This window comes from Pempheris klunzingeri, chromosome 22, assembly GCF_042242105.1.
Source record: "Pempheris klunzingeri isolate RE-2024b chromosome 22, fPemKlu1.hap1, whole genome shotgun sequence".
Taxonomy (NCBI): domain Eukaryota; kingdom Metazoa; phylum Chordata; class Actinopteri; order Acropomatiformes; family Pempheridae; genus Pempheris; species Pempheris klunzingeri.
Window position 1 is genome coordinate 15,010,646 of NC_092033.1, and position 144,179 is coordinate 15,154,824.

Sequence of the window (144,179 nt, forward strand, 5' to 3'; positions counted from 1 at the left end):
CTAATACGTTATCATATTACTTTCAAATCCCTACATATGCAAGTATGATACAATCAAGTTTGGGTATTTCATTTGTTTGCAGTGATCATTGTTTCCTTCATTTCATATGGTGTCACTGAGGGAAGTATGCCTGAAAATAGAGGTGGTCTTCTTCTGCACGATTATAATCAGCACATCAGATTATAATGAGCACATCTTCTGTACTGCAATTTCTTGTTATTTATCAGCTTCCATACATCTGGAATTAGCTAATATTTATATATGTAATATATATGTAATATACTATATGTAAATGTGGCTGATTTACTAGTCATGTTCAATCTGAAATAATGACGTTTTGTTATATTTATATTTTTTAATATAATTGTTTGAAAAAAGTAGATATGGACAATTCTCAGACACTTGACAAGATTTATCCTTTGTGGGCACTCAGTTTGAATTATGTGGGCAATCCGTCTTGATTTCTACGTTTGAATTTCGGCTTTGAAGCAACACAATAAAGGTTTTTAATTTATTTTTATTTCATTTTTAAATAAATAACAAAGTAAATAATGATTATTTCTGTGGCATTTGGTGGCAGAGGGGCTCTTGTTTGATTGAAAAATTAGTAGAAAAACATAATAATAAAACACAAAAATGCAGTAACGAAACATAGAACAAAAACCAATGTGACACCTTACAATAACAGTTATTTTTTTCTCATTAGTCATGCTGGGGGCGTCACGTCTTCAAATCAGCTGACTGGGCTTCCGTAGCCGAGCGGCACATGACCAGGAAACAAGGAAGTGTTGTCTCAAATAGAAACAGGGCCGAGTCTGTTCCTTGTTTTTTTTTCTCCAGACAGGACTCACCGAGAACATTTCATGCTCTTACAAGGTACAGAGCCGAAGAAGGAGACGGACAGCTTCAGTAGTTTATGATTAAGTTAAGAAAATGGGCTCAAAGCGCTCGTGTCCGCTCACCTTATTGAATTGTGTCCTTATCTGCGTCACTTTGTGGAGCTACCTGAGCAGCGGTGTGTTTGCCAAGTCATACTGGAGACCAAACATTGTTTTGATCCTCACTGACGATTTGGACATCGCTATCGGGGGTCTGGTGAGTGCATCCTAATGTTTTTATGCTTTTATTGGGGGTGGATTCATTTTTAGGAGCTCATCTGTGAGTCGTGACTTTGCATGCACAGCTCAGTATGTTGTCATGTCATGTGGAAATGTGTGTTCAATTGATTTTAAACTAAACTTGTGGTCCAGTCTGATTAAGCTGACTGCTCACATTCCTCCTGGTTGGACACATCATTTAGGCATCTCACAGAGTCAGCAGCCTTATCACTTGCTCCAATCTGCCCCCACAGCAAACACTCCCCCCTTCTTCTGAAAACCCTCATCTAGAAACCTCTGTCCGATCTTCACTGAAAAATCTGGCAATTTAGAGGTATAATCCATTAGTGACAATCCATAAGTGTATGCAGACTAAAGACTGAAGCTGCTGTCACTCTAAAAGCCTTTTCATCCTTGGATTAATACCACATATCAGCCAACATGCTGTTAAAAGTTTTGTCTTAAACAAGAGAGGGTTTAAAGCAGATTAATTAAATATTCAGCCTTTTGACTGATTACCTGCGTGCCTGATGTATAAGAATAATACTCAAGGAGTCATGTTCACCTGTGCAGTGGGGAAAGAAGTATTCCGATCTCCTATTTAAGTGAAAGTACTAATACCACACAGTGAAAATACTAAGTATTGGTACTGCAAATAAAGGTCTTGCATTCAGAACCTTACTTAAGTAAAGGTTCGTAGTCATAAAGATTGTGGGACAGAGACGTCATCACTTCATCTTAACTTGGTGATGACTGTGAGGGGAAAAAAGGGGGCTTGCTGCCCACTTTGAGCTCATTTGAGTGCAACAGAGGCCAGTGAATGATTCAGCTACAGATACAGATACATGTAGTAAAGATATTTGTTCTGATTTACCTCTAGAAGATCTTTGACCTGACAGACACAAGTGTAGAATGGAGCTTTTTACATATCTTAAATGTAAATGTATGTACTGTAAATATAACATGTTGCGTAACCGTTAAGTTTTGGCTATATTCATAATTATGGTATATTTGTGTTTGGGTTAGAATATATTGTTTTCTATGATGAATATATAATAAAGATATTTGTCTCATCACACCAAACCTCTTCCTTCCAGAGTCCACTTAACAAGACGAAAAAACTCATTGGTGATGCAGGGATATCATTCACAAATGCAGTAAGTGTCATTAATCTATTGTTGCCCACCCACTGTCATATTAGGTCTCATCAGGGATCATTTAATGGCTGAAAATTGAGACGACTTGTGCATCACCTGCTTCACCTTTGTGGGATCAGTTAAAGACTATAAATAAGCCACACCTTTCCATCTCAAAACGGAGCCATTTTCCTTCTGTCATGCTCTTCCTTCATCCTCCCCCAGTTTGTTGCCAGCCCGCTGTGCTGCCCCAGCCGAGCCAGCATCCTGACGGGGAAGTACCCCCACAACCACCACGTCATCAACAACACGCTGGAGGGAAACTGCAGCAGCAAAGCGTGGCAGAAGGGCGAGGAAGCCCACACCTTTCCTGCACTGCTGAGGGCGTCCGCTGGCTACCAGACCTTCTTCGCTGGGAAATATCTCAACCAGGTAAAAGACGATAGGACTCCATGCTTGTGGATTTGCAGCCTTTTTATTGATTCATACAGACTGAGACATGTTTTTCTGCTTGGAAATTCCTTAAATCATTAGAATAATGTGTAACAAAATAATGGCTACACGGGATAGTAATGAATTTGAAATGGATATTCAGGATGAATAGTTAAAATGCTACTTTTAATTGTTCGAGATGAAAACGACCTGTTTTTATCTGAAGCATGTGTGAAGTGAAAAGTCATTTCACTTCACACATCTGCTAATTGCACATGGAAGGAAACTGACTTCCTGCTGTACATGAACACGCCCTTAGATTTGTTAATCAGTGCGTGCGGACACATTAGTCAGTCTGAGAATATGGGAAATGATGGAGGCAATGATTATTTTCTCAATTAAACGATTCATCATTTGCTCAATAAAACATTAGAAATCAGTGAAAAATGTCCATCATAATATCCTAGAGACCTCATCAGATGTCCTGTTTTGTCCGACAAATAGTCCAAAATCCAAAAATGTTCCATCTGCTATAATTTAAGACCAAAAAAGCAGAAAATTCACATTTGAGAATCTGGATCAATCACATTTTTGAATTTCGAGTCGCTGTGACTCTGATATTCTTGGTGTTAAGTTTGTTTGTGGTGTTATACAAATATTGTGTGGGTCCGAACAAACACTTTAAAACACAAAAGTCAGTAACACAAACAAACTAGCTGATTGAGGCAGCGGTAGAACAGCAAGATACAAAATTACTGTTTTTGTCAATGGAATCTGGTTGCTTGGAAGAGCGCATAGGTCGATTTACCGGCAAGGTAGAGCAGAGAAAATATTGTAAATATAGCAAAGACTCAAACTGATGTTTTGTTTATTTATGGGGTTTTTATGGTAGCTAAAATATGTTTTTCTGCTGCTGCCTGTGCTGAATAAGTATCTCATACAACCACACTTCAAAAAACTGGACTATCTGTTTAGCTCTGCCCTCCTACTTTCGCTTCTCCCTCCCTGTGTTGCAGTATTTTCCAAACCTTTTGACTTATGACTCCTTAAAAGTCGAACAAAGTCAACTTGTGAGCCCTCGTCACGGATCAACTCACATTTCCTGTAGTGTGGATGTGAGTGTCGGTTATATTTCCTAGAGGATAAATTACACAAACTTTGGTGATTTGGCAGCACCAGCAGGTCAAAGTGTTTATCTCGTGAAATGTCTCAACATCCATTTGACGCATTGAACACAGACATTGAACCCTGATGACTAATGATGATCCTCTGACTTTTCATCTAGCGTGGCTGTAGACTGAGAGTAACCCAATCTAATCCACATTTTCTGATGTGGGGATCAGAAAAGTCTTGGCTTGATATATTGTTGGTGTGTATGTCATTAAACAAAGTCCCTTACACTGTGTGCATTGCAGTACGGCCATGCGGAGGCTGGTGGAGTGGAGCACGTTCCTCCAGGCTGGAACTACTGGGTCGGACTGGTAAGACTGAAACTCAGTATTTTTAATCAGACACCAACCGACACTGAGCCTCCTTCCTACGCCTTCAGCCAGTAAACTGGTCCTGTCACTAAAAGCCTGAACCTCCTGAGTGATTCAAATCCAGCTCGGCTTGTTTGAAGAACTTCCTCCAAACAAGTCACAATACAATGAAGCTTGTGTGTTAATGTTGTTTACAAGGAGCTAAGGCAACAATGCACAAAACACCCCCAGACTTTTCTCCTGCCTGATAGTCAGACGGATGTTTTTTGGATGAATATCTATTTTTTTATTGCCAATATTAATCTTTTATTGCTTTATTATGTAGAATTTATCCATACTACACCCCATTCCTCTTGTAATCATCACGCTGGGCTCCAGTGGGCAGTTTTAGAGCCCTATAATGGGCAAGTGGCTGTCAGAAGGTGTTTGCCACCCAAAAAATAAAAGAAAAACTTTTAAACCTTATTGGTATGAAAATGATAAAATAAAATAAATAAATAAATATGAGTCTTCAATCATTTCACTTCCTACATGTCAGCCATATTTATTGCTTCATATTTCACAAATGTTTTCACTCCCTAACATCTCTGTGAGAAGTTTACTTTCCTCCCAGTAGTGCGTCAGAGTTCAGGCTCCCCCACGTATCACTATAAAGTCTACGTGGTCACGTGACAGGAGGCTCTCCGCAGAATGAGCCAGACTAATAAGCAGGCTAAAATGAGATTTTCTTGACGTCTCTAACTGGTGCACAGATGTCATTGTGCAGAGGTCACATCTGGAATATGGCTGCAGTGCAGACTCCTTTATCTTCACTGTTACTGAACAAACAGACCTGGCAAGCTTATCGTCACACAGAGAGAGAGAGAGACTCAGTAAGCTACCGTGAAGTGTGCAGCGTAGTGTCTTGGATCACGTGTCAGTAGTCCACAACTGTAAATGTATGAATTAAAGGGTCGACGCACAGCGAGGTGCAAGATCCTTGAGATTAAATACAAGCTGATTTTTATAACAGGACATCTTGGTTATGTCAGTAGTGGAGCAACAAGAGCAGACTGGTGTTTGATCAGTGTTTGAGTGTGTGTACTGTATAAAAGTGCAGTGGAGGTCATTTCACTGCTGGAGCCCTTAGTTGGGGAAAGCGTGTAGGTGCTGACCACACAAAGCCTTATTATGTTCGTTTGTGAATTTATTCTTATTCTTGTCACACTGTCTGACCTCTGATTCCACCACACTGTTGACTTTTCATGAGCTCCCTGAGTCAAGTGTTTCCTACACATATCTTCACCAGTTGTATCAGCACAGGTTGTTGTAATTATCCAAATTCATCATAGTACACCAGGACCCCGTGCAACTACAATCCAAGAAATAACTATAATAATGATAATGAAATAATAATCTCTAGCTAGAATGTGTGTTTTCATTAAAGACTTTTCTAGATTAAAGCCTATTCCTGATTTGTTGCATGTCCTTTCCAGGAAAGCTTTAGAGGCTGATTTTGGATTGGACTAGTATCAGTCACAGAATTGTCTCATCAAACAAACTGATCGTCTCTCTCTCTGTGTGTGAATTATTTAATATGAAGCTAATAGCAGTTATTTAAGGGGAGGTTTTGTATACAGTATTAGAGCGAGTGTTGTAAACTGTTGGCAGTGTCGGTTAGAATAAAATAAAAGCACATGCTGTGCTAAAGGGCTTTATGTCTGTTACAAAAATGAACATAAAAGCATAAAAACGCTAGAGTATTAAGAGTATTTCATGAAAGCTGTTTGTCTTTTCCAGGAGATGAACTCTAAATACTACAACTACACTCTGTCAGTGAATGGAAAGGTTGAGAAACATGGAGCAGACTACAGCAAAGACTACCTGACAGACGTACTGGTGAGACAACCAATAACTTATTTTAAATACTGCATATGATTACAGTTTTCAAAATTAAAATAATGTTACGTTTGTTTACAGTTTAAATTGGCAGAAAAGTTAACATTTCACAGTATGTTCCACAGATTCTTGACTGAAACTAAGTTTATTTGATTCAAAATAATACTAAAACCCACTTGATGAACACTGATATTTAGAACACTTGCTTTTCAGAGCAACAAGTTACTTTTTAAGCTTTTTAATGGATAACCTCAGTATTTTTACACCTATTTTTGAGTTCAAAATAACTGGTAGGTACAAACATTTTTCGAATGGATCCAGTAGATCGCCTCAGTCTCAGCCATGAACAGGCTGCAGTGGCTGTAATAAAATCCTTTGGAGCAACTCAAATCTCCATAGTATGTCCACTAAAAGTGTGGACATACTATGCTGCTTGCATATTGCTGCTTAAAAAACCGACCAAGGCAACAGTAGACGAGCAACTCCTACGTCCTGCAAGGTAAAATTACTGTTTTTGTCAATGGAGTCTGGTGGCTTTAAAGAGGGCGATATAAGGGCTGTTGGTGAAACAAGAAGGATCCTACAGGTCTGTCTCTGTAGAGATCTGTTCTGTAATGTTGTCAGGCGCTTCGAATAACAATCTGTGCAAAAAACAAGCACTTTCAGTGTACGTTGAGGGGCTCAAATACTTCCTTTGAGATATAATTGCAGTACAAATAAGTACAAAGTTGCATAGAATCGAAATGCAAAGTAAGTACCCCAAATTTTTTTTTACTTTCTGCCACTGCTCTCTCTCTCAGGCCAACAGGTCTCTGGACTTCCTCCAGTATAAATCCAACTACCAGCCGTTCTTCATGATGGTGTCCACGCCGGCCCCCCATTCCCCGTGGACAGCGGCTCCTCAGTACCAGAACAGCTTCAACACCACCAAAGCTCCCAGAGACCCCAGCTTCAACATCCACGGGAAGGTACAGCACAGCCTCGCTTTGAATTTCATTGAACTTAACATGCATCTGATAGTCGACAAGACACCAAAAAAAAACTGTGTCCCGTGTTATTAGCGGAATCAAAACTCCAAAAGGAGAAATTGATTTTTGTTTTCTTTCAATCTCTCTTCAGGACAAACACTGGCTGATTAGACAGGCCAAAACCCCCATGACCAATTCCTCTGTTCAGTTTCTGGATGATGCTTTCAGGAAACGGTCAGTCTTTGCTGCTTCTTGTCTTCTTCCAAGTATCTTGGTATCTATAAATCTATAATCTATAAAGTATCTATAAAGGACAGCTCTGGTAAAAGTACCAGAGCTGTCCTTTAAATATAAAGAAACTTGGGCTTACTTTGGTTTTGAAATGACTGTAGTTACAAAAAGTGTTGGAATTGGTCCAGTAGATTGCCTCAAACTGACAGGCGCATTATAGCCACTGAAGCCTAAGTACATGTACTAAAAGTGCTTGTTATTAGAGAGGTACATTGTTATTTGAAGTGTCTGGCAACGCTACGGAAAGGATCCCTACAGAGACAGACATGCAAGATCCTTTTTGTTTAACCAGAAGCAGTCGTTATATCGCTTTCTTCAAAGATACAAGACTCCATAGACAACAACAGTAATTTTACCCCGCTAAACATGGGACATGTTGGTTTACTGCCTAAGTGTATTGGTTCTGAACCAACCCTTTTAAACACCAAAGTCAACTGGACTAATTTCAGTTTTTTTTTGTACCTACCAGTCATATCCAACCGGCCCCAGGTTTAAAATGTCGGACTTGTCCTTTAAGTATTTCTGCCTGCTAGTAATCGAGGTAGTTTGTCTAAAAGTTATTGTACCTTTTTAATGAGGCGCGTTGTAGTTGTAGTTTTGAAAGCTGCTCCCACAGTTCAGTGAGACTTCATTGCAGGTTTCTTGTTGTTCGTCTTGGCCTGCAGGTGGAGAACTTTACTGTCAGTGGACGACCTGGTGGAGAAAATAATAAAGAGGTTGGAGGTCAGAGGTGAACTGGACAATACCTACATCTTTTTTACCTCTGACAACGGCTACCACACGGGTATGTAACTGCACACACACACACACATCTACACACATTTTGCCAAGGAGGGAATGATTCTGCTCCTGTTTATCAAAGCCTTGTTAACACAACTGAAAGAAATGAAGGAAGAAATCACTGGGCCATTTTTAAGATGGAAGGATTTCTGAAAACTGGGAGATACTGTGGGGCATTTTTGAACACAAATGACTGTGGAACCTTGCTGGAGTTTTAAGTTCTCAAACCCTTTTTTCCTCAAGGCAGCTAAAGAGCTGGTTCGGAGCCGGTGCCTAATCTGGATCCAGTTCTTCACGTATTGACAGCAGAACAAACAGCTTGCAGCCAGGAAAACTGGTTGGGCCGGGATTATCATGATATCAGTCAAGGGCCAACTAAAACTTTGTGACAGCTGGTAATAAAACCAGAAAAGCAAACCAGTTCTTAGAAGGTTTGCAAGTTGAACCGACTACAAACCAGCAGGAGACCCAGCTGAGAACCAGAACTAGCTTTGTGCTGGATCTTCATTTATTTTATGTTTCCTTCCCTTTCAGGTCAGTTCTCTCTTCCTCTGGATAAGAGGCAGCTCTACGAGTTCGACATCAGAGTTCCTCTCATGGTCAGAGGCCCAAATATTAAACCCAACCAGACCAGCCAGGTGCAAACACACACACAAACACTTATTTTCCTTCTTTACATGTATGAAACCCTCCAGAGGCCGTACAGACACCCCATTGTGTGTTGTACTTCTGCCTCAGCTCAGTAACTCCCTGCAGGATTTATTGAACTGTCCCAAACTGAATGAATTCATCTTGTTGTCAGTTGTTGGTGGCGAACGTCGACCTCGGTCCGACCATCCTGGACATCGCCGGCTACAACGTCAACAAGACACAGATGGACGGCATGTCCTTCCTGCCCGTTATGGTGAGACTACTAAGTTCTTTTTCATTATGTGATTGGTGCACACACTGTTAACTGGTGTATGCTGTTGTGGTAGTTGGTAAATTATTCTACACATACACCACTATAACGCCAATAATCATTTATTTTTTCTTCTGCGTGCCCGTCACCAGGAAGGGAAGGTGAACAGCAGCAGCTGGAGAACAGACTTCCTGGTGGAGTACGAAGGAGAGGGGAGCAAGGTGTCGGACCCCGCCTGCCCTCTGCTGGGACCAGGAGTGTCGGTATGAAGGGAGGGACGAGGTGACGCAAGATGTCTGTGTGGGGAAAGAGTCTCTGCAGCAGATCACACTCATAATTCTCTCTTCTTCCACCTGACCTCTTCCTCCAGGAGTGTTTCCCAGACTGTGTTTGTGAGGACTCGTACAACAACACCTACGCATGTGTGCGCACCGTCGCCCCCTCTGCCAACCTGCAGTACTGCGAGTTTGACGATAATGAGGTGCAAAGAAGCCACTACGTGCACGTGAAAAAGTCTTGTGACATTGTGGTGAACAGTGGTACATTCTTACAGTTTCTCACGTCCCAGCTGGTTAACATTGTCTGTGGAAATGCGTCCTCTGTAGGTGTTTGCAGAAGTGTACAACGTGACAGCAGACCCCTACCAGCTGACCAACATCGCAAAGACCATCGACCAGGAAGTGCTGGAGAAGATGAACCATCGGCTGATGATGCTGCAGTCCTGCTCCGGACAGTCGTGCCGGACACCCGGCGTGTACGATCCGAGGTCTGGTCAGCACCGCCCTGCGTGACTTTTTAAACACCGTACTTTTCAGTGAAACAAAGAAGAAAAAGAGAATATTCTGATAAGCTGTAGGATCAAAAATGGAGATGGGGCTAGCCACACACCAGTAAAGTCTAAATACAACTACGTGTGAATACATGTCTATAATAATATTGGAATTAAAATTGTACAGTATATTTAAGAAAACAAAACTAATATTTAAGCTTTTTGGCAAGTGCACATTTTCTCCATTTTTGATTCTCCTGGCATTTTCTGCACATAACTGAATTATACAAATATATATACACAATATAATAACTGGAATAGGAAGGTCCACTGGTGATGAGCACACTTGTCTAAATTCTGAGTTAGAAAATGAAGAAAAAATGTGAAGAAAACGCAAATCAGATGCTAAATTATACACTAAAAGAATGTAAAAAATAAGGAACAATTCAACTCCAGTGTACATTACCACAGATATTTAAAAAAATGTACATCCACATTTGTTTTATCCAAATCTGATACTTGAATAATAATAAATAAAAACTCATAAATTCTCAGATTTATCTAAAGAACAATCACAGAGAGCACATTTCAGCAAACTCTGAAAATTTGGTAACAGGTTATTTTATGGGTATGTAATTTCTGAATAAGTTAGTAGTAGTAGTAGTAGTATTTTTCCAGGAAAGAGATAAGCCTAATTAAAGGGGAAATAGAAATATTCCTGATAGAAAAGCTCAATTTTAAAACCAGGTAAACATTCAGGACTCTCCAGGTCACACTAGAAAATATTAATCAGAGAGTACTGAACCAACTGAACACTGCCTATTATCAATAGAATTAGTTTCAAATTACAAACTGTTCTTTTCAGGAAACTTCTAGGAAATTATTCACAAATTAACGACTCACAAAACAAGACATTACTGAGACTTTCCACTGAGTGCTTGGAGCCCTGGAGAGGCCATAGAGGGAAAACAAACTTTATATATTTCCCTCTATGGCCACTGCGGGGCTCCACAGCCAACAACCATTTGTTTGCCTTCCTCAGTACTTCCAGTCAAACACACGAGCATGACCTCCTCTGTGTTGTGTTTTCTCAGGTATAAATTTGACCCTCGACAGATGTTCCCCAGCCACAGCTGGCGGCTCAGCAGACTCAGACAGAGGATGAAATGAGGTGAAGGACGAGGAGCGGATGGATGGACGGAGGAAGAAGGGCTGTATTGTATTTAGTATTCAGCCTTTCCTGCTGTTGTTGCCTTGTTTTCAGGCCTCCTGAGCCTGTCTCTGTGTAGATGGATGGTGAAGGGATCAGGTGGGCTCATATTGGGAATAGGTGGTTTGCCATAGAGACAGGAGGCCTCTCTGGGTGCAGGATCCACCTTATCAAAGCTCAAAGGAGTTTGTCAGTAGGTGTGTGCAGGGAAGCCAGATCATTCAGGATGGTTTTACACTCGCAAGCCATTAATTCAGATTTTCATGAACGCATTATTGTGCAGTACATTTCTGCTGGGCCAGTCACATCAAAATCCTGACAAACACCTGACAAACATTTTGCTCAGTTCTTATAAATCAATGCCTTTTTTTCTGTCCGTTAAGCTTATGATCATATCAGTCCAAACAGAAGCCAGTTCATGAAAAGGTTTTCATTTACTTACAGGGTTTCTGAATGGTCCTCAACAATTTGTCAGAAAGAGGACGTTTCTGTGTTCCTCACCAAGAAGCTGCGCTCAAAATAGAAATGTAATAATAAATTAGTGAAAAAGTGATAAGCCTGAGCAATTTCCATGATGGTTTACAACTTTTAACATTTACTGTAGTCAAGTTTCCATCCAAATGTTGCGCACACTTTTGCAGGGATTTGGCAGGAGACAATGTAAATGCTGTTGTGAGACTTTCCCACCTCAGACTAGCGATAAATCTTTTGTGCCGTAACAAGAAGTGATAAAAATAGACTCGAGAATTGGCTTGTTTTTCCTCTGAGGAGGACCGGACACATGTGGCCTAATGGACAAAGAGAATATAACATTTGTCTGTGATAATGTATGTTGTTTACTGTCACAGCCGACATGAAGTGAACGACAACAACGTGACCTCTGGATAAATTGATGAGGACCAGTCAAACGCAGTGAGAATGACTGTTAGACCCCACATTACCTTCTGTAAAACGGGTGACTGAGTATTTGACAGAAGTGTTCACGTGAAAGAACTGAGTCATAAGGAGCAAGAAATAAGAGCGCCACCTAGAGGAAGTCAAACTTCATGAACAGACAACACACCGTTGTGGTCTTTCTCTGTGTCCTCAGTGGATTTTTGTTTTGAAATGAGAAAACCAGAATCAGGAAACAAGCGGTTTCTGACGATGATATAAGACTGAAAACAATTTATCGATTTCTGTACGCATATTTTAATGTCCGTGCATAAGCTCGAAGAAAATCAAATCATTGTTTTGGGTTTCTCATTTCAAAATGAAAATGTGAGTCCACAAGACGACCTCACAGAAATGAGTGCCTACTGATAGATGGAGACCAAAGCCTGCGTTTACCCCTCAGCTGCTACTCTCAGTCGGTGTTAGCTGTGACTTCAGCAGTGTCAGAGTGGCTTTAATAAGTCTGATGGAAGAATCACATTTGGATGCAAACTGGTTACAAACTTAAAATCCATAAACTGACGTCAGATCCTGTCATATTAAAACATGCCACTCATGATCAGTGAACGTTTTAGTGACTGAAAATAGTCCAATAATCCTCAAATCTGATTTAATGGCAGACGGCTTCACTTTTCAGTGTTTTCTTTTAAATATTTCAGTGGTTATTTAGACATTGAGCAGCATTAAAGCACCTTTTTCATTCACTACTTTCAAATCAAATGTCACTTTTTATTTACATTTTTTTTTCTACTCTTTTTGTAAATTATTTTGTCATTTAATTGTTTCTTATTTGGATTTTAATCCAAGTTCTACATTTCATACCGAGTTTGTTTAAGTCACAAATGTCAGTTTAAAATGGACAGAAAAAGATGAATTTGTATGTTGGGGGAAGGTTTGACATCCTCAATCAAATATTTAACAATAATTTCATGGTTTGTAGGCAAACGTGAGGCCGTGTTTCTGTCCAGAGATTAACTTCCTGATGGGAAGGAGGAAGCAGTCATTTTACAGACAGAAGATATATCTCGCCAAAAAAAAGTCCATCAGGATTTCAGTCGGCACCGTTTTAGGTCAGTTGTGTTATTTTTTATTTTATGGGTTGGGGTGTGAGAACTTTTTAGGCCTGATAGTGTTTCATTTCACCTGTCAGCACGTGGTGACGACAGGAATAGGAGGTTAATCTATATTTGATACATTTTTTTCAATGCGACTTTCTCTTTCAAACTTTAAAGGAGCTGATTTATGTTTATGCCATAAACTACATTTAAACATCGAAATAAGATTCTAATCTTATCTTCTTTAATCCCTGCCTTGAAATTTCCATGTTCCTTCTGAGGATTTTAGAGTTTCAAAGATGAATATATTTTAGATTAAAGCTGCCTACCGCCAGTATTTTGTGGCTACAGATTCATTTTGAGGGGAAACCCTGAGTATTAACGTTCTCTATGTCGCGGCACATCTGCATGACGTTTGTTGTAAAAGACTGAATTTTTTTTGTCTGACAGTTTTAATTGTGAATCAGTTTCTTGCAGACAAACTGGCTGTTAATTGTGAATCGATGTTTTTTTTTCCTCATTTGTCCCACTTGCTACTGCTCTGTGGTTGTTACTCTCTGATAAATCGCTCATACAGCTCTTTCTTCCTCTTCGGTCGGGGTCGTTCTGAGTCACAGCTGGACTCAGTTTAAGCTTCATGTGAGGACACTTATTTAAGATTTAAGGTCCTGTGAAAGTCTCCTGGAAGAACCGCAGGATTCAGCGTTCACGATGTGATTCTTTTTCCTCTTGAAGCCAATCACTTTGTTTCAATTCACTGATGCACTTTCCAATCTGTCAGAACTGTTTTGTTGTGTTTGGAACCCTAACTTTTATTTTTTGGAGCAGTTTTTGATGATGATGATGATGTATTGAGTTTGTGTTTTTGTCCAAATAAAGAGATTATAAAAATATCACATAAAATATCACTACTGAGTCCATTTTCTGTCTTAAATTTCTGTTTCATTTTAACTTTATTCTGATCTCACAAAAGTAGTTTATTAGGGCCCGAGCACCAAGTGGTGCGAGGACCCTATTGAAATGCAAGGAAATGCATCTGAAATTAAAGCTGCAAGCAGTGTTGGAGGGCCCTCGCACCTTCGTACATGTCGGGTTGGGCGGCAGCTTCATCCTGTTGCACAGTCTGATCATCGTCCACATGAATATTAAAGTCACCTACTGTGATCACTTTGTGGCTCATCCCACCCAGGACCAAGACGGAGCGCTTCAGATGCTCATCTGTGCCCACTGCCATCAGACTGTTTCACAGCAGTCGAGATCTCAGTCTGCCATCAAGCTCAGTTTGGAGAAGCAGACGGGGGCTCTGGCCTGGACGCTGTGGACAGGAGCAGCAAGAGAGCATATTTTAGCCAAAAAAGGCCCACTGATTCAAAAATAAGTACTGTAAATGTGCTCTACATTTCAAATATTTTCACTACTTTACCTTGCAGTCAGGCAGCCATTTCTGACAGTTAAGCTCTTACATCCATCTATACTCTCTTCCAAGCCACCAGACTCCATTGATTAAAAAATGTGATTTTAACAATTGTTTTCAAGATTCATCTATTAAATGTAAAAAAAAAAAAAAAGTGGTAAAAATTGTATGAATAAATACCTGGAACAGAAGATGTCTTCAAACAGCTTCAGTTAAGTGAGCAAAAATCCTCACAGCTTCATCGTTTCTGCTCTGTTTGCGTTTATTTGCTATTCAGGAATCAGGGGTCACACTGAAATGTAAATCTGATATGAAATATTTATTTTAAAATCTAACTTTCCAAAACGGTATTAATAGTGTATCACTTTTCAGACTGTCGAAAATGTAAAATTCCTCAGGGAGAAGGTTGGTGGAGTTTGACGGTCCAGATTGGGTCTCAGCTGAATGTCAGGAGGAGGTTAAATTAGTCCAAACTGTCTGAGAGAAATCACCAGTCCGAAACATGTAGCTCACAAACAAACCCAACTGTGAATAGACTCTACATGTCTGCCAACGTCAAGGACGGCTGGGAGAGAAAGCGTCTCTAGATTTTCTAAAAATGTCTTGTTGGTTAGGGATCGTTGGTCCGTTCACTCCTTGACCTGAAGCCACAGTATCCACATTTGATTTGTGCAAAATCCACGTCACTCCAGAGGTGAACGTCGGCTTAAAAACCTTAAAAATGTAAAATCCAGAAGCTCCACAAACGTCCCCGTAGCTGCTCGATCATGTACAGAAACTTCAACTGTCCTTGAGATAAAAATGAAGCCTACGTTTCGTTGTCTGTCATCAGCTCTCACGTCCCTCCAGGACGGGCAGGAAAGGCAGGTCGGTGCTGCCCAGGTAGGTCCTCCCTCGGTGCTGGAACGCGTCGCTGACGGCCCACGTCAGGCGGCCTTCGGGGTCGTGCAGCGTCCCCACGATCTCGCCGTCCAGTCCCAGCTCCAGGACCAGAGCGTAGCGCGGCAGCAGGGCGTTGTACCAGCTCAGAGGAATCACCTACACACACACACAGACAGACACGCTCACTGTGGTATAGTCACAGTCTGCTGACAAACAAGGGCCTGATCGGGAATACATTTAATCCACATTAAACACTGGTGTGGTTCTTTTGATTTCACTCATCATTGCGGTGATGGAATTTCAGCTCTTTTAGTCCACTTGGAGGTCTGGTCACATCTTTGCACGAAAGCTGTTTTAAATAAAGTTTTTCAGCCACTTTCTCTGTTGCTGTGACCTCAACTAACATTTCCCAAAGTTCACTGGGAGTTCAGATCAGTTCCTTCCAAGTGTGTGTGTGTGTGTGTGTGACAGCAGTGTATTCACCTAAAAATGTGTGTGTTCCTCTAACAAATCCTTTTGTGTGTGTGTTACTTTCGGGTCCTGCCCCTGTCCTGCCAGATTTCACACTATCTAGTCTCAGTGCAGCCTGGAACAAAGCCTGTTATTCTCTACTGACTGACAGACAAAATAATTGTGAATCACACAGTGTTGCACAAGGAAGCAAATGCATCATGGGAAAGTAGAACTAACCGATAAAACCTTTGACTGTGAGGATCTGTGGGTTTTGAAGCTAAAACCGTTTTTAGATTGAAGCAACCAACAGCACACGTCTTCTGGTGATGTGTTATAAGTGACTACTTTAATACTTGATCATCACAAACAGTGTGCAGCTAAAGATAGAATTACTGCCTCATAACCTGAATACAGAACCATTTTGAACCAAAGAGGCCAAGGTTAAAACCAAAGGGCATTTAATAATACTAGATTTATCCCTTAACAACCCAGAAAGAGAGGAGTCTGATTCGGTATGTGGCTGAACAGTATCAGTATGTGAACAGGATCTCTGATGACTTCTAGCATGTAGCTCTTTTAGTACAAGGTTTAGTAGGTGACATGATTTCAGGTTGTTCTTCAATATTAATCCCTCCTTTTCTTCAGAGATCGTACTGATTATATCAAATGTGAAAGAAAGTAACACTCTAAGAGAAGAGTGTAAATATTTCATAGATGTTGGTGTAATAATGAGACCGTGAAAACACACTGACCTTGGCCAGGAAGCGTTTGACAGACGGGTACGGAGCGATCATGTCCAGGAAGGGAGGCATGATCTTCCGGAATCGTGTCGTCGTTATGCCAACCAGAAATGTTCCATGGTCGCTAAGGCGGATGTTGTCGGGGTAACCGATCATGTTGTCCAGGAGGATCTCCTTGGTACCAGCCTTCGGGCCCTTCAGCCAATATCTGAGGGAGGACGGAGAGTCGACTGAATGACTGCCCGCTGAGTAACTGACGTTGATCTCATCTGGTGTGTGTGTGTGTGTGTGTGTGTGTGTGTGAACCTCAGTATGCGTCCAATGCTGGTCTCTGCCAGCAGCAGGAAGTGTTCGTCAGGCGACAGGACGATTCCGTTGGGCATGTAGAGAGAGTCCAGGAGGACCTTCACACTTCCCGTCTCTGGGTCGTAGGACAGAAGACGGCCGAGGCTGTTCAGCTCAATCACCTGAGACACCAACAGGATCATCTTAGGACAGCATGTAGTGCACCTTTCTGCTTTCATTTAGCTCGGCACAGCCTTGATTAGCCTGTATTTTAGTTGTTATTATTGGTTTTTATGTTATTAGCCTTGTTTAATCTAGTTTAGCTCTGCATTGTTTTGCTTAGTTTAACCTCAGCTTTGTTTAGTTTAGACTCGTTTTATTTGATTTTTGTTTGATTTAGTTTAGAATAGCTTTATTTAGAGTGTATTTTTTGACTAGTTTCAGTTTTATTCAGTTTAGTGTATCTTTCTAATTTCTCTTTGGTTTAGCTTTTACTTAACGGTTTATATCTATATAAAAAAGACATAATGCCCGATAAGTGTCCATTACACAGACAAATCTGCTGCGAGCCCACGTCGCCCGTTAATTCTGAATTATGAACACCTCAAAGGGCATAATCCCTCTTATACCATGGTCATTTGCCCCCAAAAAAAGACCATCAATTTCAATTTTCATATTTTTTGGAATCAAAATGTAATGTTTTTCATAAGCACCAACACCTGAGGGTTTGACTAAAACCTGGAAGAGTCGGTTCTATTCCAGCAAATAGGACAAACCTTAGTTGGCTCAGCTCATAGAACCCCTTCGGCTCAGCTGTGAGCAAACATCATGCATCTAGCTCAGAGCTTCCTCTTTATCTTAAACTTAAAATATACAGATTTACATTAAATGTGAATGACCTATATAGGATGAATCCCAATGTTTTGGTTTTTATGAATCCATTAACGCCCACAGCAGATGTTGGTGTGCTGCCTGTGTCATCCCGTCTTCATATTTGCATTTCAAGTATGAATTTTTATCTGGACTCAGGGCTTGGTTTGTGGACTGCCACTTTGAAGCTTTGAGCCCTGCTTTACAGGCGTCACCATATTGTTTTCATGGCCCTCGCCATCTTGGTTTTTTGTCTGTCTGTCTGTGTCGGTTTGTGTCTGTGTCCGTCCGTCTGTGTGTGTCTGTCCGTCCGTCTGTGTCTGTCTGTCTGTCTGTGTCGGTTTGTGTCTGTCTGTCTGTCCGTCTGTGTCGGTTTGTGTCTGTGTCAGTCTGTGTCTGTCAGTCTGTGTCTGTCAGTCTGTGTCTGTCCGTCCGTCCGTCCGTGTCCGTCTGTGTCTGTCTCGGCTGACCTCGGCTGTAGCCCAGGGGCCCCCTGAGGTCTGCCGAGGATTGCTGTAAAGAAAATAATGGTTAATGGCTACCTGTTATATCTATCTAATCCCTATAAACGGGTCGGATGGAAGTTTGGAGGATTAGCCACATCCAACCAACCAAGCCATCCTTTGAGTGGAAGCAGACGCGTGTATCAGCACACATGGGTCACATGACGCATCGGGTGAGCGAGTCCCGGCGATGCTTCCCAGCTCCAGTAACAGGTGACCCTACAGCTCTACCGTGGTCCTATATACAAACTCTCATGTGATGTCACATCGACATCATACATGATGTCACAGTGAGAGAATCAGAATTAGAATCAGAATTAGAATCCTAATTAGAATCAGAATTAGAATCCTAATTAGAATCAGAATTAGAATCCTAATCAGAATCAGACTCAGAATTCCTTTAATAATCCCCAGGGGGAAATTGCTTTTTGTTACACACAGCTCCAAAAGAATAAGAATAAGAATATAGCGACTGTGGTGCTGCTGCAATACCAAAGAGCACCACTAGGTGGCGCCCCCTGTGTTTAGTCACGGTACAATGAAGCGGAGAGTAGTGCCCACAGAGCGGACAGACCACTCTCCACTCCACGTCCACCACAGAGAGCTGTCACCATATTGTTTTCATGGCCCTCGCCATCTTGGTTTTTTGTCGGTGTTACGACCATGGTCGTATATGTGTATGTGTTCTGTTTCCTCCGCAGAATGCAAATGACTGTGTGCCGTAGCCCAGCGGTGGTTGGAGGGGCTGCCCGCTGTAGACACGGGTTGGGGGCGTGTCCTATGACGCTGGCTACAAAGGGAGCAACATGGCGGAATGGCTCTCTCTTAGCTCTTGGTTCTTTGGCGTCCCGGCACGGCACAACTCGTTTTCCGCTTGTTCGTCCTGACCTGCTCCGCAGTGTCCCGCAGCCCTCATCTCCCTCAGCTCCCAACCGGTCCTTTTGAGTCCTGTTTTGTGACCAACCTTCGTTTTAGTTGTCTTTGATCAGTAGGGGTGGACTGCCAGTTTTCGTTTGAAGCTTTTTCTCCTGTGTTTGTTAGACCAGGAAGCTAGATCCCTGTCTTTTTGTTCCTGCTAGGGCAGTTTTCGGTTAATTTATAGAAAGGATTATTATTTGTTGTTTTGGCCTGGGTCCACCCTGAAGCCCTCCGTTCATGTTAAATTGTGGTACGTTGTTGCCGCAAATAAAACTTGTTGATTACCTGTATATTGTGTCTGTGACCCCTTGGGACTGAGGAAACTGAGGCTATTTTATGTTTCGCTCCAGAACCCCTAGACTGGGGTGTAACATAAATTGGGGGCTCGTCCGCGATCTCATCGCACTTTGTTTATGGTAAGTTCGGTAAGTAGTTTTGATCTGGTCGGCAGTTTTTCTTAGTGTGTGGGGACGGTATGGAGATTTCGGTGGAGGATTTTGTGGCCGATCCTTCTTGGGAAAAATTAAGAAAATATAAAAAGGCAGATTTATTTCTGGTGGCCTATGCTTATGACGTCCATGTGCCCTCCAGTGCCCGCAAAGCAGAGCTAAAGCTTGCTTTAGAGGAGGAGTTGGTGGGAAGAGGTGTGTTGTCCAGGTTAGTTCCTGCGGCTGAGGCTGCAGCTGCAGCTGCGGTAGCTGAAGCTGAGGCGAAAGCTGCGCAGATCGCTGGTGCGGAGTCTGATTTGGCCTCTGATCCTGAGGTACATAAAATGTCCACAGAGGATCTCCGCCTCGCTCTACAAATAAAGGAGGTAGAGACCCGAAATAAAGAACTGGAAGTGCAAGCAATGCACCTCCGTATCAGAGTCTTAGAGCTTGAGAGGGGAACACCTGTTTCCACCCCCGTGTCCGGTAGCCAAAATACTGGCTTCGATAATAGTAAACACATAACATTAGTTCCTTTGTTTAGAGAGTCTGAGGTAAACTCATACTTCGGCGCTTTCGAGCACATAGCCGCGGCATTGAAATGGCCCAAGGAGTTCTGGTCACTTTTGTTACAATGCAAACTGGTAGGGAAAGCCCAAGAAGTGGTGTCAGGCATGTCAAGTTAAAACTGTGGCGGAGATGCGTGAGTTAATTCTCTTGGAAGAATTTAAAAAATGCCTGCCCGAGCGTATTGTGGTGTACCTAAATGAACAAAAAGTTTCGGTGACTAAAGCCGCCGTTCTGGCCGACGAGTTCATGTTGACATGTTGAAGAATGTTTTCCCTGTACCGTCAACTCGTAGCTCTAACATTCTTCCTGAGCGGAAAAAGTCACCAAAGCTGGCGCATAAAAGCGTGGCACCTGGCGCTGGAGAGTGCCGCGACTGTTTCTATTGCCATGAGCCAGGCCACTTGATTGCAATCTGTCCAGTCCTTAGACGGAAAGGACAACCGAAAACCAGTAAATCACCTGCTGGTGTAGGTTTTATAAAAACCCTAACACTCTCTGAACCTACACATAAGCCAGAGTCAAGTAAAGTTGATCCTTGGTTTAAGCCGTTCATTTCTCAGGGCTTTGTCTCCTTAACTGGAGAGAGTCCTGGTTACCATTCTTAGAGACACAGCTGCCTACCACTCGTTTATGTTAACTGATGCCCTGCCACTTTCTGATGAGACTGCGTGTAACGTGGATTTGCTTGTGTGGGGAATTAAAATGAGTGTCCTCCGAGCGCCCCTGGTGACAGGACTGGTTAAAGTCGCCGTGCTTCCAATCAGTGGAGTATTGTTTATTCTGGGCAACGATCTGGCTGGAGGAAAGGTGTTTCCTCCCCCTGAGGTTGTCGATGTTCCTGACATTCCCGTCTCTACCCCCTCTGTTTCTTTGGTGCCAAATGTCTGTGGTCAATCAAGTGGTTGTACCAACGCAGTACAGACCACAGGTACTGAGCCTAGCACATGATGTTAGTTTAGCTGGACACCTGGGAGTTAGAAAAACCTATGGCCGTGTGCTGCGTAACTTCTTCTGGCCCGGCTTAAAGACTGATGTGGCCAGCTATTGCCGCACCTGTAGCACGTGTCAGGTTGCGGGGAAGCCAAATCAGCCGGTCCCACCAGCCCCGTTGCATCCGATCCCGGTGCTCGGGGAGCCGTTTGAACGGGTGATAATTGATTGTGTGGGCCCGCTGCCAAAGACAAAATCTGGACACCAGTACATTTTGACTATTATGTGCGCCGCGACGCGTTACGCCGAGGCCATTCCGTTACGCACACTAACAGCGAAGCCTGTGGTAAAAGCTTTGCTCAAATTCTTTTCAACTTTTGGTTTGCCTAAAACAGTCCAAACTGACCAAGGTACCAATTTCATGTCAAAGGTATTTGCACAGGTGAAGACTGAGCTTAAGGTGAATCACATTAAGTCAAGTCCTTACCATCCTGAGTCCCAAGGTGCACTGGAGAGATTCCACCAGACACTTAAGTCCATGCTAAGGACATTTTGCCTCGAGTCCAACAGAGAGTGGGATGAGGGTCTCTCTCTTCTGTTGTTTGCGGTCTGAGAAACTCCACAAGAGTCATTAGGTTTTAGTCCGTGTGACCTAGTGTTCGGCCATACCGTGCGGGGTCCTCTCCGGCTCCTTAAAGAAAAGTAGCTGTTGGAGACTCCAAAGATTGAACATAATGTGTTGGATTATGTGAGCACTTTCCGTGAGCGTCTCCACCAGGTATGTCAGCTGGCCCGTGAGAATGTGTCCCAAGCCCAGGTAAAAATGAAATGCTGGTTTGACAAAAAAACTGTGTTCAGGACTTTTCAGCCAGGTGAGGAAGTTCTGGTGCTGCTGCCCTTGCCTGGATCGAGTTTACACGCTCAATTTTCGGGTCCATACGTGGTGGAAAAGAAAATTAGTGACACTGATTACGTGGTAAAAACCCCTGGTCGGAAACAGAAAACTAGAGTTTGTCATATTAACATGTTGAAACGTTATTTTGCTAGAAACTATGTCCCTCAGCTGCCTTCTGATGATCCGGTCGGGTCCATGTGTGCTGCTCCACCCCAGCATCATCTCTCTGACGATGGGCTGATCGAGAAGAGTGGCCTGATGCCGGCCGCCCGGCTGAGAAACTCAGAGGTATTAAGTGATTTGAATTGTTTTTTGGCTCACTTGTCCGATTCAGCCCGTGCGGATATCGTGGGTCTAATTAAAAATAACAAGTCCCTCTTCTCTGATCATCCCCGCCAAACTTCGGTCCTATATCACGATGTTGATGTGGAGGGCCATAGACCAATAAAACAGCACGCATATCGGGTTAATCCGGTCAAACGGGGCCTGATGCAGCAAGAGGTAAACTATCTCCTTGAACATGGGTTGGCAGTCCCCAGTGCCAGTGCGTGGAGCTCTCCGTGTGTTTTGGTCCCGAAACCTGATGAAACCCCTCGTTTTTGTAATGACTACCGAAAAATAAATGCCTTTACAAAACCTGACTCGTTCCCGCTTCCCCGGATGGAAGATTGTATTGACAGAGTAGGCTCTGCCAAATTTGTGACTAAACTGGACCTGTTAAAAGGGTACTGGCAGGTCCCATTAACATCCTGTGCGTCAGAAATCTCGGCGTTTGTTACACCTGACAATTTCCTCCAGTATACGGTGATGCCGTTCGGGCTGCGAAATGCTCCCGCCACATTTCAGCGGCTCATGCAGCAAGTCTTATCTGACATTACAAACTGTGAGGTATACTTGGATGACGTAGTGGCTTATTCTTCCACCTGGACCAAGCATATGGGAACACTAACTAACATCTTTAGCCGTCTCTGTAAAGCCTCGCTTACGCTAAATCTCGCTAACTGTGAGTTAGGTAAAGCCACTGTGACCTATCTAGGCAAACAGGTGGGACAAGGGCAGGTGTGCCCAGTGACAGAAAAAGTGAAGGTCATTATTGAATTCCCGGTTCCAGAATCATAAAGAGCCTTATGGCGTTTTCTTGGCATGTGTGGGTATTATCGGGGATTTTGCAGAAATTTCTCTGATGTGGTGGCTCCTCTCATAATTAGAATCAGAATCAGACTCAGAATTACTTTAATAATCCCCAGGGGGAAATTGCTTTTTGTTACACACAGCTCCAAAAGAATAAGAATAAGAATATAGCGACTGTGGTGGTGCTGCAATACCAAAGAGCACCACTAGGTGGCGCCCCCTGTGTTTAGTCACGGTACAATGAAGCGGAGAGTAGTGTCCACAGAGCGGACAGACCACTCTCCACTCCACGTCCACGACAGAGAGCTGTCACCATATTGTTTTCATGGCCCTCGCCATCTTGGTTTTTTGTCTGTCTGTCTGTGTCGGTTTGTGCCTGTGTCAGTCTGTGTCTGTCTGTCTGTGTCGGTCTGTGTCTGTCGGTCTGTGTCTGTCCGTCCGTCCGTCCGTGTCTGTCTCGGCTGACCTCGGCTGTAGCCCAGGGGCCCCCTGAGGTCTGCCGAGGATTGCTGTAAGGAAAATAATGGTTAATGGCTACCTGTTATATCTATCTAATCCCTATAAACGGGTCGGATGGAAGTTTGGAGGATTAGCCACATCCAACCAACCAAGCCATCCTTTGAGTGGAAGCAGACGCGTGTATCAGCACACATGGGTCACTTGACGCATCGGGTGAGCGAGTCCCGGCGATGCTTCCCAGCTCCAGCAACAGGTGACCCTACAGCTCTACCGTGGTCCTATATACAAACTCTCATGTGATGTCACATTGACATCATACATGATGTCACAGTGAGAGTATCAGAATTAGAATCCTAATTAGAATCCTAATTAGAATCAGAATTAGAATCAGAATCAGACTCAGAATTCCTTTAATAATCCCCAGGGGGAAATTGCTTTTTGTTACACACAGCTCCAAAAGAATAAGAATAAGAATATAGCGACTGTGGTGGTGCTGCAATACCAAAGAGCACCACCAGGTGGCGCCCCTGTGTTTAGTCACGGTACAATGAAGCGGAGAGTAGTGTCCACAGAGCGGACAGACCACTCTCCACTCCACGTCCACGACAGAGAGCTGTCACCATATTGTTTTCATGGCCCTCGCCATCTTGGTTTTTTGTCTGTCTGTGTCTGTCTGTCTGTCTGTCTGTGTCGGTTTGTGTCTGTGTCGGTTTGTGTCTGTCTGTCTGTCTGTGTCGGTGTTACGACCATGGTCGTATATGTGTGTATGTGTTCTGTTTCCTCCGCAGAATGCAAATGACTGTGTGCCGTAGCCCAGCGGTGGTTGGAGGGGCTGCCCGCTGTAGACACGGGTTGGGGGCGTGTCCTATGACGCTGGCTACAAAGGGAGCAACATGGCGGAATGGCTCTCTCTTAGCTCTTGGCTCTTTGGCTCTTGGCTCGCACACGTCCCGGCACGGCACAACTCGTTTTCCGCTCGTTCGTCCTGACCCACTCCGCAGTGTCCTGCAGCCCTCATCTCCCTCAGCTCCCAACCGGTCCTTTTGAGTCCTGTTTTGTGACCAACCTTCGTTTTAGTTGTCTTTGATCAGTAGGGGTGGACTGCCAGTTTTCGTTTGAAGCTTTTTCTCCTGTGTTTGTTAGACCAGGAAGCTAGATCCCTGTCCTTTTGTTCCTGCTAGGGCAGTTTTCGGTTAATTTATAGAAAGGATTATTATTTGTTGTTTTGACCTGGGTCCACCCTGAAGCCCTCCGTTCATGTTAAATTGTGGTACGTTGTTGGCGCAAATAAAACTTGTTGATTACCTGTATATTGTGTCTGTGACCCCTTGGGACTGAGGAAACTGAGGCTATTTTATGTTTGGCTCCAGAACCCCTAGACTGGGGCGTAACATAAATTGGGGGCTCGTCCGCGATCTCGTCGCACTTTGTTTACGGTAAGTTCGGTAAGTAGTTTTGATCTGGTCGGCAGTTTTTCTTAGTGTGTGGGGACGGTATGGAGATTTCGGTGGAGGATTTTGTGGCCGATCCTTCTTGGGAAAAATTAAGAAAATATAAAAAGGCAGATTTATTTCTGGTGGCTAATGCTTATGACGTCCATGTGCCCTCCAGTGCCCGCAAAGCAGAGCTAAAGCTTGCTTTAGAGGAGGAGTTGGTGGGAAGAGGTGTGTTGTCCAGGTTAGTTCCTGCGGCTGAGGCTGCAGCTGCAGCTGCGGTAGCTGAAGCTGAGGCGAAAGCTGCGCAGATCGCTGGTGCGGAGTCTGATTTGGCCTCTGATCCTGAGGTATATAAAATGTCCACAGAGGATCTCCGCCTCGCTCTACAAATAAAGGAGGTAGAGACCCGAAATAAAGAACTGGAAGTGCAAGCAATGCACCTCCGTATCAGAGTCTTAGAGCTTGAGAGGGGAACACCTGTTTCCACCCCCGTGTCCGGTAGCCAAAATACTGGCTTCGATATTAGTAAACACATAACATTAGTCCCTTTGTTTAGAGAGTCTGAGGTAGACTCATACTTCGGCGCTTTCGAGCACATAGCCGCGGCATTGAAATGGCCCAAGGAGTTCTGGTCACTTTTGTTACAATGCAAACTGGTAGGGAAAGCCCAAGAAGTCTGTGCCAGTCTGTCTATTGAGGATAGTTTAAACTATGAAACCTTAAAGAAAACTGTGCTGCAAGCATATGAACTTGTGCCGGAGGCATATCGCCAGAAATTTAGAAACAGTGAAAAAACTGCCCTCCAGACGTATGTTGAGTTTGTGCATGAGAAAAGTATTTTGTTTGATAAATGGTGTCAGGCATGTCAAGTTAAAACTGTGGCGGAGATGCGTGAGTTAATTCTCTTGGAAGAATTTAAAAAATGCCTGCCCGAGCGTATTGTGGTGTACCTAAATGAACAAAAAGTTTCGGTGGTGACTAAAGCCGCCGTTCTGGCCGAAGAGTTCATGTTGACTCATAAGAATGTTTTCCCTGTACCGTCATCTCGTAGCTCTAACATTCTTCCTGAGCAGAAAAAAGTCACCAAAGCTGGCGCATAAAAGCGTGGAACCCGGCGCTGGCGAGTGCCGCGACTGTTTCTATTGCCATGAGCCAGGCCACTTGATTGCAATCTGTCCAGTCCTTTGACGGAAAGGACAACCGAAAACCAGTAAATCACCTGCTGGTGTAGGTTTTATAAAAACCCTAACACTCTCTGAACCTACACATAAGCCAGAGTCAAGTAAAGTAGATCCTTGGTTTAAGTCGTTCATTTCTCAGGGCTTTGTCTCCTTAACTGGAGAGAGTCCCGGTTACCATTCTTAGAGACACAGCTGCCTACCACTCGCTTATGTTAACTGATGCCCTGCCACTTTCTGATGAGACTGCGTGTAACGTGGATTTGCATGCGTGGGGAATTAAAATGAGTGTCCTCCGAGCGCCCCTGGTGAGAGGACTGGTTAAAGTCGCCGTGCTTCCGCGGTTTCCAATCAGTGGAGTATCGTTTATTCTGGGCAACGATCTGGCTGGAGGAAAGGTGTTTCCTCCCCCTGAGGTTGTCGATGTTCCTGACATTCCCGTCTCTACCCCCTCTGTTTCGTTGGTGCCAAATGTCTGTGGTCAATCAAGTGGTTGTACCAACGCAGTACAGACCACAGGTACTGAGCCTAGCACATTATGTTAGTTTAGCTGGACACCTGGGAGTTAGAAAAACCTATGGCCGTGTGCTGCGTAACTTCTTCTGGCCCGGCTTAAAGACTGATGTGGCCAGCTATTGCCGCACCTGTCGCACGTGTCAGGTTGCGGGGAAGCCAAATCAGCCGGTCCCACCAGCCCCGTTGCATCCGATCCCGGTGCTCGGGGAGCCGTTTGAACGGGTGATAATTGATTGTGTGGGCCCGCTGCCAAAGACAAAATCTGGACACCAGTACATTTTGACTATTATGTGCGCCGCGACGCGTTACGCCGAGGCCATTCCGTTACGCACACTAACAGCGAAGCCTGTGGTAAAAGCTTTGCTCAAATTCTTTTCAACTTTTGGTTTGCCTAAAACAGTCCAAACTGACCAAGGTACCAATTTCATGTCAAAGGTATTTGCACAGGTGAAGACTGAGCTTAAGGTGAATCACATTAAGTCAAGTCCTTACCATCCTGAGTCCCAAGGTGCACTGGAGAGATTCCACCAGACACTTAAGTCCATGCTAAGGACATTTTGCCTCGAGTCCAACAGAGAGTGGGATGAGGGTCTCTCTCTTCTGTTGTTTGCGGTCTGAGAAACTCCACAAGAGTCATTAGGTTTTAGTCCGTGTGACCTAGTGTTCGGCCATACCGTGCGGGGTCCTCTCCGGCTCCTTAAAGAAAAGTAGCTGTTGGAGACTCCAAAGATTGAACATAATGTGTTGGATTATGTGAGCACTTTCCGTGAGCGTCTCCACCAGGTATGTCAGCTGGCCCGTGAGAATGTGTCCCAAGCCCAGGTAAAAATGAAATGCTGGTTTGACAAAAAAACTGTGTTCAGGACTTTTCAGCCAGGTGAGGAAGTTCTGGTGCTGCTGCCCTTGCCTGGATCGAGTTTACACGCTCAATTTTCTGGTCCATACGTGGTGGAAAAGAAAATTAGTGACACTGATTACGTGGTAAAAACCCCTGGTTGGAAACAGAAAACTAGAGTTTGTCATATTAACATGTTGAAACGTTATTTTGCTAGAAACTATGTCCCTCAGCTGCCTTCTGATGATCCGGTCGGGTCCATGTGTGCTGCTCCACCCCAGCATCATCTCTCTGACGATGGGCTGATCGAGAAGAGTGGCCTGATGCCGGCCGCCCGGCTGAGAAACTCAGAGGTATTAAGTGATTTGAATTGTTTTTTGGCTCACTTGTCCGATTCAACCCATGCGGATATCGTGGGTCTAATTAAAAATAACTTGTCCCTCTTCTCTGATCATCCCCGCCAAACTTCGGTCCTATATCACGATGTTGATGTGGAGGGCCATAGACCAATAAAACAGCACGCATATCGGGTTAATCCGGTCAAACGGGGCCTGATGCAGCAAGAGGTAAACTATCTCCTTGAACATGGGTTGGCAGTCCCCAGTGCCAGTGCGTGGAGCTCTCCGTGTGTTTTGGTCCCGAAACCTGATGAAACCCCTCGTTTTTGTAACGACTACCGAAAAATAAATGCCTTTACAAAACCTGACTCGTTCCCGCTTCCCCGGATGGAAGATTGTATTGACAGAGTAGGCTCTGCCAAATTTGTGACTAAACTGGACCTGTTAAAAGGGTACTGGCAGGTCCCATTAACATCCCGTGCGTCAGAAATCTCGGCGTTTGTTACACCTGACAATTTCCTCCAGTATACGGTGATGCCGTTCGGGCTGCGAAATGCTCCCGCCACATTTCAGCGGCTCATGCAGCAAGTCTTATCTGACATTACAAACTGTGAGGTATACTTGGATGACGTAGTGGCTTATTCTTCCACCTGGACCGAGCATATGGGAACACTAACTAACATCTTTAGCCGTCTCTGTAAAGCCTCGCTTACGCTAAATCTCGCTAACTGTGAGTTCGGTAAAGCCACTGTGACCTATCTAGGCAAACAGGTGGGACAAGGGCAGGTGTGCCCAGTGACAGAAAAAGTGAAGGTCATTATTGAATTCCCGGTTCCAGAATCAAAAAAAGCCTTACGGCGTTTTCTTGGCATGTGTGGGTATTATCGGGGATTTTGCAGAAATTTCTCTGATGTGGTGGCTCCTCTCATAATTAGAATCATAATTAGAATCAGAATCAGACTCAGAATTACTTTAATAATCCCCAGGGGGAAATTGCTTTTTGTTACACACAGCTCCAAAAGAATAAGAATAAGAATATAGCGACTGTGGTGATGCTGCAATACCAAAGAGCACCACTAGGTGGCGCCCCCTGTGTTTAGTCACGGTACAATGAAGCGGAGAGTAGTGCCCACAGAGCGGACAGACCACTCTCCACTCCACGTCCACGACAGAGAGCTGTCACCATATTGTTTTCATGGCCCTCGCCATCTTGGTTTTTTGTCTGTCTGTCTGTGTCGGTTTGTGCCTGTCTGTCTGTCCGTCTGTGTCGGTTTGTGTCTGTGTCGGTCTGTGTCTGTGTCGGTCTGTGTCTGTCGGTCTGTGTCCGTCCGTCCGTCCGTCCGTCCGTGTCTGTCTCGGCTGACCTCGGCTGTAGCCCAGGGGCCCCCTGAGGTCTGCCGAGGATTGCTGTAAGGAAAATAATGGTTAATGGCTACCTGTTATATCTATCTAATCCCTATAAACGGGTCGGATGGAAGTTTGGAGGATTAGCCACATCCAACCAACCAAGCCATCCTTTGAGTGGAAGCAGACGCGTGTATCAGCACACATGGGTCACTTGACGCATCGGGTGAGCGAGTCCCGGCGATGCTTCCCAGCTCCAGCAACAGGTGACCCTACAGCTCTACCGTGGTCCTATATACAAACTCTCATGTGATGTCACATCGACATCATACATGATGTCACAGTGAGAGAATCAGAATTAGAATCATAATTAGAATCATAATTAGAATCAGAATTAGAATCAGAATCAGACTCAGAATTACTTTAATAATCTCCAGGGGGAAATTGCTTTTTGTTACACACAGCTCCAAAAGAATAAGAATATAGCAACTGTGGTGGTGCTGCAATACCAAAGAGCACCACCAGGTGGCGCCCCCTGTGTTTAGTCACGGTACAATGAAGCGGAGAGTAGTGCCCACAGAGCGGACAGACCACTCTCCACTCCACGTCCACGACAGAGAGCTGTCACCATATTGTTTTCATGGCCCTCGCCATCTTGGTTTTTTGTCTGTCTGTGTCTGTCTGTCTGTCTGTCTGTGTCGGTTTGTGTCTGTCTGTGTCAGTTTGTGTCTGTGTCGGTGTTACGACCATGGTCGTATGTGTGTATGTGTTCTGTTTCCTCCGCAGAATGCAAATGACTGTGTGCCGTAGCCCAGCGGAGGTTGGAGGGGCTGCCCGCTGTAGACACGGGTTGGGGGCGTGTCCTATGACGCTGGCTACAAAGGGAGCAACATGGCGGAATGGCTCTCTCTTAGCTCTTGGTTCTTTGGCTCTTGGCTCGCACACGTCCCGGTACGGCACAACTCGTTTTCCGCTCGTTCGTCCTGACCCGCTCCGCAGTGTCCTGCAGCCCTCATCTCCCTCAGCTCCCAACCGGTCCTTTTGAGTCCTGTTTTGTGACCAACCTTCGTTTTAGTTGTCTTTGATCAGTAGGGGTGGACTGCCAGTTTTCGTTTGAAGCTTTTTCTCCTGTGTTTGTTAGACCAGGAAGCTAGATCCCTGTCTTTTTGTTCCTGCTAGGGCAGTTTTCAGTTAATTTATAGAAAGGATTATTATTTGTTGTTTTGACCTGGGTCCACCCTGAAGCCCTCCGTTCATGTTAAATTGTGGTACGTTGTTGGCGCAAATAAAACTTGTTGATTACCTGTATATTGTGTCTGTGACCCCTTGGGACTGAGGAAACTGAGGCTATTTTATGTTTGGCTCCAGAACCCCTAGACTGGGGCGTAACATAAATTGGGGGCTCGTCCGCGATCTCGTCGCACTTTGTTTATGGTAAGTTCGGTAAGTAGTTTTGATCTGGTCGGCAGTTTTTCTTAGTGTGTGGGGACGGTATGGAGATTTCGGTGGAGGATTTTGTGGCCGATCCTTCTTGGGAAAAATTAAGAAAATATAAAAAGGCAGATTTATTTCTGGTGGCTAATGCTTATGACGTCCATGTGCCCTCCAGTGCCCGCAAAGCAGAGCTAAAGCTTGCTTTAGAGGAGGAGTTGGTGGGAAGAGGTGTGTTGTCCAGGTTAGTTCCTGCGGCTGAGGCTGCAGCTGCAGCTGCGGTAGCTGAAGCTGAGGCGAAAGCTGCGCAGATCGCTGGTGCGGAGTCTGATTTGGCCTCTGATCCTGAGGTATATAAAATGTCCACAGAGGATCTCCGCCTCGCTCTACAAATAAAGGAGGTAGAGACCCGAAATAAAGAACTGGAAGTGCAAGCAATGCACCTCCGTATCAGAGTCTTAGAGCTTGAGAGGGGAACACCTGTTTCCACCCCCGTGTCCGGTAGCCAAAATACTGGCTTCGATACTAGTAAACACATAACATTAGTGTTATGAGAATTGCCATCCAAGAACATGCTCACGAATTGCCAGACAGAGTGGCAATCGAGGGTGTGCTCTGCAACGGTGGGAAGCCTCATATCTACAAGGACAAGAAGAAGTTCTCACGCCAGTAGATGATGACACGATGTGTGAGAACTACACCCACAACGCCCATTATAAAACCTAACTGTATATGCTCACCAGATGAGCCTTTTACTCTGTAACCTCCATGATGTTGTTGCACTGTCAAACGCTCCTCTTACATGTAAGATTAAACTTTGTTATAACTTGCAAGCTGGCTCCAATCTCCTCTACCTAAAGAAGAAGTCTTTTGACAATTTGGCGCCCAACGTGGGGCCCCAATATCCATTCTCTTCCTCCGGTGAAAACCACAGACCTTGCGCAAGGCTGAGTGAAAAAACTCAGAGGTAAGACCTCCACCGCGGGATTCCTAAAAACCCGTTTTGGACAGGGAGGCCAGGGCCACTGGAGAGAGGGATGGTGACGGGGTGTAGCAGAGGAGTGACGAACCAGCTACCCTGAGTCCGGGACTCAACAACAGGGGTGAGTTAATAAAAAGCATAGGTCAGGGACCTATAGCAAGTCAGGGACCTGTGGTAAGTCAGGGACTTACGGTAAATGTCTTCAGAAAGACTGATAGGTCAGGGACCTAGGGTAAGTCAGGGACTTACGGTAAATGTCTTCAGAAAGACTGATAGGTCATGGACCTAGGGTAAGTCAGGGACTTCCGGTAAATGTCTTCAGAAAGACTGATAGGTCAGGGACCTATGGTAAGTCAGGGACTTACGGTAAAGCGTCTTTAGAAGGACGACAAAAAACTAATCTCTCAGCGCCTGAGTTAACAATAATAGACGTCGGGAAGTCAGGGACTTCAGGGAGTCAGGGACTCACAAAAAAAATAATAATAATAAAGAATAACACTCGAGGAGAAAAAAAAAAAAAATGAAATAAGAAATAGAAAATAATAAAAATCATAAAGGCCTGATATGGGTAATTGCTGCAGTAGTTGTTGTTATCAAAGTCAGGGACCTGACGAGGTCCAATATGAAGGGGATGCGAAGCGCATGAAACAGAAAAAAGAAAATAATGTAAAATATTTGAAAAAATGGCAAAATAAATATGAGTTTAAGGGAAAACTGCAAGTAGGAGATTGCAGAGTATTAGTGGCAAAGATTGAAACAAATACAAAGGGGAGTAAGATAAAAGCAAGAAAGGAAGGCCTCACAGAAGCCAAGGCGTGGTTAAACGAAGCACTCAGACTAGCTGGCCTTCAGCGCCAGAGGGAGAAACAAGAGGGGGAGGAAAAGCAGAGACAGAGAGAAAAGGAGAAGGAAGCAGAAAGGGACATGAAAATTCCTAACCTTTATCCTGTGTTGTATTCTGCCCGAGATAAGCGAGAGGACCACGAATACAGACCCCTGGGTCCTTTCCCAAGTCTACCGCCATACTCGGATCCTCAACAACCACCTCTGCTGTCTAGGCCTCTCCTGGGGAAAGGCACTTCAAAGTCCTCACCTCCAGGACCGTCCTCCTCCTCATCTGCCTCCCACCACTTGCCTCAATCATCCATGACTGCACAACCATCTCTGTCCGGGGTGGACACACCACACCGGACCCAAAGCGGTAATGTATACAATCCTTTACATTACCTCAGTCCAACACCACCGGTACCTAATCTAGGACTTAAAGATGCAGAAATGTTTCCTATGATAGAAATGCCAAATCCCAGAGCAGGACAGAGTAATCAACCCCCCACTGTCAGAGTGTATAGACCATGGACTGATGCAGATGTAAAAGAAGCTGCTGCTGGCATCGTCCATCCCAAATTAAATTTGGAAGAATTCATAACAGAGATAAAGAGACTGTGTGACAGTTTCAGGCTGGACACAGTGGAGACTGAGAGAGTCCTGCGATGTGTTGTGAAACAGGATTGGTGTTTGGTGAAGGGGACATGGGACCCCTTCGAAAATAACGCACCCATCTCGTTCGGACATGTGCAATACAATGAGAGGACAGAGGCATTGTATGGTAGAATAATCCAACACTACAGAGGACAGGTTTGTTACTCTAAAGTGCTAGAATGCAAACAGGGACCAGAGGAATCAGTGCTAGTCTATTTCGATAGGCTGAGTCAGATTTTTGCAACTCACAGCGGTATACCTGTAGACCGTGCAGACACGAGTAATTATAACCTACAGCTAAAAAATGCATTCCTGCTCGGAATGCATCAACAAATCTGCAATAACATTAAAAAAGCACCTCGTAGGATGGAGGAGTGCAGGGATTCAAACCATCAAAGATCATGCAGAACATGGTGAGGAACAAATGAATGTAAAGAAAAAGAAACTTAAAGCTAAAAGTAATGACACTTTTATTGTTGATGACTGTGATGAATTTCCCACTGATGAATATTATGATGTTTGTTACCGAGGAAATGATCAAAGAGGAGGAGGTGGACGAGGATGGGGACGAGGACACGGAGGGGACGGCAGATGCTTCAATTGTGGCAAATTTGGACATTGGACAGAGGGCCAAAACAAAGAGGAGGATCATGAGGAGGATGACGAGTGGCAACATGACAATGATCAGTCAGCAGAATCATTTTAGATTTGCAGCTATTTTTGATCCATGGGATTTCACATGTATCAACAGGAGGGATGGTATCTGTGATAAATAAAACATTTACAATCTATGGTTATCAAAACTACTCCAAGACAAGGTACATTTCCTGAAGTAACCTACCATTTTCAAATTGTCTGTATGGATTTCATAGAACTAAACAAAAATTGAAGGAAAAGATACTGTTTGGTGATAATAGATATGTTCCCATATTCGCATCCATGTTTTACTTTGTTTTCGTCTATCAGGGAAATAATGATTAGTTATTAGGGGCAGGTCCACTTCACAGGTACGATGGGATGACCAGCCTGGAGGTGGACAGTTTCTGTTCTTTTACGGATGTTCCCATACTCAAAGTTTCCAGAGTAGACAACAGCTATTTTTCTCATTGTGTACCGTTTGTGTGCAGTAAATTTTTGACATTATTGTGACCCTCTGGGAGTGCCATAGTGCGGTCGCCGGGGCAGCGGGACCGTAGGGGAATTTTCCTGTCCAGAAAGATTGATTGTTCTGCCAGACAGGTTTTTCGCTCTTCCACTCCATGGGCTTTTGATATACATGTAAGGTAAAGTTCTTATATGTTATGTGGAAAGTTGCACTCTTGTGAGTGCAAACAGGAGGGAATGTTATGAGAATTGCCATCCAAGAACATGCTCACGAATTGCCAGACAGAGTGGCAATCGAGGGTGTGCTCTGCAACGGTGGGAAGCCTCATATCTACAAGGACAAGAAGAAGTTCTCACGCCAGTAGATGATGACACGATGTGTGAGAACTACACCCACAACGCCCATTATAAAACCTAACTGTATATGCTCACCAGATGAGCCTTTTACTCTGTAACCTCCATGATGTTGTTGCACTGTCAAACGCTCCTCTTACATGTAAGATTAAACTTTGTTATAACTTGCAAGCTGGCTCCAATCTCCTCTACCTAAAGAAGAAGTCTTTTGACAAGAGCTGTCACCATATTGTTTTCATGGCCCTCGCCATCTTGGTTTTTTGTCTGTCTGTGTCTGTCTGTCTGTCTGTGTCGGTTTGTGTCTGTCTGTCTGTCTGTCTGTGTCGGTTTGTGTCTGTGTCGGTGTTACGACCATGGTCGTATATGTGTGTATGTGTTCTGTTTCCTCCGCAGAATGCAAATGACTGTGTGCCGTAGCCCAGCGGTGGTTGGAGGGGCTGCCCGCTGTAGACACGGGTTGGGGGCGTGTCCTATGACGCTGGCTACAAAGGGAGCAACATGGCGGAATGGCTCTCTCTTAGCTCTTGGCTCTTTGGCTCTTGGCTCACACACGTCCCGGTACGGCACAACTCGTTTTCCGCTCGTTCATCCTGACCCGCTCCGCAGTGTCCTGCAGCCCTCATCTCCCTCAGCTCCCAACCGGTCCTTTTGAGTCCTGTTTTGTGACCAACCTTCGTTTTAGTTGTCTTTGATCAGTAGGGGTGGACTGCCAGTTTTCGTTTGAAGCTTTTTCTCCTGTGTTTGTTAGATCAGGAAGCTAGATCCCTGTCTTTTTGTTCCTGCTAGGGCAGTTTTCGGTTAATTTATAGAAAGGATTATTATTTGTTGTTTTGGCCTGGGTCCACCCTGAAGCCCTCCGTTCATGTTAAATTGTGGTACGTTGTTGGCGCAAATAAAACTTGTTGATTACCTGTATATTGTGTCTGTGACCCCTTGGGACTGAGGAAACTGAGGCTATTTTATGTTTCGCTCCAGAACCCCTAGACTGGGGCGTAACATAAATTGGGGGCTCGTCCGTGATCTCGTCGCACTTTGTTTATGGTAAGTTCGGTAAGTAGTTTTGATCTGGTCGGCAGTTTTTCTTAGTGTGTGGGGACGGTATGGAGATTTCGGTGGAGGATTTTGTGGCCGATCCTTCTTGGGAAAAATTAAGAAAATATAAAAAGGCAGATTTATTTCTGGTGGCTAATGCTTATGACGTCCATGTGCCCTCCAGTGCCCGCAAAGCAGAGCTAAAGCTTGCTTTAGAGGAGGAGTTGGTGGGAAGAGGTGTGTTGTCCAGGTTAGTTCCTGCGGCTGAGGCTGCAGCTGCAGCTGCGGTAGCTGAAGCTGAGGCGAAAGCTGCGCAGATCGCTGGTGCGGAGTCTGATTTGGCCTCTGATCCTGAGGTACATAAAATGTCCACAGAGGATCTCCGCCTCGCTCTACAAATAAAGGAGGTAGAGACCCGAAATAAAGAACTGGAAGTGCAAGCAATGCACCTCCGTATCAGAGTCTTAGAGCTTGAGAGGGGAACACCTGTTTCCACCCCCGTGTCCGGTAGCCAAAATACTGGCTTCGATACTAGTAAACACATAACATTAGTTCCTTTGTTTAGAGAGTCTGAGGTAGACTCATACTTCGGCGCTTTCGAGCACATAGCCGCGGCATTGAAATGGCCCAAGGAGTTCTGGTCACTTTTGTTACAATGCAAACTGGTAGGGAAAGCCCAAGAAGTGGTGTCAGGCATGTCAAGTTAAAACTGTGGCGGAGATGCGTGAGTTAATTCTCTTGGAAGAATTTAAAAAATGCCTGCCCGAGCGTATTGTGGTGTACCTAAATGAACAAAAAGTTTCGGTGGTGACTAAAGCCACCGTTCTGGCCGACGAGTTCATGTTCACTCATAAGAATGTTTTCCCTGTACCGTCATCTCGTAGCTCTAACATTCTTCCTGAGCAGAAAAAAGTCACCAAAGCTGGCGCATAAAAGTGTGGCACCCGGCGCTGGAGAGTGCCGCGACTGTTTCTATTGCCATGAGCCAGGCCACTTGATTGCAATCTGTCCAGTCCTTAGACGGAAAGGACAACCGAAAACCAGTAAATCACCTGCTGGTGTAGGTTTTATAAAAAGCCTAACACTCTCTGAACCTACACATAAGCCAGAGTCAAGTAAAGTAGATCCTTGGTTTAAGCCGTTCATTTCTCAGGGCTTTGTCTCCTTAACCGGAGAGAGAAAGGATAAGGTCCCGGTTACCATTCTTAGAGACACAGCTGCCTACCACTCGTTTATGTTAACTGATGCCCTGCCACTTTCTGATGAGACTGCGTGTAACGTGGATTTGCTTGTGTGGGGAATTAAAATGAGTGTCCTCCGAGCGCCCCTGGTGACAGGACTGGTTAAAGTCGCCGTGCTTCCACGGTTTCCAATCAGTGGAGTATCGTTTATTCTGGGCAACGATCTGGCTGGAGGAAAGGTGTTTCCTCCCCCTGAGGTTGTCGATGTTCCTGACATTCCCGTCTCTACCCCCTCTGTTTCGTTGGTGCCAAATGTCTGTGGTCAATCAAGTGGTTGTACCAACGCAGTACAGACCACAGGTACTGAGCCTAGCACATGATGTTAGTTTAGCTGGACACCTGGGAGTTAGAAAAACCTATGGCCGTGTGCTGCGTAACTTCTTCTGGCCCGGCTTAAAGACTGATGTGGCCAGCTATTGCCGCACCTGTCGCATGTGTCAGGTTGCGGGGAAGCCAAATCAGCCGGTCCCACCAGCCCCGTTGCATCCGATCCCGGTGCTCGGGGAGCCGTTTGAACGGGTGATAATTGATTGTGTGGGCCCGCTGCCAAAGACAAAATCTGGACACCAGTACATTTTGACTATTATGTGCGCCGCGACGCGTTACGCCGAGGCCATTCCGTTACGCACACTAAAAGCGAAGCCTGTGGTAAAAGCTTTGCTCAAATTCTTTTCAACTTTTGGTTTGCCTAAAACAGTCCAAACTGACCAAAGTACCAATTTCACGTCAAAGGTATTTGCACAGGTGAAGACTGAGCTTAAGGTGAATCACATTAAGTCAAGTCCTTACCATCCTGAGTCCCAAGGTGCACTGGAGAGATTCCACCAGACACTTAAGTCCATGCTGCGGAAATTTTGCCTCGAGTCCAACAGAGAGTGGGATGAGGGTCTCTCTCTTCTGTTGTTTGCGGTCTGAGAAACTCCACAAGAGTCATTAGGTTTTAGTCCGTGTGACCTAGTGTTCGGCCATACCGTGCGGGGTCCTCTCCGGCTCCTTAAAGAAAAGTAGCTGTTGGAGACTCCAAAGATTGAACATAATGTGTTGGATTATGTGAGCACTTTCCGTGAGCGTCTCCACCAGGTATGTCAGCTGGCCCGTGAGAATGTGTCCCAAGCCCAGGTAAAAATGAAATGCTGGTTTGACAAAAAAACTGTGTTCAGGACTTTTCAGCCAGGTGAGGAAGTTCTGGTGCTGCTGCCCTTGCCTGGATCGAGTTTACACGCTCAATTTTCGGGTCCATACGTGGTGGAAAAGAAAATTAGTGACACTGATTACGTGGTAAAAACCCCTGGTCGGAAACAGAAAACTAGAGTTTGTCATATTAACATGTTGAAACGTTATTTTGCTAGAAACTATGTCCCTCAGCTGCCTTCTGATGATCCGGTCGGGTCCATGTGTGCTGCTCCACCCCAGCATCATCTCTCTGACGATGGGCTGATCGAGAAGAGTGGCCTGATGCCGGCCGCCCGGCTGAGAAACTCAGAGGTATTAAGTGATTTGAATTGTTTTTTGGCTCACTTGTCCGATTCAGCCCGTGCGGATATCGTGGGTCTAATTAAAAATAACTTGTCCCTCTTCTCTGATCATCCCCGCCAAACTTCGGTCCTATATCACGATGTTGATGTGGAGGGCCATAGACCAATAAAACAGCATGCATATCAGGTTAATCCGGTCAAACGGGGCCTGATGCAGCAAGAGGTAAACTATCTCCTTGAACATGGGTTGGCAGTCCCCAGTGCCAGTGTGTGGAGCTCTCCGTGTGTTTTAGTCCCGAAACCTGATGAAACCCCTCGTTTTTGTAATGACTACCGAAAAATAAATGCCTTTACAAAACCTGACTCGTTCCCGCTTCCCCGGATGGAAGATTGTATTGACAGAGTAGGCTCTGCCAAATTTGTGACTAAACTGGACCTGTTAAAAGGGTACTGGCAAGTCCCATTAACATCCCGTGCGTCAGAAATCTCGGCGTTTGTTACACCTGACAATTTCCTCCAGTATACGGTGATGCCGTTCGGGCTGCGAAATGCTCCCGCCACATTTCAGCGGCTCATGCAGCAAGTCTTATCTGACATTACAAACTGTGAGGTATACTTGGATGACGTAGTGGCTTATTCTTCCACCTGGACCGAGCATATGGGAACACTAACTAACATCTTTAGCCGTCTCTGTAAAGCCTCGCTTACGCTAAATCTCGCTAACTGTGAGTTCGGTAAAGCCACTGTGACCTATCTAGGCAAACAGGTGGGACAAGGGCAGGTGTGCCCAGTGACAGAAAAAGTGAAGGTCATTATTGAATTCCCGGTTCCAGAATCATAAAGAGCCTTACGGCGTTTTCTTGGCATGTGTGGGTATTATCGGGGATTTTGCAGAAATTTCTCTGATGTGGTGGCTCCTCTCATAATTAGAATAAGAATTAGAATCAGAATCAGACTCAGAATTACTTTAATAATCCCCAGGGGGAAATTGCTTTTTGTTACACACAGCTCCAAAAGAATAAGAATAAGAATATAGCGACTGTGGTGGTGCTGCAATACCAAAGAGCACCACTAGGTGGCGCCCCCTGTGTTTAGTCACGGTACAATGAAGCGGAGAGTAGTGCCCACAGAGCGGACAGACCACTCTCCACTCCACGTCCACGACAGAGAGCTGTCACCATATTGTTTTCATGGCCCTCGCCATCTTGGTTTTTTGTCTGTCTGTCTGTGTCGGTTTGTGCCTGTCTGTCTGTCCGTCTGTGTCGGTTTGTGTCTGTGTCGGTCTGTGTCTGTCTGTCTGTGTCGGTCTGTGTCTGTCGGTCTGTGTCCGTCCATCCGTCCGTCCGTCCGTCCGTCCGTCCGTCCGTGTCTGTCTCGGCTGACCTCGGCTGTAGCCCAGGGGCCCCCTGAGGTCTGCCGAGGATTGCTGTAAAGAAAATAATGGTTAATGGCTACCTGTTATATCTATCTAATCCCTATAAACGGGTCGGATGGAAGTTTGGAGGATTAGCCACATCCAACCAACCAAGCCATCCTTTGAGTGGAAGCAGACGCGTGTATCAGCACACATGGGTCACATGACGCATCGGGTGAGCGAGTCCCGGCGATGCTTCCCAGCTCCAGCAACAGGTGACCCTACAGCTCTACCGTGGTCCTATATACAAACTCTCATGTGATGTCACATCGACATCATACATGATGTCACAGTGAGAGAATCAGAATTAGAATCATAATTAGAATCCTAATTAGAATCAGAATTAGAATCAGAATCAGACTCAGAATTACTTTAATAATCTCCAGGGGGAAATTGCTTTTTGTTACACACAGCTCCAAAAGAATAAGAATATAGCAACTGTGGTGGTGCTGCAATACCAAAGAGCACCACCAGGTGGCGCCCCCTGTGTTTAGTCACGGTACAATGAAGCGGAGAGTAGTGCCCACAGAGCGGACAGACCACTCTCCACTCCACGTCCACGACAGAGAGCTGTCACCATATTGTTTTCATGGCCCTCGCCATCTTGGTTTTTTGTCTGTCTGTGTCTGTCTGTCTGTCTGTCTGTGTCGGTTTGTGTCTGTCTGTGTCAGTTTGTGTCTGTGTCGGTGTTACGACCATGGTCGTATGTGTGTATGTGCTCTGTTTCCTCCGCAGAATGCAAATGACTGTGTGCCGTAGCCCAGCGGAGGTTGGAGGGGCTGCCCGCTGTAGACACGGGTTGGGGGCGTGTCCTATGACGCTGGCTACAAAGGGAGCAACATGGCGGAATGGCTCTCTCTTAGCTCTTGGCTCTTTGGCTCTTGGCTCGCACACGTCCCGGCACGGCACAACTCGTTTTCCGCTCGTTCGTCCTGACCCGCTCCGCAGTGTCCCGCAGCCCTCATCTCCCTCAGCTCCCAACCGGTCCTTTTGAGTCCTGTTTTGTGACCAACCTTCGTTTTAGTTGTCTTTGATCAGTAGGGGTGGACTGCCAGTTTTCGTTTGAAGCTTTTTCTCCTGTGTTTGTTAGACCAGGAAGCTAGATCCCTGTCTTTTTTGTTCCTGCTAGGACAGTTTTCGTTTAATTTATAGAAAGGATTATTATTTGTTGTTTTGGCCTGGGTCCACCCTGAAGCCCTCCGTTCATGTTAAATTGTGGTACGTTGTTGACGCAAATAAAACTTGTTGATTACCTGTATATTGTGTCTGTGACCCCTTGGGACTGAGGAAACTGAGGCTATTTTATGTTTCGCTCCAGAACCCCTAGACTGGGGCGTAACATAAATTGGGGGCTCGTCCGCGATCTCGTCGCACTTTGTTTATGGTAAGTTCGGTAAGTAGTTTTGATCTGGTCGGCAGTTTTTCTTAGTGTGTGGGGACGGTATGGAGATTTCGGTGGAGGATTTTGTGGCCGATCCTTCTTGGGAAAAATTAAGAAAATATAAAAAGGCAGATTTATTTCTGGTGGCTAATGCTTATGACGTCCATGTGCCCTCCAGTGCCCGCAAGGCAGAGCTAAAGCTTGCTTTAGAGGAGGAGTTGGTGGGAAGAGGTGTGTTGTCCAGGTTAGTTCCTGCGGCTGAGGCTGCAGCTGCAGCTGCGGTAGCTGAAGCTGAGGCGGAAGCTGCGCAGATCGCTGGTGCGGAGTCTGATTTGGCCTCTGATCCTGAGGTACATAAAATGTCCACAGAGGATCTCCGCCTCGCTCTACAAATAAAGGAGGTAGAGACCCGAAATAAAGAACTGGAAGTGCAAGCAATGCACCTCCGTATCAGAGTCTTAGAGCTTGAGAGGGGAACACCTGTTTCCACCCCCGTGTCCGGTAGCCAAAATACTGGCTTCGATACTAGTAAACACATAACATTAGTTCCTTTGTTTAGAGAGTCTGAGGTAGACTCATACTTCGGCGCTTTCGAGCACATAGCCGCGGCATTGAAATGGCCCAAGGAGTTCTGGTCACTTTTGTTACAATGCAAACTGGTAGGGAAAGCCCAAGAAGTCTGTGCCAGTCTGTCTATTGAGGATAGTTTAAACTATGAAACCTTAAAGAAAACTGTGCTGCAAGCATATGAACTTGTGCCGGAGGCATATCGCCAGAAATTTAGAAACAGTGAAAAAACTGCCCTCCAGACGTATGTTGAGTTTGTGCGTGAGAAAAGTATTTTGTTTGATAAATGGTGTCAGGCATGTCAAGTTAAAACTGTGGCGGAGATGCGTGAGTTAATTCTCTTGGAAGAATTTAAAAAATGCCTGCCCGAGCGTATTGTGGTGTACCTAAATGAACAAAAAGTTTCGGTGGTGACTAAAGCCACCGTTCTGGCCGACGAGTTCATGTTGACTCCTAAGAATGTTTTCCCTGTACCGTCATCTCGTAGCTCTAACATTCTTCCTGAGCAGAAAAAAGTCACCAAAGCTGGCGCATAAAAGCGTGGCACCCGGCGCTGGCGAGTGCCGCGACTGTTTCTATTGCCATGAGCCAGGCCACTTGATTGCAATCTGTCCAGTCCTTTGACGGAAAGGACAACCGAAAACCAGTAAATCACCTGCTGGTGTAGGTTTTATAAAAAGCCTAACACTCTCTGAACCTACACATAAGCCAGAGTCAAGTAAAGTAGATCCTTGGTTTAAGCCGTTCATTTCTCAGGGCTTTGTCTCCTTAACCGAAGAGAGAAAGGATAAGGTCCCGGTTACCATTCTTAGAGACACAGCTGCCTACCACTCGTTTGCCCCTGGTGACAGGACTGGTTAAAGTCGCCGTGCTTCCACGGTTTCCAATCAGTGGAGTATCGTTTATTCTGGGCAACGATCTGGCTGGAGGAAAGGTGTTTCCTCCCCCTGAGGTTGTCGATGTTCCTGACATTCCCGTCTCTACCCCCTCTGTTTCGTTGGTGCCAAATGTCTGTGGTCAATCAAGTGGTTGTACCAACGCAGTACAGACCACAGGTACTGAGCCTAGCACATGATGTTAGTTTAGCTGGACACCTGGGAGTTAGAAAAACCTATGGCCGTGTGCTGCGTAACTTCTTCTGGCCCGGCTTAAAGACTGATGTGGCCAGCTATTGCCGCACCTGTCGCATGTGTCAGGTTGCGGGGAAGCCAAATCAGCCGGTCCCACAAGCCCTGTTGCATCCGATCCCGGTGCTCGGGGAGCCGTTTGAACGGGTGATAATTGATTGTGTGGGCCCGCTGCCAAAGACAAAATCTGGACACCAGTACATTTTGACTATTATGTGCGCCGCGACGCGTTACGCCGAGGCCATTCTGTTACGCACACTAACAGCGAAGCCTGTGGTAAAAGCTTTGCTCAAATTCTTTTCAACTTTTGGTTTGCCTAAAACAGTCCAAACTGACCAAAGTACCAATTTCACGTCAAAGGTATTTGCACAGGTGAAGACTGAGCTTAAGGTGAATCACATTAAGTCAAGTCCTTACCATCCTGAGTCCCAAGGTGCACTGGAGAGATTCCACCAGACACTTAAGTCCATGCTGCGGAAATTTTGCCTCGAGTCCAACAGAGAGTGGGATGAGGGTCTCTCTCTTCTGTTGTTTGCGGTCCGAGAAACTCCACAAGAGTCATTAGGTTTTAGTCCGTGTGACCTAGTGTTCGGCCATACCGTGCGGGGTCCTCTCCGGCTCCTTAAAGAAAAGAAGCTGTTGGAGACTCCAAAGATTGAACATAATGTGTTGGATTATGTGAGCACTTTCCGTGAGCGTCTCCACCAGGTATGTCAGCTGGCCCGTGAGAATGTGTCCCAAACCCAGGTAAAAATGAAATACTGGTTTGACAAAAAAACTGTGTTCAGGACTTTTCAGCCAGGTGAGGAAGTTCTGGTGCTGCTGCCCTTGCCTGGATCGAGTTTACACGCTCAATTTTCTGGTCCATACGTGGTGGAAAAGAAAATTTGTGACACTGATTACGTGGTAAAAACCCCTGGTCGGAAACAGAAAACTAGAGTTTGTCATATTAACATGTTGAAACGTTATTTTGCTAGAAACTATGTCCCTCAGCTGCCTTCTGATGATCCGTTCGGGTCTATGTGTGCTGCTCCACCCCAGCATCATCTCTCTGACGATGGGCTGATCGAGAAGAGTGGCCTGATGCCGGCCGCCCGGCTGAGAAACTCAGAGGTATTAAGTGATTTGAATTGTTTTTTTGGCTCACTTGTCCGATTCAGCCCGTGCGGATATCGTGGGTCTAATTAAAAATAACTTGTCCCTCTTCTCTGATCATCCCCGCCAAACTTCGGTCCTATATCACGATGTTGATGTGGAGGGCCATAGACCAATAAAACAGCACGCATATCGGGTTAATCCGGTCAAACGGGGCCTGATGCAGCAAGAGGTAAACTATCTCCTTGAACATGGGTTGGCAGTCCCCAGTGCCAGTGCGTGGAGCTCTCCGTGTGTTTTGGTCCCGAAACCTGATGAAACCCCTCGTTTTTGTAATGACTACCGAAAAATAAATGCCTTTACAAAACCCGACTCGTTCCCGCTTCCCCGGATGGAAGATTGTATTGACAGAGTAGGCTCTGCCAAATTTGTGACTAAACTGGACCTGTTAAAAGGGTACTGGCAAGTCCCATTAACATCCCGTGCGTCAGATATCTCGGCGTTTGTTACACCTGACAATTTCCTCCAGTATACGGTGATGCCGTTCGGGCTGCGAAATGCTCCCGCCACATTTCAGCGGCTCATGCAGCAAGTCTTGTCTGACATTACAAACTGTGAGGTATACTTGGATGACGTAGTGGCTTATTCTTCCACCTGGACCGAGCATATGGGAACACTAACTAACATCTTTAGCCGTCTCTGTAAAGCCTCGCTTACGCTAAATCTCGCTAACTGTGAGTTCGGTAAAGCCACTGTGACCTATCTAGGCAAACAGGTGGGACAAGGGCAGGTGTGCCCAGTGACAGAAAAAGTGAAGGTCATTATTGAATTCCCGGTTCCAGAATCATAAAGAGCCTTACGGCGTTTTCTTGGCATGTGTGGGTATTATCGGGGATTTTGCAGAAATTTCTCTGATGTGGTGGCTCCTCTCATAATTAGAATCAGAATCAGACTCAGAATTACTTTAATAATCCCCAGGGGGAAATTGCTTTTTGTTACACACAGCTCCAAAAGAATAAGAATAAGAATATAGCGACTGTGGTGCTGCTGCAATACCAAAGAGCACCACTAGGTGGCGCCCCTGTGTTTAGTCACGGTACAATGAAGCGGAGAGTAGTGTCTACAGAGCGGACAGACCACTCTCCACTCCACGTCCACGACAGAGAGCTGTCACCATATTGTTTTCATGGCCTGTCTGTGTCGGTTTGTGCCTGTCTGTCTGTCCGTCTGTGTCGGTTTGTGTCTGTGTCTGTCGGTCTGTGTCTGTCGGTCTGTGTCTGTCCGTCCGTCCGTCCGTGTCTGTCTCGGCTGACCTCGGCTGTAGCCCAGGGGCCCCCTGAGGTCTGCCGAGGATTGCTGTAAAGAAAATAATGGTTAATGGCTACCTGTTATATCTATCTAATCCCTATAAACGGGTCGGATGGAAGTTTGGAGGATTAGCCACATCCAACCAACCAAGCCATCCTTTGAGTGGAAGCAGACGCGTGTATCAGCACACATGGGTCACTTGACGCATCGGGTGAGCGAGTCCCGGCGATGCTTCCCAGCTCCAGTAACAGGTGACCCTACAGCTCTACCGTGGTCCTATATACAAACTCTCATGTGATGTCACATCGACATCATACATGATGTCACAGTGAGAGAATCAGATTTAGAATCAGAATTAGAATCAGAATTAGAATCAGAATTCCCCAGGGGGAAATTTCTTTTTGTTAGCTGTTTCCCCGTTTTCAGTCTTTGTGCTAAACTAAGCTAAGCTAAGCTAAGCAGCAAGCGCAGTCTCATCAGCAACTGCAGCTAGTTTGTCTCTGTCCATCACCTGCAAGGTGGTCCCCTGTCACTAGCGTGCATTGGTTAAGCCTGTCAGTGGGGGTGGGGTTGACACTTAATGTGTAATACCTTATACAAATGGTCTTTTTTAAAACAATCATTCATGCAGAAAAACAAATCAGCATGTTTTCATATCATTAATATATTAATAAACTTAAGTGACTTTTCAATGATCCCAAACTACAGGGGATCAGTCTGAGCTCTGAAGCTCCAGAAACTTCCATCAGAATTGTCACTCCAGTTATATGAAATCTGGCACATTAAAAAATGACAAACCCCAGTGTAACTTACACATTGTACATTCAGTACAGCCACAGGCTGTATGCTGTAAACTGCAAGCTAATGTTGGCTAAATGGGCAGTAGCCTTTTACCTGGTCCACCAGATTTGTCTTGGTAAATGAAATTCAATTCCTCCTTCACAGGGCAGTTGGTGGGAACGGTCAGATGGTTTTAGGTGTGTGGAAACTCGTCTCTCCTCGTCGCCCCAACAATCCGCTGAGCTGAATGGACTCTTAATGTTTCCAAACTGAATGGACGGGTAAAAAGAGCAAGTGCCCTCTCTGTGCTCTGTGTGTGCTTTTAGATGGGACTGCGGTTGCCGAGCAACACTGACAAAAACCTAAACGGACGGTGCTTACAGCAGCCCCCCTTTGCTTGGTCACCTATCAGGAGATTAAGCCATTTTCTTGAGCAACCGCACTCTAAAGTTCACATCTTAAAAAGGACGTGGCTGGAAGACCTCTTGTCAGACTAACTGGCCTTTTCTCTCATCTCACCTCCAGTTTGACGTGTCTGCGTCCCCAGCGACTGGAAGAGTCTGTGAAATAAACGACCCCGGTTTGGGAGGAGATGTCCAGGCCGTTTAGGAAGGCGAAGGGAACGCCATCAGCACCTGAGGAACGAAGAAAAGACCATCTGAAAATCATAACGGGGACGTTTTCCCCTATTTGCACCATAAGAGACTGCAAAGGGCCCCTCTAACCACCAGGGAGCCCCGTGTGCTGCTGCTTTCTTTGTTCATCAAAAAAAGATTAAATAAAGAAAGTCATACTGAAAGGATTTGTATTATTCTCTTTTTCTAATATTTGAGAGATTTCATATTCCTGTAAGTAGTTATTTACTGTTTTCATATTGTGCTTTATTAGTTTAAAAAGTTTAGTGCTTAGTCATTCATTTTCATTAAGGGATAACAAAATGGCTGGGGGGGGGCAGAGTAAGATGTTGTTTTGGGACCCATGATGTTCAGAAACGGCGCCCCATAGTGAACACACACACACACACACACACTCTCTGTACCCTGGGAGTTGGGCAGGAGCAGCGTCTTTTCTCCAGTTTTGGGGTCGACGCTGTGGAGCCCAAAGTAAGAATCAGCGACGATCAGCTGACCGCGTCGATCCAGGCGGACGCCGTGAGGACGACCACACACAGGCTCATAGTCTGTGCTGCTGCCTGCAGACACACAGCATGGCCATTTTTAACGGTTCAATTACAGCCATCAGTTATACCAGAGTTTTAATCAAAATCAAAGTGAGTTCCCCACGAATCACATAAATCTCCACAAAAGACAGTAAAAGCACAGAAGGGGAAAAAGATATATGACATAAGCAGCACGCAGCCAGAGTCCCTCATCATAATTAAGGAAATAAATGGTGAAACAACCGAATGTTTACCATTTTCAGAATGTTTTTATAATGCAGTTTTAACCAGGACATTTTTCATTAGTGATTCATGACAAAAACACCGAGGACTGCTTCAGTGTTATGGATGAATTCAAGCTCTGACTCTTTGCTTACGAAGCTCATTGGCAGTCCAGGAAAGTCTTCACAGCACTCACTGCAAGAGTCCGTTTTTTAAAGAGCAACGAGTAACAGCAATATCAGGTCCTTCAGGAAAGTCTAACAGTGTACTACGGAAAGAGGAGAAGAGGAAGGATGTAGACGTCCCTGAAAAAACACCAGAAGAAACAGACAATAAAAAGACGGACCGCATTCTGGTAAATTCTGTCCCATCTGTGTGATGAGGGTGAGGCCGTCATCAGGACCGATCCTCCACAGCTTCCCGTCCACCGTTCCTGTGTATACATTACCTGACACACACACACACACACACACACACACACACACACACACACACACACACACACACACACACACACACACACACACACACACACACACACACACACACACACACACACACACACACACACACGTCAAACACGCAGCTTCCTCATGTGTTCTGAAACAGCTGCTATATTTTGTGCAGAGTTTTGTTCTAATCAGGATGAGATAGCATTCTGGTGGCCATGGGATGTTTAAAAAACCTCCATGGAAACCAGCATTAAAGCATACAGCACGTGTCCAACCCTTTTGGACACACTGAAGCACTTTAAGTATTTCTAAAGGTGCATTTTCAAGCTTTTCCAGCACCGTACAGCTGTGGTACATTACATCTACTCCAATCAGTAATGGCTCCCTCCGTCTTCTTTATGTAAAAAGCAAACTATTCAGTCAGACAGCGATTTATTCTATTAATGCGACAAGAATTTCAAGCAGCTTCGTGAAGTTTATTCACAATCCAAACATTTCTCTAACCTTGAGAACACCACATTAAAATTCAAGCATTTTCAAGGATTTCCAGCACCAGTACGAACCCTGATATTAATTCATCTATCAAAAGGTGTGGAAACGAATGTTACAAAGCGATTCTACTAATAAAATAATGATAAAAAAAAGAAAGTCTTTGTGTTTAAAGCTCGCTCTGACAGGAATAATGTACCTGTAAATATTTAATCCATATCATCTTTTTTACTTGTTGTTCCTTTCATAGGATCAGTTGTACAGGTCCATAGAAACACCTCTATAATTATGTCTGATAACTTAATTAGTCAACACATTAATACTTTTCTATTATGTAGGACTGAATGATGCTCTGGAGTGTGATCTCCTGATTTTTCACGTCTTATTACGTTTTGATATTTGTTTGTTTCTGTTTGTCAGTTGGTTTTTATCCATCTCTTTAAGGTTGTCGAGGATCCTCTTGAAAATGAGATGGTTCGTCTAAAGGGTTTATTCCTGATAAAGAATTTCCAGCAAGTCTGAAAAAAAGACTACGAAGCTAAAAACCTAAAGTAAATAGGACTGAAGAAATAATAAAAATGTGTCAGAAAAGCAGCCGTCAAAGCAGATAAATTGTCACGAGTCGTACAGCAAGCAACAAGGGACAAAATACCTTCTGTGTACACATGCAAAGGTCAAAGGTCAAAACCATCAGATGACCTCTGAGAGTTAGTCTGTCTACAAAGTTTAAATCACTTGTGTTAGTCCGACATAAAATCCAGCACCCTCACCCTCCTCATCAGCTGTGAAGGATTCTGGTCCGTGTAGTTTCCCCGTAAACAGCCTGTGGCCCTTCTGCAGTCGGGTGTTGACAGCCAGCGGCCCCTCGAGGGCCGGCGGAGGCCCTTTCAGTCTGGAGGAGCACATTTGGATGTAAGCGTTACCAGAGGTTCAGCTGGTGCTGAATTCACAGGAGGTTTATCGAAGTGAATACTACACAATATGCTGTGGTAATTAGTGGAATTAGATGAAAAACCTCAAACTGGATAAAAACATACTTTAAAGATTGAAAAGAAAATACTCATGAGCAGCCGGCCCACACTGAAATGTCTCGGATTACTATGATTAGCATTTTGGGACATTCATGCCCCCTTCAGGATGAGCTATAATAACTTTGGTGATTTTGCCAGTTAAATCTATGGCGTGTGTGTGTGTGTGTGTGTACTTACACATGTGGTTTGGGGTCTATGGGAGAAGGCAGCAGGTAAACTCCAACAGCCACTGCAAGCAGAGCCGCCAACAACGATCTCTTACCGAACCTGACAGACAGTGGACATAACAAACAGCCTCTTTATTGCCTCCAGCAGCACCCACGGTGATAAGCAGCGACTGCAGGTGTGTTTCTGGACCTCAGTCGGACCCAAACGGTGCTCCCCTGTGTGACATCAGTCTGCTGGCGCTGAGCTTCAACTGAACGTCTGATGCCTCTCTCTTTCTTTGGATCTGCGCTTGTTCTCTGTAGTCGTCAGTCTCTGTTTGTTTGGCCACAGTAACCATTTGCTTGCAACGCTAGCCGTCACCAAAGAAAACAGTGCGCCGCTTGCAGACCCACAATGCTAGTGTGCATGCTCCATAGGCCCAAGAACGTGAAACTTTTATATCAGATATCATATTAGGTACTGATATTTTCTACTCTACACACTTTATTTAAACTATGAAAATGTGTTAAAATATACACACACACAAAAAACTAAAACTATATTTAACTTTCTTTGATCTGTGCATATACAACCCTTTATATAAACTCAAATTGGCTTGTTTTTCCCCTTAGAGGTACTTATTTCGATGCACATTCCAATATTAAAAACTTGAAGGGTCTTTTTAAAGCTGCAAAATTAAAACTTTCCTTTCTCTTGTGTTTGCGGTTCACAGTCTGCAGTTAATAAGTCAACAGTGTGAACTTTGGCATGTGGAAGATGTTTCACACGGGATCTATGATATGGAACACTGTCACTGTTACACAAAGCAGATCCCATCAGTCCAAGGGTCCGTTTGTCACACACAGTTGTGAAGCAACTACAGATCAATGTTCTGTTCGATAAATAAGATTGTAGAGTTCGATCACTGTGAAGGAATCAAGCGTAAAGGAATTCCTCTGACCTTTCCTGCCATGCACCATCAGCTAGTTATTAATCTAGATCAGTTTGCATAGTCCATCTCCATTTTTAACCCCCATTTCCTCATTGCTGTCTTATTTGCATTTTTTTTTTTTTAAACTGAAGTTGTGAATCTGCTTTGCTGCTAACATGATTCATATAGTCACATCTTGGAGGGGCTGACTGAGCAGCTGGAGGAGGACAGAGAACAGAGATGATCCAGCAGTTTGTGCCAAACTCTGGTCAAAAATGTTTGACTTTATCTTGGAACCTGCATGTGCTGTAGATCATTATGAGCTATATTTTACAAAGTCTTTGGGAGTAAACTCGTATATCAGGAAGCAGGAATGTGTTTAGGTCAGTTTTGTAGGAGTTTAAACCACCTACCGCCCACAGCTGATTACTCTGCTAGATTAGCTTCATCTGTGGGGCTTGATAGCTGAAGCGGCTGTTAGAGTTTGTTTACTTATTAAGATTATTTAGATGACGAATATGATAAAGTGATTAATGCCGAAAAGAAGTGTGACCCTTAGAGGGTGAAAAAATGACTTTAATTGATTTTCATTACAATGCCGTTGCTTTCACAGCGACAATTAACAGATTTTTGAACACAGTTTGGCGACGCAGACAGTCTTCATACCAGCGGCGTTCGCAGAGGTTAAGAACCACTGAAAACAATTTCTTTCTACGTTTGAATGAAAAGATATTCAAGTGTCAAACTTACATCGTTGAGTTTTCAGCCAGTGTCGCTTCTTCCTGTTGGATAACACAGGTCCGACTGAGGAGGAAGATGAATGAGCGTCGGAGAAACAGAGCAACAGCACCGCATCCGGTGACGACCTTCAAAATAAAAGTGTTGAGGCGCAAGTTTCCGGTCCGTTTATTTATTACTTTTTTTTTTTTTTTTAACGAATCAGTGTTTTAAGTTAAGTACAAGGGAATTATACTTTCAAGTAAGAGATATTTGTTTATACTTCGTGTCTTGTCCAAATTAATACGGCAGACGTAGACCATGCCAGCTTTAATATGTTCCCCAATAATCATTTTATACCTCTGCTTGTGGGTGTCAAATAGCATCTGCAAGTACGGTATGATCTAAAGGTCTTCAGGGTTTCCCCTCCTCATTATTTAGCCAAGGTGTTGGCATATCCTGTGTCATGGCCTGTGGTGGAAGAAGAACTCAGACCTTTTACTTTTTTAGTTAGTTAGCAGCCAAAGCATGGGAGAGACACTCTGAGCTTTTACTTTGAAGGCAGCGCCGACAGGCTCACTGCTGCAGCTTTACATCAGGCAGAGTTTAGTGTGGGAGTGTGAGACAGGGGGGGGTGCCACTTGTTGTCTGTGAGGGTATTTGAGTCGGGGTCAAACAGAGGGCAAGAGGAGGAGCTGCTGCCTGCAGCCAAAATACAGAAGTGAATAAATGACCCCATCCACTCTTAATAAAGTCACCCCCAGGATCAACTGCTCTGCTGGGTTATTTAAGGATTTGAAGATTTTTGCAGTCAGTCTATTAATTAAACATGAAGCTGGAGCCTGGAGACACTTAGCTTAGCTTAGCATAACGAGTGAAAGCAGGAGCAAACAGCTAGCCTCCCTGTTCTTCAAGAACAAGAACAGGTGCTAGGCTGGCTCTTTCCACAGGTTTGCAGCCTTTATGCTAAGCTAAGTGTTTAGCACGGGGCACGCACAGATATGAAAAAGGTTATCATTCTTCTCATCCAACTCTCTGCAAGGAGGCAGATAAACTAAATAATAATATGCTGAACTATTCCTTTATACCACACTTTTAAGACAAACGTTAAAGAGGTTTCAGATGAAGTTTATGCAGGTTTGGGATATTTTTAAAAAAGAAATGCTTTTGTGAAATGTATCTGCAGCTCTGTTTAGTTTTACGTTAATTTAGTAAAATTCTTTGTAAGTTAAATATCAAGCTGCATTTAATGGTTATTTGGTCGAAGGTCATGTCTTCAAATATCTTGTTTTGTTTGATATTCTTTAAGGATGTTCATTCTATAATGATAAAAATATCAAAATAATTGTTCACTCAAGGAAGAAATTAACAGACTAATCTTTCAGCTCTTGTCAGATATATCAAATACAGGATAAGCAATTTGCAAAAGAATTCCATTGGTGTTCCTTTTGTGTTGAAGGATGAAAAGCCTGAGGAGCAGTTACATCACAAAACCTCATTAAATCAAAAGAAGAAGAGAGCAAAATAACTGCAACACCCGAGATAAAACATGCATGAAGACATCTGGACACACGAGCGCGTTTTGCTTTAATTTCACCTTTAATAGCTGCGGCCCGCCCTTGAGTGAGGAAAGGCCACACTTGGTAATGATTCAAAGAGAAACAACAAGAAACCGACAAACAGAAACCTGCCTCGGTGAGCTGTTCGCCTGCAGAGAGAACTGCAACATCTGATGAAACCCTCCGTCTGTCCTGCAGGTGTGTTTTTCTGTCTGCTGCTGTCAAAGCTTTAGAAAGGCACTGCTGACGTCTGAGCTTTCAGACCTGAGCTCAAAAGCCAAAATTCACCAAAATCTTTCACTAAAAATACGGCTTCTACTGACTTTGTTCTTGAATAGACATTGATTAAAGTAGAAATAAGAGGGCTTCAGATTTTAAACCATCTCTGAGCTTATTTTCATCCTTTCTTAGATTCTAAAGACAACAATAAGTTTGGATTTTGCGGCTCAGGTCCGAAATTAAAACATGTGACCTTGTTTTCCTATCAAGTGTAGAAGAACAGAGTGAACTGCTGTGTTTTTGAGCTCAGATCATGTGAGATAGACCTGATGAATCATCTGTTCTCTATAGTCAGTCCCTGCGTACAACAAAAACAGCATAATTGAGAGAAAGATACAATAAAACGGCAGAAGAGCTACTGACAGATCTTTGGCATTTAACATTACAGTTTTCTGGCTGTTTGAACTAGAGACAGATCACACAGAACTGATACTAAGAAAATTGGAGACAAAAGGCCAGTTAACCAATTTAGGAGCCTTTGAGGAAACAAAAGTCCAATTAGTGGCTGTTCTGGAGCTTTCAGTCACATCAAATAATCACTGGACATAAGTTACATTTTTACACAACCGTTTCCAATGTCAAAGAGTCATCTTTGAGCCTCAGCCTTTAAACCAACATGGATGAAAAGTCCTTAAACGTGCTGAAAAAATGGAAATATATGTATGCTATAAATACTCTATCCTTTAACACCATATAATGCCGATATGTCAGATTTATATCTACTAACAGTATGTAAATATTTTAAGATGCATGAAAATTGTTTTGTTGAAGTCACCCTTGGGACTCCATAGCATCAGACTGACAGACTAAAAAATAAATATTCTTATCTATAGCTCTATACCTATAAAATACATTTCTAAAATATTGTAGGATGTGTTATTGTTATACAACTCAGCCAATTGGACAAAGAAATCAGTACGAAGGCCTTGACAGTTTACCATTGTGGAAGACTACGAAAACCAGGAAGCGCTCACATGCAAAACTGCACAAAATTGTTGCTGATTAATTTTCTGTTGATTCAGCTCAAATATCTCTTACGGTGGACTGGAGACAAATAGGGCTGCTCAGGGATGTGCACTTTAGTAGATCAGGCAGATACGCTGCAGCTACTTTGATAATTCAGTCGTTCTCAAATGTGAGGACTTGCTACAAAAAAAACTGTCTGAATATTTGTGGAATCTTGCCCTTTGCACGCTCTATGACTCTAGTTATGATTGAACAGCCATAAAAACAAGATTTCTGAACACACACCAGGTATCATATATCAACTCTTCATTCAACAACACTACTGGCCCAAAAGCTTTTCATAATATATAGATTAACGAGCCTAATTTATGTTACTAGCACATGTGACAGCGTTTGAAAAATAGTATTTGTTTTCACCGACCTTGTCACGCCAAACATTATTCTCCAAATGCCATCTGACCCACTGTTTCATCTACAATAATGCATGCTTTAATGCTGGACAGCCCAGTAGTGTTGTCAGTAAGCATGAACGTACACAAAGAGACAAACAGGAACACATGCGAGATTCAACCCAACGTTTCACAGTCTACAGCTAACTCCGAGCAAATATACGGAAGCTTGATGAGATCAAAAATAAAATGAGCTTAAAATAAACTTAACTTCTGTCACACTGTACTTCCATTTGTTAGAGAAAAAAAAAGGAAAAACATATAATTATGAGTGGAGCTCATCAAAATAAGATTATAGTATATTAGATGTTAAGGTAAAATACAGAGTGTGATGGTGGTAGTTTAAACAGGAGAAAAAAGAAAAATCAAACCCGTCTTCCCTGAATTCAAAGTTAAAGTGCCCAAAAAAAAATTATTTGATACAACTAGTCTGGTGTGGTGTGTTTTAACAGCTCAAGTTGTTTGTCAATTAAACAAACAACAACATGGCTTTAAAATTCATGAACTGTTTCCATGCAGACTTTCGCATCAGTTTAAATTGTTTAATATGGAAGCAAAAAGAGACCATAATAGTTTGAGCTATATAAGTTACTGAATACCTCATTTATCAGGCTGAATTCCCATTTTTGAAATATCCAGAAGCATTAATGTATCATGTTTTGCAAATTCACAGCAGGCCAATTGTTTAGGTTAAAAGTTCATCTTGAATTTTGGTGTTTTTATAATGTTTGTATACACATGAATTTTCCATCTGAATTTGTGAGCCCTAGTCTTAATAAAAGTTTACGTTTTTCCAGTTGCCCATAAATGTCAATTAGGTATTCTGCTGCATGAGAGATTCAAATCCTTATGGCCTTATTTTGCTTCCACAGACTCAACCCAGTGTTTGATAGAAGAATAAACAAGGGTTAAAACCCCTTTAAATAAAACTCTAAACTATATATGGTTTTCCCTCCAGTGGGAAGAGGCCTCTAATATACTTTTGCTCCAGGCAACGCCACAAAAATATCTTTGGTTACAACAAAACAGCTAAAATAAATCTAAAGGATAATCGATGCATGTTTGACACAGAAATGAGAATAGTTGCAGTATTTCTCCACTAGATGGTGGCATTGTACAACTGTTTTCTACAATGAACCACAGCATCAGTTTGACTTCATTCAGTACCTGCAGCTCAAAAAAGTGAAGCATTTGACATCTTTTTGAATGATTTGCGACGCATCTGAACATAGTTTTGCTTGTCCACATGATTGTCTATGTGATTTATCTCTATTTGTTTGTCTGTTGTTTCCTCAAATATCTGAATAAATGCTGATTCGAAAAAGCAAAGATTCTTTCACAAAACTACATTGAAAACAAGCCTCTTTGGTCTCTACGCCATAAGTGATTAAAGATATGTCGCAAAGAGAACATTGCATATATATATTTAAGGCAGCTATTTACTTGCAACACAATCAAAAGGCCTTTATGGCCTCATAAGGAGCCTTTCATGAACTCTTAACTGCACAAAAAGGCCTTCTTTTACACTTGCTAATGCATATCTTTCATTCATTTGGTTTTTCCATGCTTTAATTTGTCCTCTTCGCTATACTAACATCCTTTCCCTCTTTCCCTCTTTAATATTCTTTCCTTTCATCCACCAGAAAAAAAGCTGAAATGCTGACAAGGAGGTCAAGGCTGCACGTTTCAACTTGAGATAAGAGCACAAAAACACAGGCGTTCTAAATGAATGCCTGCAGACAGACGGACAGGGGAACAGCACAATGCAGCCATTTTCCCTTCCCTATTCTCTGCAGCTATCAGCACTTACAGACCTCCTTTTCTCTCAGCTGTGGATTATTGGTGCTTTCTTAAATGCAAAAAACGAACGAGCAGTTAATCACCGTAACTTGCGGTTTGACGAAAATCCTGTCATTGTCCTCAAGGTTATGATCACACTACTTTTACGACAGTCTTTCTCATGTACTAGAACATGTCCTCTTCTTTTTTTTTTGCTCCCGTATCTGATATTCTACTTCCTTTAAACTGCTCAGTCAACTTCCAGAAACCAGTCCAATCTCACTCTTGCCTGCTCTGACCGTGCAGGGTCAAAGGTCAGGGGTCTGTCCAAACTACATCTGTTCATGTTTCGCTAAACTCTGCTGGTGGAGTGGAAACAAACACAGGCTTCAAATCCAACCAGTTCATCATTATCATCCTCAACTGTCTTCACTTACACTAACAAACAGAATCTTCACAACCAGAACTGAATTACTTTCTGAGCTCATACGCTTCGATTTGATTCTATTATTGTTTTCCTTTACTGGAAACCTTTCTTCTTTGATTATGTGTCTTGTGGAATTTGCGTCTGCCCGTTTTAAGTCACATTAAACCTGAAATATATCTGTCAACAACATTCAGTTTCAGGCCACCTGCCTGTGGAGTCTGAAGTGTGCCTGAAGACTGAAGAATTAAAAAAAAGCTATTTTAATTGATTCATTTCATTTGCAAATAAACTATGCATAAAAAATGTAAATGTAAATACATATCAAATCATTTTTAAACTATTTTTTTAAACATTATTTTCCATATCATAGTCATAAAAGGTGATTAAAGCAAAAAAAAAAAAGGAAGTAGGCTAAAGGATTTTTCCCATTTTGCTGCATATAGAGGATGGCATATTTGTGGTCTGGGAAAATTAGTAATGAAAATATTGTTAAGAATGAATGCTAATGAATACATTTATTAGACCTTTTCTTTTTACAATGAAATTGCTGAATTAATTTAAAAAGTCATTTAAATTGTCATTTTTGTTTTTCCCTTTTCTAATGTGTCTGCCCATTAAATCGAAATTGTTATCATTTATTTGAAATATACGATATATGTAAAGCACATTTTTACTAGTGAATCAAACCAACCTACTTTTACCAGGTACAAAAAATATATATATAAATATACTCAATATATAACAATACTTACTCTGGCAGTAAATATTTAATTATGTCGTTTACTGTGAATTTCTATTTATATGTACAAGGAAGTATAATATGTATTTATAGTGTTTGCTGCTACTTTTGTTGATTTTTTTGTGTGCTATTACTTTTCCTTTTTTAAACTTGTTTGAAATCAAATCTAATCTAAATGTAAATCTGACCTTAATCTAAATGGTTTACATGTGATTTATGCATTTATAATAAATTTAAATGTAAATATTTGTACACGTTGCCCCTTGTATCTTCAGTGTTTTCAGTTATTCCACCTTCATGTTCTATCAAAAGTAATGAAAATATAGTAGAACAAAAATACATCAATTTATCAGTTTAGATTAGAATTCAAAGTCAGTTTTTTGGCACACTTGAGACTCCAGAGACTTGAGACTTGAGACATCTTTACTGCAGATATTCCTATCGTGTATCTGTAGCTGCAGCCTGGAGATGGTTTTGATGCACATACTAGTGGTTTGTGATGCTCCTGCTGTCTGTGTATTTACCTCTAGTAGCAGTCAGGATGAACTATTCTCCATGTCTGTGTCAACAACCAGATTGGTGCTCTGCCTCTGTATAATAAACTAAAATAAGACTTTTTAGTTGCAAGAAAACAAAATAAAACAATAAAAAGCTTCACCCATATAAATTAAGAAAAAATTATGTACAGACCTTTCAAACAAACAAATTAAATAAAACTCTGACTCAACATATGGCTTTGAGTCTTTCACAAGTTTAAAGGATAAACAAGGGGGAAACAAAGAGGAAACTGCATAAATTACGTGACAGCAGGACAGAGTGACAGAGGAAGAAGAGAGGGATGGACAGAGAGAGCGCGAGAGGATGAATGAATATGGCACAAATAACTAAATCTTTGGTGTGTGCAGACAGACAGACAGACAGACAGACAGACAGACAGCAGTTTGAAGTCTTCAATCCAGGCTGAATCAAACTCCAGTCGCATCCATCTGAATTTTGTTTGTTAATCCCTTATTTCGTTCGCAGTCCTTCGCTTGCCGTCTCTCCGTTTCTGTCCTCTCGTAATCTTTACATCATCCCTCTTCCTGTCTGTGCCATGCCTTCTTCCAGGTGCTGGATCCTCTCTTCTCATTCTGCGTTCATGTCCCTCTCTCTATCAAGATTTACACTACGTGTTTTCCTCTGAGGAGTTAGACATCACCTCCTCTGCCCCTCTAGGGGGTAGTAGTCCTGTTTAATGGAGGTTAATCCTCTAAGAAGGCCCTCTGACCTCCCTCAGCGCCTCCAGTAGTCTCTGGCGGTAGGCCTCGTAGCGGCGAATAACCGCCTCCTTCTGCTCATCCTCCTCCTTGTCGAGGATCCGCAGGAAGTTACTCAGCTCTGGGATGGAGAACGCGTCCCACTGAAGAGAGGAACAAGCAAATAAGCTGTATTCATACACCACAGTTCAGCATTTTACTTGTTTTTTGAATGTTTAAGGATTGGAGCTATTGTGGTACTTCCTTTTTTCTTCTTCATAATTATTTTCTTCTACTGAATGATGACAGTGACTACAGCATATTGGGCCATTGTAGAAAATGAATAAATAAAAGAAGGAGAAAGAAAAGAAAGATACTGTGAGTAGTGGAGGGTCGGAAAGAGAAGATGAAGGAAAAAGGAGGAGGAGGATGCAGTGACCCAGGAGAACATGAGGGGGAATAATAGGAATAAATCCACTGTACATTTTCACAGACAGAGAAATAGAGGCGGAGTGGTGTGGTGTTAGTGTTACCATGACTTCTCCAGTCTGTTGTTCTCTCAGTACGAAGCTGAGTGTGTCGGTGTCGGGTCCCGCCACCAGACGAAGAAACAACGGCTGCTCGCCATCCGCCAGTTTGCACACATACACTGCAGGACAGACACGCATACGGATTGATTTAGTCAGTACAGTTGTGTTCCATCAAGTCACATACGTGCAGCCACCACTGTGGTCGCTGCCGTTAGATATTGCACTGTGTGTGTGTGTGTGTGTGTGTGTGTGTGTGTTCATATAAACAGGCTTGGTAGAGGATGAAAGGATGGGTGCGGCACATCAACGACCACAGTAATTTACAATAACAGAGAAAGAGAATATCATCAAAGATCAGACCGCTGAACTTTTAGGGCCGATACTACGGTGGAGTATTAGGGCCACAGAGAGGGAAAATAATCCAGCACAAAGTTTTCCAAAAGTCATAACATTTCATGAAAAAAAGTTGTATTTTTTATAATACGATTACATGAATAAAATCCATTTGCCCTTCTGATATTTCCCCTCAAGAATAATACAAAATTATGACCTTATTCTCATAATACGACGTTTTTTCATAAAATTACGTCTTTATTTATAAAAGACGTCCAAGTTTTTTCCCACAAAGTGGCCCTAATACTTCGTCATATGTTACTGATACTGATAATCCTGGCCAATACACTTTTAAACCTAAACCAGGTTATTTTACAGTGTTAAAGATGATATATAAAAACATTTCTGAACACTAAAACTCACCAGAAAGTGCATCACTACATAATGTCTACATAAAAATAAATCAAACAAAACTATATCAAATTAGAATGAAGACTTGTCAGATGCACATAAAGGTGCAGCCTGTGTAAATAATCCACATGTTGACAGAACGTAGCTTAACCTCACACTGAATGCCCATCAAATAAAAGAGGAAGAGGCCATGTGACACAGGAAGGGAGCAGTGCAAAACCAACTAAACATTATAGGAATACTTTACTTTTTTTTCTTTTTGGGAAATATATTCTTTTGCATTCTTTCCGAAAGTAAGATAAGAGATCGATGTGTGTATTAAATATGAAGCTACAGCCGGCAGCTCGGTAGAAGATTTACTGAAAGTCAAAGACAGGTCTACACCACGGTTCAGCAAACACCTCATATTCCTGATGAAAGAGCAGCAACGGGACATGACAAATAGTGTTTAATGCCTTGAATGAAAGCTTCACCACACTACAGCTTGGGAACTATATAAATGAGCTCATGTACATAAGTCTACATACATCTGTTGTCAGGCTCGTGTCTAGAGACTCAGGCTCACTGTATGTCTCCAGTTAGGAGGTAAAACCAGACCAGGAGTTCACGTGACTGCAGTAACATGCATCCTTCAAAAGGGAAAAAACACCAAATGTCTATAAAAGTCTGTGGGCAGAATGTTTTACAGACTTCAACCAAGAAATAAAACTAAATACACAAATTCAATAAATTCAAGTGACTTCAGATCACGTTTTACTGTATCAGGCCCATAAACTCGATGCTTTCCTTTTTCGGAGACGCTAAATAGACTGAAAGATAATATTTGATACCCGACGACCCCTGAACAGCTGCTGATTCATAGAGAGTGTATTTGTGTGTGTGTGTGTATTAATATACATGCGTGGGTCTTCCTGATGGGCTGTTGATAGTGGGGAGAGCCCAACCAGCAACATGAGGGCGAGGCATTCAGAAATACACACTCACATGCCCTTCACACACACACACACACACGCACAGATCATCCACACTACGTCAGTGCCAAAGCATCTGACACCGAGCTTGGCATGAGTGGCATGAAACAGTGTCTCCAGCCCTGTCACTTTTCCCTGTCTCTCTATCACACTCACACACTCACACACTCACACTCACACTCACACTCACACTCACACTCACACTCACACTCACACACACACACACACACACACACACACACACACACACACACACACACACACACACACACACACACACACACACACACACAGTCAGGGGGCTCAGCCTTACCCTGCTCCTCCCTGCGGTAGCGCTTGTACAGGGCATATTTGGCCGGGTTGTCTGCGACAGTGAACTTGCCCAGCAGGGCGATGATCACCTGTTGACACACACACACAAGAACAGAACACTCATTTAAGCATCATTAAAAAACACTGATGTGAACTTGGTGATGATAAGCTCAGAGACAGCTAACCGCAGAGGTTTAACAAGCTAAGCTGAAAACAAACTGGATGATTACTTCGTACAAAGCATTTTTTTTATCTTCCACAATCTGAAGATGGCGTATTTTTTCATTTTTTGTTTTTGGTTTACTTTGGTGTTTTAAAGGCTTAGTTCAGATCCAACACAATATTTGCGACCTAAATCACACTGTAACACAAAAAAAACTAATCGATAAAGGCAGCAGTAGACCAGCAGCCTCCATACTCTGTGAGGTAAAATTACTGTTGAGTGACTGAAGAGAGTGATAAGCCGGCTGTTTTTTTACACAAAAAGGTTCTTACAGGTCTATCTCACAGGTTTTTACACCATCAGACCATGCTACAACTGACAGCTAGGTAGCTAATACAATATGAACATTTCTATTTGAGTTATAATACAAATCAAGGTTTAGTTTCAGTTTAGGTTCATCAACATGTCAGGAAAGAGACTAAAGTGACTGAAGCCAATCAAGTTTTTAATAAAACTTCCACAGCAGCCCGCTTCTGTTAAACCCCGACCTCGACCTGTATGTCATCAGACCCTAATTAAGTTGTGCTGAAGAGTGTGTGGGTGAGCCACCTGTCTGACTGTGTTATTGGAGCTGATGTGGAGAGTGTTGGTGACTCCTTTGGGCAGATGGAAGGCCTCCTCTGCTAAGGCCCCTCTCCCTCCTCTCTGACCCCCCCGCACCGTCACCGGCCTCCTCAGGTCCATCTGGACTTTGACGAAACCAGTGTACACACCAGTAGGATTCTGAGAGAGCGAGAGAGAGAGAGAGAGAGAGAGAGAGAGAGAGAGAGAGAGAGAGAGAGAGGTCAATAGGTCAAGTTTGACACTGAGTCTCTGAGTCTCAAGTTTGGCAAAATCAGCATTCAAATTCTTGATTTCAGACAAAAACATAGTGAATCTGCAGCATCTTAGTTTCTTGGTTGGGGTGGACGGAGGTGGTCCAGAGGTACAGTACAGATCCCCCAGTTTTCATTGTTGCTGTTGTGCCTGTTGTGTTTGGTCGTTGTTCACTAAACTCACTTGAAGAACATTAGATTTTTGTTCTTGTAATTTTGTGAATTTAATCTCAGAGTACGTTTGAGGTTTTGTTTGTCATATATTTACCACATAACTTTAATCTCTGAAATTTACCATTGCTTTCTCAGATTATTGGCCCCATAACCCTGGCTCTGGTTTTTCGTTTGTCTTTTTTTTACCTCCAGTAGCTCTAATTAAGGCATTGTAAAAATGTGGGTAACACTAAATCTAAATCTGGTGCAAAAACTAGCACTGAAGATGGCAAATGAAAACGTATGTAACATGAATTACAATCAGAATTGTATCAAGGCACGTTAGGACAGAGCTATAGTGCAGCAGTGCTATATGATCTCCTTTCAGACGAGAGCAGTTCAGCCAATAAGTCCAGTGTGTCCAGCAGGACAGATGGTCCCAGACAGAGGAAGAGCATCTTAATCTCATTACTCCGTGTGGTGCCTGGAGGACTGTGCGTGCAAGTGGATGTGTGTGAGGTCAGAAGTGGACAAACCAGATCAGTATAAAGTAGACAGGATGACAAGGAGAAACTTGCACCATCACAGATGAAGAGATAAAGAGACAAAGACACATGTACAAGACAGCATTAGGTGTGGGTAAAACTACATGTCTGCAAGCTTCACAGTGATCCTATCAGGTTGGGCGTTCAACATCTAGACTTATTCTGAGTAATTACAGTTCCCCTCCTTTGTTGACCTACCAACCGGCTGACTCAAACACCGGTTAGTTGAAACTGACAATAGCTTATTTCGTTTAAGTTTGAAACAAGTTGTTGATTGCTATATATTAGACCCAACAAAGGCCTTTACTTACGTGCTGCTCCTTTTAAGAAACAAGAAAACCCCTTTTTCATAAAGTCATATCAAATTTAAGAATTCTAAATTTTCTTACCTGACAGTGCAGTGCCTCCTCTTTGCCTAAAACACTTCATTTTTACTGGATTTAAACAGAGTTAGACTGTCTCATGGTTTGAATAAAACTTCAGGCACATTTCGCGCTGCCAAGGAAAACAATGTGGGGGAGAACAATAGCAGGAATAACATCACATCACTCTGATGTGACTGCTGAGGAATGCTGGGAGCAGGAGGAAGGCAGCGTGGATGTTGAAACATCAGCACACCTCAAATGTTCAGATTTACAGTCTGCATGACTGTTTGGATGTCATGTTTGGACATCGCAGCTGTTTCACTTATATTTACATCCAGATATTTTTCTTGTCGGAGGGATAGAATAGAGAGTTGATTACAGCCTCTCTCTCTCACAACTTACACAGTTTGACTTTGGAAAGACAATTGACAATCTCTCTTGACAAGGATCATTTAGCAGCTGTTCCTCAGAGGATGCTCCATCGTATGGGATTGCAGATGTTCAATTTTATATTGTTATGAACATCTTAAGGACTTAAGATCATTTAAAGGATTACTTCAGCTTTTTCACATCTGGGTTAGCTTCACCTGTAGCCACTACATGGAGTACAATTGCTGATTTGTAATACTTCAGAGCAACTGTGCTTGTTTTTGCCACAGACAGGCTCAGATTCTTATTCTGTGTCTGACAACAATACAGAGAGGATCCCTACAGAGACAGCCCTGAAAGATCCCTTTTTGTCTTATCATATGTTTCACAAATATTGTGTTGGCAGACAAAATGGACAACCTTAAAGGGATTGTTGGAGTGGGCTTTGAAGTGGGCTTGAATGAGGCATTTATCCATAGTCCGTGTACTAGATTTAGAGAAGTAGACAGGACTATCAGCCCAGATGGTAAGCACTGTACTGCTGCGGGCGTGGGCAGCAGAATAATGTATAAAAAGTCATTATCACTTCAAGTGTATGTTATATTTAGTATATTTTCAAAGCTTGACCTTGCTGCCCTTTTGACAGGAAACTGAGGCCATTATATCTGTCTATGCTCTCTTCAAAGCCACCAGACTCCTTTGACAAAAACAATAAACTTACCTTGCAGAACACAAAAGTCTGATTGACTGCTGCCTCGATCAGTTACTTTGTGGGTAGATTTGGATCCAAACGTAAGTGTTAAAACACCTAAGGCACTCAATAACACAAACAAACTAACTGATCAAAACCAACTACTCCCCATCTCTGTGAGATAAAATTACTGTTTTTTGTCAACGGAGTCTGGTAGATTTGAAGATAGTGACCTAATGTCGGGCACTGGTTTAACAAAAAGTATCTTGCAGGTCTATCTCTATGGGGATGCTTTCCACATCAACAATCTGAGCTTGTCAGAGGAAAAAACAGTACTTTTAGTGGACATACTTTGACGACTTAGGCAATCTACTGGACCGATTCCAAAACTCTATGTACTTACCAATCATTACAAACCCAACACATGTGAAAATGTGACCCAGCTTTACAAATACCAGAGTTATTCTTTAATTGGAAGACCTTGTAAATAAAAACAGATGCATCATTGTTGAATGGTAGCAGTTTAACTGAAGTGGTAATTGCATACAGAACATGTGCCTCGTACAACATGTTTTCTGTTTCTTAAGGGAGAAACGAGCTAACAGCCAAATACATACAACTCACTGACTCAGCCTTTGTGTGTGTATGTGTGTGTGTGTACTTCACTCACTAGTGTCATTTTAAGGTGGTCTTTGGTCATCATGTTGTACTGCTCGACCTTCTGCCTGATTTCCTCCCGGCTGAACTCTGTCCGCAGCTCTCTCTCCTTCTCCACATCCTGACAAAGAGTGAGAGAGAATAAAAGGAAACAAGACAGGATAAGTCACAAGTCAACCAAGAGCATCAAAACAGTACAGTCTCTGTTAGGACAACAGCAGCAGGGAAACGTGGACGAGTTCTTCCTTATCCAATTCAAGGGTCTGGGTCTTCAGTGAAGAGACTCCTCCTTGGTCGCTGTATTACACACAGCAGATAGCGGCTTGCACGACTCCAGTCAATCAATAGTAATAAATAATAACAATTTTTACCGACTGCATTTTGCAGTCTCTGTCCTGTTGTTACAGATGACCAACCAAACCTCTGATATAAATCCCACTGACTAGGTAGGTGTAATACTTATTTCCTGACACTGATGGAGTTGTCAAATGCATTAAATGGATTGGAGGAAAAAAACTCCTGATTTTAAGATTTATGAGAACAATCTGAGAAGTAGTAGTAGAAGAAGTGTTATTTGACAAGTTAAACAGATAAACAGGACAAATAAGTGATGTTTTTAGAGTGTAATATGAAAGGACTTGATTCTTTACCTTAGGAATGAGAACCATAACAGAAGGACGTCACAGAGCAGAGTAAGAGCTTTATGTAGATATGGACTTAATGTCATTGCACAGTGCTTCAGGGTAAAATAGAGCATTATGGTATTGTTCGTGTGACCAAGCCCACTTGTGTGATGATGAGGAAGGAGGAGATAACTTGTTGAGCTCCTAATTGTGGGCTGCACTGAGAATAAAACACAACATTGAGGCTGAGCCAAGTATATTTCTTCCTTCCCCCCAAAAATAATGCTAGGCTTGGACTCTAAGTGAGAACAGGCCTTCACTGCTGGAGGGTTAGCGCATGACAAAAACACATTTCTAATAATCCTGGGTCCCATGCTGTGTGACTGACTTCTAATTTTAGACAAAACATGGAAACCTCCTGCAGGACAGAACATGCAAGTCACACACATAGCAATCCAAAACTCAGCAGCACAAGACAAAATGTTTCAGAGGATAAATACCCTGCACAGGACGCCACGTGGACTTGAATTGTGTGTTTAGCTGATTCAAATAGCTTATAATGGATGTGTATGTCATGCAAGCACACGTGTGTTTGTTAAGTCAGCCACACAAGGGGCTTTAGTGTGTGAGAGGAGAGCCACAGTCAGCACTGTGTTTATGTATAAATAGCCATAGAAGGTGGGGAGGGTCAAAACAGAGGTCAGCTGATAGAGATAAAGATGACAGACAGACACACGTGTCTGGTGCAGCGATGAACATCTGCACATGCGCTTCATCAACCACACATAACCACACCCTTTCGAAATTACTTGAAGCAAGTCATCCTTTGTTATCACTTTACAACAGCACACAGCAGCAAATCCATAAAATCGAGCAAAACTATAATTTAGGTCACATGACAAAGCCAAATGTGTTACACAATCAGTTGTAAAGAGCCAGTCCACTGACCTCAGGCCAATTAAAATGTTTTCAGGCAGACGCTGCATGCTGATGCTTGGTTTTGAGGGGAAAAAATGGCATATAAATGCCTATAAGTTCGAACCCTGACTGCATCGTTACAGCAGCTTAAATTTAATGCCATTCATCGCAGATTTTTATTCAAAACAAAAAATGACTAGAAATGCTTTTATTGAGTCATGAAACAGGGAATTGTCTTAAGAGTTAAGACACTTAATAAGTTAGTAAATAAGCAAAAGCTATAATCATCCTATTAACAAAGAAACATGTACAGCCCCTTACTAATTTCAGAAAATGAAACGATGAAATAGTGGAAATGAAAAACGAAAACATTTTAAAAAGTCAAGTAGGATTTTGGACTGTTGGTTGGACAAAAAAAACCATCTGATAATTCCTCTTTGGCATCTGTGAAATGATTATTGGTATTTTTCACTATTTTCAGTGTATAGAGAAAATAATCTATCAATTAACTGATATTACTGACGTGATGGAGTAGTGCACATTCATCAGATCTTTAAGTTGGGTTTGCATATATCATGTGTAGGTGAAACCTCAACCACATCTTTATTTTATCCTCATCAGTGCTGAAACAATTAGTCGATGAACTGATTAAACACAAAAGTAAATCAATGACAATTGAAAAATAGCATTTTCTAAAATATTTACAAAGGGTAAATGCTGCAAAAAGTATATGTAGGCCACTAGAGATTTTAAATGAATCATTAGATTAACTGATAACTGAAAACAAATCATCACTTGTATGATGACAAAATTTGTCTTCATCAGTTTAACAGTGAGCTCTGCTTTTAAACTTAAAGCTTTATTAGCCTTAAAACAACCAATCACAGACAAACAAAATGGGATGTAAGAACTCCTGTCCTGATGTTTTCTATCTTCTGTCAGTGTGTGAGTGCCTATGCAGAGTCTTCAGAGGTTTCATTCTCCAGTGTAGTGTGTGCTTACATGGGCATAGTGCAGCTCTCCTCTACATCTATTAAAAAAAAACCCTCTCACACACTCACACAGTGCAGAATCCAGAGAGGCTTTGAAGGCGCATACACCCTTATATGGAAAACACACACAGTCTCAAGGGAAAGACAAGGTGCCAATGCAGTATGTGTAAACACGTACTGCAGGTCTGAGGGTTTCTAGCACCGTAGCTTGTCCACTGATTTATAGCTCTGAGACACAAGTGCCAGTCTGCATGCCAGTTAGTAAAGTGAACAGCGTATACTCACAACATTAAACATGTCCTTTATAACATGTTTAGATTAGATTAAAAAAGACATTTGATGATGCCTCTACAGTAGGAGGACTGGATGGGCGCCTACATATGAGATTACAGATAACTCCCATCTAGTCATTCACAGCTGAAATGATAAAAATGACACGTGTACTTATTGTACATTCCAACAAAAATACCTTCTTCTTTCTATTTCTGCTGTCAAGTATATTCTGTTGGGTGATTCCAGTAAGATCATAAGGTTGCATTCAGTATCCATAGCATCAATTAATCATTAGTCATCATGTCAATCATTATCAAATGCTGAATGATTGAAAACTAATCTAGTTTTTTTATTGATTAATAATTCATGTCATTTATTGCAGAAAAATAGTTATACAGTTAAATATATAGTTGAATAGTTCAGTTTTAAATAACTGTTAATTGAATATCTTTGGGTTTTGGACCAAAAGAAGCAATTTAAAGGCGTCATATTTTATTGAAAATATCTGTGTTCCATGGATTCAAAAATATTTATCAGTTGCAGTCTCATCATTCATCCAAGAATATGTTAATGTAACAGGTCATTTTTATGTCCAGCATGTATGGTGTTTCATATTCTCATTGACAGTCATGTTAAAGGATAACTTCTGTATTTTATAGACATGGGCTCTCTCTTTAAAGCCACCAGACTTCATTGACAAAAACAGTAATTTTACCTCAAAGAACACAGGGGTTGCTGGTCTCCGCCTGCCTTTATTGGTTAGTTTGTTTATGTTATTGTGTGACTTTGTGTTTTAGTTCAAATCCAACACAATATTTGTGTAACAAACTAACCGATCGAGGCAGAGATAGACCAGCATTTCCTGTGCTGCGAGGTAAAATCACTGTTTGAGTCAATGGAGTCCTGTTAGGTCTGTCTCTGTAGGGAACCTTTCCATAATGCTGTCAAACACTGTGAGTAACAATCTGAGCCTGTCAGTGGTCAAAGCAAGCACTTTTAATGGACGCACTTTGATCAGGTGCATTTGCTTTAAAGGATTATATTGCAGTCGCAGCCGGCTGAGACCAAGGTCTACTGGACCAGTTCCAAAACCTTTTACACCTACCAAACCAAAGAAAGTACAAACAGGGCAGATATTTCAAAATTCTAAAATTACACTTAAAAAGGAAATAATTAAAAAAATTATGGACATGACAGAGCTACTGTCATTCCATTCATTAAATCATTTAAACCCTGTATTGTGCTAACAGCCAATTTGTTTGTGTAACCTGAAGTTTCTTCCTGACACCTGAGTGGTGGTGACCTTTCTGTCTGCATGTGTCTGTCAACCTGCCAGACACAGACACTGACTCATCAGGATTAAAGGAGGACACACAGGATAGTGGACCTCAACAAATCTGTTCAGCCACATGCACAAAGACCAATGGTGGAAGAGGTACTCATATCTTTTACTCAAGGAAAAATACCAATTATAAATACTGATGAATCAGTACAGAAGTAGGGGTCAGTGGAGCTAGTTTTAACCCTTGTGTACAGTGAAGTTTGGCAGTTTCTTACTGTGGTTCCCAAACTACAGTTGGGCACCTGCAACAAGATACACTGGAGGGGCTGTGGGATGATCAAGGGAAGACAAAAGACAAATACATGAAGTGTAGAATATTTCCTTGAGTAAAAGTACTTAGATGCTTTCCAACACTGACAAAGACACACAAAGTCACAACACCATGAATCTGAGGGTAACAGATTCCTTTGGTTTATTTCTAAAACTGAAACTAACTTCTGTTAAACTGTGTATCGTGACATCAAGTTTGACCTGAGGGGTTTTTCTATGTTCAGTCTTCACTTTAAGCACCTGCCCGGTCAGGTGAGTCAAAGCTTATTACCAGGAAGTGACAGGTAAGGAGATTATCTGTCATCCACAGAAAGACAGGCAGGCTAAAGGGTAAAGAAAGAACTCAAGGTAGTGAAAGAAAAAAAAAGAACATGATAAACTCTCAGATACTCCCTCAGGGGAATCTTTCCTCTCTCATGAGTGTGCAGTGTGTGCGTCTCTATCTGTGTGATCATCACTGTAATATGTGTGCAGTTAGGTTAATAGCTAAACTTGGTGAGCTAGTAGATTAAATGACTTCCAGCCCTCAATAACAGCCCCTTTAACCAATCCTTGACTAGTCAAATCTGGGTCCAGTTGTTCTTATTCATCCCTCAATTAATTTATTATTTATGGTATTTTTGTTTTTTGTCAATGTAGTCTAGTGACCAAGTGATATTACCGCTATTTTTGGTTGAACAAAAAAAATATAATCACAAGAACCAGAATGCTATTCTTCTCAGGTTTGAGCAAACATTTTGTGGTGATCATGGGACACTAAAACTCTCAACTGAAACCAATCACTGTGAGCTGAGACTCAAAGAATTCCCCATAAAAACACTTTCACTCATCCCATTATGTCAGAGCTGGATATTACTGACACATACTGGCCCAAAAACATAATTGTAGGCCTTTGTCCAGGCTGTGTAACTTCCAGTGTAGAGAGGGTTAAAAGGAACTGGGAGGGTGAGAGCGACCAAATCCAAACAAACAAGAGAAGCAGAGCACAGCGGAGCTACAACACAATGAGGTCATGGTACTATTTAAGACCACAGCGAATCCTCCCACTGAAGCTGTAAGATCAACACTGGACAGAGGGGAGAAAGGAGGACAGAAGGAAAGGACAAAGACAGTAGCTGGGTTTCAATAAAGCCTGGTATTCAATGACAGATACTCAAAAATAATGCAAAAACCTCCGGTAACAGCAGTCTGTCCGACATCACCTGTCATTACATATAAATGCACATTTGATCACAAAGCACATTCCTGTGAAACTCTCATGTCCAACGGAAGTTGACTTTCACTGGAAACAGAGATTTACCTTTCTTAATAGCCAGATATTTAACCTTTTTAACTCTGCAACGGTCTACCAGTACCTCAATCGATATTTTTGCTTACTATGATGTCATTTCATGGATTGTCTTCAAAAGTGTCATATCTGTACAACCTAAGCTAAAAGGTTATGTATGTCTATCAACTATAATGACTGATAAAATTACCGAAACTGTGTCTCTATTGCGCCAGCATGCTTTGACACCACCTAAATTGCATTGGACATAAAATTTGGTATTGTCAAGTATATACATTTTTTTTGTTTTATTTGCCAAAAATGATGGTTACAGTTTTTGACCAACTTTTCGAGAGAATGAAACTTTCAGATAGAGTAACATCATCTGCATATAGTTTAATCAAATAATAATAATAAGTGTACTGCATGTTAGTGAATTTAATGGGGTAGTTGGGATGTATAAAACTCTCTGTACAGTAGTAAGCCTACATCATGTAAGGTCTTATGAGAAGCCACATTGATAAGATTATTGTAAAGACACTCGTGGTTGTTTAATTGACTGAAAAGTTCAGTTAGTCATTAGTTAACCCTGTTGTGACAGCAGATGTATTCCTCTTATTGTCCAACTCTAGAATAGGTCTGTCTTAGTGACAGACAAACTAACAGTGCTAAAAGTCTGATTCAATATCTAAACAATAATCAAATTTCCTGTGTTGTAATATATTTGATGTATAGAGCAGAGGGACATCAAAAAGCAGAACAAACTCTTTTTTGAAACCAGAGCTACCAGGAAACACTGAAAAAGAAGAAGAGAAAGACAGAGCACAGGTTGACGAAACAAAAAAATACGAGCTACAGACAAAGGAGGGGAATCATATCAAGGTTTTATCTTTATCACCAGGTCACTATCCTCTGCTCCCTGACTGCTGCCAAGAATAACTTCAGTTGTTAAATACAAGTTTGTATGCGTGTGCGAGACAGAAATGGCATTTTCTTTCCTTAACCTTTTATCACACACACCTGCAGCATTCCTGCCTTTGTTTAGCGCTGTCACGCTTGTCTGCATGCACTGTCTGTAAACAGATGACATCACCTCGTAAGTGTGTGTGTGCAGACACAACATGCTTAGCTCTGCTAAATAGACCCTAAAGGACTGGACTGTGTGTTTTTTGTGTTATGGGTGCTACAAGAAGACTAAACACAGTGGTTTGGCTGTGCTAACTGAATCTAACCCACATTGTAAAGGACAAGAAAGATATTTTATTTCTGTGACTATGCTTACTTCCTCCTTTAAGCTATGTATGTTTGAAATGACCACAGTAGAAGTCATTTCAGTTCCCTTGTAAATGTTTTACAAGGGACCTTTAAGTGGATGTATTACACTTGGCCTTGGCTAGGCCGACATGTTCCTGCAATTTTAATCCACAGTGGATCGACTTTTTTACCTTTAGAACTATCTCGTGTCTATCTCTCTACCCTCCTCACCTTCACGCCCTCCTTCTCCCTCCTTGTTACTTCCTGTTGAGTCCATGGGGGGAAGTCGAGATCGGGCCACACCTTTCCTCCAGGCATTCCAGTACTAATGGGTACACACGCATGCATGCACAACACCACATAAATGTTCTGCACAAGTGGAAGTGCTCACACCTTTCCTCTGCAACAGATCAGCTAATGGACAAACACAGTCGCTCAAACTCTTAGTCTTCAGTGGACATTCCTGAGTTAATGGACACTCGCAGTAGATACAGTGCTGCCTTGTCAAAACTATTTTTAGATCTTGGTCATGGAGTACCAACTACCGTAAGCTACTCAGTCCCCACAGTCTATTTTCTGTAACCAAATTTATGTAACCTGTATTCTCTGAATATCTCTTGATATAACAAGTGATCCGTTCCATCTATTGTGCACACGCTTTAGACTGCCATGAGCAACCAAAAATGTCTACAAGAAATCATTTGTCCCAGGTGCAGTTAAATTGTCAACTTATTAAATACATGGTCAGTTGTACAGCGCAGAACTTGTACATTTGTCTTATGTTTGTGGATTTGTACCTTGCTCTTTCAGTAAAGGGCCTATTGAACTACATTGCCTATGACTGAATGTCAAGCTTCTAATAATGTTTTTCTTTGTCTTTCTTTTTCTCATCTTCACTGTCATCTTTGGCACTGACACTTTTTGGTTTAACTTTATAGGTAGGGGTCTTCAAAGGTCCAAAATTTGAAGCAAAAATCAAAAGGAACTTGTGGAAAACTAAATGTGCATGAAAAAATCCAAGACGTGAACTCTTAAAAAGGGACACAAGGAAGAGAAGAAGTTAAGTTACAGTATTATCTTTGCAAACAGAGAAGTGAAACCTGCTGACTAAACTAACTAAACCACATAGAGACAACAGACTGGGCTCAACACAATGATGTGCACCAAAGTGGACGACGATCCTTCTGTAGTACTGTCTGTATGTTTCCAGAGTGGTTCAGTAAGTACAACGTAGACACAGTGACGGCAGAGTGCAGGACATACTGTTAAGGTTCAGCTCCCTGTCAGAAGACCGCAAGGAGTCTGTTTAGAGGGACCACCCGGAGATTAAGGGCTTTACCAACAGTAACAAAAAGGATGAAGGAGAAGGATGTGGAGGGAGGAGAGGAAGAGTGAAAAGGGAAGAAGACACAAGCAAAGAAAAAGGGGGAAGTCGGATGAGGAGGATAAGTTAGACTAGAACAAAGAGAAAAACCAGGAAAGAAGGGGAAAATAACATGAAGGGGGAGAAGATGAATGTGGAAAGACAGCAAAAGAAAGCAAAGGTTCACTGGAAGTAAATAATGAGGATGTGAAACGGGAGACAGACAAACAAGACAAGGAAAAAATATAAAGACCATTTCTCAAAATCCTTCCTATCCTTTGCAGCAATAATCCTCAAATCATGTTTAATAAAAACCCAAGTGCCCCTTGGTGCCTCTTTTCAAACTCAGCAACTAGTCATGCAGTTAACCTGGTTGCTTTGCAGATAAATGTAACATTAAGAACATGATGCTGTCCAACTATGCTGATGGGCAGCTCGCTCTGCCTGAACTGCTAACTTCCTGCTGAGAAATGTTCTCATTAGACTGAGAAATGGTTTTCATTAGAGCAGCTACATACTGGGGAAAGACTCTGCTTAGCCAAGCCCCCCCACACATACAAAGCCACACACCCACACACACAATGCTACTGAAGTCAAGAGATTGCAGATTGAAAAAATGGCACATTTGTTTACAACAGAAGAATTGAGCAACAGGTCAAAAGAGGTGTGTGCTTTTACATGTTTGTGTGTGTATGTGTGAAGTGAGTAAGCCTGTGTGGGTTGAAATTATGAAACTTCACAGCTCTGGCCTTGTGGGAACAGTAGAGGTGTGTATGTGTGTGTTGGAGGACGGTGAGCCAACAATGAGCCAGACTTCCTCTGGTGAGTTTCATTCGTCAGAAGCTTGGACACCGGTACATACAGTGAAGGCATGGAGGGCTTCAGCTAATGATGGTTCTCATTAGCAAATAATGATTAGTTTTCAGATAATCTTTTGTAAAATGTCAGAAAATAGCCAAAATGGCTTCAAATTGCTTGTTTTGTCTGGGAAACAGCAAAATAAATGTGAGAAAAACAGAGAATCCTCACGTTTAAGGGGCTGGAGGTGGAGAGGTGGAAATCTCCTGCTCACTCTCTTGTTTGATTGACAAAATGTCAGAAAATAATGAAAAATCTAAAATCAGAATTTCTTCCAGCTCATGTTAAAGTTTCTTATTTTGTCTGACTGACAGGCGGAAACCCGTTCAGGTATTTGGTTCGCAACACAGACAACTCTAAAAATCAACAACTATTCAAGTGAAATGCTAGAACCAGAGACTATTTGGCATGTTAGCACTGGGCTCTCAGTTGTACATTTACACAACTGTAAATACACATTGTGCACAAATAGATGAGCTGAGAGACTAAAATGACTTCAGATTAATGTTTGTTATACAAGTGCAACACTAAGGGTGATCCTCAACCAATTTTCCAAAGTCGTATATCACAAACCTTTAGGTAAAAAACAGCCTCATTAGAGTTACTTAATGACGTGGGTGAACTTTTAGGGAGGCCGCAAATTTAAAGAAATTCAGCCACAGAAAGCAAACAAACAAAACACCAAGTAATGAATGATAATAAAAAGTAATGCTCACGAAAACTCCCCTCAACAGCCTCCATGAGTCAGATATGAAGCAAGAGACCAACGAGCCAGTCACCATCAGTCATATCCGACAGCAGTGTTAGTGAACGACCCCCACACTGTCTGACACCACTCCTACAGAGACTCTTTAGGTTGCTCAAACGCAGCAAGCAGACATTATTACATATGTTTAGAACACTTTCTTGACTCATTTCAAAATATCCCATTATACATATAATTATACGCTTTTATACTCCCGCGGTCTTGACATGCTACATCCACGTAAACACAGTGGTGGTTTTCTTTCCATGTTTTTATGGTATTCTATGGTGCCGTTGTATTTTTTAGCCACACCTGTAATGCAATGAACATTACAGACTGGGAGCAGGAGCTATTGAAAGTATAATGAATGTCAATTCAATTATAAAATCTTTTTTTTGGCAAAAATGCCAAACATCAGCTTTTCAAGTGTGTGTCTTTCCTCCTCTTACGTTTTAGTAGATGAAATATCTTTGGCTTTTGGAGTTTGGGTCGGGCAAAAAAAAGGGAATTCATTACATCATCTTGAACTTTAGTTATGGGGAACAAACAATAGATACCAGATGATATTCATATTTATACCAGGTGTTCTGGAGTATATATAGAACTGTGTAAATGTTTTAGGCAGGTGTGAAGGAATGCTGTAAAGTAAGAATACTTTCAATTGTTTCTTCTAATTCTTCATCTTTATCAATTTACAAAATGCAAAGTGAGCGAACAGACGAAAACTCTAAATCAAATCAATATTTGGTGTGGGCACCCTTTGTCTTCAAAACAGCATCAGTTCTTCCAGGTACACTAGAACACAATTTTTATGTTGTTGCAAACATGTTGGAGAACTAACCACAGATCTTCTGTGGATGTAGGCTGCCTCAACAGTACTTGTGCCATAGTACTGTACTAGCTCATGTGAAAAGTAGAAATGAGTCTAATATTACATTATGTAGTATCACTGTACTATTAGTCGATGCTGTGATACAATGGACACAATGAGTGTGTGAAAGGTGGGTGTGTCTGTAGGAACCTCATAATAGAACCAAGGGAAACAATATCTGTGAGATGTGCTGCTGTGACTGTGTGTGTAATGATGACTGTAATGTCATCAACTATCAGACACCTACAGCTACGCCTACACCTCTGCTACATTGGAAAATCCCTTTTGCACACACACACACACACACACACACACACACACACACACACACACACACACACACACACACACACACACACACACACACACACACACACACACACACACACACACACACACACACACACATATTCACAAATCAAGCTAGCCAAAACAACTCGAGATTCAACCACCCTGAGCCAAATCCTAATGTTCAAAACCACCAGACACATCAACATAATGATCAGCCGTCGCATTCAGAACCCACAGGCCTTGAAGGTTTTTAGTTAGAACTGTGTGTAGGACACATGAAACAGCTAATGACACACTGGATGGTTTATTTGGCACGCATGTGTGTGTGTCTATATACCATCATTATGTGTAAACCTAACATTACGCGTGCTAAGGTGTGATGAGTGGGGTGTGTGGAATGCCATTTACAGCTATAAGAGACCAGTAACACTTTCATGTTATTTTTTAAGACATTATACTGTGAACTGATTTCACTCTACTTATTCAGCAGCAGAGCACCTCATTGCCTTAAAATGGTAACAATGCTGACTGATTAGCATCATTACTCTATTTTAGTGCCACAACAAAGAACTAAAATCTATATAAAGAAATTGGAAACATCTCTGAAAGGATAAAGGCAGTAATACTAACCTGGCCATTACTGAATATTTGGGGTAGATATCATTATTTAAGACTTAACAACTATGATGACACATCAGCCAATAAATGATGAGGGCTGTTAACATGTGTATGTTTCTAGTTATAACAGCTTATCGTGTTGATTTTTGTGATGAGGTCACTCTTCTTCACACTTACATCTGGAAATTAACTCCTCTTTCATCCCTGCTGCATAAACTGTAGACTAACAGAGACAATATTTCTAGAATATCAAATACGAATGTGTTTGACATTTTAGACAATTTCCTGCACTGACAATTTACAGGTGTACCTCTAATCAATACTATGTTGAATCATGCAGAGAAAATGTTGCTCACATGTTACATTCACATCTGAACAACTCTAACAGCCACCTCTGGCACAAACTCTAACCTCCACCCAACCACAACACCAACTCTCACACTGAAAATGGCCCTCCTTAAAATACAAACCCTGGTGGTCTTCAACACATCAACACACACTTTTAGTAACCCTGTCTTCTCATTAATCACCCGTTGACTCTCGCTTTCTCCCCTTGCACATCAAAGAGAGCACAAACCAGTCTCAAAGTGCGCTGTGGTTTGATGATAATGGCGGCCCGGAGATCACAGCCGGTCTAAACTGCTCCCAGATGAGCTTCTAACTGAGGAGTGGTATGTGACAGAATAGCTTACAGAGCATGGTGGTGGCAGCAGAGACCCACTGACACACGCTTCATTACTGATCGTATAAACACAGAGAGGGCAGGGCAGAAAGGCCCTCTCTCTTCTCCACAGGCAGACTTTAGTTATTTTCAGCAGCAAAACTAATTCAAACTTTAAAAGTGTGATGATAGACAGCTGTTTTCATTCCATATAAGAACGTACTACAGCACAAAATAAACATGAAAAGAAAAAGGACAGAAGATTACACCCTAGATTTCTGGTGGCCTCTGCTCTGGATCTTTACCGTAGAGACCTAACTCCTTTCTAATAATCTTGAATAGCAGGATGAATCTAAGGAATGCCTGTTATTGCTGCGGTGAAGATGCTGTCCTCCAGTGACCTTACACGGTAGGTTACACCTCCCATCTGGTGCCGTCTGACCTTGTAATATGATGCTACAGGTGGTCAGTTTCTTCACAGTAAGGCAAAGTGAAGGGTGGGGAGGGGTTAAAAACCATATGACCACCTGTTTGCAGGGTTTGGACGACAGCCATACAGTGGAGGGTCTGTTTAAGGCAGCTGTTTGTGTGATTCATCACTGTCGACAAGCTTCATAAGCTGCGAACTGGCACACAAGCAGGACTGGATAATTATAGACATTATTGTAGTGCTTAAACTAATGGTTATTTTCGTCATCAATTCATCTGTCTGACTGTATTGTTTAGTCTATTAAACGTCTCAAATTAATTATCCGATTGTTTTAGCACTGAATTATCTTCACCTTGGAAGTTAAAAGTTCATTATTGAGCTTGAAAACAGCAGTTTTTCCAAATGACTTCTTGCCCATGCTGGCTTAAAAGTTGAGTTTGAAGATGTTAATATGAGTGAATTGTTCTTTAAGAGCTCAGACAAACTGAAATTTAGTCAGTGTTTCCCAGGTTATTATAATCAGGGTGGAAAAGGCTTTGAAAGAGTGTTTCTAATAACTAAAAGTAGAGAAGAGAAGAATTAGATAAAAATCATCCTATATGGCCTTTCCATGAACCACCAATATGAAATGCTGATCACTTCTACATTAAAACCACATCATATGCAACATATCAGAGGTTTAGAAGACATACACTGGAAAATATCTTTATTGCAAAGCCATTATAGGCCAATATATTGCACCTTAAATGCATCCTTATAGATATACACCCTTTCCATCGGTCTCTTTCCCCTTCCGCTTCAGTCCTGACAAACACCTCATATTCTCCATGACGCAGGTGGTTCCTTTCAAAGGCAGATTTATCTTATTATACAACACAGGCCGCTGCTGTTAGAGGTGTGTGTGTGTGTGTGTATGCATGAGTTTCCAGGCATAAAAGCACTCTGGTTCTGTTTGAAGAGATAGCAAGGGCCGCACAGTTAAGAACAATTCCACTTATGTTTCCTTTGGAAAAGCAGAGCGCAGGAGAGGGGAAAGACAGGAGAGTCTCATAAAAAGCTTTATGTAACCTTCAGACGGTCAACAGAGACTGTACTTAAAAACACCACACTGCAATAACACACATGACTGACTCTGAGACACACACAACTGTGTCGGCTCATGCATTAAGATTGATTAATATCATATCCTGACTTAAATTTTGTGAAGTAATTCCAATGCAGTACAGTGTGCAGTACAGTGTGCAGTTCAGTGTGCAGTACAATTTTATTTCTGTGCATAAAAGCTTCTCACGTGGCAATCACACCATCAAGGGATATTAAAACTTAAAAAGACAACAAGTTTTTTGACATTTTAAACCCTATTTTTACATATTGCAGGTTCAAAATGACTGGCAGGACAGACTGGTTGTTTAACCAGAAACAGCCCATATAATGCTCTCTTTAAAGCCACCAGACTCCATTGACAAAAACAGTGTTTTTACCTCACAAGACACAGGAGTTGGTAACCTCCATCGGTCAGATTGTGTGTTATACCAATATTGTGTCAGATGAAAACTAACCATAAGTCCAGAATCCCACCAAAACACAAACGATCTACTCCCACATCTAAATTACTATTATAGACATTGGCGTGGAGTAATATGTTTTCATACTACACTGCAGGGTTTTTTTTCTAGATGAGTAACATTGGAAACATATTCATATTCACTGAAAGAAATCACATCAGGGGTGGTTGATTTAGTGTTCTGTCTGGTGTTTATTCTAAACACATTTTTCAGGCGTGTACTAGCTTTCAGCAAATGGTTGATCAAGTTTCATGCAGTACAATCAGCAAGGCCCTCATGGACACCACATACAAACATAAAAGAGAGAGAGAGATCTCAAACACAAACTCCTGAGTTTATGGTTGGCATGGCAGTGTTGTGACTACAAACACTGTAAAGGTTGACTGAAAGAACTTTAAACACAACTGTAATTCACATAAGACACACAAACACAAACACACACACATGGTCTCTCACATGATGCTTGATTTGCCAGACGACCAACCTGCAGCCTCACACTGTGGCAACTGTGGAAGCTATAATCACAGACTAAAAGCGACTCTTGTGAAATCCTCTTTTGCTCTCATTCTCAGTGGCAGATATAGTGGGTGATAGTGCAGCATCGTGTAACTACAGTATAACCCCCCAAATTAAGTATCGTTTAAAGAAAATAAGAGTCCATCTGAGACTTAATTCTCAGCTTTTACGAGGGGTGCAATCATGCTTAATGGGTCATGAGTTTAATCTGCATCAGTGGATGTGGCCTAATAGTCTTTAGTGGGGTTCAAAGACAGCCAAGGTCAGCTCAACTCAGACTCAAACATGAACTTGGAAGCTTATGGATGCAGTGTCAGACAGAAAGCTGCCACCAAGATAAAACTTGGACCAAATATTTGCTAAATTAAAACTCGCAAGCTACAAGCAGCAGGAGTAGAAACTGTGACAGGAGTGTGACACCGTTCATGAATCAGGTTTCAAAGACAAAGGAGGTGGTAACAGAAGAAAGATGTGAAGGAGGAGGTTAATGCCTTCATGGTGGGAACAGTCCCCTGGATGAAAGGATGAGCATGGCTCTCAATCAGTTAGACTCATTTTTTAAGCAAAAATGTCAAATTCTCTGGTTCCAGCCTCTTCAATGTGAATATGTTCTGGTTTCCTTAGTAAAGTGAACACTAAAAAACAGTTAAAGAACACTTTGAAACTGCTTTTTAAAGCATTTTCTGACATTTTATGGACCAAATGATAAAATAAGCAACAGGTAAACGAATAATGAAATTAAACACGTGCTGCAGCTCTGGAAACGTATGTTCTTAGGGGCTTACATCAATGATTCCCAAGCAGAGGTACTTTTACCCCAGGGGGTAGCTCTGCAGTTACCAGGGGGTACATGAAAAGGTTGTGGGGTTACACAGCTAATTTAAAAACAAACATGAAAACATGTTTTGACGGGTCAAGGTGCCAATAGCTTTACAAACTGCCCAAAAGATGTTGTTTTAAAATTATCATCATAAAACAATGATAATTACATTCAAGAAGAGTTCAGTTACAGAAACAGGAGCAATTGGAACTAATTGAACTAACCAATAAGAAGATGACAAAAAAATGATTAATAGATTGAATCAATGCCTCAGATCAGTGAGGTGTAATACTGAGGCTGTAGTTGGCTGTAGTTACTGAACAACATGACTGGGGAGGCCTTGTTGGTGTTGAGAGAAGACAGGATACAGATCTGACAGCGGCCAGGAAGTGACATACAATGGAGGAGTCACCAGGAGGAAGGGAGGACAGATGGGTGAGGAGGCGAGAACAAGGGGTGAGGTTGGACAGACGGAGGAAGGAAATCTAGAGAGGGAGAATGTGAGAAAGGATGGATTTGGATTCACATGTCCATAAGGACAGGAAAGACAAAACCTAAACAAAAGATTAAATGAATACAGCAGCATTATATTCCTTTTCATACAGGCAGACATCACAGTGCATGTTGCTGCTTTTCATCGCAGATGTCAGTTACTTCGTCTCAAAGTCAATGGGTTTTCTGAGTGGCCTTTTAGTTAGGTGCCCGAAATAAGGTCTATTGTTAACATACGTTTTGGAGATCTTTATGTTTTCTTTAACAGCATAAAATTTGTCAGTAAATACCCCATTCTTCAAGTCTGAACTTTTATGCATCTTAAAAAAAGTGGCTAAATGAGACATCATCATGCCAAACGTGGAAACTCATTTACTCACTACAGCCCCTTGGTTCTTTGTTAGAAGTCACCACCCAAAAACACAAGGATCAACGCAACAGGTCAAAGAGAAATGGCAAACACACAAGAAATGCACAAATGAAAAACAGTTCCAGCTTACAGGTGAATGTCAGTCATGCCATACAGAGACCTACTGAGTGTGGGAGAGAAAGAGAGCGAAAGAAACAGAGGGAGAGATAAAGTCTGTGGCAGTCAGTTTGTCTATCAGTTGCCCTTGGAGATAAAAACCATAAAGTAGTTTTCCAAAAGCAACAGATAAGAAACCTGAAGTTCAACACAAGAGAATAAGAGAAATTCCCATGAAAAAGGAAAGACTTGCCAAACTAGATGCATGAAAAGGCTGCTGATTTGTGCATGAAAAACAGAAATGAGCATAATGGAAAACACACCTGGGGAAGGCTGCAGGGCGTGGTCAGGTAAAGACACAGCACCATAAATCTAACAGCTCTGGGAGTGAGCGGTCAGGAACAACAAACAACCTCCGATTATTACTATACAACCATGTCTGTTGGCTTCAATTAATTTGAAAGGCAAACATAGCCCCCACTTCAGTTCTGTCACTGGAGACACTGCTGTCCTTTTTAACTGATCACTGGAACAGAAAGGCTTATGACAAAACACAGAGGTTTCTGAGGAAATACCACTTCCCTTTTCAGATTGGCACATACAAAGAGCCCAGTTCCTCTTGTGACTCTGTGACGGAGTGGTGATGGACCAACATTAATACTGTCATGCAATATTGCTGCTGAAATCATAAGCTGATTTAAAGGCTGGGAATTTAGCATTCAGGAGTGGAATGACTGATGCACTGTTCATGGAGAGCACCGAGAGTGATGGGGTTAATGCTTTATGATACAAGTCAAATACCCTAAAACTGACCGTTAATCTTTCTTTAAGTAGAGTATTAGACAGACTGTGCATATGGGGATTGGGTGCTCTTTGGACTGAGGTTCTCATACTTGGAGAAATATGAACATGTTTTTATACAAAACCCTTTATTTCATTTCAAAAGAAACCCATCCTTTCCAATGTTAAAGGCTGTCTGAACACAAGCGGCTGTATACAGACTCTGTATATATAAAACTGGATAAAATGTGCTTTAAATCACAAAATAAATGTCAAATGTTTTTTCAATAAACGGTAAGAAAAGGTAAAATGAAGAAAGGCAAATATAAATAGTTGACATTTACTGTTCTAAGCTTGTTTTTATTTGTGTTGAGTAAATACCTGGAGGAAACTATTGATTCCTTCTTCCCTGCAAAGTAACTACATTTTCTGCATCACAATTGCCTTTAGAAAAGCTTAGCCTCACTTTCTCAAGTGCTGTATTGTGAACACTGCACAGGTATATTGGCACATGCAAAACAGATGTAAACAGAGACGGTCCAAATGTCTCTGTCAGTAATAATATGCAGAAGTGAAAGCAATCTTCCTTAAAGGCACCCCTGGTTTTTGAAAATCTGGAAGCAGTTCCAAATAAGCACAGCTGTTGATACCCTACACTACCATATATTAACTTATTCATGGTCAGCTGACACTAGTAAGTGAAGAACCAACTGTTGACCTGCTGACGTCCATCCATTACACAGGCACAACACAAGCACTGTCAGGGCAGAGCAAACAACATTAAATGTTCTGTTGTGTGGCACACATAAAACCAGAAGTGTATCCAGCCATAACACACCGCAGTATCAAACAGGGAGTCTTGATGGTACGACTGTAAAACAAAGACATATATGGACATTAAACTGCCCAGTAAAATAATGTTTAGTACACCCTGAACAAGACTTAAAATTGATGCACGAAAGGGGGAATCTTCAGCTACTTCTGTGGTAATGTAAGCACTGTTTTAAAAAGTGCTGTACCAATAAATGTCATGGTGTTGTTAAAAATATCACTAATTCAGTTTCGGCGGAAGAGTGTCTGCTGCAACAAGGCCATGAGCTCCAAACATCTTGTCTGAAAGATGATGAATGCACCACAGTGAGCCTACAGCCTGCCAGGGTGATTTGAATTGAAGATGAGCTGCTTTAGCTGTCCAGTGTGTGTGAGTGTGTGAGTGTGTGAGTGTGTGAGTGTGTGTCTGGGGGGTTGGGTGGGATTACCCTCGAGCATTTTTTCATGAGCCACACAGACCCACTGGTCAGCGTGACATTTCCCGACAGAAAAACCATTCACACACTGAAAAGGTGGATGAGTGGGAGAGCGGGGGCAACAGTGTGTGTCTGTGTTTGGATGTATGTGTGTGCGTGTGTGTGTGTGTGTGTGTGGAAGACAGTGATAAATCCTCTTCTGGCCAGACTGTTGGATCTCATTTCTCTCTCTGACTGTCCAGAATCAGTTCATCACCCATCACTCTGTCAGTCTTTGTGTCTGTGTGTTTGTCCCTCGTCTCTCCATTTACAATCAAAGTTATTTAACTTCACTTTCTCATTTAGACTACGACCTGGCGCATAATGAGAAACGCCTCCTCTCTCCTGGGAGCCAGTGTGATTAAAATCCTGAACTGAAAACACATTTAGTCATCCCTTTTTGTAGCCTAAAATTGTAGTCCAAAAAATTATCTACCAATGCCTCAGTTGTTCAGTTTGTTTGTGTCATTGTGTGATTGTGGTGTTTTAAAGGATTAGTTTGGATCTGAACAAAAAAAAAAACGCTAAAAACAGCAAAGTTGATTAATTACAAAAGACAGTCTACAGATAATGGACTTGTAGTCCTAATATCAACACAGAGTTGTCTCCAATTAACTTTCATAGTTTCAGTTGCGTCTTCCTCCACTTTGGACATCTTTGAATGAACACGAGTCACAGTGGCTATACTGATGCTTGCTGACACAATAATTTCAGTTTCATGCATTTACCATATGCCCTGTTGCCAACTCCAACATTTTAGGTAATCCATTACTGCCTCCAAACAAGTACAACTTTGTGGTACATATAAGTACATGTTGGCTCACATAATAACCTTCTACTTATCTGATACGAAACCAATAATTTCAAACACCAGTCCCACACATTTTCCCCCAAAGGACAAGTCCTTCTCTAGCTGTAATTACGGTTGGCGTGTGGGAAACCAACATACAGCAACCAGGGTCCCATTTCAGCCCCACAGTTTAAGACACCACAGGTCACAACCTCTCTTGCAGCACTGTATGGGCCACATTGTGCATCACACTAACACACACCACCCTGAGGAATGAGGACCTGCGTTAAAGGCCTGTCATGGAAAAGTGAAGGGTCATGCATTGCTGCAGAATCTGCAAGCAACCCCTGTCACACACACACACACACACACACACACACACACATATATTGAGTGGGCAGAGAAGAAGAATAGTTCAATTCTGCTACAGTGCGCTGAATTTTGAAAGTATGGAACAGAACAGCTGTGTTTGCAAGACTGTCTATACTGTGCGCATGTGTGTGTGTGTGTGTGTGTACAAGTGGATCAGCATGAGTGAGAGCCACTTGAAGACTGGAGCAGGCCAGTATTTAGTCAAGGACCTGAAGAGTGACCTAATTTTTTGAGTTCCAGACATGATAAAGCTGAATGTCTTTGGTTTTAACTCAATCCAGTGCTAAATCTAGGCCTAATTCTCTCAGTCTGCAGGCAAGAAAAGACTTCACAAACAAACTGAAATCTAGGCTGGAATGCATAATTTTATTTAGGGTAGTTTAAACCCTAGTTAAAGGCCAAAATGGGTCACAAGGTTGGGGTTGCGGTGGGCTCATGTGAGTCTCTGGTGGTAATCACCACTGGCTTGATCACAGATCACCTACTCCTACTTCTGTATTTTACATGATTTAGTTGTTGATTCAGTATGAATTTAAGATTCCTTAATAAGCAAATGATCCTTTAAATTTGTAAATGTCTCCTTTCCCTTTAAGACCTCCTCACTGATAAAACTATCTGCGATGGGGGGCTGGGGGCTCGACACTTATTGTAAAATGCAATGTAGGCTAAACCTGTCAAAACTGTCAAAAGAGGATTAAGCCACAGACGGGGTTGTTATGCAAATAAATATAACTTACTCCAACATTGGCCAAACAATTCTGTCGATTTAATGTCTGCTAGTTCAACATAAAACATAAACATTTACAACTTGATAAATCGTTTGGGTCCTCTGTTAAAGTCGGCACAAAGAACTATTTACAAAATCCTACACTTTTCAACTATTTCAACCAATTCTGCCCTTCCCACAGTGGACTTTGTTAGGCGGAGCTACCATGAAACAACAGGTGAACCAACAATATAAGTGACTAATTAATATCATTTGGGTGCCATTGTTTATATTGCATGTATGCCGAAGTCATGTATGACTACTAAAGCTTTGCATATGGGCTTCAGTTCATTTCTATTCCATGTGTGCGTTTTCTAGTAAATTAGAGAACATTAATTTGACTGATTGTTGACTGAAGTTCTGATAGACGCTCTCTTTGAATGAGCCAAGCGACCGTTTAGAGTTAGTCTACCAAACACGAACAGCTTACAGGTAGTTTATCTTGACAGCAGCTGACAGTACATCATGCTTACCTTGCTTACTGTGACTTTTCCCGAAGGTTTTTTGAAGAATGAGGTCCTGGCCGTGAAAAAATACTCTTCGGAGTCCTCCTCCAAGCTACTGTAGCCACTGCTCATCGTGCTATTCCACGTCATTTGCGGAGAAAAACTCTTGACTCAAACTCGGCCACATCAAAACCCCCAAAACTGAACAGTTATTAGGTTGAAACGAACTCCAAACAAGCGAAGCACCGAGCCCCACGTCTATGCCGTTATTAGCTCAGCGTGGGCTGATTTCAACCCAACGGCGTCCCAACGCTCCTTCTTCTTCTTCTTCTTCTTCTTCTTCTTCTTCTTCTTCTCCCGTCAAACGCACTCGTTTTACTCCGCCGGCATGGCCCAAACCTCATGCAAAGCTTTCCATTTTTCAAAGCAAAACGTAAATGTTAAGTGTTACAAAGAAGGAGGTCCACCAGCTTTTAACAACTCGCCAATTTCGGTAGAGATAAACGAAGAAATTCTCACGCAAAAGTCCCGTTGAACGCTGTCTGCCCTCTTACACTGTTGAATGTATGGTCTAACTTCTGTGTGACAGACAGCCGGGCTACAGTAAGGCCCCGCCCACTACGAGCAGTAACTAGAGCCAACCAATCACAACTAGTGACGCCACGCCCAATACAACTCCGCAGCCAATCAGCGCTCCGAAGGTTCATTCGAGTGTCGCAGGAGATGGTTTATGTTGCAGATGATCATAAACTGCAGAGTATTGGGTATAAAGTTCACTGGCATGAAAAAGATTTTGTAATTGTATTGAATACCTATCACCACATATATTTATTTTGGTCTTTTTTATTCTGCTTTGCTCCTTGACTTTTTCCTTTTTTCCCCTTTTCTGTGTTGTGAGAAACTGTGTTTCTGTACTGTATTACTTAATGCATTTTAATCATATATAGAAACTTATTAAGATGCATTTTTGTAGTATGCACATTAGTCATTTCTCATCTCTAACTGCGCACAAAAGTAACTGGGTTAAAAATTGACCCAGTGTGCGGTCAATATTGCACCAACACAATACTGGGTTAATTTCACCCACTGTCAGTGGGGTCTATTGACCCAGTGTCAGTATTACTTTTACATTACTGTTGGGTTACTGGATCAAAACAACCCTTCTGTTGATTGGTTTTTCTACCCATTTCTACCCGGTGTTTTTGATGTAATATTTGTTCTGGATATTCTGACATTTTTCATCCCAAGCAGATTTTTAAAAAAAGCAATTTTTTGCAGAATAGGGGAGTTGCTGGTCTACCACTGCCTCTATTGGTTTCTTTGTTTGTGTTATTGTGTCTATCTCTGTAGAGATCCTTTCCATAATGTTGTCAGACACTTCAAATAACTAACTGAGCCTGTCAGTGGCTAAAACAAGCACTTTCAGTGGACGTACTTTGATGTTTTGAGTTGCCCCAAAGGATTGCGTTCCAGCCGCTGAAGCCTATTTCCAGCCCAGTTCTGAGGCTGCCAGGCGATTTAGAGGACCAATTCTGAAAGTTTTTGCACCTACCAGTCATTCTGAACCCAATACATGAAAAAATAGGGCCCAGATTTACAAATATCAAAGTTATCCTCAGAAAAAAATGACTTTTAACTTTGAATGATATAACAATACCAGATTTATCACTAACAATCGGCAAAGGAGCATGTCTCCTATAATAAGACTAGCTCCCCTCTGCTGCTCCTGCTGACATCCTAAGTCCCCGACGGCAAAATGAGATCTCTTCTTTCTCCTCACCAGTGGAGGCGTGGACTGGAGTCAACATCCAACCTCAGAAAATTCAAAACAAGGCTTGAAAAACACACCACTGACAAGACTGAAGTTACCCACAATCCTAAAATAAAAGGTCAAAGGTCAGCAGCAGCTGAAAAAGATTTGACCATGAACTAATTAATACCCTGAAAACCCACACAGAGATATCTTGAAGTAAAATGTGGTGTCTTACCTCGATCAACAGGCAACAAACTAACGCTAACTTTCGGAGTTTTTCCCTCTGCAGCATTTTTTCCTGCTCCTGCTAAAAATACAGACACCAAAGGCATTTAATGGCTTCTGCTGGACTGACACATTTTCTGTGTGTGTGTGTATTTAATTGCTAAGGCAGATTGAACACACCCTTCTCATTGGGTGGAACAGGACCCATGTACAGCTGCCTTTTCAGACATTTTCTTAAGCTGGTGGTTGCCGTGTGTCTGTGTGTGGTGGTGGGAGGTAATGTATGATTGCATGCGTCTTTTCAAAATGTTTAATAAATACAATGTGACTTCTTTCATTCCTTGACAGTCTTTACCTGCAGTGAATGTTTTAATGAGCACAGAGCTAAAGCGCCCTATCTAGGCCCTATGCATGTCATTTCTTTGTGAGAACTGACTGGGGCCCTAAAGGGGTTTGTTAGAAGGGAGTTTGTTCTGTCTCCAGTCTGTGCAAATGTCGACTAGATGAACCTGAAAAGAGGCCCCCAGGCCATCAATTTTCCTGTACAAGTAGTACAAGTATCAGAAGATAGAAACCAATATTAGGGTGATATTATCTATATCAATAACAACAATACTGTGAGTACCAACAGCATAAATCTCTTTATCTGAGATGTTTTTTGGGGTCATGCAAATGTTTGACCAGGACAAAGGGAGGCTCAGGATGAAATCAGCCAAACCCAAATGAGAAGTTTCACTGTGGTGTGGTTTGGTTTTACCACAGGGCATGGTTTTGGTGCAGAGATGTAGTTAACTTTTTACAGAAAGAGCAAAGCAGCCCACGGTGGAAAGACTCTCCGATTAATAAAATGCATAACTGTGTTCGACCACTGTGGGTTTTAAAGGTCGACGGCAGTATTTTTAGATTGAAGCTATTGATAACAAATATTTTGGGCCAACATTCAATATATCGTGCATATCGTGCAATACATGACAGTTTGTGGAGGTTATGAAACAAACAACACTAACTACTCTCCCTTGACATTCTTAGGTTTTAGCCATGCGGGCTGCGTGCATCTGTGGATGGTGATCAGTCAGTCTGTACGCTCTCATCATACAGCATCCCTAAGTAATAAAAAACACGCTGAAATCCTGTAATACAGTATGTTCGGTAGAGCAGCAACCTGGCCAACTGCTGAGTTTATGTGGTCGTAAAATGGATCAGAGTTTTACTCATGTTTTCAGTGGGTGGTCTCTCATATCGCCCCTTCATGGGCCAACAACTGTAGGCCACTACTGCGCACAGAGACAATTAAAAGTGCGAGTGGTGAACCTTCTGTTTTCAGCTACCTCCAGGACCTTGTTTCCTACAACATGCATGCTTAAAGATTTTTTACATTATATGTTCATACAACAGCCCACCCAGCTGTAAAAAAAAAGTTCAAGTGCTGCTGCAGGGTGAAAAGTACGGTACATCTGCACTAAATCAAGCCTAACCCACACACACACACACACACACACACACACACACACAAAGGCAGCAGCGCATGAGGACAACCGGTGGACAAGCTGGGAGATTTTTAGACCTACAGGCTCTAATTTAAAACCAGTGGACCAAAAATAAATAACGCACATCTGAGACAGCCAAACCACCATCTTGTCCTTTAAAATACTGCAGAGATCCATCCAAAACACACACAGTATGCAGATAAGCAGGCATGCCACCATATTAAATTGCACAGGGTGATACAGAAGGAGGGCGAGGACAGAAATACACTCTGAAAAACCTTTAGCTAAACACGTACATTGTTGATTTAGGGGGTCTTCATTTTCGCCAAATCTGAAATCATTTGTGATAACCTTCTGCTTGTCATTTTTAGCCAGACATGGTGTTTGAAAGCTGATAAAAGCTTTCAAATATCAATAAACTTGGGTATTTTGTGCTTCTAATCAACTACTTTAAAGTATGCACATTATTAAGCCTTTAGAAACTGCAAATATTACTTCAGAGATGTAAATATTACAGATAGTAAAAGCCTTTGATAGAGAGAAAACGCAACACATTCATGCAAACATCAGGGAAACAAGATGGAATGAACAATAATTCTACTCGTGCAAGAATAATGATTATATCATTCTAGTGCAAACTGTATGTATGTATTTATTTATCTTCGAGCCTGTGTTGTGATGTTTTGTCTCTTTTATTACATTGATCAGGTGTAGCATTCCTAATTTCAGTGTATTCTGTACAATGACTTATTCTTCTAAAGGACCTGAGGACCTGAATACTTCCTCCACCAGTGTCACACACACATGAACACACACTCTGTCCATGGTTGGCTGCAGCAGGACTCATAGAGGTGACAGAGCTGGGGCAGGGCAGGCTTCTCAGTCTCAATATTCAGAGGACCTAAATTCCTTCATTAAACAGAATTGACCCTCACTGTATTCGAGTGTGTCCACACACACTAACAGGTGTGTGTGTGTGTGTGTGTGTGTGTGTGTGTGTGTGAAGGGTCACTGGTGTTAATCTGCTGTCCAGTCACTTTGGCCTGAAGCCAGTCTGGTCAAACATTACTGACATTCCAGTGCAGGCAGCTCTAACTAACGTACAGACACTGTACTGTACCTCTGTGCCTGTTAAAATAAAGGCACAAAAAGCAGGATGGTTACTAGATTAAAACCTTCCCATGGCACCAAAATTCATTTGCATTAATTAACACATTACACAACTTTTTAATCACCAAACAGCCCCTAGATTGGTAACCACTGGATGAATCCACTGAATTTCACTGTACAAGGCTGTTCAAGCACATTGCTTCATCAGGATCAATAATCTAATAATGCAAAATAGATATTATACATTTTCACAAACAAGTACTTTTACTTTTGATCATTCAAGTACAGTTTGATTATAATACTTTTACTTAGGTAAGATTTTATATGAATGTCTTGATGTATGTAAAAGATCTGAGTACTTCTTCCACCACAGTTATTAAAGCCTGAGTGGAACATATGCTAAATTATAAGTTAAAGCTATGTAATACTAAAGAGGATAGATGTGGAGGGAGAGAGGTTGTGGCAGTGGAATGTCGTGTGGTGGTTTCGTGAGATGGATGATCGGCAGCTCTGCAGTCGTGGTTATACATTACGTACATTCCAAACCAGGGGCAGGTCCTCATGTTTCCCTCTTTACGCCTACAGCACATGGACAGTGCTGTTCCACAGCTTTTACCTAAAGGTTCATCCTCACATTCAAATACAACCAATATGATGCTTTTTCTAGACTGTACAGGCACCCTGCTAAGTAATTATTAGTTAGTAGTTATTTTTCGTTGAAAATGAGAAAATTGACAAGCAAATCCCTGAAGTATTCCTAACAAAACAACGTACAAATGATTTGAGTCTCGTTACCTGCAGGTACAGTTTAAATCCCTTCCCCTCATATGCATAAAATTTAGTTCACCATCTAAAAGTATTTAATTGGTCTGAGCTTCGTGGAAGGCTTTTAGTCTCTTGTGATGTCTACATGCTATTTTTACTCCTAAGTGCTGTGGGAAACACTGGTGTGTGTCTGCAGCTGAAGGTCTGGTTAAACATTAATCCAGTTTAAAAGCAGGGACAGGCTCAAACAGACCTCTGTTCCACCTGCCTTCTGCATGTATCCTGGGTGATGAGACAGTGATTGGGATAAAGGAACATCAAAGCTTCCAGTCCAGGTGTAAAGATCAATTAAATCTTAATTTTACCCTCTAACTGGCATCCATTTACCCAACTATATATATAACATTACATATAACATATAACATTATATATAATATATATAATATATAGCCGAGGCACGCCCTTTGAACGGAGACTGGCCAATCATAGCGTAGCATTGGCCAACAGGGTCTGACAACTATACAGCTGTGCTCCAGACATTTAATCTCATGCAATTGTTTCAAATTTGCTTCATTTTCAGGTTGGTTTTGTGGACTTTGAGATGGTTATGGCCAAACGTTAAAGGGAAATTTCGACATTTTCAACCATCTTTGTATGATTAGAATGTGAGTACTACATGCAAACAAACAATGTTTAACTCTAGAGCTGCCTGCTCACTTCGTAGTGGATATTTACAAGCTCTTGGGCTGTTGTTCAATCGAATAACTGACTTACTGTTATTTTACTGTTAAGTCAGTTATTCGATTGAACAATGGCCCTAAAGCCAGAAAATATCCAAAGATACAAAGTTGGTTGAAAATCGGCACAGTATTCCTTTAATTTCATTGTCTTCTGTCTCGATGACCAGGTGATGTGGAGGTTCACGTCAGGATTTAGCTTCTATCTTTATTTGCCATCCTGGATGTAACACATACTGTCCTCTAATTTAACAAGTATTAGCTGATATTTTTTCAGGGCGTGCGGTCAGTAACAGTGTGGGCTCCCTGCTCGCTCCGACAGCTTGATGGAGTAGGAGAAGCTACCAAAAAGGGTGCAGGGCTTAGCAAAGGGTCAATTCTAGCTGCATACAGTAAGTGACAGTGGCTTAGTTGGACTTTAGAGGTTTGGAAAAGTTGTTAGGGTAGTGGGACGGGGTGGGGGGGGTGAGAACTCACGCAATGTGAGAGGTTAGAGCTATGGGCGTCGAAGGGTTAACGGTTAAAGGTTAAAGTTTGAGGAATGTGTCATATTTAGAAAGGCAGGAGTGACAGACAGAGAGAATTTCTCCTCAGGCTCCCATGACCTCACTCAGTAAAGATGCTGTAACTGTGTGCAGGTAAGTATTAGGGACAGAGGGAGAGAAACAAGAGACTTTATTGAAGTGTGTGTTCTTTGTGCACGCAAACAGGTGTGTGTTTGTAAGTGGGGTGTGTGTGTCTCTTTTTTCTACGAGCAGTGTGTGTCTGTTCTCTAATTTAAAGGCAGCAGCAGTAGAGGCTGTGGTGGGTGTGTGCACTTTAAAGCTACTTTAAAGCCGAGAACCAACAGTGAGTGTGTTTCTTTTGGGGGGGGGTTCACAGCTAACCAGTTAGCAGTTTTAGATGGGGTATTGCCTTGAAATCTGAATTCATATTATAGAAATGCGACCCTCATATGTTGTCAATCTGTGAACAAAGTATTAATTAACTTCTCTGAGCATAAAATTACATCTTTTTTGAATGTACTTCTGTAAGAATGCATCTATACCCCAACCTTGCAAACTGTTGGCTGGTTGGTACGCTGTATACACGTCCAAACAATGCTCCTAAAACCCAAATAATATATGCATGTCCCGCCTTTCTTAATCGATAAATGTTACATGCGGAATGAGGCCTATATCGGAAAATGCAAAAGGATTATGTTGCTTACAACATGTATCCGATTTGGGAGAATAAGTCACATTCAAAATAATAATGCAACATTAGCATGCATGTGAAAATAGTTAGATAGCCATAAAGTGAGAGAAACTACACATTAAAAATAATTTATAAAATCCATCCAAGATTTCTGTGACCATAGAACCTTTTGTGAGAAGTTGTGAGAACCTAAAGGCCCGTTTCTGAGCAACATTGGGAAGATTTATCTACAATCTGACTGTGGTCTGGAAATACTCAGTCTAATAGTATACAGGACAGAATAAAGCCAAAGCCTGAAGCTTTAAACACCGCACGCATGCCTTGAAATGCTAAGCAGAAGTATATCAAGGAGTAGTTGATGGTAATGCAGCACACTGTGGGGCGTTGGTGGTCCTATAACACCTGTGAGGGTGAGTGTGTGTGTGTGTGTGTATGGACTCCTTTGTTTTGGTGTTACAGGTGTTAAATATCCAACCTGAGCTCCACATAGCCTCAGGGACTGTGAAACGGATCCACAAATTGCCTGAAAGCAGTCGTGTGAGGTGTATGTCCGTGGAGATGTTATCCTGTGTAGGTGCTTGGAGTATATTTTTAGATTCCAAACACACACATACACATTATTTCACGTGTATGTGAAAGTGTCTCCCAGCATACTGTGTTTCCCGCCAGAGGCCCAGTATTTCAACCTGACAGACAAAACACTGAGTGTCTTGTGATCAAAGAGCGGAGGAATGCTGTCGGAGGATAACACGCAGCTTTGGTGTATCACATAATCACAGACAGACAGCGAGAGGAGGGATGCTGGTCTCAACTCAAACACTGCAGCCCCGCAGGTTACACTGCAGCTGGGGGGAGCGAAATTATACGGCTATTGATAGTTACAGAGGGAGTGTCAGGAAAGGATGAGCAGCATGAAAGGAGCTAGAAGGTGCTGGAGTTTGTAGCCTCCATGTTTAAATTCAGACTACATCTGTCCTGAGTAAGCAAATACAGATGTTTCACACAAAGTTTAAAAGTAGTCAGTGGTGGACGAAGTACACAGATCTTTTACTTCAGTAAAAGTGGTAATACCCCAGTGCAGAAGTACTCTGTTAAGTGCTGTAGAAGTCGTCCTGAAAAGTGCAGTGTGCACAGTATAAGAAAAAGAATTACAGCATGTAAAAGATTCTGGTACCACCCCAAAATACGAGTATGAACCTGTAAATTAGCATTATGTCTCCTTTAATAGAAAAAATTCTTTGATTGGCATTCCATTAACCTCAAAACATACTTGCTGTTGCAAATTAGTTGCATATGAACATAATTTCGAGGAGATAGGCTTGCTGTGGTCAGGCTTGCTCAAATAAGTTCTTCTTAAATAGCTAAATTATCTATACAAGCTAGCTAAAAATAGGGTGAGAACTGAGAAGGAAACTACACCGATGTGGGCCTGTAAACTGTACGCCTCTACTGAGGCCACCCTCTGTGATAAGATAAGATAAAAACAAATATAATGATAAAGAGATCAAGTCTGTGCTCATATCAAGCCCCTGCATGCACACTGCAGTCCCAGTATGGAGGAAATGTGTGGCAAGCATGGACATGGGGGAAAAGAATTAAGGCTATGATTCAGGGCCCTTAAACTGCTAAATCCACCCCTGGCAGGGAGGTGGTGCTGGTTAAATTCAACTCACCTCAGCAAATCCACATTCTAGGCTGACATGAATGTTCAGTGCACATTATAGCAAGTATTTTCAGACTGATGGGAGTTTTATGAGCATGGGATCATTTGGAGGAAATTACTCCTTTGTAAGAAAATAATATTATTTTTCGCTGAATACTGAATTGAATTACTCAAAATTTAAGAGAAGGGAAAGCAGCTGGAATGAACTCACACAGTTGAGAGGAAATGTTTTGCAGCAGCAGCAGCAGCAGCAGCACAATAACATAATTGTGAGAGATATGGAGTCGCTAGCCAAACACACACACACACACACACACACACACACACACACACACACACACAGTTTAATTCAATACAGGAGATTTATTGGCATGATAAGATTTTCTGACTCTGCCAACACAATCTCTCCCCTCCCTCTCGCTGTCTCGCCTTCCTATACAGACTAATATTCAGTCAAACTTTTCATATAAATAAATAGCAAACATAATATCTTAGACATGTGAACTCTTGGCTTATGTTTAACCTGAGAATTTGGGGAGTTTTATTATCAAAACAAGTGTGATGCTTCTGTTTTCTTTGTATAGCTCCCCTGTCTTTCCTTCCATCTGTCGGTTGTTTCTGTCTGAGGTCTGTCAGCGCGCATTCAGCCGACGGCATATCAGCGTATTTTCATTTTGCTGAAGGTGAAGTCAGTGTGTTGCTGTTCTGTTGAGGCTGCATGAATGGTGAATGTGTGTCATTTACAGTGAGCTTTTACCCCTGGCTGGTCGGTATCTGAGGTTGTGATTGTCCGGCTGGATAAGGACAGGATCCAAGATAAGAGCAAACAAACATACACTGAACAGTACATGCACATATACAGTGCGCACACAGAGGAGCCCGTTGTAGCGGCCCACCCTGATACAGATCAATGTTTTCCTTTGAAACTCCCACAAACTAAGCAGAAAAATTGCTTTTTTTAAAATTTGCTTTTACAGAGTTCATTTTACCTCTCCATACACTTTTTTCTGACTCCTGCACATGTGTGCAAACTTAAGCCGGGTTTTATTTTGTGACGACGAGGCTTAAAACATAAAAAAAACATAAAATGAAAAAAAAAACATAAATGTGGTACCTGACCTTCAGACCTGTATGTACTTTTGGAAACACATCCTGTCCTGTGTTTGGGCCTTTAGTGCTGAGGTTTTCCACCATGGGAAGCTACAGAAGAGTAATAAGGCCAAAAATGCTGGAATGTTGAGAGTAAAGCTGAAGTACTCGGGATTTTAACTTCATTCTCAACAACTATTTCCCCTCAGATTCATTTTTTCTTATGACAGGCACTATTAGTGAAAATATTACTTTATTCTCAACATTCGGACTTTATTCTGGAAATGCAAAAAATAAATATTTTTTCCTCTTTTGTCTGGACCTGACACTCTTCCATTAAAAGCAGTAATATTGACAACTAAGGATTTGAGAAACATCCTAGTGGATCCAGTGGGTCAATGTGAAAACCCCAGTGTTGTGCAGTAACCTGGATAAAGAAATCTATGCTTTAAAAACGCTGACATACTATTGTCAAACTTGCAGACTAAACAAGAGGCTCGTTCCAAGAAGCAGCTTTACTGGGTTATCTTGATTAACATGACAGAGGAAACCCAGGAAATCTCAAACATGGATTGATGTCAGAAGCTTTAATGTTTAACGCAGTAAACCAGCACCTGTTGTTGTCATTCACTGATTTGATCACTGTCAGCCTTTGTTTTTACTTTAGTTATGGGTTATTCAGCAAGTACACTCATTCCCCCTTTTGGTACAGGAGAGACAGTGATATACAATATGTATATGTATATATATATATATATATATAAAAGAGGAAAACTATACATCTGAAAAAACAGCAAGAAAGCCTTTGTCAACCTTTGTATGATGAATGGTGTTTAGAAACTGCTAATTTAGAAAGATCTACCATATCTTTTGGTTACTTGCGTTGTTGGCTGGTTATCACCTACATTTGCAAGTATTCAAAGAAATGTGATGAACAGTAAATAAACAAAAAGATTCCCTAAGCAGTCAAAGATGAATGTAACACGACAGAAACTGTCCCACAAAGACTCCTCAGAGGCGATGTGGGGCTCAGCTGGCGTTCACTGTAACTCAGCCATAAAATGTGTTGGCCGTGCTGTTGGCCATGTTGGGACATGCTACTGTAGGAGCCAAAAATGAAGGAAATCAATGGGACTCGTCTGTTGTTGGGTCCCTAATCCGTCGACTGGTGTCCTGTTTCCGCAACACGCAGCTGATGATGGGGGAGCTTTGTCTGTCAGACCTGCATCTGACCGAGGAGTTAATCCTTCACAATCCACAAAGATTACAGTGTTATACTGGCTGCTATAATTCATCTCTCTGTTACTGCCTCGACCGTCTTTGTCTGCCTGAGTCTGTCTGGACAATACAGGGGGACGCACAACATTATTAAAAAAAAAAACCTGACAGTATATCAGATAATAGCCTAAACATTCTTTGAAAGTGGGCCTCATTAAAGGAGTGTTTTCCATGGCTGAGGGCCGCAGGTTTTATAACACCATTATGTCTCTGAGTGTTGGCCGTGGAAAGAAGTTAAAAATACAATAATGTGAAGCTCTCAGCTCAGTCTTTTTTGTTACTGGTGTTGTGAGGCAATAAATCTTTGTGGTTTTCTGATGTTTATCCTTGTTGTTCATGCAGCAACTTATAAACTCTGCTTCTGTTTCCAGTCTGTCTGTTTGACGTGTGTTATTATGATTCTCACTATTGTTTTCCTTGCCACATTTGTTTTTAATTTTCATGTCCAAACCATATGCAGGTTAGGAGCTTGGAGTCGTTCTTGCTCTTGAACGCTGTTTTCTTTCTTCGTGGTTTTACAGTTTTTGAGCACTGACATTATAACATATTTAATATATTTTGGTCTCAACTGATTCCAAAACTTCATTTAAGTTATACAATGCTTTAGTATTGATACAATGCTATTGAGGGAATCATTTAAACCCAAGACCGCAATGTTTTTACTGCTAAAAGTATAAATATTTAAAGACTGTGAGCATAATTTTGTACGATGTTCCACAAACTTTTGTCTGGCATATGTGATAACTTTGGGAAGTGCTGGGATTTAAAACAACATTGATTTATTTTCCCGGGATACACAGCAAGTGTTCATTTAGCATATTTGGATATTTATATATTGTTACTTGTAATGTCTGTTTGTGTTATCTGCCTAGGCACTACATTCTTGCTAACTAATGTATCCACCTTATACACATATGTTCATTAATGTGAGTGGGCCAACCAGCTAATCCAAGTCAATAGATACCCCCATTTTAGCTCTGTTTTTGGTCTCCACCCACTCCTGAGGGAAACAGCTAGCTCTTTAGCTGCTAAATGTTAAACTATATTCACCTGCTAGTCTCTAACTTTGTCTGTCTGCTGATTGGTGCTGAGCAGGTAGAGCACAGCGGATTTTGGAAAAGCTTTTCACTGAAAACACCACCATGGGAGAGGTGATTGATTATATAAAAATATTGATTAGTGCAGCTTTAAAATAGTTTTGTGTTTGCAGGGTTTCTTTCATTTTGTTTTTCTCATCACATCAATGCCTCAGGACTTTAAATTTAACATCACACAAAGTAAAATATCATGTTTGTTGGATCTAGCTCTTACTTCTATGGATGTTTATGCATTTATTGATAAGTGGACAACATATCTTGATCAAAACTGAAACTTGTGACTGACTGATTCAGATAATTTGTCCTCTCTGTGTGCGTGCTCTTCCTGTCTCTTATCTTTCTTTCTGCAAAACTGACATTTGCCTTTTATGTAATCATATTTTATCTCAGCAAGTTTGATTTTCACTCAGACTCTTCCTCCATTTCCTTCTCTGTGTTTGGCAGGTAAGCCTCCACCCTGTTTGTATTTTCCTTAACACAATAGGCGGCTGATTAGAGGACTGCAGGAAGGGGAAGATTAAGAGAGATACACGAAAAGGAAGAGAGGCATGATAAGCAGATGGTGATGATGTTTGTTTACAGGAAGGACAGCATGAAACCAGATGTTAGATAGTGAGGAGAGTCAATTAATTGAGGGCTGTCCAGAAATTCAGATCCAGCATTATTCAAAAAGGAGCTGCATTGTCTTCTAATGGTCAGTGAGCAGCAACACTGAGGAGGTCTGAGAGTTAGTGCCAAGCAAACACCAAAAGAACATTTGCAGTGAAAAACTACAAGCTGTTGAAGAAAAAAATCCGACTTGTATTTGAACTGATGCTAATGGTCTGTTCAATGTGGTAAATGTGGTTTCAGAAGCTTTAATAACGAGAAAAGGGTATTTTTCTTGCAATTGAACTGTATTGAATATAAAACAAGGAATAAAAAGGATCTGAAACTTCAGTAAGAAATATAAGCATTTGTCAAACCTTAGATGGTTGAACATTAGTCTTATGCAGAGATAGATACCACACCTAATATGAAGCTATACAGCAAGGAGACAGTTAGCTTAGCTTGTACCAAGGTTTGGGTGAACACTCGATTCTGATTGGTCATCATTAAAATATGATATAGGACACCTACTGAGTAGCTCCAGTGAAACTATCTGCTCACCATGCTAAATTAATATGCTGGTTACGTCAATTGAGTGACCACAGCAACAGGGATGCAGTCAGAACTTATTCCCAACAAGTGAGTGTCCTCTTTCAGGTCCTCATTTCTGAACACCACAGGATGACAGACTGTGACACACAAGCTGCAGGAAGTACACTGCCCCGCTGAACTCACTGAGACTTCACTCTCGTGAGTGCGTCTTGGAACAGTTTACACATAGTGATCGTTGCTCATGGGAGCGAGTCCTTACTTGCCTGTGATCTGTCAGTGCTGTCAGTGAGAGGAAAATAGGGGCCATAATCCTGTGACATTAGTGTGAACTTGGCATAACCAATAATCTCACATCACACATTTAACTTGCTCATCATTAGTTGGTGAAAATCTTGATATTGACTTGGGGACAATGACGTAGCTGATAGCTAGTTAATCTTGTTATGTTATGGTATGTTGTTAAGCATACTGTCAAATTATATTCACTGTTAGTCGACCATACGCAATGGTATTTTATATATATATATATATATATATATATATATATATATATATATATATATATATATATATGTGTGTATATATATATATATATATATATATAGTTGAATCTTGCATTAGCTTTCTACCTCCGAAGGGTTCTAAAGTCTGAGTTGACTGGAAATATCTGCCATTGCCAAGTCGTATCTAAGGTTCGTCCTATTTACTGGAGCAGGGAACAACATTTCCACTGCATAACAGCCTTGCGGGATGGTAAAGCTTGTTCCAGGTATTAGTCAACCCTTTGTGTGTTCCCAGGGAAATTAAGTGTCTTTATGTGGTTTGAAAACACATAAAGATATTAAATAGTGTTCTTAATTTTATTTCTTTGGCAAGTGACCATGGTATAAACAGGATGCACCATTATTCCTTACACAAAGACTAGAAACAGGGAAACAGCTTGCCGAGCTCTGACCTATAGAATGGGACACAACTCTCTGTGAAACAAAGTGTGTTTTCCATTCTTTGCGTTAAGCTAAGCTAAGCTCAGTAGGTCCATGTAGCTTTATATTTATTAGTGGTAATAATCATCAAGAAAACAAATAGTTATGGATGAATGAATTATGGTTCATCACCAAATTCAAAGATTAGTACTATCCGATACCAAAACATTCAAAATATTCAAAATGTGTCTCGTGAAAACATGCATTTTTCTTAAAAGCCTAGAATGGTAAAGCCTTGGTCTTCTGCACTGACTTATACTTAGAGCCATAGCACTGCTGCAATAAAACAGGGTGTGTGTGTGTGTGTGTGTGTGTGTGTGTGTGTGTGTGTGTGTGTGTGTGTGTGAGTGTGTGAGTGTGTGTAGTTTAGCTGTGTAGTAAGGTTGTGCGGAGGTGAACCATCTAGAATAACATTGTGTGCATGCATTTTTTTTAACCCCCAAATGATTTAGTGGCTTTGGTTACGTGTTTTAGCCTGACTCAGGGAATGTGTGTGTGTGTGTGTGTGTGTGTGTAGTAGTAGTAGTAGTAGTTTTGCTTAATCTCCATGTTTTGGCGCCACAGAATTTGATATTTACCAGCTGAGAAACATTTCTGACTGGTAAACAAGTTTATTTATGTCTTGTAACACGAAGAGATACACATGAACAAAAGAGAGAAAGAAGTTCCTATTGTTCTGTTTAATGTGAATCAGAGACTCTCTCTCTCTGCTGACTCTCTCTCTCTCTCTCTCTTGAGGAATCACTGTCAGTAAATTATGTCTATCCAAAGAAAACCTCCCCGGAAACAACTTTCTAAGAACAAGCAGCCATTTCTGACTCATGTCAGCACATTTTAACAGGTCTGGGTCTTTCTCAGTCCACAGAGGAGAATATTAGTAGTACAGGCATCATATGCAAGAATTTTCCATTATCGAATTGGCATTTTAGATAAAAACTAAATACCAATCCAATAAAATTTCTAATTTTCTTCAATATATCAGATAGAATGTTCAATAACTGAAAAACAAACATTGATCATTGGTTCTGCATTATCTGCAAATGGCAACTAAAGTCAATCATATTCTGGTGACAAAGCTCACATTAGGCCTTATACTAGTTTTTAAAACTTCTCCAAGTAACCCTTATCAGCCCAGCCCTCCTCCTGCTGACAGGTGACGTCACAGCGCTGAGTCAGAAACACAAGAGGGGTCAAAGCACACTCTGAAAGTGCAAAGTGAAACCACTAACTAAGACCTCAGATAGCAGGCATATGTTAGTCAAATTCTGAGAGATTTGATACAGAAAAGAGAAAGAAAATAAGAGGGAAAAGAAGCATTTTCCCACACTGGAATATGTTTTCTCAAGTTTTACAACTGTTTTCCCTCCTACTGGTTTTGGGTGTTTGTGTGTGAGTGTGTTTGTGAGTGTGTGTGTGTGTGTGTGTGTGTGTGTGTGTGTGTGTGTGTGAGTGTGTATTTACCATGGTGCTACCCCACCCTGGGCCTAACCTTGCCAATAGCTGTTAATGACTAACCATAAAACCTCAGAGAAAACACATTAGCATTCCTTCTTTTCTAAAATGTACTTTTCTGATGTTTAAAACATTATCTTATGCTCTCACCATGCTCTCGTAAAAAAAACTTTTTAAAGTGATATTTGCACATTTAGATCCACATGAATTTGATTAATTCTCGCCTCTGTAACTTAGTTACTTTTTTCAGATGATGATTGGTGAGTTTGAGTGTGAATTTTTCTTAAAAACTAAAAGATGAAGTGCTCCTTTATGGGTTGAGAGAATCCGCCTCCTTCAACTAGATAAACTATTTGAAACCTTCTTGGATCAGCTGTAAAATGCATCAACACAGAGCTGGACGGTCTCACAGCGACGCCACAAACGTGATGATCTTAAAGACCATGATGCATTGCTGTACCCAGAAGTATATAAAGTAAACCTGTTACTGTGGAATCAGTGATTTTTGTTACTTAAGTAAAGGATCTGAACACTTCCACCTCTGGTCTTTAATCTGACGTCAGTTATGTCCGGCTCTGACCCGCTGGTGTTAATGAGTCTCCATTAGAGCCAAAGAGAAAACACATGAACATTCCTCTCTATCCGGACTCCCTCTGCCCTCTTTGTTTTCTCTGCGCCTGTGTTTGTCTTTCCCAGCAGACAGGAAGTGGACCAGTTTCTCTCTCTTTTGCTCTGTCAATCATTTACAGCCTCTCCCTTCAGCCTAACCAATCACAGGAGAGGAGGATGAACTCATACTGTACAAGTGTCCAGGTGGGAGCTATGTCCACTGGGAAAACTAAATAATTACTCATTGCAGATTACTAACTCCAAAAGTAATGCTTTTACTGTTATTTTTTTGGAATTACATTCCCCCCAAAACTCCTCTCTTTTGGTTTTTACCTGATAATGTTCTTTTCTAATGGTTCTAACAGATTAAAAGGAAACAAGGATCCAAACTAGCCTGCGCTAAAAACCACATCAATGGTGTTGGGATCCAGTGTGGTTGGGGAGATTTAACCTCAAAATCTTCAACTATTCAATATTCATGTCAACAAAAGCAACACACAATTTATCGGACAATGACTGTTGACTGAAATTTGGACCAGAAAGTGTGATAAATTACCCAGATCCCAGAATAACAAGATGGTTATAGGGATTAAAAATGCTTTGGGTCTCTAAAAATGCTTCAAATGAATCAATCCGAGAAAGAAAAATTTACTTTTTAGTTGAAATGATGACTTCTTATGTCAACACTAAGACCATGGCGTGTGATGAGGGGTCGAATACCAAAATAGTTGAGAACCAAGGCTGAAAATCAAGACTTCTACTTCACAAAGACATTGTCTCAGACTAATACTTAGATATTAAATCAGTTTTCTAAAAAATAAAGATAATTTAGTAGTTTTGTGATGGGCTATGATACATGTAACAAGAGTTTCAAGAGTTCTTGTGTCCATGTGTCATGTGCTGCAGATTGAGGCCGGCTGAGTGAACTGATGGGTGATTTTATTAGTCAGTCGGTGCTGCAGTTAAATAAAGAGTCTGAGGTTTGTCTCTGTGCTGACACTAACGAGGTTTAAAGGCAAAGTCAAACTTCAAATGTTATCTCTGTTCTGTCTCTGCTGTCTGGTGTTGGGTTGCTGTAGACAATTCACGCACTGAAAGTTGCCCTCTGTCTTATTCTGGGTCAGTAAGAGATTCAGACGGTGCAGTAACTAATCTACTGAACTTGGTGCAGCCAAAATATGCAGCTTTGCACACAGTCGTGTTGTAAGAGAGGCTGCAGGTACCTGCTAACTTACTTCTTCTGCTCGCCAACACAAACACTGTCACACTCACTGGAGGACTTCCCTGCTCTGACATTACATACTCGCAGAGTAAATGCCTCCATGCTTTGGCTGACTACCCTGTGAGATCACTGCCACTATGATAAGTGACTCAGGCATGTGTGTGTGTGTGTGAGAGTTTTTAAATCAGTTAGCACCCATGTACCAAAGAGAGCACTGCTGATTGAAGTTATTTAAAGCACACACTATGACACATTCAACTCTACCATTTATGTCTATAAAGCCAGGTGTACCTAATAAACTGGCAACTGAGCGTATCTGCCAAGGAAACAACAGAGATTTCTTGTGTCCGTCTGCACAGAGACAAGACAGCATGCTAAAATGTGATCAATGTGAGGCTGCCCAGTACAAACAAAGCTGGAGGACCAAATGACAACAAACCATCATTGCCAAGCCTACAATAGAGTATGTTAACGGTTGGTTTGACCCCAAAAATGGGGGTAACTGAGTACAAATATCTAACTCTCTGCAGGTTTACACCTCATGTTTGAACAGGACACAAGAGTTGCTGGTTTACTGCTCCCCTGATATTCTGCAAGGTAAAATTACTGTTTTTGTCTATGGAGTCTGGTGGCTTTGAAGAGAATGACGTATGGGCTGTTTCTATTTAAACAAAAAGGATCTTACAGGTTTATTTTTGTTGGGATCCTCTCCATGATGTTCCCAGACACTTAAAATAACAATCTGAGCCTGTCAGTGGCAAAAACAAGCAGTTTTAGTGGAAGCACTTTTACAGACACAGTTGCCCCAAAGCATTACATTGTAGCCTTTATAGCCCGTTTCATTGCCTCCAGCTGAGGCAATCTTCTAGTTCATCTACAGGTCATTGCGACAACACAATATGTACAAATAGAGCCCAGGTTTCACAGTATCGGAGTACACCTTTAACACACAAATAGAAAAACACAGAAACACATGCACGTACACTCCCTCCATCACTTTCACTGAAACACAGAGAGCTTATGTCTGTCTCATGGCTGCATATCATGTTATTACCTCTGACATTCAGTTTCTAGACAGCTTATGCACCACAAACCACCAACAGACTGAAACACAGTGGGAACTTTATGTTGACATAGTCATACTTTCAGTTGCGTCAGCATTTTTGAACTGGGGAGGCAAGCGTTGTGTGTTTTTGTGAAACAGAAGAGAGCTCAAATATTTTACCCAGACTAAAATGCACTATGAACTGTTCCTTGTGAGAAAAATACATCACGGTTCTTTATTTGTTCAGTTCGTTATTTTGATGTAGGGATCCAATGTTGCCATCTGCAGCATCTGTTACATTACTTTTATTCTCTTTTATTCTATACAAGTATAAAAAAAACCTCCTCAAACTTACTTAATTATTGATTTGTCTGCTTAACCCTTTATAGGGCACTCATTGAAATACTTAGAAATTCAAAATTTCAACCCTAGATCATTACTGGTGGTCATTACATGACTTTTTTTGTTTTGTGAGTTTTTCAAAAACATTTTTAATGTTATGGTGAAAATCAAGGTCAATGAAGTTACCATATATGCTTTCTTGCAGGTCTGTCATGTAGCCTGATTGTTGCTGATTAGCTTGGAGAAATCTCGTAGTTCTACTGCCTCATGGTGAGGCAAGGGACGGCATTTTGAACTCCCACTTAAGTTACCAAATATGGTCCCTTGCCCGATAAAGGGTTAAAGGCCCAAAACATGCCAGTCAGCAGTCAGTCTATTTAAGCTCAGCAAATAGATATATATCCATCCATCCATTGTCTATACCGCTTATCTGTCAGGGTCGCAGGGGAGCTGGAGCCGATCCCAGCTGACTTTGGGCAAGAGGCGGGGTTCACCCTGGACTGGTCGCCAGCCAACCACAGGGCCAACACACAGAGACAAACAATCACTCACGCTCTCACCTACGGGCAATTTAGAGTCACCAATGAACCTAACCTGCATGTCTTTGGATTGTGGGAGGAAGCCGGAGTACCCGGAGAGAACCCACGCTAGCATGAGGACAGTGCTAACCACCACACCACCTTTTTCTTCTCCAGGTTTCTGGTTTGTTATCTAATATTTTCTTGTATTTCAGAGAAAATACTACTACTAAGAATATGTATGTATGCATTTATACAGTACATGGAAACAGACAGACACACTGACATGTCTCCCTCTGCCCAGATGTCCTGCAGCGCTGATCCTGATGTCCTGCTGCACACACACAGACACACACACACACACACTTTGAACCCACCATAACCAGCTGCAAACGCACCATGAATGCATTTTAATAAAATAACTGACACAACCTAAAAAGCCACAACACTATACTCAGCACCACTCAGCACTGTCAGAGTGTGTGTGTGAGATCAGCGCTGGTTTGAAATGTGCTGAGCTAATCCTCCACATGTCGGGTGAAAAAAACCACATCAGTGTTGAAAAACAGTGGAGCCAAACCCAGACTGCACCCAGTGACGACTGGAAATATTAAAATTGGCAGATCAGATGTAAACACAGACGTAGTATTTCAGTTTGGGTCGACAAAATGTAAGATGGTTGTACAGTCAGCAAAGTCATGTTACAAAATGACCCTAATTTTGTAATATGATTTGCTGACTGCACAACCATCCTAATGATAACAAAAACTCCTTTGAGATATGGATGGTACAAAATGAACAGTTTTTCTTACTTTAAAGTGATAGTAGGAAACCAAAGTTTCAGTGTTGGTCTGCCAAACATCCATCTGTCCAAAACAACAGATTAGAGCCAAATTATCTTAGCATATTATTAGCATACTTATAGGATGTTTCAGTCTAAAGATAACTGGTAACTGGTTGCATGTGAAAGACCATAGCAGTCATCTATGGAGCTAGTGGAAGGTGTTTCAGTCTGACTGAGCTAGGCTAGCAGTTTCCATCTGATTTCAGTCTTTGTGCTAAGCTAGGATAAATACACCCTGGACACAGCAATAACTTTGTGTTGACACACAGAAATGAAGTCAGTTTTCTCATCTGACCCAGCGTGCTTTTCCCAAAATGTTGGATTATTCCTTTAAGGCTAAATACGGTGAAATAAAACCTGAAACGTTTGTTAAAGGCTGAATATATGTGGAAAGATTACACTCTCTCTCTTCTCTCCCCCCCTATTTTATGAAAATAGATTTTCATATGCTTACAGTAAGTATCATTATTCAAAGATGTACATGACTGAGAGCTTGTGAAACTTACAGCTACTACAGCCTAGTGTGGTCTGCATGAACAATCTAACATGAACACACACACACACACACACACACAAGCCATTCTTGGTGAGTGATGCATTATGGGTGTGTGCACACCGACTCGGGGGCCAATATTTTATCGAAGCTCAATGGAATTTGAAAACACACTGAAATCCATGAATACATCCTCCAGCTCAGACACATTTTTATCTTCTGTCTCTTATTCATTCAGGATTTATTTCATCATAATATAATCTGCTGCTTATTTCCTTGATTCATCATTTAGACCACAATGATGAATCAAGGAAATAAGCAGTCCATCACAGTCTCCTAAAACCCAAGTTCATGTCTTTAGATTAACTGATTAACTGTCTAAAACCTCATAATAATCAATTTACTGTCACAGTACAGGAATAAAAGCAACAAATCTTAACAACTGAGAAGCAGAAAGTGGGGAGTGTTCAGTATATGAAATACTGAACACTCCCCACTGAAATACTGAAATACTTGACAGTTGGGCTGATAATCTTTGCTGTGCACTGACCATGCTGCTGGCTCAGGAACCACAGCTGCTGCCCTGCAGGAAATGTTTGACTACAGCTCACTCTTGTGGCGATGCACTGTACTGATGCCTCTGAGTTTCCCAAACTATGGACAGGTGAGAATGAAACTCTCACACTAAACCCAAACTAAACTGACTCTGAACCAGGTTTAACAGGGCTCCAGCCTAACAGTTTACACTGTTTATGTTTTTAAGTTAGTGTCAGCAGCAGAAAAACTGGGTCGATTCAATCTCAGTTTTTTTGGAGGTCATATTGCATAAAGGTGAACATGTGGAAAAAAAGAAGATGCACACACACACACACACACACACACACACACACACACACACGTAGATTAGTTTATACTCACATGGAGTGCTGTGTTGTTGTTGTTGAGCTGGTCCTGAGAGACAGGTGAACCTGCAGGGTGACAGTCCAGAGACACTCTGTCCCGACACGCAGTGTGACACGTGTACTTACAGCCTGCAGACACATGAAGGAAGTCAGGGATTCAGTGGTGGTGGATGTAAAAATAAATAAAGCAAAATACAGGACGGGAAAAGGTTTGTACTTGAATGTAAAGTCACATGTGAGGTACGTGCAGGTGTGCATAAAGACTTGAATTAAGTGTGTGTGTGTGTGTGTGTGTGTGCGTGTAACCATAACGTATATGCAAATAATCTTCTGATATCTAGCCTCCCCCGCATATGAAAACCAACAACATGCAAATTCTGATGTGTGTAAGATATGAAGGAGGAAGAAGGTTCAGGACATTCAGGATATATTTACTATAAATACTGAGCGACCATTTTCTTTTTAAAAATACCAAATAACTCTCTGATAGTTTTTCTTTTCCATGTTCTTAACCCTGGAGTCCATGACAGGAAATATTCAGATCCTTTACTTAAGTAAAAGTACTCATGTTACACTGTAAACGGCTTACATTGAAAATATTACTTAAAAAAAGTATTTAAGAATAACCAGGAAAATGTACCTTTATGTACTGAAAGTAAAAGTTCTCATCCAGAAAAATGGCTGCTGTGACTGACACACAGCTCATGACATTTTCATCATGGATTAAACTGGTTATATTCTCCATTAATCAATTGATTAATTATTAAAATAATCCAACAGAAACTTTACTTGTATATACTATTATAAACTGTACTAGTTTAATTTATGACAAAAAAAAAGCTCTTTTTATGTTTTTATGCAGAAAATATAAGAAATATAGTAAAAAGGTGGCATAAAAACAAAACATGTAAAATTCGTATTCAACTCTTAATGCACTTAGTTACATTTCATGAGTGGCGGTTGACCCCATGTGGGATTTGCTGGATATACAGTCACAGCTGTGAAAGATTTTCATGACTATTTTTCGATGAAGAAGCGTTAATTCGGCTTGGATATGTCACAGTCAACGTTACACCCTGCAGGACAGCACATGACCCACAGATCGCCCACCCCGTCCGTCACTGCTCTGTGCTATGTCACTAAACAACTCGTGGTGCTAGCTTGAAAAGGTGACGGCCTGGCTGAGCGACGATCCTGTGGAAACATTCACTTTAGATACTGTGGTCCACCTCATCTCTAAATCAGCAGTAACTTACATTTCCATAAAATCTGTCACTGTGATATTTTAAAGTCAAACATTTAAGACTTTTAACATTTTAAAGTCACTTTCTGCTCCTGCTCCCCACTATATTTATTTGATACATGTAGTATCTTTGCAGATTTGCATCATTAATACAAAACGTAATTCATCCACACAATAATAAATATAAAGTAGTTCAAATCAGTTCCACATTTAAGCTGCTGCATTAAAGTGACGAACGCATTCATGCATCAATGTTTATAACCCAGTAATATCCAGTAACATGTATGATGAGTGTCATTACTTTTGGTGCTATAAGTACACTTTAATGTAAATACTTTCACTTACATAAGAGTTTGGATGCAGGGTGTTCAGACAAAACAAACACTTTGAAGACTTGTGATTGACATTTCTCAGAATAAAAGTGTGCCACAGAAAAAGACAAGGGAGTGTTGAACATGAAAATTGTCACGTCACCCATATAGTTACTTAGTTATAACTTCCATTGGAGCATCAAACCGCACACACACACACACACACACACACACACACACACACACACACACACTCACTCTGAATCTTCAAGACTGGCCAGAATCCAGCAGCACCATTAAGTACTGAAATAACTTGCACAGAAGAGCGGAAGAAGCTTTTTTCAAAAACACACTCTGACAAACACAATGATGCTAACAAACAGCTCCACATCACATACTCGTGTGTTCATCGATGTGTGCGTTTGCTCCCATGATCCTACCTGGTGACCTCTTTTTCACGTGTTGTCCGACTTTATCCGACAGTTTGCACATGGCTGCTCCCATCTCCCATCTTCATCTCTCACACACACACACACACAAACACACACACAGCACTCAGTATCCTCACTGAGATCTATTACATTACATCACCTTGTCCTCCACACTCACACTAACACACGCACAGAGGAGTCAGTCACACTTCCAGTACCAGCACACTCTCTGCTCTCTCCCCGCAGTCTCGGTCAGTGTCTCTCGCCCGTGTGCTGCCCTGCATTCAGCCTCTATCAGACTTCAGATGCTGATTTGCGTGGCCTCCACTCGCTCTGTTTCCCTGTCTCTGTGTTGTTGTGCTGAGTGGGTGATTTAACAGTCAAATGGAGGCCACAGTGTGATGGACACACAGACAGGGAGAGGAGGGGAGGTGGTGGTGGGGGTGGACACAGGACTGCTGACTCAGTCATCTGCAGTCGCTCTCTCTTTCTCTTTCTCCCCTCTGTCTCTCTTTCCTCACTTACGTAGCTTGTTATCACTGGCGCGCGTGTGAATATGCGCGCGTGTGTGTGTGTGTGTGTGTGTGTGTGCGTTGTGTCTCCATTCACCCGTTCACTCAATCATCCGTCTTGATCCCTTCTGACAATGAACTTGATCCACAGAGGAAGAGAGGAAGAGCATTCTACATCCCTCCATCAGTCCAAACATCCATCCATCCATCCCATAATGCATTGCCCTGCTGCACGGGTGTTTTTTTATGTTTTGTCACACATCAAAACTGCAAAATATCTCAACAACTATCAGATGGATTGCTATGAAGTTTCACACAAACATTCATGGTCCCCCAGAGGAGGAATCCTACCGAGGAACTACATTTTACTTTATTTGACACAATACTTTGACTTCAAAGTTGTTCTGGTTTCTGTTTGGAGTCCGTTTGTAGTCCAAGCAGTTTTGACCAATCGCACTCTAATGGACTTTGGGTGCATCAGTTAAACAGCAAAAGAGCCAGAACGCATTGGCCATCAGCTAGTGTCTGATGACGAGTTAGCTTTTTATTAACTTTTCTTTTTTTCCTCCTTTTTATATTATCTGCATTCATGTGCAGAGATCTGTTTATAGAGATTGGCCAAAAAGTCTTTGCCGTTAAGACAATGTCTGTTGGGTACACTGGAAGCCCCAAAATATTGTCCCTTTTCCCCAGAGGATAAATCGTTGCCAGAAGATAGCCAATAGGATCTGAGATTAATTCAACACTTTAGTTATTAGTTACTTTTTACATAATAAACATATGATATACTTACACTGTATGATGTGATGCTGTACTATAGTACTAATCTACCCAGCCTTAACAAACAGAAAAACAGAAATAATGTAATATTCTTTTACTGTGCCGATAATACTTCTTAATACTTAATACTCATACTCTGTTTCGTCCCCCTCTTTCAGCTGCTTTTCTACTCTTCATTTCACCCTTTCATCCTCCCCGTCCTCCCTTTTTCTCTCCCTCTGCTGTCTCAGGGATAAAAGCTTTTCTCAGGCAACAACAATCGATCCGACTCAATCAGTCGTCCAGAAGACAGTCAGACATACACACACACACACACATACACTTTAACCCTGTATGCTTCTACACCAGAAGCTACAATCAAGGTCCAGCATTTATGTAACTTCTAGGTTAGAAATATGCAAAAACTGATCCTGACATGTTAACGACATACAGTTTTACTTAAAATATATATTAAAAATGCATGTTTTCCATTGACTTGACTGGATACCCATATTTCCTTTAAGAGGTATAAATTGGAATCCCTTATTATATATAAATATTTAGCTCTTTTTTATCATGATAACTAACTAACTAACTAACGATTTAAAATGACTGATAAATTAGATATCAAACAGAAATTGTAGCAAAATCTCATAGTTCCCATGTAAAATCCTCCTATTCTCTCTTCCAGTGCATGTTGGAAAACATCTGTGTTGTTACTGAAAGTAATTGAAAGCATTTTTTTTTTTAGCTCATTCGTTTGTTTTGTTTGTTAATATGATGTTCTAGGGAATTTCACAAGTGACTGATGCAGCCAAAGCAAACAGCAGTACTGTAAATCACCACACAGAGGCCTCTTATTGTGAAACTCAGCAGGATCTCAGAGCTCAGAGGTCAAAGGCCAGAAACCACAAACTGGACAGATGCAGCACTTTCCTTCTCCTGTGTGGGAAACACTTTTTAGCACAAGCTCTCTAATCAGGTCTCTGTGTGCAGAGAGAAGCACAATGAACGTTCAGCTCCTCTAACACTCACCTGCTGACACACACACACACACACACACACACACACACACACACACACACACATTTGAGAGGTCGAATGTCAAAGTCAGCTTCCTTCCTTCTGGGAGTTCAGAAAGAAATTAGCTCTAAAATAAAGAGGAACTCTGGGACTCTTAAACTGGGCCAAACTTCTGCATAAGTGGGTGTCTAAGTGACGGGAAGGTGCAAAACATTTTGGAATTGGTCCAAATTATTCAAGATCTAAAAATTATGGAAAAGATCACTATTGACCTGAAAGATCTTTTTTGTCAAACCAGAAGCAGCCGTCACGTCGCTCTTGTCAAAGCAACCAGGCTCCACTGACAAAAACATTCATTTTACCTCACAGAACACAGGAGTTGCTTGTCTACCGCAAACCGCTCGGTTAGTTATTTGTGTTGCAGTGTGACATTGGTGTTTTAGTTTGAACCCTTTAACACACCAGAATCATGTAAAGTCCTGTGTTCTGAGGGTTAAAATGACTAAAAACAAGCCTTTTAGTGGATGTGCTTTGACTGAGCACAGTTGTCCCAAAGGATTCACATCACAGCCAGTTGATGTGATCTACTGCGCCAATTTCAAACCTTTTTTTTAACCATTTCATTTAGACATCAAAATATGTACATATAGGGCTTAGGGTTAAAAATACACGGGTTCTCCTTTAAAACAAAGCAGGTAGATGCTGGTGGGTGACAAAAATACAGTTCAGCGGGGGCCAAGTAACAGATCCATGAGTTTGAACGTTTATCACACATCCAAAACCTGCCCACCAAATTTATGATCCAGGATTTCACAACGTCGTCATTGTATCAGTCACTTTGCTCTCTGTCTTAACATTCGTGGAGTAAACAGACGACAAAGTCATGGCGCCTGGCATCTGCTCTTATGTGAACATTTGATGAATCTGCATTGTACTGCAGCAAAGGTGAGTCAGGCTCACCTCTGCCAGACAACGCTGTGTTTTTTTTGTTTTGTTTCGTTGGGGTGCCCTCTGCACCGACACCCACACTGTGCCGATGCAGTCAGGGAGTTTTTTTGTTTAGTCGGGTTGAATCAGACTCTGGTTCTGTTCTGTTCTTTTGCAGATCTGAACACAGCAATGGTGCTTGATGGGAGCAGACTGCTTCAAGAGCCTTTAGGGGAACTTGAACGATACTCCGGACCAGTTTGTTTGCAGTGGAACATGATCTGACCAACTACAAGGTGCACTCTGGCTGCCAACATGGACTAGTGAGGAGATGCAGAGATCACATTTAAGGGCTGTGAAAGTTAATTAAAGTGAAAGCTGAAAGGTTAATTAAAGGTGCAATATAAATAAAGTTATTTATTATCATTATCATTATTATTAGTAGTAGTAGTAGTGGTAGGCATTTTGGTTTACTGTAATTTCAGACTGAATAAAAAGGAAAAATAATTTAACAACACACCCACTGATTAAGAAAACACCTATCTACTTTAAAGGTACTGTATAAATAAAGTTATTATTATAATTTTATATACTGACTCTGTATACTCTATATACTGTACATTTCCAATAATATAGTGACCGACATGTTTTTATCATCATCTCTGTTGATATGTTGCTGCTATCGTTGGTTATTGGTATTGCTCATGTTTGTCATTTGTTCAAATTCAAATACAATTGATGCAACATTTGATGACTCAGTCGTAAAATGTAAAGAAAACTGCAATTCTGGTTCAGCAAATGCCTGTAGTTAGGAGACAAAGACAGGTGTGTGTGTGTGTGACAGGTGTTTGCTAAATACAGCAGCCATCTGTTCTTTTCTCTTTCCTTATAATGATCTTTCTGTCTTTCTTTCTTTCTGAAGCATGTTTCGACATGTTCTCAGGTGTTTTATGAATTAAAAAAAATACTACAACACACATGCATGCACAGACGCACGCACACACACACACACATACACACACACACACACACACACACTCTTGGGCACATTAGAACAGCTGCAGACACAATGCCTGTGGCTGACGGTGGAGACCTTGCACACACTGTTTTTACTCAAAGGAGCACATGAGTGTTTTAGCTGGTCATGATACGTGCTGGTTCCTGCTGCCAGAGAGCAGCAGTGTTCAGCTCAGTTTACAGCAAACAGGGTCGTCTCTGGGTGAGGACACAGAATTCGTCTCCATTGACAGGAAGTGAAGAGTGCAGTTTGAAGGGAAGATCAAGCAGCATCTCTCCCAAAAACACCAACCCCACTGGGTAGTCACGTCAGACACACACACTGAAAACTCACCGTGGTTCCTCCACAGCAGGCTGACCTCCAGTCGTCCGGAGCGCCGCATCACTTTTGGAAAACGATAGAGAAATCCTGACAATCTCCTCAATGTTTTCCCAATGTTTCTCGCAAAACCCATTGCTCACTCACACACTCTCATCAGCAGCACACACACACACACACACACACACACACACGCTGGCTCATGTGTTTCAGGCTCCCACACAATCCAGATGGGGTTTTAAATCCAGAGGTGACTTGATGTAGATCCAAACTTTGAACAAAGTCATCCTTTACTGCCATCCATGATGCCTCTCTGCCTCTGCTCAGGTCTGCACTGGTCCCTCCCCTCACAGACACTGGCCCCGGAGTGTGTGTGTGTGTGTGTGTGTCAGCTGCCATCCATTGTTTGTTCAGTCGTTGTGACAGTTTGGCGCCACAAAAGACAAGATACACTCATTGGTGGCAGCTGATGGTGCACACACACACACACACACACAGAGACAGGAGGGGAGGACAGTTCAGTATTTTGCACAGTGGCTCAAAATGAGCCTCCATCCTCCAAAATAAACTACACCACAATGTGAAACTCTCTCTCTGCTCATACGCTGGTTTGCTGATTTTAGCCTTTTGTTCAGAAGATTCATTTCGTTCAAGAATAAATCTGCTTCTCACAGCCTGACAGACAGCGGTGGAAGAAGTGCTCACAGCTTTCTCTAAAGTAAAAACAGTGGTGCAACAGTGTAGAAACACTCAGTTACAAGTATTTCATAAAAGTAGAAAAGTATAAGCATGAAAATAGCATCAAAGATAAGGAAGTACTCATTAAGCACAATGTCCCCTGGATTAGAATCAATGATAAACTATGAATAAGCTAATGAGGCTAATGGCATTACTTGCTGCTAGGTAGTTTAAGCCATGATAATATATCACAATTTACTGGTTGATTATATTTTGTTTGATTAATGTAAATCGATAAAAAAATAAAGGTGTCACATAAATGTAGTGAAGTAAATGTTTGACTCCAAAATTAAGATGAGCAGAAGGGTAAAGTAACATAACGTGGAAATAATCAAGTGCAAGTAATTCAAAATTATATTCAAGTACAGTAAATGTTAGTTACATTCAACCACTGCTGACAAGAAGAAGCACTCAGTATATGTATGTATATATATATCTATATATGTATGTATTAGTATATCCATCATATTCATAGCGGTCCCCAGTGTAAACACGCACACTTGGTTATTCTGAGAGTCACAAACACAGGTTTTCACTGAGGGTGGCAGCAGTGCCAGAGGAAAGGTCACAGGGTCGTGTGCTTATTCTCTTCTGTTATCTCAAAATAACGGAGAACAGATGCAAATCAAGCTGTAGTTGCTTGCAGATGCTATTAGGGAGCTATTAGTGATACTTAAATGCCCTCGAGTGCGTAGCCATGACAAATGGACACACACACACACACACACACACACACACACATACAGTGTATCTGGTGCAACACTAAACCTGATTAGACAAAGAACTGCTGATCTCTGTAGCAGGTTTCTGTTACTCCACCTTGTAGAGAACAAGACAAAGACACAAAGGACGAGAGACCCACAGGAAGAGTGACAGAGAGAGAGAGAGAGAGAGAGAGGGAATCCAGGAACTGTCCTTATCGATGTCTCATCTGACCCACTTCGAGAAACCAGGTAGAAACACACTGAAATGTGAACACACATGCAAGTCCTGCTCATGTCGACGGATGTTTCTGGACTACTGGATTTTCTCCCTCCACTGTTAGAGGCTTAGTGAATAAACTCTCCCAGCTGTTTTAGAGCCGATCAATATGTCACGACAGCAGATATTATTGGAGGATCTGCAGCTTATCACAGATATGTCAGTTTCACTTTACATGGCAGCAGATACGTAACAAGAAATATGTCTGGGCTCATTTACAAACATCACTTATTTTGTCCACCAGACACCCCTGACAACTGTGAAGGGTCCCACTATGGGTTGGCCATCTTGGTCCTTAAAACAACTATGTTCAATTTAAAAACAAGGTGGAAAAGTAACCAGAGCAGATTTCAATCAGTCATTTATTGGGTCCTATTTATTTATTTATTCTAAAAGTCTATAATTACAGTTGAGTTGTTCTTATACTGATACCAATACGACAGCCTAAAATGTTGGATCGGATATCAGCGAGTCAGTGCGCTGATTTGATATCAGTTTATTTATTAGCCGTGAAAAAAAATCCGCTTGATTCTTTGTTGCCCTGAAACAGTGGCCTTCACAGCGAGCTGCACTGTGCTGCCACTGGTCACTACTGCTTTAGAGCGGTGAAGGAGAACCGATTAGCGGTAATTAACCTCATGATACAGGCCCACTGATGATAGCTGACACTGAAGTAGTACTGGGGTCAGGGAGGAGCTGGGAGTAGTGCCCCCTGTTGGAGGACAGTTTAGCAAACAGAGAGAGAGAGAGAGAGATGTGTCAAGATGAAAAAGGGTGAAAAGGTTAAAAAAAAAAAGTATTAGCAAGCATTAGAATCATGGCAGCACAAGAGCAGGCATTTAGTACGAGATCAATAGAAGCAGAGGTCGTCCACATGAGACAGGAGCCCACGAACAGGCTGAGCAAAGATGCTGCTGAATCGGTCCAGCACATACATCAATCAATCAATCTTTATTTATAGAGCGCCAATTCACAACAGCGTTATCTTTCCATAAAGAGCAGGTCTAGACCAAACTCTTTAATAAGAGAGAGACCCGACGATTCAGGAATTCAAAATTAAGGATTCAAGAATCCCCACATGAGCAGCATCAGGTGTTATATTAGGCAACAGTAGTGAAGGAAAAACTCCCCTTTAACGGGAAGAAACCTGGAACATAATAGCAGGGTGTAAGATGCAGGCAGGAACAGCACACATGGGACGTCATAACCAAGCATAGTGTGCAGGAACGTGTACACTGAGTCAGAATGGAAGACACCTCCCAAAGTGACCGAGAATGACCGAGCCAAGATCCTGTGGCTGACAAACTGGTGATGGCGAACCAACCTGACATCATGCTGATTGACAAACAGCAGAAGAGGGCAGTGGTGATAGATGCAGCAGTCCTGAGCGACAGCAACATCAGGAAGAAGGAACAAGAGAAGCTGGAGAAGAGAAGTCTTTGCTCAGAAGAGCACAATCACAGGCAGAGCGCACACACAAAACATGAGCAAATATTGAATCAAGGCATCTCATAGTCATGAAACTTTAAGCCCAGCAACAATCTTCAGGGTCACCTTAAATAGGACTTAAACAGGAAGCTGCTTGCAGGATGAGAAATTAATTTTTAAAAGAAAAAACCGAACAAAGCTGCTGCTGCTGATTTATAAGTAACTGTTTGTGTGTGTTAATGAGTGAACTATTGACCAGCAGCCCTCGGTAGAGAGCTCAACAGGAGGAGCTTCACCTCTGGAAGTTTGGTTTTTTAAAAAAAATCTAAAATCATTTTTATCCTTTCTATCTTTGGGAAGGCTGAGGAGTCTGATTGGTAAATGGGCCTTTAACAGTCGTCCTGAGTGCGGAAATACATTCTGAATGAGCAGAAACACCAGCTCACACAATTGATACACACACACACACACACACACACACACACACACACACACACACACACACACACTTAAACTGGTAAAACTGCCAGGAAGCACAGAGCTGGCTGTGCAGGCCTATTGTCTGTAAACATAATGAGGCTAAAAGGCTGAAGAGCTGAAGGCAGAGTAAGAAGTCAGTCTGTCTGTTGTGTTGTTGTGTGTTTCAGGCTTAAATATCACAGTAGATGAAGGTGAAACTCAGATCTGCTCCAGTCACTTTGGCTGCTGCTCTTGAACAGAACACTGTGTGTGTGCTGATCTTAAGTTTAATAGATGCATATATCATTAACAAGATCGCATCAGATTTGATCTAGGAGGTTCCTCGTTGACTTTGAAGAGAAGCTTAACAAAAAATGTTATCATGAGGTCGTCTTACTTGATTTTCAGGTACCGCTGTCAGATTTTTATGAAGGCTGTAATCAGTAATCAGTGCGATGTGTCTGAAAGCTCCTGAAAAACTAAATGGACCTCGAGATAAGACTCAAACTGTGAGTGTGAACCAATGTTTAAAGATACTGTTTGAATATTCAAAACTTCCTGGCTCTTATTTCCATTCCGACATGAACACAAGCACCACGACAGCCATGTTGGAAGGAGGAAGCACACGAGGAAGACGAGCCTGCGTCTGTCCCCAAGGGCCACAGTTTGAGGCTCGCTTCCTCTGGCGACGGACCGGTTCTCCTGCATACCGACTGCATTCCTGCTGCCGAGCTGTGTCTGACAGCTTCAGAGCCCCGCCTGTGGCGTCACAAGCAGTCAGGCATGTGGGTTCCACTGCACGTCACTGCCAGCTGAGAGCGTTGATGTCACTTTGATCATCAAATGATTTTAGAGCTCGAGGTGAATCCGAATGTGAGTGTGCAGCAAAGCACGTCTCCCTCTGTAAAAACCCAAACACTCAATTCTGCTTTCAGCTATTACATTTTGGATTTATTCTCCAGAAACCCCTCTGGTCGGTGTTTATACATATTAAAGGCCCGATGTGAAATTGTAAAACTGTCTTTTCATTAGTTGAGACCAATAAACAAATAACAGTCATCAAAGTGGAAGCTGAGTCTGAAGGGGTTAAGTGCTGACTTGGTATGAAAGTGCACAGAATTACCACAAAGGATAAAAAAAACCTAAATGTATTTGAATTTACAATTCAAAAACAGCAAATGCTTAAATCTGAGAAGGTGCAACTAGCAAATATTTGTATATTTTTAACATGATAAATGACTGAAATGATCAAACAAACGGTCAAAATAGTTTGATTAATCTACTGTTGATCGAATAATCGATTAATCAGCTGATTGTTTCAGCGCTGAATGAGAGACTTCTAATCTAAAAAGGTGTGTTAATAAATAAAAAGGCAGCCAACGCTGTGGTGGGTTTACTTTCTGACAGGGTGGTCACGCTGAGCTCTCCAACCAAACTGTGTGCAATTTTCAGAGTATTTAAAATTCACTTTTTGTGATTAAAATGTTATGATTTTAAAATTTGATGCAACAAAATGTTATAGTTCCTTCATTTTAGTGTGGCGCCTGGTGTTTACATCTGCTAGAGGATGCTCATAGGGATGTCATTTATTTCTTATTTTTATGGGTTCTGAGTTCTACATTCAGAAATGTGCTATAAACCTCTGCTTTAGTAGTTCAGTTCTTATTGATAACAGCTTTACAGAAGAAATTAACTGTCTGTCTGAGGGAAAGAGGTTTGAAATGAGTCTTAAATCTCCCTCCTAAGGGCCCCCTCCCCCCTCCCCCCTCCCACTCACCCCTGCTCCTCACCTGCACAGGTGAGACCTAGCTGGAAGATGTAGTGGCAGCACACATCACACCAGGTGTTCTCTCCTCCAGGCTCGAAGGTGTGTCCCTCCCCGGACTCCTCCTTCACCCTGGGGTCTCTCTCAGAGAAGATGGTCCTCACATCGGGGGGTCTGAACCCCTTCCTCCTGCTCCGCGCTGGCCCTCCACCTGCTTCAGGCTCGCCGTCTCTCCCCTCGTGGCTCGGTGTTCTCCCTGGAGGTCTCACCTCTGGGTGCCCTCTCTCACTCCAGGCCGCCTCCAGGCTCTCCAGGCTGGGCGGCTGAGGAGACGCGTGCCGCCGGACGGCTCTCACCACCACCGCGCCCTTGTTGGCCTTGGAGATCCGCATCTTGGCACCTGGCGGCGGCCACGTCGCCTCCGATGCCTCTGGGGATTTGTTGAAGTGAACAGCCTCCACATTTAGCGAAGAGTCATCGGTCACCGGGGAGCGCGCGGGGACGTATTTCCGACCCTGGTGCACGATGTTGAACATTACGCACAGTCCGGACACTGCGCCGCCTCACGGGTCGGTAGAGCAACACTGACAGACAGAGGAGACGTCGTTGTTGTGACTGATGACAGACCGGTGTGTTGTCGGTGAGCCGGTTGAGGCAGTCTGAGGTGTGCCGGGTAGGATCTCACTGCTGTGGGGGACTAACAGCAGGGCGGACGGTCCAGCAAGGAGTGCACGCCAAACTCCGCTTTAGAAAAATAAAATTGTAAGATTATTTCATTGCCAGGAAACGTTTCCAAATGGCAAACTCGATTTAATTAAGTCACTGGATTAATGTGATTGTTCTCTTTAATTCGGCATCCATGGCATCCATCAGAAGCACACATATAATACAATTATAACTTTAATTTGTGGGAGGTCCCTTCCGCTGTCAAATTGTCTAGTAAGATTCTTCCTCAGTCTGATTTAACGATTAAAGTAAAGCAAAGTGCAGTTAGGGCTCGTTGTTGATGTGCTGAATTTATAAAAACAAATAATAAAACACAAAGGGAAACATTTCGCAAAGTGATTAGAAAATTTAAGAAAACTGAATCATAGAAATTATGAGGAATTTAAATGTGATCACGGCTGCTCTGTTAGTACATGTAGTTCTTTAATTGACCACAAGGCGGCGCCATTTCCACTTGAATGCGTTTCTACTAGTACAAATTCAAGTCTCCTCAGTTAAAGGAAAACAAGGAATGTGTTCACTTTAATAATAGTAACAGCCTTTAATGTCATTTTAGACATGCGTCCCCCACAGGAAGGCAGATTTAACTGAGATATTATACTATTCTACTGCACTGACAAGCTCCCCTCACATGTGGTCAGGATAGATCCTTACAGCCATGGACTTTGTGCCATAATAGCATTTCTCATGAAATAAATATACTGTGGTAATAAGTTAGTGTTAACTAAGTCTTATTTCTTTCTGCTGCACTGACAGACCTTTTGATAAACAGTCAACATTCAGAAAAAAACACGAATGCAAGATGAAATTAAAGCTGCAAGCAGCGTTGGAGGGCCCTCGCACCTTCATGCATGTCGGGTTGGGCGGCGGCTTCATCCTGTAGCCGGATGCCGACCCTTCCATGCCAAGCTCAGAGTTTTCATGTATTTCAGACAGTGCATCAAGGAGTTACATGTCACTTCCTGTGTCCCCTATGTGACGCTAGAGAACAGCCACTAATCACGTCCTATATTTCAGCATATGAAGTGTTGACTACACTGTGAAAAGTTCATGCAAATCAAATGATGATTGGAGCCGGACAGTGATCAAACAGTATAAATGTGGTGAAGATAGGACCTTGTAGAGTGGAGTTACTGCACTTTTAATACTCACGGCGAAGGAACATTTTCAATCGAAATTCATCGCGCCACCAAGGCAACAGCTTTTGATGAAAACTCAGAGTTTTCACTGCGGACCAACACGGTTCAAAGTCACCAATTTAAACCAGTCATTCCTGGCAGGGGTATTAAAAACTGAACACTAGTTAGCAAGCAAAGAGGTTGAAATGGGCAACTAAAAGTGGCTGACAGTCAAATAATGAAACAGCTCAAAGTGATGGATAAACAGTCTGAAGTCTTTTGCATGTGGATTTAATCTAACTGTGTCATTTCTTTTCAAAGTGCCAGATTTCTCCACAGAGCCGTGGCTCAGGGCAGACGGGCTCTGGATCATGTGCTTGCTGCAAAACTGGCCAGATGAGGCTCCCTGGAGAGAAAAGAGCACAACGGGCAGGTTAACACACACTTCACACTGTTTGTGTTCATCCCAAATGAACAGTGCTAACACATGTCATTGAACGACTCATGAAAAGTAAAGATGTATAAAGATATAATAAATGAAAAGAAAAAACAAGCTGAGGATTTGAACTTGGAACCTTCTTGCTGTGAGGCAACAGTGCTGACCACAGCACCACCATGCTGCCTCCTATTCCATGTACAGTGATCCTCAAAACATTTTGAGATTATTCAGCCAGATGAGTGTGGTAAAAAGCAAACTTCAGACCCTTAACTCCATCCTGTGTGTCAGAGTTGGTCTGAAGTTGTCTGCTGAGGCTCACTATGAGGACGAGCTGCCTGATAATGGTTTGCTGCTTTTTAGCACATCAGCTGCTTCCTCATTTAATGTTGTCAAGTTAAAACCGTCTATACAAAAAATTGTTAGAATTATGGCCAAAAATGTTCATGTTTTACTGTGACTTGTTGTCGGCTCCTACGTGGGGCATAAGGTTAGAAACTAAACCAAACTTAACAAAAACTAAACCAAAAAAACCCCAAAAAACAAAATAATAAATAATAAATGCCAAAGTGTCTCTTTTGGGTCACTTTAAGTCATGAAGTTATTTTGAGAAGTGATGGCCTATTTCAATGGCAAAATAAAAAACAAACAAACCAAGAATCAACAGAAGAAAGTTCATTTGTAGTTCTAAACATATTTACAGTGTTTTTTACTCACCTTTTGTCTCTCCCACAACGTTATTCCGACTTTTAGGAACAGCCAATAGCTACTTTCCTTACTGAGGAGTTGGCAACACTGGTCATTTCCTCGACTCGAGAAATTCTTTTCAGGGAGTTCCTTCCACAGTGCAGGTAGAAGTTTGGGTTCAGGTGTTTTGCATTTGTGAGGACACAGCGCCCCCTTGTGTCCTGTAGGAGTAACTGTTTATCACTGTTCCTCCACCTGTTTTCTCTTTTTCACTGTTTTTTCTTGGGGCAGCATGGTGGTGCTGTGGTTTGCACAGCAAGAAGGTTCCAGGTTCAAATCCTCAGCTCTTTTTCACTGTTTTTTCTTTTCATTTATTCTATCTTCATATATCTGTACTTTTCATGAGTCATTAAATGACATGTGTATGACATGCAAATCAAATGATAATTGGCATTGGAGCCGGACAGTGATCAAACAGTATAAATGTGGTGAAGACAGGACCTTGTAGAGTGGAGTTACTGCACTTTTCATGCTCATGCGAAGGAAAATTTTCGATTGAAATTTGCCGCGACGCCTTTTCACGAGAACTCGGTTTTCACTTACTCACTCATCTTACATCTCGCACCGCTTGGTGCTCGGGCCCTAATGACAACAGGTTTATCCTGTTTTTTATTCATGTGCTCATTTATGCGCAGCAAAATGTACAAATTCAGACAGACAACATAAAAAGGTTCTTTTAGGGCAGTTTTAATGTTTTGACATATTTTGTTGAAAGTATAAAAAACTAATGCAGTAAAAAACAGCATCAACACTCAGAGATGAGCATCATGAAACTACCCTTAAACTCTCAATCCAACATATTCAATTCATTTTTATGAAAAAGTGCAAGTGCTGCTCAAGAAAGCACATTAGTCTAAAGTGAAGTATGTATGAATATTGCTGAATTAAAATAGCTACAGCTACTTCAGTCTCAGGACATGAACAAGACTACAATTTAAAATTTCAAGGAAATATCACTTGAATCACGTACACAAAACCTAACGATACAATGGAAATAGCTCCTAGTAGTTTCATGTAAACAGAATTGGCAGAATATAGAAATCACTGTCCTGAGTCTTTTTTTTTTGTTCCTCATATGAAATCTGGGTCTTCAGAGGGAACTGAAAACGTCTCGATGAGAGCGACTTCTTTGATGCCCGTTTGAGGTGGAAAGATGGTGGTCAGAGCGCTCCGCTTCAAGTGTGTGAGCAGTGGCTGAAGGCACAGCATGGCAGGCTCCTGAGCGCGGCTGCTGGCGGAGCTGTTGAGCTGGAAAACCCCCGTTCACTGGTCGTCCTCCTCCCCCTCACTGTAAAAGGCTTCCTCCTGTTAGACAGAGAATATGAACAGTCGTTTGAAAAGCCTTGTAGGCCCAACATATTGAAGTGAACAAGGGACGTGTGTGTGTGTGTGTGTGTGTGTGTGTGTGTTTCTGCGTACATATCCGCCCTGCTGTCTTGCCCACAGTGAATAATGGTCCTGCAGATATCTGGCTCCGTGGCCCAGCAGGCGGTTGGTGGGCAGCGTGTCCACTGCTGACAGACGACTGGTGACCTGCGGGTTAAGACGGACATGTTGGGCTGTTGGCCACATTTAAAGACACATGATTCACCCACGCTGTGGATTCCTGCTCGCTTCACGTTGGTCCACAAGCTTCTCTACGTAGAGCATGAATATTGCTCCTGCATCGTCTGTCTCCCCAACAGTATATAAACTAGTTCTGATGAGCTCCAGCCTCCATTAAGATGCTCATACAGTGATTGGTGATGTAATGTAAAATGAGTAACAACATTAGAGGGTCTGTACTACACAGAGAGCATAAGAATCTATAGTAAACTATTTTGTTCCCAGCAGATAAAGAACGTCATCTTCTGGTGCTCCGTATCAGCTGTGCTGTTGGTTTGGGTCACAGCTCAGCCTCTGACTGGTTTCAAAATGTTCAAAATGAGGAACTCTGGGTTCCTCCTCTACTGTTTCCTTCTACACTGCTTGCTTTTTGTTTTGGCCCGTGTGTTCGTGCTACTTTACGTTCACTTGATGTCATACTCGCTGGTACTACAGGGCTAAACTATGGAACTGTATCTAAAGTAAACATTAGCTCCACCCTGATCAGTGCTGATGATGTCATTCATTATAATATCAGTCCCAATATCAGCTTTTACTTTTAATACTTGAAGTGACTTTATCTGATAATACTTCTAAATGCTTGTAATGGAGTATTTTTACACTGTGGTATCAGTAATAATAATAATAATACATTTTATTTATAGGCGCCTTTCAAGGCACTCAAGGACACTGTACAACACACAGTTACAAGTTAAGGGCGAGCAGCGGCAGCAAGTCGCGCCAGCGTTCACTCGACCGGAAGTGACAGTGGGGGGGGACGTGGGGAGGAAAACAGGAGGAGAGAGAGGGGAGGAGAAAAAACCTGCGACACCAGACTGTAGTCATGTGGAGTGCAGTGTGGGACCTCTGTACCTCTGTACTTACATGTGAGTAAAGGATCTGGATTCTCCTCTTCAGCTTGTGACTACTGATGATAATTTGCACCATCGTAGGCTGACATGTATGAACTCATGGGGATACGACACGGTTCAGTTTCCCAACCTGTTCACTTGTTCTCACCTCACTCCTTTTTCCCTGTCATCCTTATCTATTCTTTTATCAACACTGGACTGGTGATCATTATTTTATTCTGTTATTTTGTTAACATTTCACTATTTTACTGTCGTGTATTTTCTGTAGTATTTAATCAGTTCTATTTTTTTTCATTCATTTTTCTTGCTTGTCTGATCCTTTTTATTAACCCTTTATCATCTCAACTACCCATCTTTTATTGCTGTCTTTTTGCCGTTGTTTGGAGTACACTAGTCTCCAATTCCATTTTTAAATTTCCTACATTTTGTCAGTCACTTGTAAAACACTTTGACCTGCATCTCATTTGAAATGTGCAAAATCAGGCTGTTCTCACCTCACAGGTCACAGCGATCTGAGTTTGGAGCGATGCTTGTGGGCCCAGAGTGTTGGGGTCACTCAAGAGGCCCATCCTCGTCAGAAAGGTTGTTATTAGGGTTGTAAAAAAGCTGTAGTTCCCAAAGAGTTCTGTAGCTATGTCCGCATCCTTCATCTCCTGGTGGGGGACAAGAGACATTTTCTGTTCAGTGGTTTGTCACCAATAGATTCACTGTGGAGGCAACTGAACCATCTCAAACACTGGTATTTATGTTTAAATGGGCTTCATGGTAGAAATGCTGCTGCTATGACGTCATATAAACTGCAAACAAACACAACCTCCAAACTTTTGCTATGCAGAGAAATATGATGTCTGACCTGGTTCAGTCTGTCTCCGGCCTCCCTCAGCAGCAGCCCGATCACTTTCTCCACATCATCTACACAACAGAAAACCACACGGATTAACAGGTTTATAGAGGCGACAGGGCTCAAAGGCCATGATGTCCATTAACAGCTACAGTACTGCTGCACCAACATTAGCTCCTTTCTAGTCTCCATGACTTCTCATGGAGCAGAGAGCTCAGAGAAGACTAATGCCTGGTCGTTTGTAAGTGGAACATTTGGGTGGTTTAAGAAGAAGATTTTGTCATCAACTTTCTTGTATTTAGATGCTTTTCTTGGTTACTGATGAGGATCCTCAGTTGTCCAGGTCTTCTAAAAGCATCTTAAGGCGAAGATGAACTTGGTCCCATTGTAAGTCTGTGTAATTAAAGTTTGGGCCTTTGCTTCTGGGAAACATGGCCCACACCTGCAGTACAAGTCATCATCTCTGTCCCTTCTCTACTCCTGTATCAGAGCAGCTGCAGTAGTATCTTCTCAGCACGACTCCACTGCTTCATTTTTCCTCCTCAGGTGACATTTTTATGAATAAAACCGTAACAGCGGTATTGTGTTCATTTTGCAATGCGCCAAAAAAAAGTTGAAACTCTGATTCCAGCTTCTTAAGTGTGAATATTTTGTGGTTTCATTCCTCCTCTCTGACCATCTTCTATGGACCAAACAACTAATCGAGGAAATAATCAACAGATTAGCGACTGTGAAAATAACTAGTAGTGGCAGCCCTGTTCTGTAGGAAGGAAACCAAAGCTCACCATCTGCAGAGTCTGTTTCTAAATCCGGAGGAGTGAACGGGATTTCATCTGCGATTTCCGTCAGTCTGTTAACTACCTCTTTCATCCCATCTTCCTCTTTTACTCCATCTGGGAGAAATATGCACACAGAAAAAGTTTAGAGAAAAGGAAAAGGGCACGAGGCCATAAACACACCCAAACAGATAAACACATCAGTCACACGCGGACACGATTATGTCAGAGAGACAGAAACCTCGAGAGCAAACTCTTACCCAGCAGGTAGAAAAGTCACCAAACAGGAAGAGTCTACAGCACCACGGGAACTCCAACAGTGACGTGGTGCGTTTTTACGCCTTGCTAGAGGGCTACGGAAAATGTGTCATGCAAGAGATTCCCAGAAGCGCCCTTTAGTCCAGTTCATTCCAGTTTATCTCAGTTCAAACCAGTTTTCTTCTGGTATGAACTTTACTACACGCACTACGTGCAAATGAACATCAAAGCAGACAACCTTTTTAGATTAATTTGTGTCAATCAACTAATCATTTAATCAACTCAGTGTTGCAAGGGCTAAGGGCTGCAACTAAAGATTTGAGTCATCTATTCATCTGTTGATTATAAAATGTTGAAATAACTGAAAGAATACTAAGCATGCATTCACACAGCCCAACATGATGTGATAAAATTGATTGTTTTATTCATATAACAGTCTAAAAATAAAGTGTGTTTCTAATCAGAACACTCACCATCTTCAGAACCACCACTCCTGTCCTGGACCACAGGTTCATTGGCTTGTGCTGGTTCTGTGTCTGATGTCTGAGGACTCAAACAGCTGAAGAAAATACGTTTTAGTCCCTTCTTCTTCTTCTTCTCTGTCTTTTCTTCTTTTTCAGTCCTGGCCGGCGTCTGAGGTGAGGGTGAGCCGTTTACGGAGGTACCACCGTTTACTGAGCATGAGCTGTCCTGTGGAGGTGACTTGACATCCTTTTCCCGCCGCCTCCTCCTCTTAGCGTACGCCATGAGGAGTCTGAACTCCACCGAGTCCGCCATGTCGTCTGCATCTGAGGTAGATGTGGGATCACAGTCTGTGTCGCCGGTGGGAGAGATGGGGTGGAAGATTTCCACGTGGCTGTTCACCATGTTGGTTTACTGTTGATGACAAAATATGCATCATAGTGATACGATTGAAAAAAAAGGTACAAAATCATAAATATTGCAGCTTAGTTGTGAATATGTTCTTGTCATTATGTGCTATTAATTGCTGCAGTGTTTCTTTACTTAAAATGTATAATTCTGCAACAACAACAAAAATCAGAACAAACAATTATTCTTTGTTGTTATTTGATATTTTCTTAAATTAAAGAAAATAGTGACAAGTTTTCTCAGAGGCAAAAAAAAAAAGTCAAAAAACCCCAAATATTAAGTTAACAATGATATAAAACAGAGAAAAGCAGCAAACCCTCACATTTGAGAAGCTGGCAGTTAGTATTCTTTTTACCTGATAAATTCATTAAACAATTATTACAAGTAAATAATTACAAATTTGTCGCTTGCTGTGTTGATTATTTATTGATTTTCTACTGACCCCTGGACTGAAAGATCTAATTGTTGAGTTCAGTGTGTTTTTATGTGGTCATTTCTGTATTTCGTATATAAACATCTCTCATACTTTCGGTCATTAATTGATCTTGTCTGTCAATTTGACAAGTGATAATTGTCATGTCAGGTTTGGTTGTGTCGCCCCCTGGTGGTGTAAAGGTGGAACTACAGTCTCCGGTATGTGGGTCATCTGTCTGTAAATGAAACTCTAATGTTGTTTCACTGTCCACGAAGTACAGCAACAGGTTTAACAGTCCGATAACTAACTGGTACATGACATGTGTGATTGAGAAAAGACACATTTGAAAGATGTTTAAAGCTAATTTAGCTCCGTTATGAAGCTAATAAAGTTTGTTACGACAGTTAAACTTTAACACGGCAGCATGATGTCAAAGTACACAATTAGTTTAACAGAACTTGTATGTTAGAAATGGGTAATAAATGCTGAAAAGTGTCTTTGTCGGCTGAAAACAGAAAAAAAACAGACGCTTAAACTTTTCGTTTTAACATTAACTAACGTTAAATTCAAATTTTAGCGGTTAACTTGACGTCAAAGCGAACTTATAAAACCAACAAACGCATTTTACTCCACATTCAAATGAGTGTTTCATGAATGCAGAATATTTAAAACCAGAAAACATGAGTACTTACGGTCCAAACAAATAAAAATAAGGTACAGTAAGGTTAAAGCACCCACTCCGGATCTTTCTGCTTCCCGTCCTGCTCCTCCGGACTCTACTGATGATGAATGACGTCTGATATTTAAAGGACCCGTGTGCGAAGCACGTCAGACGTCGCAATGATGTCATGACGTCGAAAGACGCGGATGTAAAATAACAGTATGTGTGATTATTAGTTTTTTTCCGTTTAAAATCAGTGAATAAAATAACATGCTGAGCCAAGATGTGATCACAACAAGAACAGAGTGACGCTCACTTGACAAAGCCTTAAACATCTAGTGTATTTTTACTACTAAAAGTGTTTCTGTATCTGAAAGTGAAACTGGCAGGCCGAAATGAAAGTGACAGAGCCAAACAAGTGTTTCAACTGTATTTATTCTAAAATGATAAGGTTACTCAAATGCTGTTACAACTGTACAACTCGGCATGCTTTCCCATTATGCCTCTCAAGTGTGTGTACATGTTTCTATTTTCTGCCCACAAACATTTAAAAGGAATAATCCACAAAATTCATCACAAAGTAAAAGAAGTTTGTTGGGACAGAAACTTCCAGAAGTTCTTTGTTTTGCTGAGAGATGAAAAAATGAAACCTGTTTTTAATCTTGAATGACGTGTTAGAGATTAGATGACCCTGTTTAGCATCAAAATACTTTATTTTTGGCACTGAGTCATGTCAAAAGAAAAAGGGAAAATGAGAAAGTAAGTGCAGAAATGGTTATTAATAAATGGACTGGAGTCCTAAAAAGTGAATCTATGGAATGTTCATTGTTTGAAATCTTCACAGAAACCTGCATCTGTTCTGAAGACGAATGAGAGGATTAATTATTCCTCCTTTAAACAAGAAGTGAAGCTTTCTTGCAAAAAAAACAATTTCTATTTACTTGCTGACTACGGAGTACTTTCACCATGACTCATCCTCATGCCGACTCGTCAGTCATACTAAAGGTCACTGCCATGACAAAACAAAGACCTTATTTTTAGACATTTTTACAAGCAGTGACCGAGGGCTGCAGCTAGATATGTCTTGTTTTTAAGGAGTCACATTCCCACCAGTAAAATAAAAGGAACTCAAAAGTATGAGACAAAAAGTCATACTTCATCACAAGTTGAAAAACGGTGACATAAAAACTAAAGACAATCAAAATGATGAAATAAAAGGTGAAAATAACAAGAAAGCATTCAAAATTATAAGATAAAAGACACAATTATGATAAAAAGTCGTAATTCTGAAATTATTATTACAAATTCTTTTATTATATGGTAAGTTTATTTATCATTACTAACTTTTCTATCTATTACAGGTAGAAATGTGCCTCCATACTTCCCAATAAATTTTACTTTGACTAGTGAGCTGATTTGTTTTTTCTTACCATTTTCTTTGGGTTTTAAACGCTTTTTAACTAGTTATCCATTTTTTGAATTTGAACATCGCTACATTAATGCCAAATCACTCCGCTGAGGAGGGTTTTATGATACGACCAAAAGCTCCTGAACAGCCATTGAGTGGACCTTGTCATGAGGCAATGAGGCCTCACAGCAGGCTTATTGTCCTTCTGTAAAATAATGCTTGTCGAAAATCCCCAGCTGTGGCTCACTGAGCTTGTTTGACTTTACGGCCGCATGAGAAACCTCTCAGCCTCGCGTCACATTCAGGGTGTTGATGGCAGAGTTATACAAGTGACAGTTCATTTCCTGTTTGGTTGAATTTTTAAGGGCCAACGGATCTTATAGCTACAAACAAATAAATCATAATGAGAAGTAGTGAAATATAACGCTCGTAAATATTGGTCACTGCTTGCTGCTTTACTTTGACAGCGTGAAATGACAGCGTTCTGATTATGGTTAAGAACATAACTTTACACAGCCTGTGAAAACACCTAGTACTTGTTTACCAAGAGGAAGTGTGTACTCTGTGATTAATGTCAGGTAGTAAAAAGCCCAGTGGTGTGTATGAACCTAATAAATAGTCTGTGCTCAAGTCCACATTCAAGTCGTCCTTCCAAACCTGATATCAGTCCTGGCAGGACCGAAAGCAAGATAATGCAGATTTGAAGGTTGTACACTCTACTGTACAAGGTGCCTTTATTACTTCTAAGACACAGGGTTTATTTGACAGGGCCACTTTGAGGATGAAATTCGTTGTTTTAACAACTATCGGACGGACTGATATGAAATGTGACATTCCCTTTTTTGTTAGTGCCAATTATCAAATGCTAACATGCTTAACTCTGACAGTGAACATGGTAAATATTATCTGCTACGATTGATGCACTTCTGATCAAATTTTTTCTACTAAAAGGCAAATAGTTTTGGGATGTTTTATCATCCTGGGTAGGTTGGTTGGGTTGGATCAGCCACTTGCTAAATGCTTTATATAATGGTAGTGACTATTTTGACCTAGCCCGTCCTAATACCAGACACGACAACTGTGGGATACAAACAGCAACCCCTTCATGACGTTAACTTGCATCATGAATGTAACGTTACTCAGGCTATTTGCTTGCTTACAGACCGTCCCCATCTGTCCTATAAAGGGCTGAAAACACTTATTAGGAGATTTTGGACATTGGCCAGTTCTGCATTTTTGAGTGAGGACGTATTGTTTCACTTGATGAAGATCCACCTGGGATTGAAACTTTGTCCATCTAAGTACGTTTGTGGTTTAACCCTCCAGAGTCTTGGGGTAAAATACCCGTTTTTTTACTACTTTTCATTTTACCTTTGTGTTTCCCATTAAAACTGTTTAGCTTGCTTTCTTTGTGTTTGTGTCTTTGACGCCGACGGGCGGTCCGAGCCTCTGAAGAGTTAAAGTCAGTGAGCAGATGTTACTCTGATGAATAAAAACATTGTCACTCTTTACATCTGAATGTTAAAACTTACTTTAGGGAACTTAAGCAGACGGACTTCTTAATGATGGCAGCTGATTTGTGTCTTTTGTTAGATTTAAGAAAGAGGAAACCCCACCGTTTAGTAATGTGTCATCAGCGGATTTCCCCCACAAGCTTTTAAACAGGAAATAAGTTAGAGGCAAAACTACAGCATCACATCTTCTTTTAACAAATGAATGAAATAAAACAACAAACTTCAAGTAATCCCATCGTCATCAGCAGAAAAATAAGAAATACAAAAGCAAAGGAAAAAAAAAACACCAAACACACGTCCAACCTAAGAGGAAACTCAGGTAGAAATCATTTAAAACTAGAATAATTTAATAGTTGAAACAACAATAATGCCATCTTTTATGCCATTACCAGAAAATAATCCCAAGGAGGTAAGAAAATGCCATGCATAACCAACGCTGATGAGAGACACAATTTAATACAAAGTCATGTTTCTACTCAATAGAAAGAGTGATAAGAAGTGTGTGTGTGTATGTCATTCAGAGTGGGCCTCGCTCATTAGCACAGTCACTTCATAGAAAATGTCATCACCATTCACAGATAGTTCAGTTTAAGGATTTCATGTACACACATTTTGCCTATTTTATAGTCTCCACACACTCAGGGGAAGGTGTTAGTGTTGGAGGGTGGCAGTGGCAGCCATCGTAGAAGTCTTGTATTAGCATTTGTGGGAAAAAAAATATATATATATTGTGACAGAAAAATCTTGAAATCTGGATTTAGTCAAGGAATGAATTCAGAGTCAAATTAGCTCCATACTTTTCTGATTGGTTGCAAAGTGTTTCATCTGAAGGCAACTTGTTTGCCTGACATCCTTTTATTTTAGAGGTTAGAATTGTAAATTAGCAAGGGAAGCTAATTGATCATGATAGAAAAAGTATGAATTAAAGTCACACCTAGAAAAACTTCTATCATTTCCATTCTATTTTTCTTTGTTATGGTTGTGTGATATATACGAGCTGTCTCCTTAATTAAACATTATTTCACCAAGAAAAAGACATTTAAAAAGTGTTAAATTTGTATAGTATAAGTAAATCAGGCATATCATAAAGCAGGTAACCATAGCAACACTGTGGTATTAGTGGATGGTCACTGGTCGGAGAATTCATCTCAGAGAATTTGAGCTTTTTCGCGCAAATGTGCGACTTAATGATCTCAGAGAACGTTAGTTAATGTTAAGAAACTGTGACGCTGTGCACAACGCTCACTGTTGACCTGTGTGATATCTGCATTTCCAAATAAATAATAAAGTAATAAAGTAAATGGCTCATAAAGTCTTGGAGTAATACTGTGGATCTTTGTAGGTACAGTGGTATCCACTGCAGTTTAAAAGCCAGATGTCTACGATGGCTACATCCGAGTTTTTAAAATGTTCCCCACAAATACTTGGGAAAGCAGTTTCTACTTTATATATCAATTTAGTTCACAACAGGTTATATCAAAAGAGTTCAATCCATTGACATACATGCACACAAAAGAAAAAAAAACGAAATAAAAGAACAAGACAATCATATACCCAACCAGCACTGAAGTAAAATTGCACATTCAATACTCCTCGGTGCTAAATGGTCGACTATGTTAAAAACATTAATGTAATGTAAACGATTAATAGAGAAATGCAAAAAGACGTCATCTATTCATATTGCATTGAATATGGCTCAGATTTTTCTTTTCTTCTTGGATAAATGCTGCAAACACACACACACACACTCACTCACTCACGCCCGCGTGTACTTGAGATACACATGAAAAGACCGCACATGGAACACGAACACACACACACACACACACACACACACTGTTATAACATAACACTCAGTCTGGAGGCATGTGCGAGGCTTCTTCTCTACTCGAGTCTCTTTCTGTTGCAGTTGTACAGACGTTTCTTTTCAGGTTTGATATGGAATGGGTGTATTACAGTATCTCTATCTCACACACACACACGCACACACACACACAAGCTGCATGTTAAAAGCCTTGTCGGGTCTGGAGTACCAGATACACACTATCCCGGTGTGAAAGGTTTAAATATTTGCTCATGTGACGCTGTCAGACATTTGAAAATGATCAGATTAGTGATTATGCTTTATAACACCTTTTTTTAAAAAAAAAAAAAACACAGTCTGGTGAGTCCTCCATGATCAACTGGCTACACTTAGTGAATAACACCAGCTCAAGGATCTATGGCTGAACACATGTGTTGGTTTTCCTCTGGATACTGGTCTGATACTGGTCCTGTCTAAATAATCTGATCTGGTTCAGGCAGTGACATGATGATATGACAAAAACCAGTTGGATGGAACATTTGGATTAGATTTAAAAAGTCTTGTAAGAAGAGCTTTGTGCTGGGATGCACTGAATAGGGGTTGATTTTTATTACTGATTCATCTGCTAATTATTTTCAACTGTTCGGTCCATAAAATGTGTCCCAAGTTGATGTAAGAACATGATGACTGACGAGAGCAGCAAAATCTGAGAGGATGATCCTGTGAATTTCTGGCATTTTTACAGAAAAAAAAAAAGTCTTTGTTGGTTAATGGTTTCATCTTTACCGGGAACTTCAGTATTATAAAGTTTACCGACTTTCAGGGGCATCATATTGTTTATTAACTGGGATCTATTTCGATCACATTTTGTCTTTTGAATGTAAAATATAGTGCTAGCAGTAGTCCTGTTTAAACTGTCCTACACTGTATATGTTATCTCAGAAAAGACAAACATTATGTAAATCAGAGGGAATAGTTTATGTTGCATGCCATTACTGTATTATAAATATTGTTCGTATTCCACACCATGTAACTATGATCTCAACCAATTTAAAAGTTGATGGATGTTTGATGTTTTCACACACATGAGTTTGGTCTCATGTAACACAGTGATGTTTATCATCAGTTTGATTATATGACAGATATGTAATCCTGCATATACATTTTCCATACAAATCAATATCAAAATATCCTCATTAATATCTTAATAATCATTTTTGACCATATTGTCCAGTCCTATTCAGAGACTTCCTCCACTGTGACAAGAATAGAAACTAAATCTGTGTAAGAAACTGAATGTGAGCATGTACTGTAACATCAGCCGTCAACCTCCGACGCTCGAACCAGTCAAACTGCACTGGGGACCAGAAGCGAGTCCAACACATGGAAGGAACTCGTAAAAAGAGGACGCAGACTTAAAGCATAGTATCTCTCCAGTCTTAACTGCATTACACTGGCTCCTTGTCTGATATTGTCTGACTGTTGTTCTCAACCCTTTTGGCAGCATCCTCTGGGAGCAGTTTACTATCAGGAAGGACAAAACACTGGGCTGTTGCCAGTAATTGTTTTGTTGCAGTTTCTGCTGTTTTATGTGCACACGTGAGACAATTGGTTTCTCTGGTTTGAATACATGCTATAAAAATAAAGTCTTCTTCCCTCTCTAATCTTCCATCTGTACTCAAAGTAATGTGAGGCAGCTGAAATGAGACATTTTAGCTTTGCATTGCCGTTGAAGCCCGCCGATGACACCGCATGAATGAAACATTGTCATTACATAATTTGGTATTAAGGATTCAGTTTGGGGGATTTATGTCAATGTGAAACCAAACCACTGTGATGGAACTTTACTGAAATAGAGAGGACACTACGTCAGCGTAATGTCTTTGGCACACAGGTTTTATGGGGTAACCATAGAAGCCTTTAGTTCTAAAATGAAACTTTATGTTATATTATTTTCAACACTTAAAATGTGAATTGTGACCAAAATAAACCTCAGATGAACTCACGACGGTTGCTCAAAGTGCACTTGCATCCTGAACCGTTAGTAGTCCTACAATCAGTCACTCAGTCAATCAATCAACACAACCAATAAATAGAATATGAATAAATAAATACAAATAAATAGTTAAAATCTCCACTGCAGTGCTGCTGTGAGCTGAAGCAGTTTCCTCCTCTGGCCTGTCTGATTTACCCCTCCGTTTGTACAGAGTTCAGTCCGCTTTTTTTGTTTGTTTCGTTTTTTTCCCTCTCCCTTTTTCCTCTCCGCTATGAATGGGAGCAGAGTCCAGAGAGACGGAGTGAGTGTGTGTGTGTGTGTGTGTGTGTGTGTGTGCATGCGCCTCAGACGGCTGTCTCCAAGTCTTCGTGGGGTGCAGAGGGTGCGTGTTGTTGGGTGCTCAGGTAGGTGGCGAGCTCCGAGTCTCCCTCCGCTTGGTCCGCTGGTGTCTTCCCCTGGAGAGGACACACACACAGTCACCAAAATAAAAACAAGGGCTGCAGCTAATAATTACTTTCATTTTGTTTTCTCAATGAATCAATTTGGCTAAAAACCAAGCAGTCGAGAACTTAGAAATATTCAGCTTGCTGCACAGGAAACAAACTGTCAGAGGCTGTGCCAGTTAGTTTTTCAGTCTTCTGCTTGAATGACTCACACTCTTACGGTTTCACTCATAACACATTTCAGTCTAATGCGGTCGACTGCAACACCACAAACTTGATTACCTGAGTTTACAACTGGCTAACTATTAAACTGCTGAGTTAGTGTATAAGATAGTGACGTCCTGATAACATTTATATCCCCCAACTCCTAGCTGAAATCCTTGGACAGTCGTTTGTATATACACATGTTTTGCCTGCAAACTACAGCCGAAGAGGTCCAACCTCCAGCATCACCTGCAGGAGACATAACAGCTTTAGTGTCACACTAACACGTCTTGGCCTTCACAGAGTTCATCCCCCATGAAAGCCACCAGCCAAAACAAACCGAACTGTTATTTATAATTATACTGCAATGCTTTCAACCAGCGGAATTTCCTTTTCTTTTCTAATAGCTATTGAAACACCCAGGTTGGTTTGAATGTTTTAAGTGAGTGTAATGGAGGCTTTCTGAAGCTGACATTGATGTACCAGAAGATTTCTGTATCTGCCTGCTGGTTGTTTATCAGAACACTAAGTGACACACCCTAGCAACCAGGGTGACTGTACTTCTCCGTAGATCATTAATATATCACGCTAGTGCCACATGTGACATGACTCAGCTTACAGGAAAGGAGTGCGTCCACCGCAAGCGTGTGTGTGCAGGTTTGGGTAAAGTGTGCGTTTACCTGGAAGTTGGTCTTCTCGAGCGATGCCCCGGCCTCAACCAGCAGTCGACACACAGCATGCTGCTTCTCTGAGGCTGCTTTGTGCAATGCAGTTTCTCCTCTGTACACACACACACACACACACACACACACACACGCCATCAGTTAAACCGTGAGAATGTGCCAAATGAATCTTGAAATCTTGAAATGAATTGTCTGACTGCCCTGATTCAAAACAGAAAGGAAACGGGCAGAGAAAAGAAAAAACACACAACATTTACAGTAATATAAATATTTTAACGATAGTGAAATACATCTAGATTCATAAAGCCAACACACTTGACGAGGTATTAAGCTTATTGTAGGTAAGGAAGAAAAAAGAATATAGAGCTGGGGGATGGGGGTGATATTCCAAGAAAAAGGAAGTTGTAAATTCATTTAAAAAAACAAAAAAAAAAACTGTTTTCTTCTTTTCTTTCTGTCCAGGAACCACGTTGCTTCACTTTGTGCAGCTGGGTGTGTGCAGCATCTGTCTCATCTAGTTCCTCTCAGAGAATTCCTCTTTTTTGTTGTAAATGAAAATAATACTTCTTATTCTAAGAATATGTTTCATTTTCTTTTCTTTTCTTTTTTTAAACCTACGATGGCCGTAACATATCAAATACACAGAGAATGATCTCAGGAAAACAAAATTAAAGGTAGCCAACATACTTTTCTCTGTCTGTCAAATCCACAAGCACCTTGGAGCCTGAAGAGAGAGAAACAGGAGAAATATAAGCAGCTGTGCACATTTTGATAAGACAAAATGATACGTCAGAGGGTATTTTTTTATTAAACACCGTCTTCCTGTTGCTGCAGATGTTGTGCTGAGTTTGAAAGATTCAGGAGGAAGCTGGATCTGTTTGTTTTGCAGTAATAAATGTGACTTTTTTTATTTTAGATGCTACACGTAGCACCTTTAAAATAGCTCTACACATGTTTTCTACGCATGCCATGCACATCCTCACCCTGCTGCAGTATGTAGCTGACCAGGTTTGCGTGTCCGCTCTGGGCCGCTATATGTAATGCTGAACGTCCTCCAGAGTCTCTGACCAACAAGCTGACGCCTCGATGCACAAACTCTGACAGCTGGAAACGTTGAAAAGCCAATCAGGATTTAATTAGACAAATAAACTTAAAACAGTCTTCAGGGTGTATGAAGCACAAATGGAAACAGACATGTAAACATGAGTAATACCTTAGTCACTAGTAGGACTTTCCAAGAACTGAAGTGATTATCTTGGTATTCACGTGCTAGAAAAGGCCACTGCTGGCTACAATTCCTTTTCTGAGAAACATCCCTAAATCAAACAGTGTCACCTTTGTGAAGTGATGCTGCTTGTTATAGGTCTTTATGCAGATGAGGTATGGATTTCTAAAGGTGGGGTTATCTTCTTTGTCTCTGCTCATGCAAACACTTTTTATCTGGTTATTCCAAACGAACCAGGACTTGTTTCCCTAAAGCACCTTGAGGCTAAGGTAATTACGAAATCTATATCAAAAACCCCCTTAATCTTAAGGTGTCTACAAAGTGCTTCCTACCAGCAGATCATATTAAGGAGCTCTTGAACCAGCAGAAGGAACCTCAAACTGCACGTTTGAAGGCTTCATTCATTTTGAAGACCTGACTTTTATAATGACCAGGGGTGTTCTCTGATAACAGACGTTTGATGATGGTAAACTTAGAAACTAAAACTACTCTATCACACACAAAAATACATAGTTAACATTTGATTTGCACATTTGATCTGCTGCAATTCCATTTAGGGCTTTATTGGTGTGAATGTTTCAGAAAGAATGTTGCCAAAGCATCAAAAAAAAAAATACAAAGCAAAACACAATTTCTCCAATCATTTGGACAATTTACAATGATATGAACATCAATACAACATTAATATTGATTATTCAATTATATATATACACTATATATGTACAGCATGCCCTAGATCTTTGTCCTCTAATAGCACTTCAGCAGACCACATCACACTGTGTGTGTGTGTGTGTGTGTGTGTGTGTGTGTGCAGGCTTCCTCTCTTCCTCTTGCGTCTCTTGTGGTTGAAATTGTGCACTCGTAATGTTCTGTCTTCACTTCTCAGTAACTATTAGAATTCTATGCTAATATTTACTGTTATCATCATTTTCTTTGCGGATGACTCCATCACTCATTTTTATAACGAATCATTTAGTCTAAAAAAATGTCTAACCAACAGTTCAAATACTAGCAGTGCTTGATTTTAGGTTTCAAAGATGTGTAAGAGAAACGCAGCAGCTACAGGAACTTATTTCCAACCACTAAAACCAAACACAAAAGGCATCACGCTGAAAGGTCTGTTGGCTCTAAACTAAACTTGATACTGAGTGATCCCAGATTTGGAAAACAAACGTAAAGATTTCAATTTCTAAGGATGATTTTTATCAGGAAACAAGCCCTCAGATGTAAAACTACTGTGTGCTATGTTACTTTGCAGGACAGCGCGTTCAGAGATTTAATGATCGGGCTTTATGTTGAGTCATTGCTGCTTTTTTTAAAAATCAACTGCTGACAGAGAGAAAAAGTCCCGGTGGAGAGCAGCAGGTAAAACTGGTTTTAATGGGATGTTCCTCAACAGTCTATGTGCATCTGTGTCAGAGTGTGATTGCAGTTTACCATAGACAGATCCCCTGTGCTGGCAGCTGTCAGCAGTGCTGGAAACACACAAACAGACAGAAATCATCACATGAGATCAGATCACGAAGCAGAACAAGGCTTCGGTCGACTGAGTTTTCCGATTCCACAGAAGACCTGACATACTGTCTGTAGTAACGACGATTAACTTTGAATAACTGCTGGGGATTTTATTAACCAACCAAACGTGTTAAAGAAGTTTATTGTATTTGCATCTTCAAGATAAGTGAAAAAAAGATTCCTTTGATCATGCAGGGTCTTTTTCTCTGGAACTTTCTGTTGCACTTTCCCACAACTCAACCGTCAGATGAAGGTTGAGCTCATTTCCTTGTAGCAGAATATTCTCATGGTCTCTGCAGTCAATTAACTAACACTTGGAAAAAAAATGTTCATGACAAAACATAGACATACAAAACATGCCCAATCACATTTTACTCATCTATTGTACCAACACAAATGACCACAAATGAGTCATTCAGGGTTTGTGCATAACTCCCGTAATTGTAACTGATCTGAAGACAAACCGACAGGATAAGAAATCAAAGCTGTTTCCAGCTAAATATGACGTTATAAACCGGTAAAAAAAACTAAATATAACTTGACATTGTTATAAGTGTGTTTGGTAAAGCAGATGAAGCAGAAATGGAGTGTTTTAATCTAAGAGTGTTGCTGGTGCTCCATGTTTCATGTTTTGTCGTTTGCTGCTAAAGGTGCAGGCAAAACTGAAAGTGGACACACATAAGACACGTCAAGACAAGTTAGGATGAGGAACAACAGGTTCATTAAAATGGAGAGTCCCAGGCGTTCCAGGGACTTCTCACTGACATGAGATCAGATGACCGGGCCACAGTAAACACCCTGCAGTTTTTCCTGACCAAGATGCCAGAGGATGTTACGGGACGTTATTGTTCTAATCGTCACAAGGGATTCAAGAGACTTTAGCAAGGGGAAACACACTCAGTCAACCTGAAACAGTCAGCTCTGACACAGCATGTCTAAACATCCCCTGACTGGGCCATGTTTTATAGAGAGAACTTTTAGTGCAGTAAAAGTGCAACTTCAGAACAACAAAATAAATACACAATATCTTAAGCATTATTTATATGCTTTACTTGTACTTTCCAAAGTGATGGCACAACCTAAACTTCAGCTACAGACCGGTTTTTATACATTTTTAAAAAGTGTGTGTGTGTGTGTGTGTGTGTGTGTGTGTGTGTGTGTGTGTGTGTGTGTGTGTTCTACCTTGTTCCTCAGCTGTCAAGGGAACACTGGAAAAAGAAATATCAAGGAATTAAAATTAAACTTTTATTTTCGGTGCTGCAGGCACAGATTATTTTTCAGCCTTTTGACGATTTGTTATGAGATTCAGAGCTGCAAGGATCATTTGACTAACCGGTTATCCCTCTACTTATTTAACTCTGAATGCACATGTGCACCTGTCCTCGTGAGCATGCATACATATTTAATTCTTACGCTGCCATCGTGACTATGTCTCCCTTGCAAAAGAAATTTCCGACCTCAGTGGTTGAAGGCAAGTTTGAAAAGGTGTGTGTAAAAGTGTGTGCCTTTATCGCCAGTGTGTCTGCCGACGTACCCTGCAGCAGGCTCCACTACCAGGTCAGGCATCCCCGTGGGTGCTCCCTGGCTCGCCAATGGTCCCTCGTGGTCCAGGATGAACACCTCGTCCTGACAGATTTCTGTCACAAAGTGGAGGTGCTCCTACAAACACACATGCATGCAGAGAACAAATGATCAACACACAAATCCATCAGTTCAGTGATTTTTTTTTTTTTTTTTAAATGACCTCGTTTTTCCACACATGCAGCACAGATTTGACAACAACTTCACTTTCCAACATTGTTCTAGGTTTCCAGCTGCCTCGAATCTAATATCAAATTTTAGTACAAAGACAATCAAATGCTAGATATAAAATGCAGAGACTTCAAAAAGGGGGATGACAAACAAACAGGCACAGACAAAAAAAGACCATGAGGGGGTCAGGTTGGGGTCTGACGGTCAGAATTCCCGTATTGCATTAACAGTCTCATTGCAGCCTTGGTCTTTGCAGCCTTAAACCATATGTGATGTCCCCTACTTTTTAGAGTCAGATGTTGTATGTTGGAGGTTTAGGTTTAGGTCTAATTGTTGACACATTTTGGCGCTCCCCTCGAAGCCTTCAGGACCACCTTTGGATCTTAGGGGATGTCTTGATAAAACACGCCCTTCCACTTATTACCTAACATCAGACATGACAAACTTGCCATCACTAGCCCAAAGTGGAGTTCACCTTTCGCTGTTATATATGTATTTGGTTACAACTTGCTATTCAGCGGTTTCTGAACTCTTACTTTAACTGTTGGAGCACCAAAAGAAATGAAGCAGTGTTTTACCTGAGCCTTGTCAATGCGATAGAAGCGGTCAGCTGATGTGGCTGCAGAGCAGAGACATGCACGTCAATAGGAAGCACTTCAACAACAAGTTAAACGGCTGTCTGTCTGTCTGACTTTTGCATCATGTCCCTTTTACTGTCGCTTGGAGTTCTTCAAACATCACAAAAACAACTGGCTTTTTAACAGACTTGAATTATCTTACATATTATTATTTCATGTCATTTATCAGGTTTCACTTTTTACGCTCATGTCCTCTGTTAAAGGATGAAAAGTAGTTTAATTTATGTATTAATTTGGCGCCATCTGCAGCCTGTTTCCCATATCTGCTTCATTTGTAACTTTTCGTACCTGTTTTCAAGTTTGTACACAGAATGAATTTGATCAATAAGAATAACTGGTGACCAACTTCTGCCTCAGCATTCGCTTGGGATGTAACAGTGTTCCTCTCTGACCCTTATCTCAATGAAAAATTCCTCCTCTCACGTGTCGGAGTTTCAGTCACTCACAATCCAAGAAGCTCCAGTTGGGGGAGAGTCTACTGGTTGAACTGCTCCTGGGGATGCCTCTGCTCTCGTCCTGAAGACAAGCAGACAGACGCTGTGATGTTTTTTTTATTCCTTTACTGAACAATTAAGTGATCGCAGAAAAGTTTACATGGGGGATTAACTTCAAGAGAGAGAAAGTTAAAGGTAGAAATCCAGACAGAGAAATACATAATTATGTGTTTATATTTGAGCGGTTGCACAATCAATAGCAAGACGGAGACCAGGACAACGAGACAGTGTAGGTTGAATTAGCGTTAGACTGAAACAGAAGAGCTAGAGAGCTCCTACCACAGATAATGAATAGGATTATAATACTACAGTTTATATTTTTGTCCAATTTTCATGCCCAGAAAAATGTTTTCCAGTGTGGTAGGAGAGGACTTTATTCAATATGGGTGTCAGTCTGTAAAACCTGCATTTCATTTATTGCATCTACCTTTTTTTTGTGGGTGAATTCCTAAATTTAAAAGGGTGTGGAGTTTTGTTTTTTTTGCTTCATGGAACTGCAAACCCTGCTTTTAACCATTGCAAGGATAAAATTCTCTTACAAGCTTAAAAATTTAGCACAGATTTTAGGCATTATAAAAAAGTAAGCCATCAAAACCACTAATAACCTGCAGAAAGACACCCGAAAGTCATATACCTGATAGTGCACTCTGTGGCCAGTAGATGGCGCCTGGTGTAAGTCCTAGCAAGCACAGCAGACAGGTTTCAAGGTTACCAAACAGCCAAAGCATCGACATCAAAAACTTCCACAGATGTTAGTTCGGTCACTGAACGTTTCCCACATGAGACACGTAGCTAAAAAAAACAACTAAATCTGAATTCCCAGTGGCGTTGGTTGCTTATCCATCCATAAATAAATTAGAGCGGAGAGATGACGCTGCAAGCATCATGAAATAATGATGATGAGAAAAAGGCAGAAGAGCGGGAGAGAGACAAGAAAATTAAAGCAATGATAAGCACGATGCTGACAATAAAGGGGGAAACTTGCCTCTTGTAATCTGTCAATATAGAGTCTGCATGTCTCTAGGTCACAGTCACCTCTCACCACCACAATGCCTACTGGGATGGCTGGAACACACAAACACACACTTTAGACCATAATGCCTGGAAAAAGTTAAACCTGCATGAACTCCATTTGTTGGCAAATTATGGGAAGCAGAAACAAGCTATGGACACATGATTGACATTTTATTGCCTTGTTAGCAAACAGTTCCTTATTAACACTTCCAGATGTGTGACAACATTGGAAACCGTTTGTAGTCGTGTTTATGTCACCTGATGAATGTAAGTCTAGTATTTGCCCTCCTTCGATCTCTGTTTTGGTCCCTACAAACTCCTGACGAAAAAAATCTGGCTCTTCAGCTGATAAACGCTCCACTATGTTCCCCAGCTAGTTTCTAACTGTGTAAGCCTGTTGATGCTGAGAAGGAGGCGAACAGTGGGGCTTGTACTGAAAGCATATCATCTGGAAGCAACAGTTT

At 41.7% G+C, this 144,179-nt stretch overlaps 5 protein-coding genes across 5 annotated transcripts in view; 1 reads left to right on the plus strand and 4 right to left on the minus strand.

Moving 5' to 3' along the window:
- The first annotated feature begins 841 nt into the window (after nt 1-841).
- Nucleotides 842-12,059, plus strand: gnsa (glucosamine (N-acetyl)-6-sulfatase a). Its single transcript, XM_070853652.1, has 14 exons — nt 842-1,095; nt 2,195-2,254; nt 2,459-2,665; nt 4,081-4,146; nt 5,926-6,024; nt 6,825-6,992; nt 7,144-7,226; nt 7,949-8,067; nt 8,598-8,701; nt 8,866-8,967; nt 9,117-9,227; nt 9,335-9,445; nt 9,570-9,730; nt 10,828-12,059. Exons 1-14 carry the CDS (start codon nt 934-936, stop codon nt 10,901-10,903), a joined length of 1,629 nt encoding a protein of 542 aa, XP_070709753.1. The 5' UTR covers nt 842-933; the 3' UTR covers nt 10,904-12,059.
- Nucleotides 12,060-14,600: 2,541 nt separating this feature from the next.
- On the minus strand, nt 14,601-49,684 carry LOC139222262 (adipocyte plasma membrane-associated protein). Its single transcript, XM_070854235.1, has 9 exons — nt 49,548-49,684; nt 49,357-49,446; nt 48,919-49,040; nt 47,554-47,655; nt 46,866-47,018; nt 46,346-46,461; nt 16,727-16,887; nt 16,433-16,628; nt 14,601-15,383 (listed from the first exon to the last, which is right to left on the minus strand). The coding sequence occupies exons 1-9, from the start codon at nt 49,682-49,684 to the stop codon at nt 15,174-15,176; spliced, it is 1,287 nt and encodes a 428-aa protein (XP_070710336.1). The 3' UTR covers nt 14,601-15,173.
- Nucleotides 49,685-57,352: 7,668 nt separating this feature from the next.
- rassf3 (Ras association domain family member 3) lies at nt 57,353-120,267 on the minus strand. Its single transcript, XM_070853512.1, has 7 exons — nt 119,747-120,267; nt 107,825-107,937; nt 64,796-64,903; nt 61,737-61,910; nt 60,966-61,053; nt 58,941-59,056; nt 57,353-58,571 (listed from the first exon to the last, which is right to left on the minus strand). Exons 1-7 carry the CDS (start codon nt 120,255-120,257, stop codon nt 58,422-58,424), a joined length of 1,260 nt encoding a protein of 419 aa, XP_070709613.1. The 5' UTR covers nt 120,258-120,267; the 3' UTR covers nt 57,353-58,421.
- Nucleotides 120,268-123,419: 3,152 nt separating this feature from the next.
- Nucleotides 123,420-129,130, minus strand: LOC139221915 (apoptosis facilitator Bcl-2-like protein 14). The gene is made up of 7 exons (XM_070853864.1): nt 129,057-129,130; nt 127,553-127,955; nt 126,831-126,938; nt 126,058-126,116; nt 125,699-125,857; nt 124,168-124,281; nt 123,420-124,053 (listed from the first exon to the last, which is right to left on the minus strand). Exons 2-7 carry the CDS (start codon nt 127,944-127,946, stop codon nt 124,012-124,014), a joined length of 876 nt encoding a protein of 291 aa, XP_070709965.1. The 5' UTR covers nt 127,947-127,955; nt 129,057-129,130; the 3' UTR covers nt 123,420-124,011.
- A 5,711-nt stretch (nt 129,131-134,841) lies between these two features.
- Nucleotides 134,842-144,179, minus strand: part of dgki (diacylglycerol kinase, iota) — a 72,924-nt gene continuing 63,586 nt past the window's right edge. Inside the window, exons 24-34 of the mRNA XM_070853511.1 lie at nt 143,687-143,766; nt 143,336-143,380; nt 142,654-142,723; nt 142,148-142,188; nt 141,352-141,476; nt 141,000-141,025; nt 139,740-139,777; nt 138,061-138,181; nt 137,765-137,801; nt 137,075-137,174; nt 134,842-136,202 (exon numbers count right to left, since the gene is read on the minus strand). Of these exons, the coding sequence (XP_070709612.1) occupies nt 136,092-136,202; nt 137,075-137,174; nt 137,765-137,801; nt 138,061-138,181; nt 139,740-139,777; nt 141,000-141,025; nt 141,352-141,476; nt 142,148-142,188; nt 142,654-142,723; nt 143,336-143,380; nt 143,687-143,766 (794 nt within the window). The 3' untranslated portion in view covers nt 134,842-136,091. The remainder of the gene's footprint in view (nt 136,203-137,074; nt 137,175-137,764; nt 137,802-138,060; nt 138,182-139,739; nt 139,778-140,999; nt 141,026-141,351; nt 141,477-142,147; nt 142,189-142,653; nt 142,724-143,335; nt 143,381-143,686; nt 143,767-144,179) is intronic.

Coding starts and splice junctions, on each gene's coding strand:
- gnsa (XM_070853652.1), top strand. CDS start 934: ATGGGCTCAAAGCGCTCGTGTCCGCTCACCTTATTGAATTGTGTCCTT. Junction 8,068..8,597: donor TGACAACGGCTACCACACGG/GTATGTAACTGC, acceptor CTTCCCTTTCAG/GTCAGTTCTCTCTTCCTCTG. Junction 8,702..8,865: donor AACCCAACCAGACCAGCCAG/GTGCAAACACAC, acceptor TCTTGTTGTCAG/TTGTTGGTGGCGAACGTCGA.
- LOC139222262 (XM_070854235.1), bottom strand. CDS start 49,684: ATGGTTACTGTGGCCAAACAAACAGAGACTGACGACTACAGAGAACAA. Junction 49,041..49,356: donor ATAGACCCCAAACCACATGT/GTAAGTACACAC, acceptor GTGCTCCTCCAG/ACTGAAAGGGCCTCCGCCGG. Junction 47,019..47,553: donor ACAGAATTTACCAGAATGCG/GTCCGTCTTTTT, acceptor GTGTGTCTGCAG/GCAGCAGCACAGACTATGAG.
- rassf3 (XM_070853512.1), bottom strand. CDS start 120,257: ATGTTCAACATCGTGCACCAGGGTCGGAAATACGTCCCCGCGCGCTCC. Junction 59,057..60,965: donor CTACCGCAGGGAGGAGCAGG/GTAAGGCTGAGC, acceptor TCTGTCCTGCAG/TGTATGTGTGCAAACTGGCG. Junction 58,572..58,940: donor AACAGACTGGAGAAGTCATG/GTAACACTAACA, acceptor TCCTCTCTTCAG/TGGGACGCGTTCTCCATCCC.
- LOC139221915 (XM_070853864.1), bottom strand. CDS start 127,946: ATGGTGAACAGCCACGTGGAAATCTTCCACCCCATCTCTCCCACCGGC. Junction 126,939..127,552: donor GAGTGGTGGTTCTGAAGATG/GTGAGTGTTCTG, acceptor TATTTCTCCCAG/ATGGAGTAAAAGAGGAAGAT. Junction 125,858..126,057: donor CCGGAGACAGACTGAACCAG/GTCAGACATCAT, acceptor GTCCCCCACCAG/GAGATGAAGGATGCGGACAT.